Consider the following 113,314-nt stretch of genomic DNA (forward strand, 5'->3'; position numbering starts at 1 on the left):
AGCCGTAGAAGTATCTTCCTCAGGTTCATGACCCTTGCTTTACTTCGTAAACGACGAGAGAAGCCACGCTATTTTTTTGGCAATCTTAGGCTGTTCATTCTAGAGAAAAAAGGGACTGTACCCAAAAGGAAAAATCTCTTTCTCAAAACTCATTGTCTCCACATGGTGAATGCAGTTCACTATGGAGCTGCATGCTTTGGATATGTAGTTGTCTTTTCAATGTACTTTTGTGAATATCTACCGTGAAAAAGGAGAGAGAGGGAGCAGGTGTAGGGTTATGACAATCCATGTCAACTAGTATATGAGTGATGAATCCTTTGGCATCAACACTATTTTTGCTTTGGCTGAGGTGTTTGGAATGTAATCCTTTTACCAGACAGCTTGGCCCGGCTTAAAGATGAGACAGTAGGTAGTATGCTGCAAGAATACTTCTCATCTACTAAGAGAGCATGAAGCAACAGCTAGCAGGAAGCCTTCTGTTAAGAAAAAAGTACTGACGTTTTCATCTTCAAGACCAAGCCACATGCCAGTTAATTCTATTGTTTCCTTATAAGGTTAATTACTTCATCAACAAGGGCCCTGTCAAATTTAGTTATATGGCATACTATTCTATGTATTTAGTTAAACAATTAAGGGCCTTTGTGCATTATAGGAAGCCAGGGAATCAGCTTTTAAGTCTTATGCAGTGTTAGGTTTTGTTGGAAATTTATGCTTTGTTTGAACAAAGTTTACAAGGGAATGGAAATGAATTGAGTTTCTTGTTCTCTCTCTCTTTTCTCACATCCTCTTCATCCTCATACTCATATCCTTTCAAATTCCCTTCCGATTCTTTTTCATTATATATGAATTCTGTTGCGCTTATTCAATTGAATTCTGATTCATTTCCTCTTCACTTCAAATCCCTTTATAAAGCTACATGCTTAATTGCATACTTCTGCTTGCAAAAGGACAGCCCTACATGCGCTATCACAGACAACAAAATCCACCCTACAGCCACATTATAAACTATAATGTCCAAATGAAAGTATATGTAGCAATTGCAATACTCTAGTTTTAATCGCCAAGCCACTTGTCAACTTGACAAGCACCTGTCAACTCTTTCCGTCCGTTGCCTCCACCACTGCTTGACAGAATAAAGCAAGAGAGAAACAAAAAATCTGGCCTTCCTAGCGGTACACATTCATCATAGAGCCACAGTTTTAAGTTCCTTGCGTGAACTGGCAATCGTCTGATGAAGATTTCTTTGTCCTAGCACATGAAGCCTAACTTTAGGTGAGAAATTGGGTGGCAGTCATCTTCATTTACATTGTCCCGTATATGTTTTGGCCCGAGTATTTGGATGGTACCTATGATTGAAAGGAGATCGCCTCAATGATGATGGGGTTAAGGTATGGGCCTATGTGGTCAGAAAATGATGTTCAGCACAGCTGGGTGCGGACGCCTAGTGAGCACAACGCATAGTATCTGACCACAGCTGGATGCTGCCGGTCGGATGCATCCAGCATTCTATGGAACTTCTGAAATTGTATAATCTGCATCTTCATATTGAAATTAAAAGGGAAGTATTGCCTTCGGTGACACAATCATAAACTCCATCAAGGGACAAGGTTCCTCATCATCACCTCAATAATTCTTCTACTGAAGCCCATGTGGATTTCCAATCTGTAAACTAAACCCCATTGTATTGTTTTTCCATGACCTTGAAATCTCAAGGATTAAAAAAGTTCATGCAAGGAAGTGAAGTTGTATTATTCAATCAACTGCTTCATTTTTGTATAATTTGGTTACAAGTAGACTTCGAAATATGAAGATTTGGAAGTTCCGCCATAGGCCTTTGTAAATGCTTTAGATTGACAATTCCGGATCAAAATTCCTATATATACTCTCAACTTGATACTTTTAAATCCTCCATTGGATGGATTGCCTGATTTGTCAATGATCATTGTCCCTATCCAAGTTGGCAAAAAGGCAATGGTAAGTGGTTCAAGGTGTGGATGGTTATGAAATTGATCAACTGGATTTTTCAAATTTGTATGTTTTGTGGTTAAAATCATGTCGTAAACTTGAAGGGTATGACTCTTAAAAAACCAGTTCATTTGCCTTAGTGGGCTACTGATCCAACCTTAAGTATCATCCATCCATCTTAAAAACAAAGATATGCAAAGTAATTAAAATATTTATCTGTCTTGATCAAAGTTCTATCAATTTGAATTAGGCAAAATTAAAAAATGAATTGGTTAATTCAGTTCTATTGTCCATTCGCTCAACACAAGTGAGGATATTTCTAAACAAAATTGGTTAATTTAGTTCTATTTTCCATTCCTTCTCTTTGCTTCTATATATTGTGGAACAACTAAGTTTTTTCTTCTTATTTGGGTACTAAAAGAGGCCGAGATAGAGTATGATAGTGATTTTAAGCGTGCTCTATATGAAGATGATATAATGGTGAAGTTCGAAAGGTGCTAAACAAGTAGTCTAGGAGATGTTTGTAGGTCTTAAACTAGGTAAAACCTTATACTTAATGTTAAAGTGGATTTTGTAATTATTGAGCCATGTTTGTTTTTTTTTTTGTAATCTTTTTACAAATGGATTTTGTAATTTGCTTAATGAGGTTTATGAGTTTCCTACATGTAAGTATGAGCTTTGAAGTGCATTTATGAATAAGAGAACTTGAATATTCAATGAACTACCAACCAAAAATTCTCATTAAGTCTTGTTGATTGCATTCAATCTAAATAATATGCAATCCATTAGTGCACCTTCAATCCAATCCTAGATTTATTTTATTTATCTATTTGTATTTTGAGAGCTTAGATTCCTTGCTAGGATTGTGTTTATTTTCATCACTTCATTCAAAGAACTTGAGGGTGTTTTTGAAGTCAAATTAGTCTCATGAGAAGGATTGTAAAGGTGAATTGGAATCATAATCCAGCGATATAAGTTTGAAACTTAGATTGAAGCTTTAAAGATATTGGAATCCTTACCAAGATGTTGTTTGTTTGTTTGTTTGTTTTTTATTTATTTATATTTATATTTATTTTTATTTTTTAACTTTTTACTAAAAGCAAACTTGCTTTCAAATTTTAGATATTTTTATTACTTTTTATTTATTTATTACTTATTTATTAAATTTTTGATTGAATAGAAAAGTCAAAATATTTTTTTTTTTTAATATTAAAAGTTACCTATTGGTTTTTCCTTTTTTTCTCAATACATAATAGAAATAAAATATTAAAAAAAACTTAATACTTAATATTATTAAATATTATTTAGTTTTAAGTTCTATTTAGAATTAAGTAAAAAAAGAAAAAAAAAACTACCTTAGTTGAAGTTTGAGGAGAGTAGACTTAGGCCAGATTTGGGATGAAACACTACAAAACTTGAGTTGTATCTTTATCCTCTTCTCTTTATTATATTATTGTATCTTTTAATTATTGATATATTATTCATGTCATTTGCATTCATTGGGTTTAAAAATTTACAAAAGTGATCATCACCCAATTCATCTCTTCTCTTTGATGATTACCTTAGGTTAGATTAACTAAACTTCACCATTCTCCTTTGCAAACAAAAATATGGTAGGAATATGAATAACGAGGATGTCCAAAATGATCTACCATTATGCTTGCATATTGAAAGGACTATGAAATTACCAATGAAAGTTTAGTTAACTTCCATTTATTTGTAAATTGTGATTTGATTCCGTATGAAGAAATTGCAAGTGATGAGAGGTGTGTTTAATCTATGAATGAAGAAATTCAATCAATAGAAAAGAACAATACATAAAGGTTAGCTAATCTAATAGTTGGAAAGAAGCTTATCGATGTTAAATGATTCTATAAAGTATAAGCTTAATGGTAAAGTTTGTAGGTTTAAGACAAGGTTGGTGACAAAAGACTATAAATAGAAGTCAAGTATTGATTATGTTGAAGTTTTCGTATCAATTGCCAAACTAGGCATTGTTCACATGATAATTGCAATTGTAGCTAAAAAAATATGAAAAATTCGTCAAAGGGATATTAAGTTAGTTTTTCTTACTATTGTACTTGAATGTGTTCTTTTTTTTTTTTGGTTGAACAACAACTTTAATATATTAAGATGTTAGCCTAAGGGTTGGGTATTCCTGATTTTGATGATAACAAAATAAAAGTTAAATCATATTAATGTGCTTATTGTTCAAATGCATAGAATGAAAATAACTTCATCTTTTTATATGCCACAAGTTTCATGTAAGAAACAAAATGCAAGATTCAAGAAGAAGATGCAAGAAGAGTTAATAGTTTCTTAGATATTTAAGTAAATTCTTCATTTTGATCTCTTTTGTTTGTATTTCAAGTCTTTGTGTCCTACATGAGGTTGTTTTAAGCTACCTAGCATAGGAGACACCATTGGACTTAAAAAGTTTTTTTTTTCATAAAAATCCTTTAAGTCTCTATAAAATTGATTTACAACTTAACCAAGAGGATTCCAACTTTGAAAATATTTTCAAAGCTTTAAAGAATTTCAATGGAAATCAAGTGTAGCTTAAAAATCCCTCAAAATAGCCACTTATTTTTTTTCATGCAAGAGCACAACTAGAGGTCCAAGTTTGGGAAGACACTAGAGGAAATGGACGTAGGTATTATCGAACCACCATAAATCGTTGTCTACAATCTTTCTTTATCTCTTACTCATTATCTTGTTTATATTTGCATCCTTCAATACTCTATTCATTGCTAGTATAAGTTTGAATAAGGTTTGATTTTATCATCACCCAAGTCACTCTCTCTTGGGTGTATTTTGAGGTTGATTAAGTTATAGTTTTCATAAGAAAGGGGAAGACAAACATTCTACAACCTCACGAAGGCATTATACAGGTTAAAACAGGAACCTTGTGCTTGGTACATGCAAATTAACATTTATTTATCGTAACATGGTTTTCAAAAGTATCATTTTGAGTACCCATTTTATATTACGTCAAATGTTGTATGCATTTGTGTGGATGATTTATTTTATTTTATTTTTATAAAAAACTGTGAGTAGAGTTTGAAGATTTTGAGACAATGATACAACAATTTGAGATGAGATATTTTGGATTAGTGTTAGATTTTTTTTTATTTAATTGGGGTTCTACCAACAAATGATGATATTTTCATCTCTTAATAGAAGTATGCTATAAATGTTCTAAGATGACTCAAGATGAAATAATTGGTAACAATTCACACTCTTATTGTAACGCTATTAAAGATGAAAAAGGCATGGGAAAATTAGTTAATCCCTTGTATTTTAGGGACATAGTAAGTTAACTTTTACTAAATTAGATATTTTAGGGAGCCAAAATTATCAATTGCTTTATGGAGAAACTATATTAATTACACTTGCAAGAAGCAAATCAAAATTTGAGCTATATAAATCATGAAATTTTCTACTCCTATTCAGGCAAGTTCTTCAATTGAGTAGGTTGTACAAATAGTGAATTTACATAGCCGTTTTCTTTCCGGACGGAAGGAATGCAAAGTTCTCCCTACTGTTGACCAAGTCGCCCACCAACCGCACCAAAGGGATAAGGCTCCTCAGATATTTTTCAGGAAAAAGTAGACATCTGATATTTTCTCTCCAGGTTTCCGTACAATGCATGGAAATAAATGAGCCAAAAGCAGAGGAAGGAAAAATATCTTCCAATCTCTTCTCACACTTTTTAAAGAGTTTCTCGAGAAAAAGAAAGAAGAAGAGATCAAAGAAAAAGAGAGACAAAAATGGAGTGTTGCGGGAGGCCAAACAGGAGCGATGTTCATTTGACCCAGGAGGAAGCCGCGAGAATTGAGGAGGAGACGAGAGACTACTTCGATGGAATTGCTCCTAAGCGTCACGCCAAACCTAGCCGCAGTGAACATTCTTCTCAATACGTTGATCCTCCCTCCGATCGCCAGCATGAAGACATTCCTGAATTTCTTAAGTTCCAACACCTCGAAAACGATCCTCAGGTTTTCATTCTTCACTTTTCCGATGCAGATTCGTTTGTTCACAAATCGATAAAGGATGCCGGTGATCATTTGGTTTTAAAATTGAATAAATCGAGAGAGCATCTTAGATCTTTGACTTAAATTGTTTTGATATATGGCATTGGCACACTTGAATTTTTAGGGTAGACTTGTCACTTAATATGGAATCAGATGCCTTTTTCCTGAAAGATTTAATTGCCGAGAGAGAAGGAACAATCTTTTTGGGAGTTTATATTTTCTAGTTTCATTAGTTCTTTGAAACATTTTGATCTTATATTTAAGGTTGGTTTAGATTTTGAAAAGTTTGTAGGAAAGAAAATAGACAAAATTTTAAAAGAAAAAAAAATTATAGAAAAATAAAAAATCAATTTAATATTTATAAATTCTAATTTAATTATCTCTTTCCTCTTCTTCTAGTTAAATAAACAAGAATTTGAAAATGATATTCAAACATAGATTTAGGTTTTATTTTAGGGCTCACTGGGTGTTTTTTTTGTTTATTTTTCCTCAATGCAGAAACTGGTTTACAGTGGGAGTGAAGTAACAGAGGAGTTTGTGGAGACAGAGTATTACCAGGATCTCAATTGCATTGACAAGCAACACCACACGGTATCATCACTTGCAGTATTTTCTTCGTTTTGTTGATGTTTTCTGGATTAGAAAAATTCATTCATTCTGTAGCAAAATGATCTACATCTTAAAAGGTTTTAATTTATTTTTCAGCTGAAATTTTCATGAGTTATTCATTATGCTTGATAGAGAAATTAGATTAAATCAGGGAGAAATGCTAAATGGATGGTCCTCCTAATTCCTAATAATGGAATAGAACTTTTTTGGTTTTATTATTCAAACTTTTTGAGACAGGTGGATTTTGGGGAGAAAGGAAAATTTCCAATGTATGAATCAAATGGGATTTGTAGAGAGAGAGAGAGAAAAAAAAAGAGATGATTTGAGCATAATTTGGACTTTTAGCTAAATTATTTAGAAAGGATAGAATATCTGGACAGACGATTGATTTGGTAATTTGTTTTGTCATTCCAGACAGGAACTGGTTTCATCAAAATGGAGAATGCAGACGGCAAAAGCTTCAATCTGGCGGCTAATTCTGCAACCTGCTGCCAGGCCTCTTGCAAGGGAAACCCAGCGACTAATGACTGGATTCCAGCTGCTGCTGATAAGGTGCAAGTCAATTCAGGATTCTTGAGTATTATGTTTGAAAGTCTTTTTCTCTTGAGTTCTAAACAAGTCTAATACAATCACACTGCTGCTTTCTTTTCAGGTAGCTTTCTCTTCTGATAAGCCAAACAGGAGCGAGAACTGAGAGGGGGAGCCGGGAGGGGTTATGGAAAATTAAGAATAATTGAACCCGTGGCTCGATATCGTCCCTTCTATTGAATAAACTAGATGTTATTCTCCTTCTCTGCATTTTGTTGTGGCATTGTAGACTTCATGTTATTTGTTGTTGTCTCTGCATTTCATTGTGAACGTGTTGGGTTTTCAGGGTTTATAATAAGGTTGTAAGTGGATTATGTTATTTGGCAATCTCAGTCTCAGATGCTTTTGGATTTTCAATGGTAGTTCTTCTTCTACTTTGGATTTGGTTTTCTAGTGGTGATTCTAGCTTCCAAGTTATTTAAGAGAACTTTATTATGGGTGGAAGGGAACTGCTGCAAAATCTGAGAGCAGTCCTTTAAAGAGTATTCTTCCATACAAGTGGACATAAAAGTAGACTGGAAAATAAAATGAGTTATTCTATTCTATATTTGTTTCGTAAAAAAGGCAAAAATTATAATTTTTTTTTGAATTTATATTTGAATATCAAGGAGAAAGAAAGAGGAGGGGAAAAAAAAAGGAATAACCAAAATGTTAAAATATTTTACTTCAAATATATGAGTAAGGAGAGTCAATGTGTTGTGAATTTATTTATTTTGTTCCTGAACTTATCTATGGGTAATCAAATATTATTATTTTTTGATAATTTTCTTCTTTTTTTTTTTCTTCTCCTCTAATTTTTCAAGAATCAAATATAATTTAAGAGCTTACGCTTGTTTCATGATTGTATTGTGCAAAAGCAATCGCAACCTTTAATTGCTCATCCATTTATGCCATTTAAAACATAACCCTAAACTTCAAAAAGGATCATAATACATCATTTGACAACATGTATATATATATATATATATATATATATATATGTGTGTGTGTATGTATGTATATATGTATTTATGTATATATGTATATTAGTATATACACATAATTTGATTTGATGAAAGTATGAATCTAAAACATTTATTTAAAAAAAAATCATATATACTTTGTGATTTAATGAGTTTGGGCATAACTATGTTAGTTTGATGTACTTTATAAGTTTGTAATATCACTTCCACACTGTCCCTTTTCTTTGTGAGTTGATGGTTGCATGATTCATTTGGCTTATTGAGTAGAGATGATGATGGAATTGATGAGATGATTAATTTTTTTTTTGTGTCATGATTGGTGACAAGCTCACATGCTTGATTCATTTGGCTTATTGAGTAGAGATGATGGAATTGATGAGATGTTTAATTTTTGTTTTTTTTTGTCATGATTGGTGACAAGCTCACATGCTTGTGTGTCCTCTTGTAATACAAATAGAGATCAATTAGAATTGGGAGGTCAATTTGGTTGACCCCTCTTCGATAATGAAATCGATTATGAGTTTTTAAAGAAGAGGAGAACAAATAGGTATAGTAATATATTCAAAACATATCTCCAACATGACTAAAATATTTATTTTAAGAAAGATCATATATATATACATAATTTGATTTGTTGAAAGCATGAATCTAATATATTGATTTAAAAAATCATAGATATTTAGTCATGAGACAACAATAGAAGTCCAAATGATTGAATTGAGTGGGGCTTTTTCGCCATTCAAGGGGTCAAGGATCAACTATAATTGAAGGATCCTTTGGTTTGGAATTCTATCTCTCGAAATGAGTTTGGGTATAACTATAATAAGTTTCATAAATTTAGAATAAAAATTTCACACATTCTCCATTCTTTGTGATTTGACAATAACATGATTCATTTGGCTAAGGAGTAGAGATAATGACAGAATTAATGAGCTGCTTCACTCTTTTCTTTTGTCACAACAAGTGACAAGCTCACATGATCGTGCATCCTCTTTAAAATACAGATTGAGATAATAAATGTAGTAATATATCCAAAACATACCTCCAACATTCAATATAGTGTAGCTAGGAATAGGTCCATTTGGTGCACTCTCCAAGTCAATAGATGAATGATAGAAGCATGCCCATGTTGAATTATTATGTTATCAGGAAATGATTATAGATTCCTTTATTTAAGGGTAAGGTTCTAAGCATGTTATAATTATAAGGGTTCTAGGATGGTAGATTATATATGGGAGTAACTTAATCACATTTAATGTGTATCCCATCACATTAAATATTGCCACCATCACCCATCGAGAGGTTTCTAAGCACATGGGTGTACTTTCATTTGCAACTAGGTGTTGATCATGAACGGTCTTAGCTCAATCCATCACATGCCACCTAATTGACATGTGCTAGCTCATTTTAGGTTTCCTTATAGTTTCCCCTTTATTTTTTCCACGTGGGGGAATTGACAAGGGGAGAAATCAAAAGGTGGCACAATAGCGGGTGCATATCTAGCCCAAATAACACAACCTTGTAATAATATATTTCGTCCAGCTCATGAAATTTATTTTTTCCTAGTTGGATTCATACATGGGGGTATCTAGTTGTACACTGCATAAGCATCCATAAAGGTGAGGAGAGTGTGCCCAATAATTGTATCAATCAATTAGTTTATCTTCGAGAGAGGATGGCTATCCTTAGGCAAGCCTTACCTAAGTTTGTATAGTCCATGCATACTAGCTAGACTCCACTTTTTTTTGGGACCATAATTCGGTTTGGCAAATCAATTGAGGTAGTAGACTTCCTTGGTGAAACCCATTACGTGTAGTTGGGTGACTTCCTTGAGTTCATCCACTATCACTTTAGCGGGTATCAATAGACTTTTTTTCACCAATTGGCTTATAAAGTCCACACTTAATCAATGGCAAATAAAAGTGGGAGATATTCTTAGCATATCTTCAATTTTCCAAGTGAAAATGTCCTTGTGTTCATCTAGCAACCTTCTTAAGTTTTCTTTTTTGTTTATGGGTCAACTTATTTATGATCATTATGGTCTCCAATTCTCCAAAGGCAATGGGTTTCTCTGCTTCTATCATTGGCAACTCCACAGGTTGTTCATATTGACCATTGTCCATGGAGTCATCAAGTAATTTCTTTTAAGCTGTTGACAAGGGCTCTAACTTGCTCGCCTTAATAATTACTTTAATAACCCCTTGATAGTCGTTACACAACAAACCTTTATGGATGCTTGGTCCCCCTAGATCATGTAGGTGCCTTCCTTGTGGGAAATTTTATGTTTTAATGATTAAAAAAGAGGTAATTTTTGTGATCTAACCTTTAGATCCCCCAAACACAGAGTAGTTCCTCACTTTGGTTAGTATCGTTTCTATAGTAATTGGGGGGAACGAGAGACTCGGACATATATTTGAAGAGCTCTGACCCCTCAGGAAGTCCTTTTCTAAGGCTATTACAACCACCTACACGGTTTACCCTTGTACAATACGATGTTGAATCATTATAGGTATGCCTGGATTGATCCTCCTATTACCTTTTATACTTGAAAGAGTACCTCTAACCTTTTCTGCTATTGGATGGAGTGGATGTACCATGTTGTCAACATTGCTCTCAAGTCTCCGAAGTTAGAGATTGATTGGGGTAGGTGTTGATGGAATTATAAGAGTGCCAGTGTAGGCTTGAGGGGAAGACTTTGTATAGCAACCTATCATTTATCACACATGCATTAATTGCTTAAGGGGATAGTCAATCCTATTGAACATATTGAGTTTTTGGATGGTGACCTTTTTTAGGAGCCTCCTCCTTGAGGATGTTCTCCGTAAATGGAGTCGAGAAGATTCTAGACATGGGGTGGATGGTCATAGGCGCAAGTACCCTTCCTAGGATTGATTGTTGCACCTAATTTGGTTAGTCCTTATTACCCACAAAGACTTTTCTAGGCTAAGGGGGGAGAGGTGTTGCTTGCTTCTCCATGCATCTTGTGCTTCTAGATCTGGCAGAGTCCCTATCCAAATCTTTTTCCTTTCCTCAGTGCTCATTTTCTTAACTTGGCTCCTCATAGATGGTTATGATGTGGGTTGTCAGCTTATAATATCTAGTTGCCCTCTTAGTCTCATGTTTTCTTTGGCCAACATCTCATTCCTTCTCACCAGTTCATATAACTTCACTCATCCTTTTTTTCATTGTTATGAGCTGCTCTTACAACCGTATCGAGTGTGGAAAATCCTCGTACAATTGCCTCCCACTTGTGTGGTTTTGCACTATGGCTACTAGTTTAGGCTTTCTACCATGTTTCCCTCAAACATCGTCAACTTGTTACACCCCTTTTCTCTGTTGTGACAAGTAGCAAACTCACATGACTATGTATTTGTGCTGCAATACAGATAAGAGATCGATTATAGTGGGGAGGTAGATTTAGCCGACTCTTCTCCAATAGTCAAGTTAGCCATCCAATCATATTTAATATGCATCCCATATAAAAAATACGATTGCCATCACTTGAGAGTGACTCTAATCACATCTAATGTGTCGGTGCGTTGAATACAGCCATCACCAAAAGGTTATTTGGTGCAAAGGGGTCGTTCTTTTTGCAACTTAGATGGTAGATCGTGAATAATCATGGCCCATCCCGCCACATGCCGGTCCTGTTTGGGCATCCCTACATCAAATAAATGCATAACTTTTCCGTCCCCACCATAAGTGGGTGGAAGATGTAGTGTCTTATCCGAATTGGCGCCCCTGCGGACTAATCTCTACAATTCATTTGGCTTCCTTGGTACCCTTGCTGTATCAACTCCAACGACTCATCCTTGGCCGGTTTTTTTGCTAGAAAGGGGTGAGGTGGTGGGGGGCAAGGGTGGGGCTGTGGGTATGGCATAACCATTCATCTCATGGCCAAGCTGGGAACACTAGAGAATGGTTGGAGGCATTTATCTAACTACTTGGGCAACTTACACACTTGTACAGATACATCCAACAGCATGTTCACATATTGTACAAACACAGCTGGTGATGAATCTCACGTTAAGTTTACAACACTACAAGTAGTACACTTTTGTGGGTCTTCTCTGAGATCTAATGGAGAACAATGTTCAGTTTTTGCAGACCAGAAGATGGACTCAAATAAGATACTACCAAAGTCCGTTGAATGATCAAGGCTGAACTAACCAAAGGTACAATGAACCTTCAATCCCAAAGAAGTTTGAAAATGATGCTGCGAAATCAAAATCTGGCAAATCTTTTAAAAGGCCTTGTATAAGACTTTCACCAAACCATAGATTAATCAAGATCTAGAAATCTTAATGGCCAAATCTGCAGGCTTTGTAGTACAAAACATATAAGGGTAGCAATTCTAGAGGCCATGGGAAACACTAAGGCTATGTTTAGTTCCTGAAAAATACTAAAAAGGAAAAAAAATTACTAAGAAAAATAATTTTCTCCTGTTTGGTTTCACTATAGAAAATACAAAAAAAAAAAAAGTATAATTAAAATAATTAGAGATTTATGTGCTTTAAATTATTTAATTTTTATGTAAGAAAAGTAAGTGAAATGAGTTTGAAACAACTAGGAACCAAACATAGCCTTAATGTCTATTTCCAACTTTAAAACTTAAACCCTAAACCCTAAACCCTAGGATATCCCATAAAGACAAAGCATAATGAGTAGACCTATAAGATCATTGAGTCCCTCCAAGTGCCCTGTCAATCTGTCCTTGGACTTTTTGCAACACACCTTTAGCATACCTCACCTCAGGGAATTATTTCCTGAAACAAACATTTCAGTAAAATTATGTAAAAAAAATATGAAAGTTCAGAAAGAATTCAAGAATGAATTTGGATAGTGGAACTATAATGCAATGATAGATGTAAAATGAATTCATGCTTTGTTATGCTAGAATCATACAGAATAAGCATTACCTGAAGAGAAATGTTTTGTCATGCAGAAATATAAGGCAATGATGTAACAAGCTCGGGTCCCACTAGTAATTGGACTTTCACAAGTAATTTGTATGGTATTGACAAAGCAAACAGAGACAAATCTATCTTCTGCTGAACTGATTCTGCTATCTCTGAGACTTATCATGAAAACATATGACATTATATCATTTCATTCAAAGTAGAATTATTTGAGTTAAAACAAACTAGAAATGTTGGAGCTTGGTGTAATAAGACAAATGTTTAGTGCAGACATGTACATTTCTGTTAAGAGAGAACTCCAAGAAAGAAAACAATCTGTGTAGTTCTATATAAGATGCAAAATTTTCAAAGACCTTAATTCTAATAATTTGCAAATGAAAAAGAAAAGAAGAAAAAGAAGGTTTTCACATTGAGATTTTAATTTAAAAGAAATTCTGCAATTACTTGCATATACGGAGACTCATGATAACAAGATTGTTCCTCCTCAAGGTAATAATATGGTTGATTCTTTTCAACAGAGTAAAATTATTAGACCCCTTCTCAACCTAATTTAAAGATCAGACATTGTTTCTGTACACCATTGTGGCTGTAATATTAGTGCATTATATAACCTAAGAAATTTCACTCTATGAAATTAAAAGCATGGGACATTCTGATTGCAATTCTGCAAGAGCCTCAAAACCACCAAGAAAGGGAAGCTCTTTTCAGCATCTTAGAGAAGTGCACGGATTGTTCTAAAAACTACCTATCTACTTATACAGAAAACATAAAAATAGCTGGGGTTTTATAACTACTGTTTTCCTGGCTATATTTCCCAAACAACAGCACCTCTGAATAATCTACAGAGAAATCATGATTTTCTTCCTATGCATATCAATCTTCCAATTATAAAAAAAGAAAATAGAACTTTTAACAAAGTAGTTATGGTGAAGTAGTGATAACACTGTGCTAGTTGACATGACAGAATGTCAATATGTATGACTGAATGGGTTTGGTTATGGACCTTCTCTAATGTTTTCCTCAGACAATTGATTCTAGCAAATATTTTCACATTTTTATTTGACCCAACCCAGATTAGTAGTAAGCATTTCCAACTTAAGTATTTCTGAACACAATTTGAAAGTCATTCAATGAAGCAAAAAGTTAAAACCATGATTGTGAGAAACAACACTGTAAATTCATAAGTTCCATCCTTACCACAATGTATAGTTTAGCAACATCAGTTGGCAAGTGTATTAATATCTTGATATCCGTCCACCACCTCAACAACAAAAAGGTTTCAGCTACATGAGAATCTGCCTATTTTATCTGAGTTCATGCCCTCAAATAAAATTGGAAAACTTAAAAATTAACTATAATAATAATAGACTAATCAGCAAAATAAAAGTGAAAATGCTACTAGACTAGTATGGGTTTGTGTCAGTTTTTCTGGTTATCTCTGTCACGAGTATGAAGCTAATAGGTTAGTACACTATAACATAAATTGTTCATTATAATTATAGAACCATTCAGAAAATGCTGAAGAGAAATGGCTGTGCTTTGTTCTTCTAAATGTGGGTTTGGTTCCAGCAGAGCCATGGCAACTGCAGCATGTGTGCTTGAGTTGTGGTATCATGACTAAATAACAGAGACATGAATCCTTTATAATTCTTTTCGGGGCTAACATATTCCTGGAATCCAACTGACACAAATTATGACTCCAGAATCCTGCACAGTAAGTCAGTAATATATCTAATGATTTTGTGAATCTAATTCACCCGACAGACATGATTTTATTACATGCATTGAATATTATATAGGTTTTCAGTCGCTCTGACAGAAAATACTATCATAAAACTTTTGCCTGTTTTAGAGACAACACATGAAAGTTTATTGAAAAGCCATTAGATATAGCAAAATATAGGATCATTAAACAAACTTGGAAATAGCTATTATTTATCATATATTTAATAAATTAAGGCACAAATCTAAAACAAGTAAATAAAAGTAGAAGATATTTTAAGATAAAAACAACTCATTAAATCAAACCTAATCAAATTGGAGAAAATACCTTGGCCATTAAAGTTTAATTAAATATTATAAGTATTTCACACTATAATTAAACAAATCTTAATTACTAAAAATGGTAATTAGTCTAACATCAAATCAAGTACCTCCTCCTCTCCCTCTCAAAAGAAAGCCAGAATATAAATCAGTTTTGGATGTTTGTTGGCCAAGTAAAAATAGAAATCAACTTAGATTTCACCAGTAGAACTTATTTTAAGTCTTGACATAAAGGAAATCTAGGATTGAAACAGAGTATCTAACCTCAAACAACCAAAAATAAAAATAAAAATAGAAACAAAACTGAAATTGACTTTCAACATTGGCAAACAATGTTGTGCTTCCCAATCTTCAGAGGCTTCAAGTGCCTCCCCCCACCCCTTTTCTTACACTGCAAATACAATAGTGATCAAGGTTCTCTATGCCATTTTTGCTGATATTGGGAAGCCTATTTACTGGGAATGCAGTGGAAATGTGACTAACCTTATTTCTCAATAAACATATACAACTATTAACGGAAGCTAGATGGTGGACAAAATCCTTTGAATGAAACCATTACATGTTTGATTATGCAACAACACCCCCAGCATTGAGAAAAAAGGCATAATGGTTGGATAGTAAAGAAAAAATATGTGAAGTTAAACAACTTATAGCATCTTTTCTCTTAGAAACTCTTTTTCTCTTACAATTGCCACATGCCATGTGTCCACCAATTAGCTCTGATGTTGGGAACACAAAAACAAGCAAGCTTAATTAAATTAAACTGAATATATGCAAACATACAAGTGATATGATGATAGACAAAAAATTATCTACTCTAACACCTTATAAGAAGTAATATAAGGAATGGTTTATACTGAAAATGGATATACAACACATTTCCAGAAGCAACAGATCACAAAACTCAAACTTGATGTAGAACAAACCATTGGGATCCCAAATCATGCTGAGAATGAGAACTATGGATCATCCCAGGCTGCCAAAGGAGGAAGAGAATAATTATGGTGTTCCCAAAATTGTGAAACTTCTGCTTGACTAGAGAGCCTCCTAAAATTAATGTGCAATAGCTAGTATTAGTGTTAGTAATAGTAAATAAAAAACCAGGCAGATACAGGAAAAAAAAATAATTCAATATCATCACAGATCTAAGGTTAATCAATAACTTAGAAAACTGCAGATAAACATTATTTAGTAGTAGTACCTCAAGTAAATGAAAGGGTGAGGAAAAAATTAATGGAGTATTGTACAATTAAAATCAGATTAAGGTCTTTCCTACACATTAATTAAAACACCTTTTTCACCATGCAATCAATTTCTTGTTAATTTCATTTAATGACTACTATAACTGGAGCTACTATGATAACACCAAAAGAGAAATGTTTAGGAATAACAAAGATGTGGTCACTATAGATAAATTGATCAAAAAGCCTTCTTTAGCATACAAGCAATTTCTTATCTATGTAATGGCGATATAAGAACATTTGTGTTGGTAAAATATATTTTTTTTATAGGAAAAAAGCGAAAAGCGGGAAAAGGGAGAGAAAACACAAAAAACAACCTCCCTCTCCTTACATTAAGCTAAAAGCTAATCAAAAAGTCAATCATGGACAAAAAGGGTCATTTATGTGCACCCTAATTCATTCCAAAAAGGTATTTATGAAATAGGATTTGATTTTCTAATTAGACTATTTAAAATCTTCGAAGGACCTCTCTTGTTTCTTTCCTTCCACAATGTCTAAAACAAATACAAAGGGGTGGCCCTCTGAACTTTTTTTTCCAATTTTTGCCACGAACAAACCGTGCCAGCTCAAAAGATTATCTCTTATCATGGAATGCAACACCAAAAAGAGAGAAAACCAAATGCTACACGATACTAGCTTTAGGGCGATGGAGAAGTAGATGATCAACCGATTCTTCCTCATTTTTGCACATGAAGCAACATCCAACCCCTCCTTTTAAGTTGATCAATAGTTAAAATCTTCCCCCAAGTTGCTTCTCATGAGAAGAAACTCACTTTCATAGGTACCCATGGATTCCAAACCATACCAAAAGGGGAAAGCTCACTCTTTCTTGAACTAAGGAGTAGAAAGATTTCATTGAAAACACACCACTCTTAGACTCCTCCCAACCCAATTTGTCTTATTCCTCACTTCTAATTGAGTGTTTTTGCAGGATCTCTAGAAAGGCAGTCACTTTTTCAATTTCTCAATCATGAAAATGCCATAAGAAGCAGGGGCTCCACCGACCCACTTTCCTCCTTGTTCCCATAACTTTGCTACCTAAGAGTCTTTATCACTAGCTAGAGAGAACAAAAACAAAAATGATACTTCCAAAGCTGAGTCACCACACTATCCATCTTTCTAAAATTCAACCCTTTTTTTATTACCAAGAAAGAAGTGTATGCTGCTAATGAAAGACTCCCACCCCTTTCTAATAGCCTTCGACATACCCACCCCATGACTATCCCGCATTGCCTTTGAGCCCTACCCCCCTTCTTCTTTCCCAAATTTTTGTGCAATAACTCTTTTCCAAAAGGACTCACTTTTAGATGGGAATCTCCGAAACCACTTGCCAAGAAGTGCCTTGTTAAGAGGAGAGATTCCCAATACCAAGGCCCCAATTCTTTTTATTCGAGCAAACTATGGATTAATTAACTAGATGAGGCTTTTTCACTTAACCAATCCCAGTCCAAAGGAGGTTTCTTTGGATCTACTCCAATCTTAGACTCACCTTTTTTGGGATTATGAACAAGGACATGAAGTAAATAGAAAGACTTGAAAAAGTAATTTTAATTAGGGTAAGCCTCCCTTTGGAAAAATATTGCCTTTTGCACATAGCAAGCCTTTTTTTGAAGTAAAGAGTTGTCCTCTTTATTGCATTTGAATCTTTGTCAAATGAGACAATGATTAAATTTGTCCAAGTATAAAGTATTTTTTAAGGACAAAAATATTCTCATTGAATGCTATACCCTAAGGGGCAAGGAAAAGCATTCTCATTGAATGTTGGATGTTTAGAAATAAAGATAAAATTCAGTTTTCATTAGAGACAACACAAACCCCTTTTTGAAATGAACCATAGTCCACAAATACACATGGAGAACTTCTTAGGACATTTTGTTACTTGTATAGGTATAATGATAAGGAAACAAAGACAATTGAAAAGATGTAAAACAAAATAGTTTGCAAGGTTATCAAATAAAATGCACAAAGAGAATTATATCATAGAACTTGAGTAGACAAATTGATGAGATAAACAATGACGAAACAAAAGCATAAGGCCTTTCATCCACATTAAAATGCATATGAGGCAACTTCCAATGAGTATGCTTAGTTTGTGCTTAAGTATTTGGGTAAGAAGCTCATTGAAGTGTTTAAGAAAACAACCTATTTAAAAATTAAGCCTTTCATCCACATTAAAGTTTTCTTGTGGTTGTATAAAATTAAGTAAAATTTATAACGAAAAAGCTTTTGGGAAAAAAAAAATCTGAATTTTTGTTTAAGAGAATAAAACCAAGTGTACTTAAAGCAATCATCTAAATTGGTAGAAGAAAAACAATCGTTAGGTGTGCCGGAGCAAGCAACCATTGATAAGGAGGATCTATGCGCACTTGACTCAAATATTTCTACATAATTCAAATATTTGAACAAAACCACTAATTCCAAGTTCATTCTTCTTGATCCTTACATTCCCATATCTCATACACTATATAGCCTATCAAGACAACAAAAATTCCTTTTTTTTTTATTTATTTACTTATTTTTTTTGCAAAGTGGGAGAAATGAGGGATAACTATTAGCGTTTTAAGATAACTCCTACATGTATTTTACAAGTTATGTCAACTCCGACAATTGTTTCATACATACTTTGACATTTGACAACAATATACTTCACTTGTCATGACTTTTGCAGTGTTCAAACAACCATTAATAATAATTGATAAACACAATGTTGATAGTTTAATCTAAGGAATGGTGGTCATTTAAGATCTAAATTTCCTAAATTAAGGGAGAGTACCCATTAATGTGGATATTTAAGGTTGAACAACCTAATCAAATTAATTAGTGTTCCGTATTAGTTGAAGGAGGTTGGCCACGTGGGATGATGAGACAATGAGACATCCATGTTTGCAAGGAGAATGTCACAAATGAGAGATAATAAGGGTTGGAGAGAGTAGCAAAAATCCCATATAAGAAACACACACGTTAGAAAATCTCCAATTTAGTAGAATCTTGAAACTTTAGAAGAACGACTTTCTTTTTTATCATCTTTTAATTTTTAAATTTTAGTAAGAACATAACCTTTTTTGTAATGTCCCAAAAAAGTAACTCCCATAATAATATCCATATCATGATATGGAAGATTATAAAGGTGATAGAGATATCGAATAACCCAGGAGATCTTCTTCCCTCTCATTTTAACTAAGAGAGACTTTGAATGCATGTTCATCCTGCTTCTTAAGTCAATTCCAAAGTAATCAATAGTGGAAAGCAGGTTTCACTACCAATGCGTACCAAGTCCATATAGCGCCAACATAGTCTTACTCACAACTTGGGTAGACATATTAACCTCATCGTGTTATATGTAGGATGACATCTTTGAGAGCCCATGGGAGATCATCAGGTGGTACTATCTTGGAGAAACATTGGCCCATTAGTCACTCCCTTTAGATGCCACATAGTGCCACCTTCACTTGTATAGGAGAACTCTCTCAACATCTAATACTAGTAGACAACCACATCTTTTAAGCATCCAAAGGTTTAGCGATCCGCTTGGAAATAGGCATTCATGCCTAGATACTATAATACCGGTGCACAGGAAGAGGCATGAATAATGCAAGCATAAGATAAATTATGAAGATGGTCATACAATGCAAGTGTTAAGAGATAAAAGACAGCTCGTTCCATGCTAGTGGAAATTGTCTTCTCTTCATAACATTTGGTTGCAAGACACTTGATACTTTACAAGCCAAATAAGAATGATGCCTATGTGTCATAAACTAGGCATGTGATGTGCAATAATTGAACCTTGTGGAGTTTGCACAAGCATACATGGATTATGAATGATTTAGTGGTCTTACTAGTTTTGTGTGCATCAATAGGTGCTATTGTGTGGCTTTGATGAATAGAGCATGTGGTACGCGGAATGAGTTGGTCTCCATTTATTATTTTTTTTGCTTATCATAGGCAAAATAGGAACTCCTTTATGCATGCACTTTAATGAAGATTACATTATCTAAGTGTGCTAATCTAGAGGAATCACCTTCAAAATTGCGTCCATCAAGATTGGAAAACGATCATCATGCAAGATTTGAACATTTAGCGAACAATGCATTTTTGGTTGCTTGAAAATTTGTTTTTCTAGGTTTTTAATGATAGTTGGAAAATGAGACTTGTGCAAATATTTAAATTTTGCAAATAATATAGTTGATCAATGCTTTTGGGTTGGAAATATTGGAAGCAGAAAAAATAAGATATAAACCCCAAGAAATAATATAGGTTTTGGATTCAACCATTAAAGCATACTTAATCCAAATATGAAATATGATAATTGAGAGATTAAAGAGAACTTCTATAGTTGGATGCCAAAGTTTGCAATTTGACAAGTGGGCTGACCAACAACTCTTCTTAGGAACCAAGTTTGGTTGATTCCCTAAAGCAGATAATGTTAGTCGAAACCACTAGAAAAGAGGATGAAAATGAGAGTCAAGTGAATGTTACTAGGGTGATTCGGGGATGCTCTATAGGCTAATCTAGAATATATATATATCTTCTAACTCTTGAATGAGCTAGTCATGAAACATTTTGAAGCCTTAACACTTAGTTTCTGAGAGTAGTTAATAGTTGGGAACTTCTTCGGAATATCAGTTAATATACGATTTTAGAGGTTTTGACCCTTATGAGACCGTTATTCCTAATGAAAGTAAGGAATAGGATAAGGCCTTTACCTTACCTATGGCCACTATTACAAAAGGAAAAAAGTATGGTCTGCACATTCCTCCTTTCCCTATCCACCCCTTTTCTCAAAAATATAAATAAATAATGAAAATGAGGTGATGACCTCTTTGTTCATGCCTTCCCCTTATCTACTACCATGTGACCCATGATGACCTTTTTCTCTATATGGAACATGTGTCACATATAGCTTGTATTCCAACCAGATGTTGCATATTTATGTAGAGTTCGTTGATTGACAACAACTTCATTGGTTCCCATTAGTTCCTTGCCCCATGCGACCATCAGTATTCTTTTGCCAATGATTGTCTTATTGTCTTGATGTGTTATTTGTTCTCTATGGATGTTCATCTGCATTGATAAGGCCCAAGTCCCACTTAAAATGGTTGTTGGATAAGTACTGATTTGGCAAGAACCCAAAAAGGATTTCTTGGACCTAACCAACAAACTAGATAAAGCAACAAAAAGGCAAAATGGCTATCAAAGACCATTTGGTTGTATTTTATCACAAAAGTTAAAATAATATGGAGCAAATAGAACCCTTTCAGCAAAAAGAATCCATCATTACTCCTATGATAATGCAAAATTTCCACAACAAAGTTTCAAACACAGTCAGAAATATCATAGAACCCAAACAAACATGTCTGAGGAAAAGATTCCAATAAAGATTCCAAAAGGCACATTGTTTACTAGAACAACATCATGAGAACACTATCACATGATAGCGCATAGTGATTACTTTTTGACTCCTAGAAGAAATAGTCCATCTTGTAAATCACTAATGATTGAGCCCTTTTGCAATATCAAACTGTTCTGATGATCAACTAACATCCTAGTAACTTGAAGGAGGATCGATTGTCCTTGGACCCTTTGCTATTGGAATTATGAAGGGACAAAGGATTCAAATCATTCACAATTTTTCCAAGAGACATGACCTGAAAGCATAGGAGATGAATCACACAAGTCAAAAATATAAATAAGTCAAACAGACATCAGCATAGAATCAGATCATTCAAATTCTGCATCATGTGGTTATTCTTCATATGCTACAGAAAAGAAACACTCATCCACAAAAGGAAAAATTGTAATGTATACAATAAAAAGAAAAACAGCAAAAACATTCAATCTAGTTTAAATATGAAAATTTAATGATTTAAGGACAATCATTAGCATATTATTGAAAGAAAATAACATTAAGTGATAAAACAGTATTTACTTAAAGAGTAGCATACACCAAAAGCTGCATCTACATTACATTCTTATTAAAGAATATCTTAGCTTACCTTGAGGTTGTTTTCTACCATGTTATACTAAATGTTCCAATTTTTTTTAAATGATTAGAAGAAACATATATCAGGTGCACTGCATAATTCATATTTACATGCGATCCCCTTTTCAAACCTGTAAAAATTACCTTTGGAAGCATCTGTATCAGAAGTCACCGTTTGCATGAAAGCACCTGCCACGTCTTCATTGCCCTTAGCATGAGTAACAGATGGTTTGACAGTATCATCTAAGGAATTGTTCATCGGTGTTGATTCTTCTGATGGATTCTTTGCATAGCTCTGTCCAGGACAATTCCATAACATGAGGTAATCAACATATAAGCCCTTTCACCAGTTGAGAAAACTCTAATACACTTTATTATAAGCAGCCAGAACAAATGGCATAACTGAATGATAAGAAAAATAGAGAAAAATATGAATAATTTTAATGAGTTACAGTATAATATTATATCCAATATTCTTATAAAAATAAAAAAGGATTCCACAGTCATCCACATGATTTGAAGAAAATTGCAGTATGATATTATAGTGAATATTTTTATAAAAGGAAACATGATTCCTCAAGGTTGTCTACTTCATTAACAAGTAAGCAATGCAATTACAGGAATAGTCCAAGGGAGCTCCTCTTAACCAACTTCAATTAATATCATTGTAACTAATCAAAATGAGAACACTATTACAGATTGTCAAAGATTGTGTGTTTCCATTTCTATGAAAATCAATTCCATCATTTATCCCCATGGGAAATGCATTAATAATCAGAACAACAAATCTAATCAATTTGAAAACATAAGTGAATTGCAGCAAAATGTTAACTATAATTGATTTCTTTTTCCAAGATGGGCATGTGAATGGTCAAATGTAACCTACCAATATATTGCGCACTTTCTAATAGGTAAGAAGGCCACAAAACCATTAGAAGACGATAGCACAACTTACAAGAAGCTTGACATGCCCATAGTAATTGCACACTTTCTACAAGATATAATCAAGACATTGACAACAAGTATTTTCCTAGATGGGATGAAGGACTTATTTGTCTGACTACAGTAAACACATATTCATACATCTCTGTGATCAAAGCTACCTCAATTAATAGTGTGCCATCCTTGAACACTTCCCTATATTGTTCTGTCTCCCAAAATGAATCTGATACCCGACCATTAAATCCTTGAGGTATTGGGTCAGCTCCCAATCAACACATTGAATAAATTACAGATTATTTCAATCAGTTGAAAGCCACTATAAAATTCATTGCAAACAAATGATAGAAAACACTACTAACAACATTAAATCAAACATATCAAAAATCAGAAGTGGGAAGCTTTCTTGGAAAAAGAATCAACTACTGCAGTAACAAAAGGCAACAGCATCCAACCGTTACAAAATGACCAAAAAATTATAGGAAGTTGGGCACCTGCTATTATTGCACACCTTCTAATCTGTACATTCAATATACTGGCAATGAGTATTTTCCTAATTGGATTTGTCTGACTGCACATAACACATTCTTAAATCTCTATGATGGTTACTACTATACCTCTCCTGATTCCTTGAGCTCTTCCTGATGTTCTGTCAGCCAAAAAGGATCCGATGCCTGATTGCCAAACCCTGGAGGTATTAATCCAGGCCCCTGTCAACATATTCAATAAATCATACTTTAAGTTTGTCAGTTTATGGCTATGAAAAGGATTATAGCGAACAAAAGAAAGAAAAGGAACACCACCGACACTAGCCAATGTATCAAACATCTCTATAAGTATCTTTCTTGGCAAATAATTGACTCTTCTGGTGACAAAGGGCTATAAACATCCAACCATTAGAATACCAACACAAATTATAAGAAACTTGAAGGTCACCATAATTGTATACTTTCTAATAGGCACATTCAAGATATTGGCAACAACTAATTTCTTAACTTGGATGAAGAACATTATTTGTTTGACTACATAAAACACATTCTTAAAACTCTATTATGGATATTACCTGTTCCATCATCCAAAATGGGTTCCAAACCTGATCCCCAAACCCTGGAGGTATTAGGTTAGCTGCCTGTCAACATATCGGATGAAACATAAATTAGTCAACTCATGGCCACCCCAAATACACTTTCTCCAAAATGTGTATTCAAATGCATATGGTACCATGTGCCCCCCAAATATTTCATGCTCTATGAATTTGGGCATGTGTCATTTGCCCTCGTGGGTATGCACATGGACACATGATGTGAGACTCTATGTTATGCACACACACAAACCCAAATGTATAAACACACATACATTGCAGACCAACATAAATGAATGCAACTTAAATCACTCTTGTTGCCACACCATTGGGAGCAACACTTACCATTCTCGATGCCACCTCATTAAATTCCAGTAGCTTTTGTTGATGTCGAGATGACAACAAATCTTGAAGTATTTGCTCACTTCCCTGTAACAAGATTAAATAAAGCATTAGGCTAACACTTACACCAAACAGAAAGGAAGTTATAAATAATACATCTACTTATGATGCTTACCATGGCAGGCAACTTAGTCGATGGAAGGCTTGGGAGCTCATTTCCCCCCATTGTCAACCCTGCAGATATAAGGACTCCACCCTTAAAATAACCACACAGAAATATGCTAGCAATCATATCAATAAGAACATTTGTAGCACCAATATAGATTGATCCATGTTTGATTAACTTCACCATTACCAAAACCTTAAGAGAAGTTCAGCTATTCTCTTTGGGGCATCATTTTAATTTTCCTTTTCTGATTCACACATGCTAAAAATAATTTAGGTGATATATTATGACATTGTGAGCCATATTCATCTCTTCCCCATTAATATCAAATAGAAGATATGTAGAGCCTTGATGGTACAGGCGGTGCAACCCATAGGTGGAACTCCTAACTCCTAAGATATAAGGCCTAGACCTTTAAAATGCCCAAAATCATTAGTGAAGTTTTGAAACAATCTCCCAAAGTCATTTCCTCTTTTAACTCAAACTGCAGCCATTAAATCACTGATGAAGAAAGTTAGAGCACAGTACCTGCATCAGCACTAATAGCCAGGTCCCCAGAAGGCTTTTCATTCATCTCATGCTGTCTTGATGAGGAGGCCTCACTTTGTTCCCCAGTTTCCATCATTTCTTCAGTCTAATAATTAAAAAAACACTAAGGATGATTGGAAAATTTGTTATATTTACAAATGGCAAACCCAAACTAACAAACAGATGAAATCATTACCACAACCGAGGAGCCCTCGTCAGGCTCTTCATTAACCACTTTCCGTGAACGGAACATATCATAAAATATCACCCACCACTCATGGAGAAAACCATCAGGAGCATCTACAGCTGAAGAAATAACCCACGTTCCTGATGAACGATTCATCCGCAAAAAAAAAAAAAAAAAGGAAAAAGGAAAAAGGAGAAAAACTACACTTTTTTCTTTCTTTTTTTAAAAGAAAAACAAAAATCACACCCACATGGAAGCTGAAGTTTGACTCAATTAAGCACGGTTCTACTTCTCATAATTAAAGAAACCTCCTGATATATATATACACACAAACATCAAATTTTCTTAAAAAAACACACACATGTAAGCTTAAGTTTGACTCAATTAAGCACTGTTCTATTGCTCATAATTAAAGAAACCTCCTGTTATGTATATACACAAACATCAAATTCTCTTGAAAACGCACACACACATGTAAGCTGAAGATTGACTTAATTAAGCACTGTTCTACTACTCATAATTAAAGAAACCTCCTGTTATATATATATACACAAACATCAAATTTGATCAAAGAAAAACAAGCCCAAATGCATATTTACAACACACGATCAAAGGTTTTCTTTTAATAAGCAAAAAAGCAAAGAAATTCCATGTCACCATGAATACAAGAGACCAAAAAATGGTGAGAAACCCTCATCTAATTTCAAACAAAATTTTTAAGAAAATGGAAAAAGAGAACAGAGTAATTCTTTCCTAATCATGAAAAAAACTTCCCATTTTAATATATTTATAAATAAATAAAACACATAAAAATCAATAAAACCAGAAATCAGATCAGATAAACGACAGGCCTACATGCAAAAATCCGTCGACCACTCGCCAAACGGAGTAAAACCCAAGACTAAGAGAGAAGAAAATATTACGTGGAGGCCGGGTAGGATCGAAGTTCAGATTGGCCTCTCTCCTGAAGATTTCTGCGGTCTCACCCATATTATTTTTTACTAAATAATCATAAAGATAATATTCAAACCTACACAAGAAAATCAAACAATCATAAAAAATTAGTACCAAAAAAAAAAAAAAAAAAAAACAATAACCAGAGAATCGCCTTAAAATCATGCAAAAAAAACTCACATTTCTCGAACACCCAAATCACCCATGATTGATTCTTGATAAAGAGAGAGGAAAAAAACCAATCAGCCGAGCAAGAAAAAGCAGAGAGCGATTGATGAAATGAACGAGGAACTGAGAATGCACTCGGAGACGAGTGGTTTCAGCCTTCATGCATTTCATTACCAAAGCTAGTTATAAATTCAAATTGTCATTTCTATAGGAGCTGCGTTCCTCTACTCTCACCGCACCCTCACACTCACTGCATTCTACACGTGTCATCCATCAAACGCACATTCCCAAAAGGTTAATTGTCCACGTGGCAAGTTGGAAAAGACCATGAGCATAATCAACGCAGACGATTCTAACACATGCGCTCCCACTCGGTCATTTGTGACGAAGACAGACCTGTAAAATGCACGAGGAAGGGGCAACCGGAGGAACTGGTAGCTATCTCTACTCTGTGAGTCTGTGTGCCAGGATTGGCGCGTCCACCGAAAATCGAACATCCGGTTTCCGGTTAATGGAAAATTATGGGCTTTAAAAACTTTACGCGTGGCAAATTTATTCTGAACAAAAAAAAAGTGAAACTGAAATTGGTTGTTGGCATTAAACAGAGTGGAGTATTAAATGGGTAGTGAGATTTGTGGATTGTAATCCGATTCTGGGTATCTGTATTATTAATTGAATCCTTATCACATTTCCTATCTTTTTAGAACATTAAATGAATGGGCTTTTAGACCAACATTAAAAGGGTTTTTACTAAGAAAAAAGAAGGACATCTCAGAAAAAAAAAATTCTTTCCATTCTTTCTTTGTTATCTCAATTCTCCTTTATATGAGATTTTCATAAGATTCATAGTTTGTTTTTAAAAAGGTAATTTTTCCGATCCCAAATTTAAGATTATTAATATAAAATAGATGTTGCATATTTTTATTAATATTTATTTTGTTATATATAGCCCGAAGCTATAAGCAAATAATTTTGTTTTGTTATAACAAAAAACTATGTTCAATTCTCATTAGTTACCATCATTGTAAATATCATATACGAATTATAATGTAATAAAAATCGTTCTTCTAGCCAGAAATATTAGAATTCTAACAATACCAATTTAAAATAATTACCCTAAAATGATCACTGTTTATAAATTTAACAATTATAAAATAATAGTAATAATATATGCAACAATACCAAAAAAATCAATATAAGAGCAATTGCAAATAAATAGAGTAAAGAAAAAAGAAATGTAAATTCAAAATTTATAGTGCTTCGAATTAATGCTATTCTACATCCACTCTCCTTTTAAATCTCAAAATTGAGGTTCCGTAATACCAATAATTTCAAACCAAACCTCAAAGTTTCACACTTTAATTAACCAGCTCCAATTGACACTTATAACTTTCCTAACGAAATGTCTCACCATTGAACTCCTCAAGTACCTCACACTTGAGCTCACATCATAAGATATAAAAGAAAATATTTTATAAAAATAAAACTTCTAACTTACAATTTTGGCTCAATGAAATACAAGGAAATTAGAGTTTGAACGGTGCACTAAAATGCAATGAAGTTTAAAAGCAAATATACTTTAAAAACACGTTTTAAAAGCCTAAATAATATTAAAAAATGATTTAAAACTCTTCCTCCATCCATATAGGAAGTTGAAGTCCATTAATTGCCCATTAATTGCATAAGGTTTTTTGTAGAGACGGTCTATTAATTCTTGTAGTGACCTATATTTTATGACGTAGTTACAATATATTTATATGAATTCATAAATATGCTAAAATCTTTAAAGGGTTTAAAGATGTCTGAACCAAATAGTTTCAAGAAGGATGATTCAAATATGAGTACATGAAAAACAAATGGGAAAAACAATTCCAAAAAATTAGGAAGGCAGGAGATATTATCCTTACCTCTTTATTTAAACAAATAAAACTTAACTAGCCCATGATCTGCTCAAATTGCCCTATCTAAACCCCCAATTCCAAAAACTTCCGAGTCATGAATGATTAAACTGCAGTCACGTTTTATGGCATTGGAAGCAGCTTCCATTTTCTTATGAAGTGTAGGACTACCCATCATTGCCGCTGCATTTCTGAGTTCACGGCATGTCTCATTCAGTCTGACAATGGTCCTCACTATCAGTCCTTAAGGAACATCTCTGAGCCCACTGATATCCGTGGATTGAACTACGCTTGTCACTCCCCCTGCTCCTATTGGCTGTAGTGTACAACCTAAGGTAGATGGATAATTGAGGTTAGAAGGCTGAGTTTTCAGTACGAGTGCTTAAAACTGTAAAAGCACCTGATTTATCAGAAGTACAAGGGGAAATACAACCATGAGAAGATGTAGATAATAAGGAAGAAACATAGAGAAGGAAGAAAAAAAAGAGAGAAAGAAAGAGCCTTTGAAATTGCTCTTTTTGTAACTGAAAATCTCACTCAGCTGATTAGTTAGCTGACTCATTGGCCAAGCAAGGTGCTTCTAGACTTGCAGCCTTGGAAGTGAGTTTTTGCCTCAACTGTATCTGCAACTCTTTATTTGGGTTCTACTTCTTTGTATTTTTTCTTAAATTTTTCGAGAACCAACGTAAGAGAAGTTCGTTCACCTATTCTCCTAGGAGCTTCCTTTAATTCTCCTCTTCTGATTCGCTCATGTTAAGAATAATTTAGGTAATATGTAACGACACTGAGCCATCTTCATGTCTTTCTGATTAATATCAAATAGAAGATATGCAGAGCTAGCTTTGAAGGAACTCTTTAAGATTATACCACATAGACCTTTAAAAGCCCAAAAGTTGGTGACGTTATGAAACAATCTCCCCCTAATCATTTCTCCTCTTTTAACTCAAACTGCAGCCATTAAGTCACTGATGAAGAAAGTTAAGAGCACAGTACCTGGATCAGCACTAATAGCCGGGTTCTGAAGCTTTCCATTCATCTCATGCTGTCTTGACAAGGAGGAGCCATCGTCACGCTCTTCATTAGCCGCCATCCGTGAACGGAACATATCATAAAATATCCCCCACCACTCATGGAGAAAACCATCAGGAGTATCTACAACTGAACAAAATAACTCAATCAACCACTATTCCTACTGCTATAATATCCAAACGACAAGGAGCATAGAGATGGAGGAAGTAAGAAACCGCAGATTTGATCAAAGAAAAACATGCCGAAATACATATTTACAACACATGATCAAAGGTTTTCTTTTAGTAAGCAAAAAAAAAAAAGCAAAGAAAGTCCCTGTCACCGTGAATACAAGAGACCAAGAAAAGTGACAAACCCTAATCTAATTTCCAAAAAAAAAATAAATTATTATTATTATTATTATTATTTTATATTTAATTTTATTACAAAAGATAAATAAAACCTCTGATCAGATTAGACGAACAGCAGGCCTGCATGCAAAAATGCGTCTACCACCAACAATTTTCCAGGCGGAGTAAAACCAAAGATTGAGAGAGAAGAAAATATTACGTGGAGGCCGGGTAAGATCGAAGTTCAGATTGGCTTCTCTCCCGAAGATTTCTGCCGTCTCGCCCATCTTATTTTTTAGCAAATAATCATAAAGGTAATATTCAAACCTACACAAATAAATCAAACAACCTTAAAAAATTAGTAAAAAAAAAAAAAAAACCAAAACCTAATAACCAGAGAATCACCGTAAAAACATGCGAAAAAAAAAAAGGAAAAGAAAACTCACATTTTTTGAACACCCAGATCACCCATGATTGATTCTTGAGAAAGAGAGAGAAAAAGTAGAAAAGTAAAATTCATCCTTGGAAAATAATTTTCTTTTTAAAAAAGAAAATTATAAACAAAAATGGAGAGACAACTTCAAAAAATTCTTTATAAAAAAAATTTTCAAACAAAATCATCTTTTTAAAAGATAATTTCTTAAAATCAAAAAATATTTGAAAAATTTTAAAAGGCAAAATCGTTTTTCAAAGAATCAATATTTTTTTAAAAAAAATATTTTATTCCAAAAAATTGATGCTTAAATACATATATATTATAAAATATATTAATTTCATGCACTAAATTTAGTATATAATTATAATTATTATTGATATATTATTTATAATTATAAAAGTATAAGTTATGTCTTTCATCTCATATTAAAAATATATTATTTTTTATGTAATTAGGTATTTATTAAAAAAATATTTTGATCATTATCTCAAATTTTATCTTTCAAATAATTTAATTAATTATTATTAAAAATATAAATTAATTTAATTTTATACTTTTTATGGGATAAACAATAAATATTTAAATAATGAATAATTTTATTGCTGCTTAATTTGAAATTAATTTTACTAGATAAACTTGAATATTTAAAATATTTATTTTTTAATTTAAAATTTAACAATTAAAGGAATAAAAATATAAAAAAATAATTTTTAATTTTATATTTATTTGATATAAATTATCTTTTAATATAAAATTGAAGACTAAGATAAATAAATTTTAATTACTATTCAACTCAAAATAAAATAATAATTATTGGTATAGTAAATTTTTTTATTTCTTAATTATAAATGATAAAAAATAATAAAATTTTTTTTTAAAAAAGTGACATCTTTCATGTACATAAAATAAGCTCTTTGATCTTTTTATATTTTTATTATTGATTTAAAAGTAATGTTTAATGATCTTTTATTAAGCAAAAATCAAGGGAAATAAAACATTTAATTTTAAAATTGTTTACAAATTTCATATATTTTAATTTTAAAAAGTCTCTTTTTATTAAGCAAAATTTGAGGGAAATAAAAAATTTTATTTTTTTAGTTATTTTAATTTTTACATATATATTGATAGGTAATGATTTATAAAGAAATCGTTTCTTAAAAAACCGATTTTGGATATGCAATTTCTAAGGATATTTATTTAAAAAATATATTGGTTTTTATCTTAAATTATTTTAATTAATCGTTTTTAAAGTTAAAACTAATTTTATTTTATATTCTTTTTACTATAAATTATGAATTTTTAATTAATTTTGAAGTCTACGCTCCATGTTCAAAGCTATTTCAAACATGATTGATTTTTCGAAAAAATGATTTTCAAGTGACTCAAGAAATGATTCTTAAGAATGATTTGTAAGGAAATCACTCTTTAAAAAAAATGATTTTGGATCTCTTGTTTTTAAAGATATTGATTTAACTTTTTTTTATCTTTTAATTATTTTAAAATTAAAATTATTTCTGTTTTGTATTCTTTTTATTCTTTTTACTATAAATAATGAATTTTTAATTTTAATTGCATGGAGTTTCCATTCCATGTTGAAAGATAAGTCTTGAAAGTCTATTATACTAGAGTGTTAGATTTTTATTTTTATTTTTATTTTATTTTTATCATTTTGACTGCCTTGAGAGTAGTATTTTTTTTTTTCAAATTAAATGATATCATATTTAACTTGTTATAAAAAACGTTTAAAACTTGAAAAACTTAAAACCATTATTAATTTTATTTTGCTTTAATTTTTAAATAATTTTATTAGCTAAACTTGAAAATTTTAACTGTTTTAATTATGATTTCAAAACCATTTCTTAGTAAAAAGAATGAAAAAATAGAAAAAAATAAATCAATTCCTTATTTTATAATTATTTTTTAATATAAAATTAGATTAATAAAAATAAATCATTATTCAATTTGATATAAAATAGTAGTTATTTGCATACTAAATTTTTATTTATTTATTAATTATAATGGTAAAAAAATAATGGAATTTGAAAAGAAAAATGATGTGACATCTTCCAAGCCCTTAAATATCCAAATTAATTATTAAGAATAGTGATCAAGATGGTGTCAGTAAAAGATTTCTTATAGTAATAAGTCACATATCTATTTAGAAATTAAAAATGATTCTTTTTAATTAATAATCTTTTTTTAATATTTAATGTATTTTAGAATTTTAAAAATAAAAATATCCCCTTTTTATTTATGAAAAATAAAAATAAAAATAAAAATATTCTAAATGTTAAAAGTTATACCTTACCTTGAAATAAAATTTACGATATTTAAATAAATTTCCCATTATGGAATTTATTATTTATAATATAATTTATTCATATAAATTATAAAACTCATGATTTGAATTCATAAACAATATGTAAAACTTCAAAAGGTAAATAAACGATAAAACTTAAAGGTTAGAAATTCTTTTTTTTCTTTTTTAAAAAAATGATTAATTTTACTCATCTCCTTTGAAATTTTACCTAAATACAATTAATCCTTATTGGTTTGAAAAATTTTCAAATACTCCCCTTATTTTTGAATTAGAAGGGAGGTAAATGAAAATATCAAACGAAAATGACACGTGACAAAATTTCAAACCAACGGGGATTAAGTGTAATTAATCAAAATTTCAAGGGAGTTCAATGAAATTAACTGTTTGTGCAAATGAATTTATCCTTAATCCATATTTCGCACTAATTTTTCCCGTATTATCATTTTTACTGTTTTGAGATGCCTTGGGAATGTTGCTACGAGGTTAATTCATCGTAATTAGTTTTAATTATATTTGATTTTTTTAGTATTTCGTAGTCGGACAAAACATGAGGGACTGCGAAATGCAGAAAATGCAAAAGCTCATGAACATTGATCAAGGGAGGGGGGAAAAACAAATACGATCAAAAGATCATGATGGAACTTAACATATTGGGCTGGTCTTTCCTTAATATACATGAAGATGCTCTTTTTTTTTCTCTCTTCCTCCAAAATTGCCATAGTTCTACAGGGAAGTGAAGCAAGGACCATCTTCAAGCTAAGACAATATTAAAGTCCAGTGATGTATAAGCTAGCTGCAAATACGATGTCACGTTTTATGGCATTGGAAGCAGCTTCCATTTTCTTATGGAGTGCAGAATTACCCATAATTGCGGCTGCATTTCTGAATTCACGGCATGTCTCATCCAGCCTGACAATGGTCCTCACTATCAGTCCTTCAGGAACATCTGTGAGCTCACAGATATCTGCAAATGGAGTTCCCTGTCATAGGAAAGATGTGTAAGATGATGAGCCAGTCCGAGAAAAAAAGTGTAGCTTTGATTAGTGTCGAGTGAAAGAAAATGAACCTTTGCCCATTCGTAAACCACTTCAACAAGGCCAAACTTGAGATTGTCTTGAGCATACTCCTCAGGGCTTATTTGTAGCTTGAACTGCGCCTGTAGCTCCCCCAGCCTAATGGCTGTATTGTACAACCTAAGGTAGACGGACAATTGAGGTTAGTTTGAAAACCAGAAAACAAAATATTGGTGGGAGGACAAAGGGATCGAGATGTCTTCTATTCTATCATACCAATTACTATAATTTTTCATGGGTACAATTGCGGAAGTACATGCACAAATTGAAGTTTGGTTAAGCAGGCAAAGTTTTCAATAGCTTAAAACTCTAAAAGCACCTGATATATCATATAGATCACTTACAAGGAGGCATTTGAAACACACATATACGGTTATCATCTAAGATATCTTACTGGTAAAACATTATGAAGATCTCCTAAAAAGGGATATCTGGCTCTGGAGCCTGCAAAGCCCTAACGTGCCATATTTTTTGTGATTAACAACAGTTGTTTCAGGCCAGGAGGATTTAAGATGACTGTAAATCTTATTCAAACGTCTATCAAGAGTACTAGGAAAAAACTAACCATGAGAAGATGTAGAGTTTTTTTTTATCAGTAAGAAAATATGTATATTGTAAAAGAGGCGCTAAAGAAGCGACTCAAATAGATACAAAGAAGAACAACTCACCCCCTTACAAAAGAACCCAAACCACTAAGAGAGCTAAAAAAAAACCCTCTTCCTTAACGCATACACACCCATTCAATAAAATCTATTAAGGTCGAAGGCCCATCTTTTATCCACAATTTGGTTTCCGACCAAAGTAAATACACAAAAGAAATTTTCAACTTTTGGATGGACAGCAGACCGTCCTCAAAAGCAATTGAATTCCTAGTCTTCCAAATAACCCAAAACAAGCATAACGACCCCAAAAGCCACGCCACCTTCCTCTTCTTGCCCACAACAGAGCCTCTCCAACCTATGAGAGTTTCCTTCACCGAACGCGGAAAAACCCAAGAAACTCCAAAGAAAGAGAGGAACAAAGTCCACACCTCCCTTGTTCTTTCGCAATGAAGGAGTAGGTGGTCAATCGAATCCTCACACTTTTGACAAAGAAAACACCTATTTGCCAAAACCCAACCCCTCTTTTGCAACCGATCCAGAGTCAAAACTCTACCCCACGAAGCCTCCCACACAAAGAAGCTAATCTTGGGCTAAGCACATGACCTCCAAATAATCTTTGAAGGGAGCAAATCTGAAGAAGCCGGCTACATTGTCTTATACAAGGACTTTACCGAGAAAACCCCGTCCTTTGATTTCACCCAACTCACTCTATCCTCTTCATCCACCCTCACCATCTTTCCTTCCAAATAACAAAGTAACCTTCCCACTTCTTCCATCTCCCAATCATTAAACGGCCTATTAAAAGTAGGAGTCCAACTTCCCCTCCTATCCCCCTCGGCTGTCCAAACTTCATTTACCCAAGCCTCTTTTGACGTTGCTAATGCAAAAAGTGAAGGGAAAGTCTCACTTAAAGGGTTGGTACCACACCACTTATCTTTCCAAAACCTCACATTCTTACCATCCCCCACCTCAAAGCCAAAAAAAGGGGTTACAAGCTGTCCCACCTTATTTATAGCTTTCCACAAACCAACTCCGTAAGCCTCCCTTATCTCACAAGATCTCCATCCTCCAATTTCCTCCCCGTACTTTCTTCTGATCATCTGATTCCAAAGGGCTTTTTTTTTCGTTAGCAAAGCGCCAAGACCATTTGCCCAAGAGAGCCTTATTGAACAAACCAAGGCTCTTAACCCCCAATCCTCCTTTACTTTTGTCTTCACACACAATCGGCCACCTTACTAAGTGAGGTTTTTGCTCAAGAGAGCCACCTCCCCATAGAAAATCCCTTTGTATTTTTTCCAACTTCATCCTAACCACCATAGGTAAATGGAAGATGGACATAAAATAGATCGAAAGGTTGGACAGAGTACTCCGAATTAAAGTAATCCTTCCTCCTTTTGAGATGTATTGACGCTTCCACATAGCCAATCTCTTTCTGAATCTTTCCTCTATTCCATCCCATACACCGATAGATTTGAAAGGGGCACCCAAAGGCATTCCTAAACAGGTGGATGGCAAATTTCCCACTTTATATCCATATTCATCCGCCAACTCTCCCGCATTTTCAACTCTACCAACTAGGATCAATTCACTTTTATCCATATTCACTTTTAACCCCGACAAAGCCTTAAACCACATTAACAGCCAGCACAAGTGAGTCAACTGATCCTCTTTAGCTTCACAAAACACCAACGTGTCATCAACAAACAATAAATGTGTAATCTGGACCCCTTCACCCCTTCTTCCCCGCACAATACATGACGTCAAAAAACCTCCAGCAACTGTTTTTTTTCATCAAACGGCTAAAAGCCTCCATCACTATTACGAATAGATAAGGCGAAAGGGGGTCTCCTTGCCTTAAGCCCCTTGAGCCCTGGAAAAAACCCGTTGGACTGTCATTCACCAAGACCGAAAAACTGACAGTGGATAAACACCACTTTATCCAATTACACCACCTTCCTCCAAATCCCATTTTCCCCAACACCACTAATAGAAATGACCAATCCATGTGATCATAGGCTTTCTCGATATCTAATTTGCATAAAATTGCCCCATTATTACTTTTCAGAATTGAATCTATAGCCTCATTTGCGATCAGAATTGCGTCCATAATCTACCGCCCCTCCACAAAAGCATTTTGAGACAAAGATATCACTTTGGCTAACACTCCTTTTAACCTGTTAGCCAACACCTTAGCCAACCATTTGTAAAGCCCTCCCACCAAACTTATTGGCTTAAAGTCCTCAACCCCCCCTTTCTTAGGAATCAAAACTAAGAAAGTTGCATTCAAGCTTCTTACAAATCTCCCCGTCTCATGAAACTGTCTAAACAAATTCATAACTTCCTCCTTCACAAAGTCCCACGCAAACTGCCAAAAGGCCATTGAGAAGTCATCCGGCCCTGGTGTTTTTTCTCCACAACAGTCTTCCAACGCCTCAAAAACCTCTTCCTCTGAAAAGGGCTTCTCCAGCCTCTCCACATCCCCCACTTCCAGCCTTTCAAAAATTAACCCATCTATACTAGGCTTCCAGTCACCTGGATCTGTCAACAACTCTTGAAAATTTCTGCCAATCTCCTCTTTGATTTTACTTTCCTTAGTTAAATACCTCTCATTCACCTTTATTTTATTCAGATGATTCCTCCTTTTGTGAGCATTTGTCATTTTATGAAAAAACTTGGTGTTTCTGTCCTCCTCTTTCAGCTAGATTTCCCTAGACTTTTGCCTCCATGAGACTTCTTCCAATAAAACCCACTTCTTATATAACTCTCTAGCCTCCTTCCTAGCCTCTTCTTCTTCCATTGACAGAGATCGACCCCTCTCCTCCTTGTCCTAATAATCTATTAAAATCCACGCTTTCTGCTTCTCACAGTCAATCTGTCCAAACACCTCTTTATTCCAGATAATAAGGACAAAACATGGAGAAGGAAAAAACAAAAGACATAGCCTTTGAAATTGCACTCTTTGGTACAGAAAATTTTTTAATTGTCTTCTGAGTTGGGTGCTCCTTTAGGTGGATTTCTCACTCACCTAATTAGTCAGCTGACTCATTGGCCAAGCAAGGTGCTTCTAGACTGTGGCTTTAGAAGGGAGTTTACATATTTGGGTACTACTTTTTTCTTGTTAAGTGACTCAGTTATTCTTTATTATATACTCTCCGAAGGATAACTCATCCTCCTACTTCTTAATTCAGATTACAATTAGTCCTGCTGTTGTCACTGATAAAAGAGAAAAGGGAAGAAAATAACCTCTGTTTAGCCTGAGACAGCTTGGGAGTAAGAGAAGGTTCAGAAGTATTCTTCTGCTGAAACACTAGGGCAGACATTAACGCCACTGCTTCCTCTGGTTCCAGGTCATCCAGTTGGTTCTCAAACAAACACTCCGTGCAAATCAACTCCTCCCCAGAATTCATCTCACAAGCAACACGCCCTTTGATCTGAACTACAAGATCAGCATCTATACATCCAATTTCCTGGAGAACATCTATCTGCAAACATGCACATATAAAGTTAAGGTGGTTCTTGTGATTCAATACTGAGATAATATACCCAGAACCTCTAGTTACAACAAAGCAGAACCATTAAGAGGGAAAAATATAGATCATAGGAACATACTCGGCCCTGAAAATCTGGCATCTGCTGAAGTGCTTCATCTGACATTTGAAACCTCAGAGCATTAACTTCTTCTTTATGCCTTTTCAATTCTTTTGCTAACTTAATGTGCTCCTCCAATTTTACACATTCATGGCACTTATTATCTGCCATCTTTTGCAATAGGCTATTCCATTTGTAGTATGTTTCCACAAGAGTCATGTCTTTCAACTTTAGATCTGAAATAGAATCAGCACCACACAGCTCAGCCTTAAAGAGTAAGAAAAGTTTTTAAGAATACATTAATTAGAACATCTATTAGGTTGGCCAAGAGAGAAGACAGATCTTCAGTTCATTGTCCTTTTTTTTTTTTTTTTAATAGGTAAAAAAAGCAAATATATTATAAGCGCAAAGCAAAGATGCACCAAGTACACATGGAGAATACAAAGTGTACCCAAAAGCAGGTGAGAGGAGAAAACAACAAACCACCACCCAAGCCAAAGACACCAGCCTAAGAGGGCTCCCAAACTGACATAACCAAGCCCTACAATACTAAGAGAACAAAAACGAGGAACAAGAGCCTGCCTCACCCAAGCCACTACCTGGCTCACAACTATCCCTCTCTGCCTCCCGCCACACCTTAACCCTGGCCTGGGCACTCAGAAACCAAATCCAACCCACACTTCCTGCTTCTTCTCCCTTTACCACTGGAGAGATTGTAATTAACGGAGCAATCCAACTTTCAGTTCATTGTTATGCTCCCTTGAGTTGTGTACTAGTCATTTGGCCAGGATTCTAGGTCAAGGGATTGAGATCTTTCTCTTCTTTTTTAACGCTTTCCAGTCCACCTGGGTCCTGGACATCTTTGCTAAAGAATCTCTCACCCTTCTTTCTAAACTATTCTTTTATCTATAATTAGTGTAAAAAGGGGATTATGATAATGTTATTCTTTGTCCATTCCGAGGTTGTCACACAAGTTTTTCTGAGTCAGTGGAGCTGAAAAGAATGTTTTGTTCCTAAGTTTTATTGAACCAATACAAGTGTCCCCAAGACGATAGAGCGAGTGGAATTTTGAAAAATGCAGTGACTTGAAATGTTGATCTGATATCATGAACCAAAATGAAGGTTTATTCCATGTAAAGCGCATGTTTAGAGGAAATGCAACAATGAAGACTCATCAGTACTTAAATATGCACTTTAGAGGGTATTAATGCACTAGCGCAAGTTTTAGGCAAGTAAGTTCCCAATGCATTATTAAAAATGTATGATGTTCATAGTGCAAGGGGCAATACCTTTTGTTGAAATTTGGCATTCAAAGTTAGGGTTTTAATTTAGGAAAGTATTTTAGGAATAAAAAAGGAGAGATCATTTAGGATGATTCAGTTTCCTAATTTTAGGAGAGAATCAAGTTAGATTGATATTTTCTTATTCAGTCATTTGTGTATATATATGTGTATGGTGTGTACCTAAAAAATAAATAAAGGAATTCAGAAATTCTTCACCTTTCAATGGGTCTAGGGCGGGAGGATATTTATGTCCCTTTGATTTCAGCTCCAACAACTGTTGAACAGTCTTGGAGTAAGCAGCATTGTTGGCATCTTCAAGAAGCCCAACTGGATCAATCTTTATTTTATGAATGCAAATGCACAGGAACTCTTTATTATCAATTCCTCTAACTTCATAACTCACCCCAGCAGCGGCACCATGATAAGGTAATTTAATGTTGATGGTGCCTGATGCCTTTCGAGAAGTAGTAGAAGTATAATAGTCATCTTCAAGAGCTCGTTTTGCTTTTGGCAAAATAAAATGACCTTCAGGGAAAGCGCCACTTTTTTTATCTTGTAAATTACCACTTTCAGATGGAGTTTGCAATGTTGATGGTAAATGAGGCTTCAGCACTAAAACAATGTATTGTTTACTAGAAGCAGATGGTGCTTTCACTACAACTCCAATTAAGTGGTCTTGTACCTGTTAATTTTGAATGGAATCAATTCAGAAAGCAACTAGATTATCAGAGACAACTGTAGAACAGCAAACAAAGGAAGAAATTGCAGATTATATAGTTCATTATGGTTCAAATCACTGAAATAGATATAAAACCCATGAGAACTTAGGAACTAAAAAAAATTGTGTATAGTAGCAAATCCCACAAAATGGATGGCTCAATAAGCAAGCAACAAACCTACACCAGTCAACTATCCGAGTTGGAGTTGGAGATTATTCTCTTTTATTTGGAGAAATTTAAAAAAATTGGGAAACTATCTAAGAAGATATAGGTAAGCACATGTGTATTATAAAAATTGAACCTCACCATAAAGAATCTAGGTTTGCAGGCTGCTGTTAAACAAATGTGGCATGTTCACTTATTTAGGATTGCAAGAACAACAAAGTTATCAACTTGAAAACTGTATCTTGTATCGCTTTTCAAGTTTCCGTATCATGTATCATATCATATCATGTAAAGTAAGTCCTTTACATAATGAAAAATAAATAGAAAACATGTACACACACTAACAAACCACCTATATATTGATCAAGTGAAGTATAGAGATATAACCAATTTCCTGAAACACGGTAGTACACATGCACACAAATAAGAAAGCATTTCACTCTAGAATTTTGATGAACTCAACTTAATGAAACTTAACATCTTGTTGAATACCCTCATCATAAAATCCACAAGAACTATTTTTGAAATTTTAACTATATTTTCCAACTAGTCATATATATGCTCATCTATATCACTAATGTTTACACATTGGGTGACACCTTCAAAGTTCTAAAAGCTCATCATTATTCCCTTCTCCAAAGAATAAAGAAACAAAAAAGAGAAATTAATATAATGCCCTCTTTGTTCAGACTTTTTCCTAAAGGGGAAAAAAAACACAAACCAAGTTTGAAAACGTTGTTTGAAACGGTACATTTTTTGAGAAACTATGTTCAAAAAAGGCAAAATGTGAAAACAATTTGGTGTTTTTAGTTTATAAAGAAAACTAAAAAATGTTTTTTAAAAGTAGAAAACTAAAGAGCTAACAAAAACACATAAAAAAACATTGAAGGACCCATAATATAAAAGGATTTAAAAATTATGCATATAAAATGAATGTGAATATAAAGAAAATCAGTAGATGATAATCTTATATATATTTAAAATCAATATCATCTTACAAATACTGTATAACTATTCTGTTTTATCCATTAGATTATGGATTGTTATAAGTGGACATATTTATACTACAAACTAATTCATCACACATGATAATATATAAGAACACAATATATAATACATTATTATTATATGTAGTATCACATATAATAACACAATGTATGTATCATAAAATATTTAGTAATATTATTCTTATAAATAATATACCTCATAACATATGGAATTTATATGAATTTATATTATATAAAATTTTAATTATAATTATTTTGAATGTTTTTCATGTGAATAAAAACTCAATATTACACAAGATTTTATAGTTTTTATTTTTTTATGAGAATTTCATTTTTTTTTTATTTTTTAAAAAACAAATTTAACTTTTCTCAATTAAAAACTTTTTCAAGGAAAAAATATTAGTAAATGAAAATTGTTTTCAAAAAATAAAAATAGAAAATAAAAACTAGGAAACATTTTCCAAACCAAATTAAACACAAGTTTTCATTTATGATCATATTCAAGGTCAACATTCAATTCATTACATGAATAAATTTACTTTCAATCTTTTATGACTACCTTTTGACAATGAGTGCATAGCACTTTCATGTAGGATTGTTTACTTCTCTTTTCCCCTTGTATCATCAATATCTAACCTTAAAGTATATTCTAAAGTGTTAATATAATAACTTTTTAAAGAAATTTTTTTTTCTATCTTTAATTTTTCCTAAAAACTATTAAAAAGGTGAAAATTGCTTTTATCATCATATTGTGTATCATATGTATGTCATATAATACACTTCACATAGGCTGCATAACAGTGATACACATTGTTTTACATTCAAAAAATAAAAAGAAAAAAAAAATTGTACCTTACAGTCGTACTAGGCTATGTATTGCAAGCTTTTAACAACCATGCATAGCAATATGAATTCCATGATTTTTTTCTATTTTCTTTTTTTTTTTTGGTGGGATTTGAAGAGACAATTCATTAACAATGACTTGAAGGTATAAAGAACAATGAAAATCCTTCATGGAGAAGTACAAAAGAACAGTATGGGGAAAAAAGAACATAAAGCAAATAAAAGCCATGGTATTCTAGCAAGGATCCTAGAGAGAATTGTAACTTAGAGAGACATTAAAACCCCTAAAAATGCCTGTACCTAAGGTCAACCTTGTCTTATGCGATTAGTTGATAAAAGGATATATCCCTGTGAGGTCTTTTCCCCAAATGAATGAATTGAGAAAACAATGTCTATTTTCAATATGCAATAAAGAATTTATTGAGGCAAAAAGAAAAAAGAAAAAAAAAGGTAGCGCCTAGCAAAAAAGGGACGCAGTGTAGGTACATAAAGGATATACAAAGAACACCAATAGACAAAGGAAAAGGCAACAATACCCTCCATAATAATGCTAAAATAGCAAGGAACATGAATCCCAAAAGACCTTCCAAACAAAAGAAAGAGGAGAAGGATTAAAGATTCCTTTAGTAATTGATCCAAGCTCCCCAAGATTTAGAAAACTCTTCTATTCACCCCAGCCAAATGGTCTGAACAAGCATAGCAGAGCCATTCTTCAAAGCTTCTTTCTCTTCTTCCATACAAAGTTCCCATGCCACTGCAATAGAACCTCCCTCACCTTGCAATGGATTAACAAGTGATTTAGTGATTCCTCCTCCCTAGTTGGTAAACGACCACCCTTTTTTCCTAACTTAACCCATAATCAGAATTTTTTCCAAACAGCCTCCCAAGTGAAGAAGCTCATTTTGTTTGGAGGCCGAAGAACCTTAAACTTCCTTAGCAGGGAAGAGCTTATAATAAGAAATAATTTGTGTATATACACAAAGCTTTGTGCCCCATTTTAGCACTTGTTTTGTAACATCTTATTAACTTAGCAAAAAATAAATTAATATCTACACACCCCTAAGATTTTTCATGTTTTTTAACAAAAATCAAATAACTTCTGATCTCTTCAATATCCAATAATGGAGAAATAGAACCAAAAATAGAGCCCCTAAAAGTGGAAAAAGTCAACTGAAGAGGAACTGATGCTATAGCTTCGAAGGAATTTCAGTGGTGTCATAATGTACTCCAAATATGTATTAACTACAATGCAAAACTAATAGAAACATAGACCAAAGAATGGGAAAACAAATTGCATTGCATTGTTGGTCCCATCCATCTGCGACTGAAGACGACCTTGAGCAGATAATAAAACCGCTCAAGCTAGCCCTAGATCCATGTAGACAATGTTCAATAAAGAAAATTTGTGGAGGGAGAAAAACATATTAATCTAACACAAAACAATGATGCACATGAGCAGAATAAACTAGCAGTTCAGAAGAAAATAAAAATATACAGGTGTCATTATTGATACAGCAGGTTATCATGTGCAAAAGAAAATTTTTATGTAGGAAATAACTCACAGATTGTGATTTCACAACTACCACCCTTCCAAGAGTAAGGAATTGTTGGGCAGCAGAGGACTGCATGACTGTTTCCAATATCTGGTTACTATGTTGCTCAGCCTCAGTGTACATGTCGTAGTATTCCTCAATTGTTGGTTCCCCCTTTATACATCTACATGCAAACAGCTCTTCACCATGAGTACATACATGAAGGAAGATTCAATGCAGCACAATAAAGTAGAATCTCATAACCAAAAAATTGAGTAGTCTTCCATCGGCTCATATGTTATGTGACACAGAAAATTAGAAGATGATTGTGGATTTTTCTTCTCTTTCTTTTTTTTTTTTTTTTATAGGAAAACAAGAATACATCAAAGTATGATGGTGAAGGATGAAGTATGAACTCACCTTGGACATTTTGGAACTGATGGGTAACAGAAGAAACAGTGAAGTAATGATCAATTTAATAATATCCAAAAACAAGTGTACAGCAGCCATTTTGTAGAAAATTTTCACATTCCATCCCTTCCTTAAGTCATAGTATCCTTAATTTTTGTCTCCAAGAAGTTTCTTCCAACAAATCTAATTAGTAGTATGTGAGTTAATGAAGAGAATTTGTTAAGGAAGGAAAATAAAATTTGGGGGTTTAAGGGTCAGTACAAGAATTCTCAAGAAACAAGGCCAGGTGTAGGTGTTGATAGCACTTGTTGATCTGTTGGAAGGGGGGCTTGTTAGCTTTTTGGCAAAGCCCATAGTGAGGAGTTATTACTGACTGGGTTTCTTAAGGAAAGTCTTAATACTATTTTTCTAATGCAACGCTGCATAAACCTCCTCAGTGAAAAGCCTCTTCCAAGAGGTTATCTGTATAAAGAAGATGGTGAAGGTATTGGTTGAGAGGAAGACATTCTTGATTAGGTTGGAAGGCAAGCAAGGAGGCGAATGGTGCTCGATAACAGAGATAAGTAGAGGCTCTGTTTTTGCATTAGGTTTTGAAAAGGATGCAGTTGAGTGGTTGGTTGATTATTTGACGAAAGCCTTAGCACTGAAGAGTCATATGGGTTTCAACAAAAAATTCAGAGGAAAATGCAGGGTGCATCTGATGGAAGTGGGCTTCAACATCCATGGAAGGTTCATTAGGATCTCGGAGTATGCTACCAACAGAAAGCCTTCCGTTCTGATCATTCCTGAGGGCGACAAGGGCAGAGGATGGGAGAATATAAAACATGCGCTATCTTCTTTGTTGGTGGCCCATTATCCGAATGTATTAGAAAAAGGAAGGAATATAAGAGGGGAAAGCTGGTCTCACAATTATGAGGGATCGATGCACAGATCATATGCGAAGGTAGTCAGTGATGAAGGACCAAGAGGAGGTGGTCTAGTTCCAATTGGGAGATGGGCGCGTGCTGTGGTGTGTGAAAGCAAGTTTGACAGGGAGAATTGGGCTGAGGTTGGAAGATCAGTGGCAAGAAGCTTAGGGAAGAAAGGTGTGGTAACGGTTGTACCCATTTCAGCTAGAAATGGAGTATTCTTCGTTGAAACAATTGAGGAAGCCATATTTCTCCATGATTTGAGGAAGATAAAGGTTGGGGAAAGGAACATCATCCAGTTGCGAAGATGGTCGCCGAAGGAGAATGCGGAAATAGACGGGAAGTTTAGAGAAGGCTGGATCGAGTTACGGGGGCTGCCATTTCACCTATGGTCGGAGGTACACCTAAAGAAGATTGTGGAGCAATGGGGGACAGTAAAGGATATTGATTGGCGCACGTTGAAGCTGTTCGATCTCAGCAGGGCGAGGTTAAAGATCGCAATGAGGGATAAGGCAATCCTTCCAGCTTTGTTAGAAGTGTCTGATGGGGAGTGGGTGTTTACGGTCGTTGTAGTAGTGGTCGGAGACGAAGAAGGAAGGAGAGGTGGCGAAAAAGGTGAGTCGACTCGGGTGGCTGGCGCTTCTCACTCGGGGACAGATGGAGGAAAACAAGGGAAGAGTGGAAGATCAACGGCGGGAGGGAGATGTCGTGTCGGGGAAGACAACAGACAAAGGAAGGAGGAAGAAAAGGGTAAGGCTATGATTACCTCAGCCGGCAAGTGTGACAAGGGCCACCAACTCCCATCACAGTCTAGTTTGAAAACAGATGGGATGGACGGGATCGAAGCAACAGGAGGAGCCGGAGAAGACGAAGCTATTCCCGATGTGGGCTGTCGGGCCTGTGAGAGGAAGGCCCAGTCGCTGGCAAGGCCTGGGCTAAGTGCAGTTATATCGGGCTGCAAGCTTAAAGGCCCAATGGGGTTGGGCCTAAGTCCAGAAGGGCTCACTCCATTTGCGACTGGAACGTCGTTAAGCAAGGAAGAAGATTCTTCTTCTGCAATCGAAAAGGAGAAACCAGATCCCGGTCCCCTCGAGATCCAGTCGAGCAGGCTAGCGAAGAAGAAGGTGCTGCACAGTTCAAGGAAGATGTGGTCAACCTTCTTTCCCCCAAGCTCAGAGCAACGACGGGGAATCCGGTGTAGCAGTGAGCCCTTGTCGCGCGGAAAGACCAAGGTGGATAGCGAAGGGGACTCAAGGGCAGAAGATTCAGGTGCCGAATCTCAGGCGAAAAGAGGCTTAAGTGCAAGCTCTCTTTTTTCTCCTCGATTTCCAAGGCCACGCAAGAAGAAATTAGGGGAAAGGGCTTCGGAGCCGAGAAAGGAAAAGATTTCGAACAATGCTTCATCTGACGAAGATATGGAAGGATTTTTGGGCCGAGTGGAGTCTGATCCTCGAGGCTCAGCAGTCATGGGTATGCCTTCTTCGCCAGTAACCAGAGGTAAAGGGCCTAACTTGTTGGGGAATTGTGGTTCGATGGTTGCGGAATCTCTGGAGGTAACGCCTTATCTTTTTCAGTCTACCCAGCAACATATTCCTTCTTCTAGTGGCCTCACTAATTCTCTCTTGAACCCTTCTGTCTCCATTCCGAGTCCTTCTACTCCCTTGCTTCCCGTTTCAGCTTCTCAATCCTTGGCCCCTACGGAAAACAGAGTAAATTCCGAATTTTTTTTCAAAAAAGCCAACGATGCTTTTAATGGTCAAATTACTGTTGTTATCCCTAATTCAGAATTGGAGGTGATCCAGCCTGCTTGTCCTAACCAGGTGTGTGAGAGTGTCAACCCTCTCTCAGCTTCCAGTGAGGCTGCAGTTAACCTGGGTGGCATTGCGGGCTCTCCTAAGGGAGAGTTCCAAATAGAAGGACTTTCCCCCAGGAGAATGGCAAAAGTATGTGAGGTTTTAAAGTCTCTGGATATCAAGGTGTATTCCAGGAGGAAGAGCAGAGGCTCTACAGGATTGTGAGACCAATTGGATTTGGATCGGGATCAGGGTCAGATTGTTTCACATGAAGATAATCAGTTGGAATACCAGGGGTTTGGGTTCTAAGAAAAAGAGAAGGGTGGTCAAGAATTTTCTGAGTTCAGAAAAGCCGGATGTAGTGATGATTCAAGAAACTAAAAAGGAGGAGTGCGACAGAAGGCTAGTGGGCAGTGTTTGGTCAGTCAGAAATAAGGATTGGGCAGCCCTTCCGGCGAGTGGGGCTTCGGGTGGGATTTTGATCATTTGGGACTCTATAAAGATGCGTAGGGAGGAGGTAGTGTTAGGCTCTTTTTCGGTCTCAATCAAGTTCGCGATGGACGGATGCGAATCTTTGTGGCTATCTGCAGTTTATGGCCCAAATAACTCAGCTCTTAGGAAGGATTTTTGGGTGGAGCTTTCAGACATTGCTGGGCTCTCTCATCCGCGTTGGTGTGTAGGCGGCGACTTTAATGTTATAAGGAGAAGTTCAGAAAAATTGGGTGGTTCTAGATTAACCCCATGCATGAAGGATTTTGATGAATTCATAAGAGATTGTGAATTGATAGATTCACCTTTAAGGAGCGTATCATATACTTGGTCAAACATGCAAGAGAATCCAGTATGCAAGAGATTAGATCGCTTCTTGTACTCAAATGAGTGGGAACAAGTATTTCCTCAAAGTCTTCAAGGAGTACTGCCAAGATGGACTTCAGATCATTGGCCGATTGTTTTGGAAACTAATCCATTCAAGTGGGGACCAACGCCTTTTAGGTTTGAGAATATGTGGTTGCAACATTCTAGTTTTAAGGAGAATTTTGGAAGATGGTGGAGTGAGTTTCAAGGAAATGGGTGGGAAGGGCACAAGTTCATGAGGAAATTACAGTTCGTTAAAGCCAAATTGAAAGAGTGGAATAAGACTTCTTTTGGAGAGCTAAGTAAAAAGAAAAAGGATATTTTAGCTGTTTTAGCTAACTTTGATTCCTTGGAGCAAGAAGGGGGACTATCCCAAGAACTTTTAGTCCAAAGAGCTTTTAGTAAAGGGGAGCTAGAGGAGTTGATTTTGAGAGAAGAAATACATTGGAGACAAAAAGCTAGGGTGAAATGGGTAAAAGAAGGGGATTGCAACTCAAAATTTTTTCATAAGGTGGCCAATGGTAGGCGAAATAGGAAATTTATCAAGGAGTTGGAGAATGAAAGTGGCCTAATGTTGAATAATCCAGAGAGTATAAAAGAGGAGATCTTAAAGTATTTCGAAAAGCTTTATGCGTGTCCTTCTAGAGAATCGTGGAGAGTGGAAGGCTTAGATTGGTCCCCTATTGATGGTGAGAGTGCGTCCAGGTTGGAATCCCCCTTTACTGAAGAAGAGATTTATAAGGCCATTTTTCAGATGGATAGGGATAAGGCTCCTGGGCCAGATGGCTTTACCATTGCTGTGTTTCAAGATTGTTGGGATGTGATAAAGGAGGATCTAGTGAGAGTGTTTGCAGAATTCCATAGGAGCGGAATAATCAATCAGAGTACCAACGCTTCCTTTATAGTCTTGTTACCCAAAAAAAGCATATCAAGGAGAATCTCAGACTTTAGACCCATAAGCTTGATCACTAGTCTTTACAAGATAATAGCCAAAGTGTTAGCAGGGCGTCTAAGAGGGGTACTTCACGAGACCATTCATTCCACTCAAGGAGCCTTCGTGCAAGGGAGACAAATTTTGGATGCAGTTCTCATAGCCAACGAGATAGTGGATGAGAAAAGAAGAACAGGGGAGGAAGGAGTTGTATTCAAAATTGACTTTGAAAAGGCCTATGATCACTTGAGTTGGGATTTTTTGGATCATGTGTTGGAGATGAAAGGGTTTAGTCTTAGATGGAGGAAATGGATGAGAGGTTGCTTGTCCTCGGTTTCTTATGCAGTCCTAGTGAACGGTAATGCGAAAGGGTGGGTTAAGGCATCTAGAGGTTTAAGGCAAGGCGACCCATTATCACCTTTTTTGTTCACTATAGTGGCAGATGTATTGAGTAGGATGTTATTGAAAGCTGAGGAGAGAAACGTCTTGGAGGGCTTCAGGGTGGGCAGGAACAGGACAAGGGTATCCCATTTACAATTTGCAGATGATACCATTTTCTTTTCCAGTACTCGAGAAGAGGATTTGATGACGCTTAAGAGTGTTCTGCTTGTGTTTGGACATATTTCCGGGTTAAAGGTTAATCTTGACAAAAGCAACATCTATGGCATTAATATTGAACAGAATCACCTTTCTAGACTGGCCGTGATGCTTGACTGCAAGGCTTCTGGGTGGCCTATACTATATCTAGGTCTTCCTTTAGGAGGGAATCCTAAGGCAAGTGGCTTTTGGGATCCTGTGATTGAGAGGATATCAAGGAGATTAGATGGGTGGCAGAAGGCGTATTTATCTTTTGGAGGTAGGATAACTCTCATTCAATCTTGTCTAACCCATATGCCATGTTACTTTCTCTCCCTGTTTAGGATTCCCGCCTCAGTGGCAGCAAAAATTGAGAGAATGCAAAGAGAATTTTTATGGTCAGGAGTAGGGGAAGGAAAAAGAGACCATTTGGTTAATTGGGACGTTGTGTGCAAGCCGAAGTCGAGAGGGGGTTTGGGTTTTGGAAAGATTTCTATGAGGAATGTCGCTCTTTTAGGGAAGTGGTTGTGGAGGTATCCTAGGGAGGGTTCAGCTCTATGGCATCAGGTTATCTTAAGCATTTATGGATCACACTCCAATGGCTGGGATGTCAACAATAATGTTAGATGGTCTCATCGTTGTCCTTGGAAGGCCATTGCACTTGTCTTCCAAGAGTTTTCCAAGTTTACTCGGTTTGTGGTAGGGGACGGGGATAGAATTCGGTTCTGGGATGACTTGTGGTGGGGGGATCAACCTTTGGGAACCCAATATCCAAGATTACTTAGCGTAGTCACGGATAAAAATGCTCTTATTTCATCAATTCTCGGGTATTCCCGTCCTTTCTCTTGGAATTTCAATTTTCGCCGAAATCTTACTGATTCTGAGATAGAAGATTTAGAAAGCCTCATGCGATCTCTTGATCGTCTTCACATATCTCCTTCGGTTCCAGATAAGAGATCATGGTCCATATCTCCTTCAGGTCTCTTCACAGTCAAATCTTTCTTTCTGGCCTTATCCCAACATTCCGAGTCGCCTCCAGTGTTCCCTACTAAGTTTGTCTGGAATTCTCAAGTCCCTTTCAAAGTCAAGTCCTTTGTCTGGTTGGTGGCGCACAAGAAGCTTAATACTAATGACTTGCTACAATTGAGAAGACCCCACAAAGCACTTAGTCCCAACATATGTAAGTTGTGCATGAAGCATGGAGAAACAGTAGATCACCTTTTCCTCCATTGCTCGTTGACCAAGGGGTTGTGGCACAGATTATTTCAGTTAGCAAAGATGGATTGGGTTTCCCCAAGGAGCATCTCTGACATGTTCTTTACTAATTTTAATGGTTTCGGTTCTTCTAAGAGAGGGGTTGTGTTATGGCAAGACGCGTGCATCGCGTTAATGTGGGTGGTGTGGCGGGAAAGAAATGCAAGGATTTTTGAGGATAAAGCAAGGAATTCAGGGTGTCTTTGGGATTCTATTCGTTTTTTGGCTTCTCTATGGGCTTTTTGTTCTAAGGTTTTTAAAGGGATTCCTCTTAACATGTTACAACTTGATTGGTTAGCGGTGTGTAAATAGACCGTTTGCTTATTCTCTAGTTGTATTTCTTTTATTTGATCTTGTAGTCTTGTTTTTCTTTGGTGGGAGGATTTCTCATCCTTCTAGTTGTAACTTCTTTTTATCAATATATCCCGTTGTCGTTTCCTATCAAAAAAATACTATTTTTCTAATGCTAGTTTCGAGAAAAGGCAAGGTGGAAGATATAAAGGATTTTTGGTTCATAAGTTTGGTTAGGGGCCTCTATAATCTTTTAGCAAAAAGTTTGTTAAACATACTAAAAAAGGTAATTAGCTAAGTGCTATCTGATTCTCAAAATGCATTTGTAGATGGCAGACAAATATTAGATGCAACTCTAATTGTTGATGAGGCTATTGATTTGAGGAAAAGGAGATCAGAGGTGGGGTTAGCATGTAAGTTAAATTTTAGCAAAAATAATATAAAGGTAATGAGCAAGGTACTATGTAATTCTTGGAATGCATTTGTGGAGGGCAGATAAATCTTAGATGCAGCTCTAATCATCAATGGGGATATTGATTTGAGGAAAAGGTGTTTAGAGGAGAGGTTAACATATAAGCTAGATATCGAGAAAGCTTATGATCATGTTAGTGAAACTTTTTGTTATCTCTAATGGGGAAAAAAAAAAGTGGGTCTTGGGTAGAAGCAGATCGGGTGGTTAAGGTTTTGTAATTTGTATCTATATACTAAGATTCTCAATTTTGGTAAATGGATCCCCCATGGTTTATTAGAGCTTTAAGGTTTTAAGGTAAGGTGATCCTCTCTTGTCTTGTTTGTTTATCTATGGTGATGGAAGTTTTCAACTATTTTATTTCAAAGGTGGTGCAAGAATGGATTCAAGGCATGGAGAAGGGGAGGTGTATTGGAGATCTCTCACATTCTTTTCACTAATGATACTATCCCCTTTTGTGATGTGAGCATGGAGTAATTGATGTATATGAGATTGATCATTCTTAGTTGTGAGTTAATGTAAGGTCTGAAAATTAAACTCCAAACTGGTGAGCTCATCTTGTAGGCAAAGTGACGGATGTGAAAACTTGGGATTTGACATTTGGATGCAAAAGGAAAGTCTCACTAGTACTATTGTGCAATGAAAACTTTAATACAAACAATGTTATTTTAAGAACACAAAGATAAAATAATCACACACATGGTACACGAGGTTTTAACGTGGTTCGATCAATCATGTTTATATTCACGGATGAGAGAAAATCATTTAATTATACCACAGAGAATATTACAGGGGATAGAATCAGATACAACTATTGGGTTCCACCGAGTGTCTCCCATTCTTCCTCACATCTCTATCCACTTCGTATTAGTTTTTGCAAGCACATATTCATCTCATGACTTTTTTCCCTCATGACCTAGAATATTTATAGAGATATTTTCAACAACTTTCTTTATTTTATAAGGAAATCTAATATTACAATAATATATCAACTTAGGAAATATTCTATGTGATATTCTTTACAAAAAGGAACTTATACTAATTAGGAATTTGGAACACTTTCCAACAATCTGCACCTTGGATCAAATTTCATCAAGTCAATCTTCCATTTCTTCATAACAAGGGCTTTTTGTATCATATCCCCATGAGAGAACAATCGACCTCACTTTCAATTAAAATTCCTTTTGTAATCCAAAATATTTATAGAGATATTCCTAATAATTTTTCTTATTCTATAAGGAAATCTAATATTCCAATGACATAGAATATAGGAAATATTCCTTACAAAAAAAGGAATCTATACTAATTAGGAATTTGGGACACTTTCCAACAAGTACTTTGTAAGGATGGCTATTGGGGCTTGCTTTTAACTATTGTACAATGTGGGATTTGGCAGAGGAATGCTTTAAGAAAAGGTTATCAACTTAGAAGAAGTTGCATTTATCAAAGGGGGGAATATTAATTTTTATTAAAAAAGTACACTATTCAATTTGTTGATTTACTTTGTGACCCTATGTATCATGCCCAAGGAAATAAGGATCCATTGGAAAAGATCATGAGGAACTTTCTTTAATGGAATCAACAGAAGGGAACAAATCTTCATGTGGTGAGGTGGCCTTTTGTATGCCCAGATAAAAGAAATGATGGTTTGGAGATCAAAAGCCTTCCTACTGTGAATATAGCTTTGCTAAGGAAAAACGATTACAAAGGTTTGCCACAAAAAGGAATAGTCTTTAGAGAAGGTTTATTAGAGGCAAGCATGGTTAGATAAATGATGTATGGTGCTCTAAAGAGGTAGAGGGGGCTTATGGTGTAGGTCTTTGGATAGCTATAAGACAAGGTTGGGAGGAGATCAAATCAAGAACCTAATCCTTGTTGGTACTGGTGTCAAGATGAAATTTTGGCTACATTGTTGGTGGAGGGAAGCTTCCCTTCCTTTCCTATCCTCTTTCTTCTTGTTTCTAATAGATATGTAAGAATGGCAAATGTTTGGGGGAAAAAGGGCACCAAGAGCATTGGAGTCCTTGTTTCAAAAAGATGACGCACAATTAGTAGATAGAGGTAGTGGGGAGTTTTTTAAGGCAGATCCATTCAATGTCTCTATAGGGAAATATGGAGGATAGGCCATTTGGAAGGGAGCAAAAGATGGGCAGCTTTCAACGAAACCTTGCTATACTTTCCTTTCTACAAAGAGAATGCATTTGCTACCAAAGATGTTTAGGGGTTTTATGCACCTTCCAGGGTATGTCTTTACTCGGGAGAAGATTCTACGGTCTATTTCTTTGCTTGGGAAGCTACTTGTGAAAAGATCTTTACAATTGATCAACTTATGCAAAGAGGATGGAACTCGGTAAATAGGTGCACTTTGTGCAAAGGTCAAGGAGGAGACAACAAACTACATCCTTATTTATTGTGATAGAACTTAGGCTTTATGAGATCACTTGCTCGCTTGATTGAGATGTAATGGGTATTCCTGTACTCCATTAAGGACCTCTTTTAGACTGGTATGGGCATGGTCTAAGAAAACAATGAAGGAAGGTGTGGAGGATGGTTATTTTTGCATGTTCTAGAGTATTTGGAGATAGAGGGATTGCACAATTTTTTATGAAGGGGAGCTTCCTAATTAGAAACTAAAAAAGTCTTTTCTTAGATCCCTAAGGGAATGGACTAGGGTTCTCTCGAGGCTTGTAAATCTCTCCTTGATAGATTTTTGGATGGCTTGGACTTGGATTAGGGAGCTTCTTCTCAGCTCTATCTCTCTTGTTTTCTTTTATTCTCATCTCTTTGGTGTTTTATGTATACTTCTTGTGTACATGAGTTGCACCCTCTTTTGCCAGGCACTCTTTAATCAATTCTGTGTATCAAAATATAAGCTTTGAGTTAAAAGGTGAGTGGTCCCCCTAAGGTGAAGCTCTCATTGTGTTTTCTTTCACATGTAATCACCACCACCAGTCAACATCCAGATTTTTTTTTTTTTCATATTGCTGATTAGCCCAATCATTGTTTCTTTTTTTATGCCTTGCAATTGAAACAACCTCTATCTTGTAGTTAGAGGTTGTTTCAATTCATTGCTACTCTTTCCAGTTTAGTTCATACAGTAGAAGAGAAAAAATACACCAAAATTAGAAGGTGCACAGTAGAAAACCACAAAAAAGTTAAGGGTTTTAACAAAGTCTTTGTGTTACCTCTACTTATATGTCTGGTTGAAGCAAGGGCTGGTTTCAATATTCTTTCATGTAAACAGATAAATAGATAATATATCACAGCACCAATGGAGGGGTGAACCCTAGTACAACAGGAAGTATACAAGGAACTCTCACAAGAAAAGGAGAAAAAAAACATAAAACAAGAAGAAACAAAGGCCAACTCCTCAAACAGTTACCAAACTATCAATAAAGTAACATAAATAAATAAATACAAAACTTCTTTTCCTTAGGCAGGCCCTGGACCATGAAAACAAAAATTTCAGACAAGAATTTCAATTTCAAACTTGACAGGTCCAGCCCCTTAAGCACAGACCTGTTTCTTTCCTTCCAATCACACCAAAATATGCAAAGTGGAGCATTTCTCCAAACTTCCCTCCTCTTTCTCATAAAGCTGCCATGTAAAGAAAACAGGGCACTGCCAATTGAAGATGGCAAAACCCAGGAAGCCCCTAACAGAGAGACCACTAAGGCTCAAGGAGGCAAGGGAAAGTTGAATACTTGAATTAACAAAGGAAAGCATGTTTTATGGCCCAAAATGTGATGAGGCCTAACTTTGTGATATACTACATGATGCCACTTTCAGGTCAAGCCCATGAAAATCTGAAATTTTGTATTTAAGAAACATGTCATCTTGCGAGAAGCACATGATGCCATCTATTTTTCTTAGAGGCATAAGTGACTAGTAAACTTGAATTGTTCTCTCTATCTATGTAGGGTGTTAACAACAGCCCACACCCTGCACCCCGCCTTCCACCAAGTCAACTGCATGTGTGTAGTTCCTGACAAAAGGACTCAATAGGGAGTGTCTGGTTGCATGATTCCCAATCTATTGAAAAAAAAAAGATTGAATAATGATTTCACTGCATTCCTCGGGTTGTCACCGCATCAATTTGAGGAGTGTGGAAGATAAAGGTAATAATGAGTCCATATATGGTGCCATGGTGTACTATCAGTGTAGCAGATCAGTGTAATATTTGGTGAATATTACAGAATGAGTGAATATGCAGACCAGTGTATCAGTGGTCAATAATCAATTCTTACTAATAGTTGTCTATTTAGCTCCTTAGTTTAGGTCTATAATCTGTTTAACCCCTATTTGCATTTGTTGAATATAATGTATTTATAGTGTACAATCTTTCTTTCCTTTCTTAATATAGGTCACATATACGGTAGTTAGTTCAACCTAGCCTTGTATATATATTTCTCTATTGTAAGAAGTTAATCATATGAATGAGAATTAAGGTTTTCTCTCTCTCTCTTTCAAGATGGTATCAAAGCCAAGGGAGAAAACTTTATTCTTTCTGGTTTACCCGTGTAATTCATTTCGGGAATCCGTTCAGTGACCGTGTTTCATTCCGGTCACCTTTTCCATCTCCCAAAGCTTTCCGGTCAGTCATATCATGGTCAGAAAACCCTCATCAGAGTCAACATTTTTCCATTTTTCCGGCGATATTTTCCCGAGACTTTTCCAGCGATATCTTCCGACACCAACCACATCATCAGGAGTGCAAAGAGGAGATCTGCAACTTTTCTCAAAGCACCGGAGCCAAAAACTGATCCACGCACCTCCCACGCGCCGTTTTTCTCCGGCGGCTTGAATCCCATGCGTTGTCGTGTGAGGGCACGTGGCCCACTTTCTGGTGCCGAGCTTTTACCAGCAGGCTTGTCTGGCGCCGTCTTGCACTTCTAAGCCTCCGTCAGTCCTCTCCGAACCCTGTTTCTCCATTTTTTTGGCATTTCAGCCTCCTCCAACCTCCGACGGCAGCTCCCTTCCTTGGTCGAGACCTGTGTGTGCCTTGGGAAGGCCTCTTCTTCATCTCTAGTCACTTTTCTCCTTTGTTTGGGTCCCGACATACCAGGTTCTTCTTCCACAGCTATTATCCGACCTCCCTTTAGGGCTCTCTTCGATCCAAACGTGATTATCCTATTTTTACATCCGTCATCTCTGGATCTCCTACTATCACATCGGAAAAATTGATTGGTAGTGAGAATTATCTCTCCTGGTCAGCGTCCATGGAACTCTGGTTTATGGGACAAGGTTATGAGGATCATCTTGTTACACCTGACAATGCTATACCTGATGTTGACAAAGTGCAATGGAAGAAAATTGATGCACAATTATGCAGCGTATTATGGCAATCTGTTGATCCCAAAATTGTACATCATCTTCGTGCCTACAAAACCTACTTTAAATTTTGACTCAAGCTAAAGGATTATACACGAATGATATTCAACGATTTTATAAGGTGGTTTCTGATATTGTTCATGTGAGATAGTAGGATATAGATCTGTCTACTTATATTGGCCGGATTGCGTCTCTTAAGGAGGAGTTCTTAACTTTGATGCCCTTCACTAATGGTGCTGAAGCTCAACAAATATAGACTAACAAGTTCTTTATGGTGTTTCATTGGCCTTCATCCAGATCTTGAGTCTGTCCAAGATCAGATTCTTGTTAGTCCATCAGTACCATCATTGGATGATGTGTTCGCTCGTCTCTTACGCCTCTCCTCTACTCAAACCTTGTCGACTGATGGTCCTTCAGATTCATCTGTGTTAGCCTCTCAAACTAACTCTCGAGGAGGACGTAGTGGCAATCGGGGTCGAGGACAACGTCCTCAGTGCACCTATTGTAATAAGCTTGGTCACACTCAAGATCGTTGCTATCAGTTACATGGACGGCTTCCTCGCACTGCCCACATTGCTCAATCAACTGATCCTCTGCTATCTCGACTTGCCTCCGCTGCGAGCTCCACATCTCAGAGTATCACCCTTACTAGTAGTGATTATGATGCTTATCTCCGATATAAGGCAGCCACATCAGTTTCTGTTGCTTCTGTTGCCCAGACCGGTAATGTTTCTGTTTGCTCTACTCAAACTCCTTCTCTTGGCCAATGGATTCTAGATTTTGGAGCATCTGATCATATCTTTGGTAATAAACACATTTTCTCCTCTATTACAACTACCTCTGCCTTACCTACTATTACTTTAGCTAATGGTTTCCAAACTATGGCTCATCCTCTCCCTTCCCTACCTCTCCATTTTGTCTTTTATGCCCCTGAGTGTCCTTTTAATCTTATTTCCATCAGCAAAATAACTCGCACTCTTAACTGTTCTATCACTTTTTCTGATAAATCTGTGATCTTACAGGACCGGAGTACGGGGAAGACGATTGGCATAGGGCGTGAGTCTCAAGGCCTCTATCACTTCACATCACCTTCATTTCCTACAACTTGCATTTCCACCGATGCTCCTCTTCTCATTCACAGTCGTCTAGGTCATCCTAGTCTCTCCAAGTTCCAGAAGATGGTCCCTCGTTTTTCCACTTTGTCACCGCTTGCGTGTGAGTCGTGTTAGCTTGGGAAACATACTCATATCTCATTCCCAAAGCGTTTGAATAATCGGGCAAAGTCTCCTTTTGAAATTGTCCACACTGATGTTTAGGGTTCATGTCGGACCGCGTCTACTTTAAGATTTCAGTATTTTGTCACTTTCATTGATGACTATTCAAGATGTACTTGGTTATTTTTAATGAAAAATCAAACTGAGTTATTCTCTATTTTCCAGAAATTTTATGCTGAAATCCAAACACAATTCAATGTTTTTATTCGAGTGTTACGCAGTGACAATGCTCAGGAATATTTTTCTACACCCTTTACTTCTTTTATGTCCCAACATGGGATCCTCCATCAATCATCTTGTGCTCATACTCCTCAACAAAATGGGGTTGCTGAACGTAAAAATTGACATCTTGTTGAGACAATTCGTACCCTCCTTCTCCATAGTCATGTTCCTTTTCGTTTTTGGGGGAATGCTGTTCTTACAGCCTGTCACTTGATTAATCGTATGCCCTCATCTATATTACATGACCAAATCCCTCATTCCCTCCTTTTTCCTACCCAACCTCTTTATTTCCTTCCTCCTCGTGTCTTTGGCTGTACTTGTTTTCTTCATACTCTCACACCTGGACAGGACAAGCTCTCCGCCAAGGCTACGAAATGCATCTTCTTGGGATACTCTCGACTTCAGAAGGGCTATCGTTGTTATTCACCTGACACTCATCGTTATTTTCTCTCCGTTGATGTCACCTTCTTTGAGGACTCTCCATTCTTCTCATTCTCTGAATCTCTTCCCATTTCTGAAGTATTGTCACTTCCCTATATATCTCCCCCTTTAGATGCGCTCTCTCGTTCTCTTCAGGTTTATCATCGTCGACATCGTGTTGTTGCTCCTCCTCTCTCTTCAACTGAGGTACCTGATGACTCACCTCCTGTCCCACCGATTTCTCCTACCCCGGCCCTGTCATCTGCTTACCATTTGCCTATTGCTCTTGGGAAAGGTAATCGATCTACTCGTAATCCTCATCCTATTTATAATTTTTTAAGCTACCATCGATTATCTTCATCCTATTCTGCCTTTGTCTCTACTTTATCCTCTGTTTCTCTTCCTAAGAACACTAGTGCGGCACTTTCTCATCCTGAATGGCGACAAGCAATGGTTGATGAAATGGCTGTTCTGCACTCCAATGGCACATGGGATCTTGTTTCTTTACCTCCTGGTAAATCTACGGTTGGATGTGGGTCTACACTATTAAAGTTGGTCCTGATGGTCAGGTTGATCGCCTTAAGGCCTGCTTGGTTGCTAAAGGTTATACTCAGATTTATAGTTGTGACTATGGTGACACCTTCTCTCTTGTTGCCAAGATTGCTTCTGTTCGCTTATTTCTCTCCATGGCAACTATGTGTCATTGGGCTCTTTATCAGTTGGATATTAAGAATGTTTTTCTTCATGGTGAACTTTTCGAGGAAGTGTATATGGAGCAACCACCTGATTTTGTTGCTCAGGAGGAGTCTGGTTTAGTGTGCAAGTTACGCCGCTCTCTATATGGCTTGAAACAGTCTCCTCAGGCATGGTTTGGGCGTTTAAGTTTAGTTGTTCAAGAGTTTGGAATGCTTCGGAGTGAAGCAGATTATTCAGTTTTCTATCATCATAACTCTTCGATCCAATGCATCTATTTGGTAGTTTATGTGGATGACATTGTCATTACAGGCAGTGATCAGGAGGGTATTCAAAGACTAAAGCAACACCTTTTCAACCACTTTCAAACCAAAGACTTGGGCAAACTCAAGTACTTTTTGGGACTTGAAATAGCTCAATCCAGTTCAGGTGTGGTTATGTCACAAAGGAAGTATGCCTTAGACATCTTGGAAGAAACAGGTATGTTAGAATGTAAACCTGTTGACACTCCTATAGATCCAAATGTCAAACTTGTACCAGGACAGGGGGAGCCTCTAAGAGATCTTGGAAGATATCGACGACTTGTAGGCAAACTGAACTACCTCACTATCACTTGGCCAGACATATCTTTTCCTGTGAGTGTGGTTAGTCAATTTCTACAGTTACCATGTGACAACCATTGGGATGTTGTGATCCACATTCTTCGATATATTAAAGGAACACTAGGCCAAGGTATGTTGTATGAAGACAGAGGTCATACCCAAATTGTTGGTTACACAGATGCAGACTGGGCTGGTTCACCCTCAGATAAGCATTCTTATTAGAGGTAACTTAATATCCTGAAAGAGTAAGAAACAAGATGTAGTGGTCAGATCAAGCGCTAAAGCTGAGTTTCAAGCTATGGCTTTGGCAATATGTGAACTCATATGGTTGAGGCAACTCCTTCAGGAATTGAGATTTGGAAAATATGAACAAATAAAGCTAGTCAATCAGGCTGCATTACATATTGCATCCAATCCAGTCTTTCATGAAAGGACCAAGCATATTGAAGTTGATACAAGTTTCGTTAATTCAAATGATCAACTAATAGACATCTTCACTAAATCTCTCAGAGGTCTTAGGATCAAATACATTTGTAACAAGCTTGGTGCATATGACATATATGCTCCAGCTTGAGGGGGAGTGTTGAATATAATGTATTTATAGTGTTCAATCTTTCTTTCCTTTCTTAATATAGGTCACATATATGGTAGTTAATTCAACCTAGCCTTGTATATATATTTTTCTATTGTAAGAAGTTAAATCATATGAATGAGAATTAAGGTTTTCACTCTCTCTTTTTCAACAGCATTAGTGGAATAGCAATTCCAGTGTTTCCAATTTCCTAACATCTATACAGGATTGGACTTACAAAATATGCAATAGAGTTATATCTAGCTACAAGACATAATATTCATTAACTCAGAACAGTATAGCACAGGAAGTGAAAACAGTAAAAATCAGTAGCCATGATGGACCAAAAAAAGATCCCAAAAGGAGTTACATCTCAACATGGCGAAAAATTCCCTACTCTCCAGCAGTGAGGTGCCCCAGTTAGCCAACTGATTCACTCTCTGGGTAATCCAATGTGAGAGAACAACCAAACCTCTAACAAATCAATGAAATTGCACAACCATTAATCCAGTATCTGAGACCCTAATTTCTCCTGTGAACATTGATACTCAAAATATTAGCTGAAGCAAGCCACTTAATAATGGTAGAATCTCTACCTCAATGCCCAACTGCCCATAGAAGGCTTGGAGAAAATTCTGACTTCTCCACCCCAATGATCTTTACAAATGCCACCAATCCCATCCGTCCCAGGTTTCCCAACGAGCACCTATCAAAGTTTAGCTCAAGGCAACCAAACAGAGGTTTTCACTCTACCACTAACTTCCTCATCCCTTCCGCTGGAACAACAAATTACTCTCTAGCCTGTCATGATTATACTCATTGAAGTGTCCGAAAAATTATTTAAAAACTTGTACCAAAGAACAGTAAGATAGTAGACCACATTCCAAAATGACTACCTTTTCATGTGATTGTCAATATAATGTCAATCCTAATATATCTTTATGGGGTTTTATTGAAGAATTCAGCATTTGTTGATGAGTGGTGTCATGTGAGTGATGCAGTTTTTTCCATATATAGCTCCTTCCATTAGAGTTTGTCTTGTATGTTTCATGCGTTCATGCTTTACTTCATTTTGCACTTCTAATACAATTTCATTACTTATACAAAAAAAATGAAAAAAAAAAAAAAAAAGGAAAAAACCAGTGACTGATGCACAAGATTTTGTCCATGACATACTCTATAGTTTTTGTAGGCTGAGCAAGCTTTCGCATTAAAAGTTGTTGTTTTTCTGGAAGCTTCTTTTGAGCATGGAATTCAGCAAAACTCCTTTTCAACATGTCTTCCACCTACAATCAGGGCCCCAAATCAACATTACCAAAACAAAATTGCATGACATTAAAAGCAGATGAAAGAATATTTTGACCTCAAGTCTTTTACAGAAAAATATAACTGATCTTTTTAGACAAAAAAATAAAATCACTAAAACTTCGCCAAAATGTGTCTTGGTTGGTAAATACTGAATCCATGATACAGAGTAGAAAATTGCCCTTGGCAGCAATATGCACAATACAACATCAATTCACTTGGTTGCACCCCTGAATAGCATCTTATGAAACATTTCAAACAAATCTCAAGCCCAAAAAGGAAAGGATAGACACAGCTATTTTGACATTATTCAAATGGAGAGATCTTATTCATTGAGCTGTAAAACTACTATATATATAGCTAATTTATTTGTGTTTGAGGGAATTAATTATGTAGAACATCTCTATAAAAATCCTAATCTCCAGCATCAAAGTTTTATATATGCTGAAACTAATTATGTACAATTTTTATTTTTTATTTTTTTTATCAGAGGAAGAAGGTTGTACAATTTGCAAAGGAGTTTTGATCAATGGAGTCAAACTTCTTTTTTTAATGACAGAAAATCTACTCTAATAGCCATGCACTTATCCCAACTGCTGGTGAAGCAAACCCAAGGTGATATGGGCCACTCCTCTATGCTAAACCACTTAAATATTAGGAAGGTTCAAACTTGGGACCTCTGGTTCATTGCCAAAAGGACTCTACTGCCAAGCTACACCTCCACAGGCTATTGGAGTCAAACCTTTTACCTCCTTCCTTTCTAAGAAAGAAGTTAAATGAATTTCTTGTTTTTATTCCACTTTTGTTCTTTGATTGAACAAAGTTGAAGGAATCAGACAGATATCTTTTTACTAATCCTTCGCTCTAGGAGTGCAAGTAGTATTTGATTTCTTTCATCAATAAGTTAAAACATCGTGATTATTTGACATTTGTGCACAAAAAAACTTCACTTTTTTTTTCATAAGTCTAAGAGTAATTGAATTTATACCAAAATGAAGGAGGAAAAATCTTCCAGAAAAGAAATTGTACACAAGTGTATATAACAGAGAGACCAAATTCTCTACAGAAGAACCACCTAGGCTTCTCTATACTAAGGATTGATCTACCAAGAGAGGCATGAATCTCCATCCAATTCAAAGACATAGGTAGCTCCTCTCTTTGCCATATATGCATTTCAACAATCAAGAATGCCAAATTTCAAGGAAACACCTACCCTAGTGGAAACTACATTATCGTAATGCCTCTACAAGTTATATACTTCTATTTCTTCTGCCCAAAATCCAATCTTTAAAATACCTTTAATTCTTCAACACGAAGGAGATGCAGGATCATAATATAGGTGAGACGAAATTGAGATGCAAGCCGGGTCGCACTTCCAACTATAACATGCTTCAAATCCCTCTCGTCTGGGATTTCATCACGGCACATTACAACAACTGTACCAATTTTATCAAGTCCTCTTCTGCCAGCACGACCTGCCATTTGAGTGTATTCTCCAGGAAGTAACTGTCTAAATTCTCTGCCATCAAACTTCCTTAAAGAATCAAAAACAACCTGCAAGAAATGTCTAAGCAGATTAAGATTCAAAATGAGATGTCCAAGTGTCAATATTTGCAAGTCGATGTAACATACTACACATAGATATATAATTGTGAAGCACAAATGCTTCTAAAGAAGAGAATTGTCTATGCAGTACATGCCACTCCTCCAAGACAACCAGACATGTTTTGGACATGCATTGGATGTATCTTAAAATTTTAACATAAGTATTTGTATTTCAGATGCATGAATAACATATGGCCAACAAACATGAGCAAAGCTTTTCCTTTAATATAAAAAACGAATATAATTTCTAAAAAATATAAATTAGGAATCTTCTAAAAAATATCAAAAACTTGGTCATTTTCAAATAGAGATCCATTAAATGAGGTCTCAATAAGATGGATGATATACATATGTGTTTAATTGCATATATAAGATATTTGTTTACTCATTGAATACTTCTCATAATGTTCATAATCTGATTTTAAGCCATTTCAGCTTGACAGTACCATTTTGAATCCATCTTCCTGCACCCATGCTCTTGCAACATAAGTAGGAGGATGCCCAAATACTACAGGTAAATACCCTAATTAATAAACTGCTAACTTTTGGAAAAATGCCAGTAAAATTTGCTAACTTTTTATGCTTCTTCCAAACTGTGGAATAAGCACCAACAGACATTTTAGAACCATTACATGACACAAAAGGATGCCTTCAAGCAAATTACTGAATGAGCATGTGCCCATAGACCACCTTTTATTTTTTTTTTCTAGATAAGCTAGAATGGTACCACAATCTCAGATCTACAGTTAACACCAAAAAAAATGGACTCAAAAAGTAGAAAGCTAAAATACTACCATAAACATAAGAACACCTACAATGCCAGATGTTACATGCACCAATAGTAACCTCAGATTAGAACTTTGAACTAAACAGTGAAGGGAGGGTAAAATTTCTGAAACTATCTTTTGCTAAATAATTGAAAATGGTGTCAGCTGCAATCTAATATCAGATATTGTTGAACAACAAACACCACCAAAAAAGGGGATAAACAGTCCTGTCATATCACAAAAGATCTCACACATTATTATCAATGCTCTCTCATAGAGTTCAAGTAGAAGGACATTACAACAATCTAGCATCAACAATAACAGTTCCAGCCATTTGACTGGCAATCAGAGCCACGATTTGAATCATTTGGACCCAACCAAACAGAAAGCTTGAATTGACAACTTGGGCAACCACACCCAACCTGAATCTAACTTATTGCATATTCATATTATCATTTTATTTATATACCATATAAATATAGTGTAAATATGTTAATATACGAAAAAAAATTTCTTTTTGGTAAAAGGCTACAGACACTCTAATTCTAGACAAATTATTTAGCCTCTTTAACAAAATAAACAAGGCAACAATCCTAATTACAATTGTTTCAATAGTTTCTGCTATGGATAAGTTACAAATATATCCATTACCCATTGATCGCAAGTTCTCTCATTCTCACAAGTTATTCTAACTCCTATCCATTAATACATTCTTTTATAAAACATGCTCTGTGATCAATGAATAGTGTAATGAAGTTATTAAAGTATGCAAGTTATATAAGTTTCGCAGATAATTAACTACTCCACTAATCTGATTAACCAAATCAACCCAAGGTTAGGTAGCAAACTTCCAGTCCAAGGTTAGTCTAAGCTGGGTTTAGGTTGATTTTTACCAACCCAACCTTGCAACAGGACTCTTTCTTCAAAGTTTTTCATCAATCAAAAGTTCAAGGATCAAAATAACCACTCAAGTCCAAAACTAAGAGAATAGAAATATAAATTTGTAAACCCATTTAATATCATTTGATACCGTATATATATTTCATGCTATAGAAGTACCATAAAAAAGACTTACTGTTCTGGCTGGGGCATTAACACCCATTGCAAATGTCTCTGTTGAAAACAAAACCTACAACAGAAACAAACAAAAGCATCTTCATAACAAAAAATGGTAAGAATAATAATAGATATAAGCATCAATCAGCAAAAGCCTCCAAAATGACTATTATAACTCAAATCACATGCCAAAACAACATTATTAAATTTCAACCATAATGCATTGAAGAGAGAATGATTACAGAACTTGGTTTTTAAAAAACTACATTGAAAACATTCAGACTGAAAATAGAACTTCACCTTAACCACGCCACGGCAGAAAAGCATTTCAACAACTTCCTTAACAATGGGAAGCAGCCCAGCATGATGCACACCAATCCCTCTACGAAGAAGACTTTGAACCCTGATAACCTGTAGATTGCATTAGCATGGTGTGGCTAAAGCCTAAGCTAGCTCACATTGGTGAAGGAAAAACAAATCTTAAAGCTACAAAACCTGCGGTAGGTTCCTGTCAGACCCCTTTAGTCGTGAAAATGCTCTTTCACAGAAAACATGAATCTCATGTTTCTCAGAACTGCTTGTGAGGTCAATCCCGGTCATTTTATCAGCTGAGATATCACAGCGATTCTTCGAGAAACAAAATATAACCACCTAAGCCAAAAGTCAAGGAAGAATGCACCAATTATAAGAAGTCAAGACAAGGATCTTAAGCTATATTCAGAATTCAGATTACTGATCAAAAAAATATAATCAAATTCTATTGTACAAAGAAACACAAAACATAAAGAAACATGATGAGAGAATTTGATGATGATACAAGCAGTTAAACTATAAAATATCTGCTAACCCATTCAAATATGCTCAAATATAAGCACAAAATTTCTAGTAATAAAAATAAAAGTACCTAGCCTGATATCTAAAATTGTTGACACATAATTTTAACACAAAACAAAGCATACTAATTTGCATGGCACCGCCTATGATTCTCTATCGAAGGAATTTAATTCCACAAATCTTAAAGATATAAGCAATGACATATATTCCACAAAGAATATTCCCACATACAGGTAACAGTGACTTCTTTGAAAGCTTGTTAATGAGCAACAACCACAAGGAAGCTTCTGATCTTCTTGAACCCCAGTTGCTCTGGCTACCGCTGCTGTTTTGGTTCCCCCCACCAGTCCCATAAAAGTTTCCCACTTTCTGAGATCCAGAATACTTATTCTGTTTGCCCCGACCAGGATTTTCACGTCTCTGAGCTCGAGCCCCATCATGGGCTGCTGAAGGAGGCCCAGAATATGTTCCAGAACCACCTCCACCAGTGCTCAAATTCTTTTTCTTGTGCACATCTTTAGCAGTCTTCAACCCTTGAGGCAGAAAAGTTTCACTTTCACATATTTTGTAAAGTTCTCCAGAGTAAAATATGCAGTGCTCCAATGGGACTGGCCTTTTTGTTGTCCTGATAACATACCAGATGGCAGGAAAACTAATGTCAAGAGGCTGACAAAGAAGCAGTATAAATACCCCTAAAAATACAATAAAGGACGAAACTTGACAGAAAAACAATAATATTTTCACAGGTTTCAAAAATTATAAAATGGAATAAAATTTAAGATTCAGTTACCATGAAAAGCTTGCTACTTACCCAGTAACACGAATTTGCTTTTGCTTTGTCCGACCAATCCAGTCAGCAAATTCAATTGTGTTAGGTACCTAAGAAATAATTAAAAAACACATCAACTACTGGATCAGTAATCTCAAGGCTGTAAAAAGAGAAGGGAGCAACTAAAGATTGATAACCCTTTTTTTTTGGAATAGGCAAAGTAAAAGATAAATAATAAGCCACACTCAATAGAAAAAGGGGCTGCAACCCAAGTACACCAGTGGTATATAGAAAGCACAATGAAACAGACCAGAGCAAATGAACAAAAAACAGAGAACAATAAAATATTAGCTCAGATCCAATCCCTCAATGAAGTCCCAAATAGACAAGTCAAGCCCCCCTGAATCCTAACCTAATAAAAAATAAAAAAATAAAAATCTTTAAGAAGACATATTTCAGTGACTGATCTATAGTCTCCTCTGTAAAAATACTGAAGTTGCAGCCCTTCTGGATTTATGAAACTAAACAAAGAGGGGGTCATTCTCCACATACATCTACACCCTACCGTGTCATTCCAAACTAAGAGCACTTCTCTTACCATAGTTTTGGAAGGCACAAGGTAAACTAAAGGCCCACAATCATCTTGGAGCATACGTGCAAGGCATAACCATCAAGCCTTTATCTCTTTCAACCATGCTTTAAATTCCCGAATCTTCATTATCTCTTTCAGCCAACTCTCAGCCTTCACAAAGTTAGGACCTCTGCTAAAGATTGGAGGAAACAATACTTTATATTCTCAATTCAAGTTCGCATTGTGATACTTCAATGATACAAGGGTAGTGTTAGACTCTTTGTCTCGGACGACTTGGCGCCTAGGGCCTCATGCGCGGGTAGGCACACATGAGACCATGAGAGTGAGACAAGGCAAAGGATAATGCAAGCGCAAGTTAAGTAGTGCATGTGGAGCAGCACTCGAGATGGCATGTGGGATTCCACGCAGCATAGTGGCATGCTGCAGTCATCACAACAGCATGCACAACATGCGCAGCAGCATTGCGGTGTGCACAGTAACATACACAACAACGTGTCACTTGTGGCATGGCAGCAGCAACACCTTGATTCGTATGGCACCAAGGCCTCATGGGGCGGCACCTTGGCTCTATGAGTGGCCTATGATCAAAGCAAGGTGAGATGGAGGCTATTGAGGGGTAGCAAGCAGCACATCCTCGACTCGACCAAAATTCAAGGGTTGAATTTTGGCATGGTGATATGTTTCCTTGGAAGAGGAACCTTCGAAAGGGAGAAACCAAGTGGAAGTGGAATTTTCTGGAATTTCTTAAATTAATTAAAATTTATTATGCCTCATCAAGTATAGGTGATGTCTCTTTCACAAACTTCTAAATTGGCTTAAAATGCTCTTTAAGGGGGTGGGGGTAGGTGACTTAAGGGAAGGAAAGGTGGCATGAGTGTGGACATACCTAGGGGCTTCGGCACAAGGCCCCAAACGTGAGCAAGACACATGGGCAAGCCTTGGTAGCACCCACACATGGGCTCCACAACATGTGGTGGTGTGCAACTCATGGTCGTAATGGCACAAGGTGTGATGCGGTCTCCCTTCCCGACGGTGGCACAAGGGCACAAGGGCACAATGCCTTGTGCAATTAAAGGGCTTGATGAACCATGGGCGCAACGCCATGGCCTTTTGCAGCACCAAGACAAGCTTGAATGAGGCATGGGGATGCAACAGCAACGAAGCTGACTTAGACACCATGCCTAATGCTTAGTACAAGGGAGCAATGTCTTGTGCACAGAGATAAGGAGTCACGGGTGCAATGTCATGATTTGTTGCTGCACTTGGGCATAGCACAATGTCGTAGTAGCAACAAGAAGGAGCACGCATGAGCATGTTGCCTCAGCATGGATGCAATCTGGATATGCAAGCCAAGAGAGGGCTTGGCACACACACAAGCCGCATAAAGATGCAAACAGCAGCAACATGAAGAGTTGGATTAAAAGTGAGATCGTAATTTAAGTAAGAGTAAGAGTCTAGATTCCTGCTATAATTGTAGTCTAAGTAAGACTAGGATTGCTTGTCCCTAGTCCAAATAGGAGTGGTCGGTGCCATAGCCTATGAAGATGAGTTTTAGTAGAACTAGGATTGTGTACTCCTAGTCAAATAGGGAGTGGGTGGTGCCCCACCTATAAAAGGAGGACGGGAGAGCCTCCTAGAGAGCATGAGAGGAGTAAGCATGAACTCACCAAAGAGATTGTGGGAGTCTTGCTAAACGGTATCTTGTATTATTATTCAAAGAAGAAATAAAATACAAGTTGGGATAGGAGCCCTATAATTTCGCGTGTCTTTGTTGGGTCTCTTTATTGCAAACTCGAGTAGATGTGAGTAGGTTGGCTTAGAGGGCTTCTAAGCACCGCACAGGCGCGAAAAATTGGTGGGAAAAGTTTATGCCCATGATAGGTAGTATAGTGGAATTAAAGATGGGAGATAGAAGACAAGGAGATGTTATGAGTGTGGTGAGCTGGTCATCTTAGAAGGAAGTACCCATAATTTCAGCAACAAATATCATCTCAACTACCTAGACAAACTTATTAGTAGATGAGAACACCACATCCTATTAACTTTCAACAAACACAAGCTTGGCAACTTCAAGGGACGAATAAAATGAGGAGACCTAAAGAAAAACTTGAGCATGTTTCATTTATGTTAAATAAAATAAATTTTGTTGATTTTCTATTTAAAAGTTTTTATTTCAAGAAACGTATTTTTGTATACAGCTCTCCATATGCTTATTTTACATAAAAATTTACATGAAACTCATCGTTTTCTCTATCTCAAGTTTAAGAGCATTAATTGAGTCTGATATTTATAGGATTTAGTGAATGCCAAAATCAAGGGTGCGACAATATGAGCTTTGGCACAATGGATAAGGATATGATCGGTTGATTTCTCTTTAGCCTAGCATAAATTGCATCAATTGGACAAGGGCTAATTCCTTTTCATAAGTGGATCGACCATAAGGAAATTTTCCCACAACTTTCCCAAGCGGGGAAGCATACCCTTGAAGGGCCCCCCCAATTCCAAATCTCTTTAGTGAAACTTCACTCAAAACTTGAAAGATAAGGATGAGTAAAATCTTCTATAAAAAAACATCCATCTTTTATAAAAAAAAGTGTCCACTCCCCCCTGTAAAGTAATTGCGCGAATATGCTTAGAAAAACTAATCACCACCTCCATCTCCAAATCATGGACGAAATAAAAAGGGTCCCAACAACCAGGCTCCACAAGGCATGATCACTGGATGCAAGAAAAAATGAATATCTTTATCCAAGTTAATGTTTTGATCAGAAAAAAGAAACTCTTATTAATAAAATATTTCAATTAATAAGAAGCATTATAAGGAAAAGAAGAAGAAAAAGAAAATTTGATCATAACATAATTCTCTCATAACATTCGTATGATATTGATAATTTTTATTTTTTTTTATAAGTAAAAAGATATGCATTAATAAAGAGGCAAAAAGCCACAAAACATATAGGGGGTATACAACACGGCTAGGGCCTCAAAAAACAAAGACAAAAAGAATCCCTTCCCCTTAAGTGGAAGCTACCCACTCCAGGAAGCCTATAAGAGAGAAAGCCTCCTCACCTAAGTACAGCTTGGCCCAACTCCACAAATTACAGACAAAAAAATTCTTTAACTTCTAAATATTCAACACACCCCCCCTAAAAGCTAATCTATTCCTCTCCTTCCATACCGTCCAAAAAATACACAACAGAATGGAATCCCAAACCTTTTTCCTTTTCTTCCCCACAAAGGAGCCCCTCCAGCTAATTAAGACCTCCTTTACAGTTTCTGGAAAGACCCATTTAACATCTACTAATCTAAGAACAATATCCCATAAAACTCTAACCACTATACAATGTATAAGAATATGATTTACATTTTCTTCTTCACACCCACACAAAAAACAACAATTCAGAAGTTGCACCCCTCTTCTTTGGAGTCTATCCAGGGTAAGCACCTTCCCCCACGTCGCCTCCCAAGCAAAGAAGGCGACTTTAGTTGGCACCCTAGCCACCCAAATACTTCTTGAAGGAAAGCCGGTATCATTAGGATTGGTTAACAAGCTATAAGATTCCTTGACCCTGAACTGACCATTTCTTCCTTGCCTCCAAATAACTGAGTTTTCCTCCAAAGAAGGCCTATGACCCCTCAGCACATGGAGCAAATCCCCAACCATATCTAGCTCCCAATCATTGAAGTCCCTCAAAAAATTTAAGTTCCAACCTCCTTGACCAGAATTTTGGTCCCACATTTCCTCAACCGTTGAACTCCTTTGAACAACCATGACGAATAGTTGGGGGAAGCAATGGGACAACGCTGTATCAGAACACCAAACATCTGTCCAAAATCTGATCTTGGTGCCCTTCCCAACTCCGAATATCATGTTATCCCAACACCAATCTAATTCTTTCCAAATCTCCTTCCAAACCCCTACTCCAACCACCCCATTAGCCTTCTTTGGCTGCCATCCAAGACCCTCTTGCCCATACTTCACCGTAATCACTTGTTTCCAAAGATTATCTTTGTCACAAGCATACCTCCATATCCACTTGCCAAGCAAGGCTTTGTTCAACATGGCTAGCTTCCTAAGGTCTAGCCCACCCTTTTCCTTGTCTGTACAAACCACCTCCCAATTAACTAGATGAATTTTCCCCTCCAAATTTCCCCCTCCCCACAAGAAGTCCCTTTGCACTTTCTCTAGCCTTCTAGCAACAATCTTGGGCATTCTGAAAATAGACATTTGATAGATTGGCATGGTAGCCAAAGTACTTTTTATTAATGTGATTCTTCTTCCTTTGGAGATATATTGTCGTTTCCAAAGCGCAAGTCTCCTCCTTACTCTCTCTTCCACCCCATCCCACATATAAGGAGCTCTATTAGGAACCCCTAGAGGAAGTCCCAAATATTGAGAGGGTAAACACCCCACCCTGCAGCCTAACTCAGCAGCCAACTCTTCAATCTCCTCCACCTCTCCAACTGGAATAACTTCACTTTTGGCTAAGTTAATCCTTAGACCTGAAACCGCTTCAAACCAGAGTAAAATCCAACTTAAGTGAGTTAGATGCTCCTTACTAGCCTCACAAAACACAATTGTGTCATCAGCAAAAAATAAATGTGAGATGTTCAAAGAGGATTTGCTGCCACCCCTAATGTTACACCCTGATAAAAATCCCCCCTCCACGGCTCTCCTAATAAGAACATCCAGCACTTCCAACCCCATAACAAAGAGATAAGGAGATAGGGGATCTCCTTGTCTAAGGCCCTTAGTGCTAGGGAAGAAGCCAACAGGCACCCCATTAACCAAAACTGAGAATTTGGCTGAAGACAAGCAACTCCACATGCACCCCAACCACTTAGACCCAAAGCCCATCTTTTGCAAAACCTTCAACAAAAACTTCCAATTGATGTTGTCATAAGCTTTTTCTATGTCCAATTTGCAAATAAGGCCTTTTTCTTTTCGTTTCTGCCATATGTCTATCACTTCATTTGCAATTAAGGAAGCATCAAGAATTTGTCTTCTCATCACAAAGGCATTCTGAGAAGTGGAGACCACCTTTCCAACCACTTTCTTAAGCCTGTTAGCTAGCACTTTAGCCAATAACTTATAAAGCCCCCCCAGAAGATTAATAGGTCTAAAATCTCCAAGATCCTCAGCCCCACTTTTCTTGGGAATCAAACCAGAAAAGTATTGTTGAGACTCTTGAGGAAGGAGCTATGCTCGTGGAATTCCTTGAACATTTCTAGGATCTCCTCTTTAACAAAGTCCCAACAACTTTGCCAAAAAGCCATAGAAAAGTCATCTGGACCAAGGGCTTTATCCCCATTCATCTCCATCAAAGCCGTATGAACTTCATCCTCTGTAAAAAGACTCTCCAGATTCTCCACTTCTTGCTGACTGATTTGATCAAGCTGAAGTCTCCCAATGTCCGCCTTCCACCCCGTATCTTCTGAGAGTAGTTGATGAAAAGCATTAGCAATTCCTTCCCTAACCTCCTGCTCCTCTGAAAGCCAATCCCCATTGATCTTAATTATGTCCAAAGAATTGTTTCTACGATGAGCACTTGTCATACGATGGAAGAAACCCGTGTTTCTATCCCCCTCCCTCAACCAGATCTCCCTTGAAAGCTGTCTTCAATGAGTTTCCTCCAAAAGCACCCACTTTTTGTAATTTTATTTTGCTTCTTTTTTTAACTCTGTTTCCTCCACAGTCAGGCTTCTCTCGTTTTCCATCCGGTCCCAGAAATCCACTCACTGCAGGGCTGAGGATTTGTTGCAGTCCAGCCTCCCAAAAACTTCTCTATTCCACACTTTCAGCTTCTGCTTGATTTCCTTCATCTTAGCAGCCAATCTGAAGCTTGCATTGCCCTTGACTTCTATCCCCTGCCACCAGCTATGTATAAGATCTTTGAATCCCTCAACCTTAAGCCACATATTTTCGAATCTAAAAGGAGTCGGGCCTCGTCTTATCCCACCCTCCACTAGAATGATTGGGAAGTGATCGGAAATCGGCCGAGGCAGCCTACTTTGAGTAACCCCATTAAATTGGTCTAACTAGCTAGGGGACACAAGAAATCTATCCAATCTTGCCCAAGCCTGGTTATTGTGGCCCCCATTCCAAGTGAACTCTCCCCCCTGTAAAGGAAGATCCACCAGCCCTAGATCATCCACAATCTCCGCAAATCTCCTCATCGCTGAGCTTATTCTCCTCTGACTGCTCCTTTCCCTTTTGTACAGAGTGATGTTAAAATCCCCCCCTAGGCACTAGGGGTCTTCCCAAAGGCCTCTAATCGCCCCAAACTCTTCCCATAGTTCATCCCTTTCCACTTTGGAGAAAGGGCCATAAACTCCCGTGAACACCCAAACAGCCCCATTTTCTACATTCCTAAATCTGCAAGATAAAGTAAAATGACCCTCCTCCCAATCCAAAATGTCCAGAGACCTCTTGTCCCAACAAATTAGAATTCCTCCCGAAGCCCCCTCCGCATTCAGAGCTTTCCAATCTAAAAATCTCCCAGAGCCTAAACTTCTCACAATACCCTCCGACATAGATTGAATTTTTGTCTCCTGAATACAAAGTAAATCCACCCTCTGGTTCCTTATAAAAGCCTTACTAATTTTTCTTTTGGAGCTATCGTTTGCTCCTCTCACGTTCCAGCTCAGGACTTTTAGCTTCATTGGACAATTATGATTTGACTCCCATTGCCCTGTACCGAGCCTTTCTGCTTACTCCCCCCCTCATTATTTACAGAACACTCCAATCTCTTTAACTCCCTTTCGAACTTTGACTTTTCCAGAAGCTCTTTACTATGTATCTTCTCCCGTCTCTTTCTGATTTTAATCAAAAAACTCAGAATTTCCTTTTCCAAGCCCTCCGTCGGGAATCCTAAGAAATGACTGAATTTTGCCAAACTACTCTCCCCCCATTTTTCCTCAGGCTCATTTCTCACAGCTTGTATTTCAGGTGTGCCAAAGGCTCCCTCTGTCCCCCTGACTTTATCACTGCTTCTCTTAATTTCTCCCGAGTCCCTACAGCCACTGACCTTCTCCTTGTATCCCTCATACACTATTAACCACATTGTTTTATCAACCCGAATTTCTTCCTCTATATCCCCAGAACGATCGTAAAACTCCCCCTCCGGAGCCCGATCAAAATGAAAAGGATTAAGATGAGAAGCCCCCAAAACCCTTTCTCCCCAAGAACAAAACCCTGACCCATACCTCAAGGCTTCCTCTTCGAGCGCCCTGTCTGTCACTGAATAACTAGCAAAAGTTTGTTGCTTCCTTAGATCCTCTGACTCCCATGCGACAAAGGGCTCTGTCTCTGGGGAGTTCCCGTTTCTGGAGGTGATACGCTCCAACAGATAGAGCCCTTCTCCTAAGAGACATTGCTTGAGGCTTGGGCTACTGTTGAGACTAGGCCAGCCCTTACCTTTCCTTCTAATTCAATTAGCTTTTGGCAGCCCATTGAAATAATTGGGTCTTTGCTTGAGGCTTGATCTTTTGACGTGACTGGGCCTTTGCTTGAGGAATGGCAGCCCACCTCCTTGACGATGGGCCTGCTTCTGGTCCATTTTCTCTAGTTGCCACTCCTTTCAGCTTTAAGCCCAATGATCCATTAGCCAGGCCAAGCCCACAAGCCCTCCTCGCCTCTTTTGGGCCCACGATTGGGCCTAAGGAAGACGACCCAGACAATAACTCACCGATTGAGGCCCAACCCCGGATTGTCGGGCTTTGAGATCGGTTTACCGTCACCCGGCCCGACCCGCCCCCTGCTCACCCATCTCTTCATCTGACAAGTTCAGCACCTTGAGCCTCACGCTTACCCGCTCCTCCTCCACGCGCTGCTCTGAGTGTGAAGCAACATCACCCCTAACCTCGTCGCTCTTTCATTCAGCCACTTCGTTGAATTTTTTCCTCAACACCGGTTGAAACTCCCACCACAGTGATAGAGTATAGACATCCTCCTCCACTTCGATTTCCAGTACACTCGGCCTGACATCTCCTCTCGATTTGACCAATATTCTAGCCCACTGAATCTCACCCATCGTCTTCATCTGGTCATCAACTGCAACAAAACCACCACATTCTTCCCCCACTCTTTTCAAGATCATCAAACTCCATAACGAGATTGGAAGCCCAACGATTCTCACCCAGACTTCACTTCCTACATCCGCCTCTACCCAGCAGCCACTTCTAGGGTTCCAATGCTCCAGCCCTACCTGGAGTCCTTCCATCGAACGATTCCTTGAGGATACGACGCGTCTTGCTTCTTCCAGATCTTCAAATTCCAACAAGACTCTATCCTTTTCCAACTTAGCCAACCCTAAATTTCCTCTTAGACCCCAAGACTTTGCCCATAATCTTCCCAAACTTTCGAGATCTTCTCCCTCTGTACTGGCTTTCCAACTCACCACAACGCAATGTTCCAATTTCTGTAGATTTCCTAGTGTTTCCTCCCTTTTAACCTTCACTGCGATTGAGTTTGTATTTCCCCAAATTGGCTTCTTCACTACTGTCGCATATGAGCTTTCCACAACAGGCTTCCCCACGGCCCTTGCTTCCTGGTTATTTGTTTTTCTACCAAGAACTCCTACCAGTTGATGAAGCTTCTCCGCCATAATCACCCATCCCCTTTTGTCCCCTCTGCCTCTCGAGATGAAGATGCAGAAACTCTTCTTTTCCAAATCAGTAACCCTTAGCCGGATAAACCTCCCCACTCTGATTATCCCTCGCGTCATGGAATACAATCTCCCCTTTTCTTTCCATTCCCTTCCCCATCTTACTTCTTTCTCATCCTTGATGCAGTGGGTTAGGCCTTCTATGAAAAACCCTAAGCTTTCCGGTCCCAGTCGGACCCATGACGAAACCCCTCCCTTCTTCTCCACGATGAGAACTTGGGGTTTTCCTTTCCTTTCATCAACAACGATCTCGAACGCCTTGGACTCCACTGCGAAGCTACTTTCCTTCCTTCTTCTGCGAGACGTCGAGCTATTTTCTCCCCCCTCTCCATCGCACTCTCTCTCACTCTCTCTCTCTCGTTCTCTCCCATTATACCACTCAAACAAATGTTAACATTAACCCTGATAATTTCTAACCTTAAGAACATTATAACCAAATAATATAATAATTTTTTTTTTCAAATTTGATTTTTTTTGGGAAATATTCAACATGGTCAAATGTGATGGTGTCATTGTATCATTGCATTGTTTATTGTGTATGCATTGCCAAACACATTCCTGATAATGAGATCTTATTTTACACAAAAATGCATCATATCCTTGTATCATATCGTGTATCATGATCTTTTAACAACTATGGGAAACATTGTTTTAGCAACTTCCACCTCTTATACTTCAACTTTTATAGGGGAAGATAATGGGAGCTACTTTACTTGTTACTCTGATTAACATTAGGAGACTCTTCTAGTCCAACTGAAGAATTTCTGAACTCCTTTATTGATAAATAATCGGTACACACCATACACATATATATACACAAATGACTGAATAAGAAAGAATCAATCTAGCTTAATTCTCTCCTAAAATTAGGAAACTAAATCATAAGGAAATATCCTAAATGATCTCTCCTTTTTTTATTCCTAAATTAAAGTCCTAACTTTGGCATTATTTCAACACTCCCCCTCAAGCTGGAGAATATATATCATATAATCCCAGCTTGCAAGTTAAGTCTTCGAAGTTAGGCCTAGGTAAAGCTTTGGTGAGGATGTCTGCGGTTTGGTGCTTGGTAGGAACATAGTTCAATTTGACCGTCTCACTAGTCACCTTCTCTGTGATAAAGTGTCTGTCAATCTCAACATGTTTGGTCCTGTCATGATGCACGGGGTTCTTTGCTATGCTTATAGCTGCCTGATTATCACACATTATCAGAATTGGAGATGAACTCGTTTGTCCCAGTTCACTAAGAACCCTTTTTATCCAAATCCCTTCACAGATTCCCTGTGCAAGAGATCTGTACTCAGCTTCTGCACTACTTCTGGCTACAACTGATTGCTTCTTACTCCTCCAGGTAACAAGATTTCCCCAGACAAAAGAACAATATCCAGAAGTGGACCGCCTGTCAATGATGTTTCCTGCCCAATCCGCATCTGAGTATACTTCAGTGTCACGGTTCTCTGTCTTTCTGAAGAATAGGCCTTTCCCTGGTGTCATTTTTAAATATCTAAGAATCCTGTAGACTGCTTCCATGTGTTCCTCAGTGGGGCTGTGCATGAATTGACTTACAGCACTCACTGCAAAGCCAATATCTGACCGAGTGTGTGAGAGATAAATCAAGCGCCCGACAAGCCGCTGATATCTCCCCCTGTCTACAGGTGTACTTTCTTTCTCGATACCAAGTTTCTTCTGACTATCCATAGGAGTATCAATTGGTTTGCATCCAAGCATACCGGTCTCCTTAAGAAGATCGAGTATGTATTTTCTTTGAGAGACTACGATTCCCTTCCTTGATCTAGCCACTTCCATACCAAGGAAATATTTCAAATTTCCAAGGTCTTTAACTTCAAACTCTTCTGACAAATATTTCTTCAAATTCTGTAACTCCCCCATATCATTCCCAGATAGAATAATATCATCGACATAGACTATCAATATGGCCAATTTCCCGGCATGAGACTTCTTGACAAATAGAGTATGATCAGCCTGACCTTGTTTGTAGCCCAGCTTCAGGACTGCTTTTGTGAATCTATCAAACCAGGCTCGAGGAGATTGTTTAAGGCCGTACAAGGATTTTTGGAGTTTGCAAACCTGATTCTTTGCCATACTTTCTTCGAAACCAAGTGGTATTTCCATGTAGACTTCCTCTTCCAGGTCCCCATTTAGAAACGCATTTTTTATGTCCAGTTGTTGCAAGCACCAATCTTGATTGACAGCCAATGAGAGAAGGATCCTGATAGTGTTCAGTTTTGCAACAGGAGCAAAATTTTCCTGATAGTCTATCCCATAGGATTGTGTAAACCCTCTAGCTACCAAACGAGCCTTGAATCTTTCGACTGATCCATCTGCTTTGTATTTTATGGTGAAAATCCACTTGCACCCCACAGGCCTCTTCCCAACCGGCAAATCTGTGATAGTCCACGTCCCATTCTTCTCAAGTGCATCAATCTCATCTTGTACTGCCTTCTTCCATTCTGAAATTTTTAATGCCTCTTGTATTGTGTTGGGAACCTGAGTATCATCAAGAGAAGTAGCAAATGCTCTGTAAGATGGTGATAACCCTTCATACGTAACATAATTCCCAATTGGATGATCTGTACATCTCCTAACACCCTTCCTCAATGCAATTGGCAAAGTAGAATCATCAATGCTGGGAATTAACACCTCTCCATCCCTATCCTCACCTATGTTCTCTTCAGGAAGACTTGAATTGGAGTCAATATATTGGCCACATGTTGACTGTGATCCGTGCTCTAATTCCTGTCTTTTCCTCCTCCTGATGTAAACTTGTAAGTTCTCATTAGCAAGTTGTGGGGCTATAGGTTGAATAGGCATGGGAGACTGGATGGTCACGAGAGAAGGAACATTTGTGTGCTGGGCTGGCTGAACTGATGGCGGCATGGGTGTGGACAACTCAGTGGGCGCGAATTGGGAAGGATTTGGTGACTCTGAGTGAAAAGAAGGTACACCCTCAAGAAAAGACTCCCAAACTTGATGTTCATTCATGTTCTCCCCCTGAACATGAGATTTGGGATAGAAGAAGACATGTTCAAAGAAAGAGACGTCCATGGTGGTGTAAAATCTTTTGTTGGTTGGAGAATAGCATTTGTACCCTTTTTTGGTTGGAGAATACCCTAGAAAAATGCATTTATTTGCTCGAGGAGCAAATTTGCTACGATTTTGAGGATACACATGAACGAATGCTGTGCAACCAAATACTTTGAGTGGTAAATCAGAAGAGGCGGCATGGGTGTGAGGAAACTGTTTTAAGAAAAGTTGACGTGGGGATTGAAAGGTAAGCACTCTGGATGGCATACGGTTAATCAAATAGGTAGCTGTGAGAATAGCTTCCCCCCAGAAATAGTTTGGAACATTAGAGGAAAACATAAGGCACCGGGCAACCTCCAAGAGATGTCTATTCTTGCGTTCAGCCACCCCATTTTGTTGTGGGGTGTCAACGCAAGAACTTATGTGGATAATGCCATGATTTTGAAGATAAGTACTGAGACTACTAGTAAAGTATTCCTTTGCATTATCTGACTTGAGGACTTGTATTTTGGAATTGAATTGATTTTGAACCATAAGATTGAAGGTTTGAAAAATGTGCCCGACCTCTGACTTTTCTTTCATAAGGAAAACCCATGTTACCCGAGTATGATCATCAACGAATGTCACAAACCATCAAGTGCCAGAAATATTTTTTATCCGGGAGGGACCCCACACATCACTATGTACTAGAGATAAAACAGTTGAAGGTTTGTATGGAATTTGAGGATATACTGTTCGAGTATGCTTTGCAAACTGACAAATTTCACAGTGATAAGATGCTGGATTTTTATTGATAAATAATTTGGGAAACAATTTCGCAAGGTAAACAAAGCTAGGATGACCAAGGCGATAGTGTAACATTATAATCTCACTATCTTTATTGACCTTAGAATTTGACACAGAATTGAAAGACTCTGACATACTCTGAGACTGTACGCAACTTGCTTGAGGGACTTGGTTTGAGAATTGGCCACATGAAAGGAGGTAGAGCCCGGAACACAGTTCAGCACTGCCAATCATCTTCCCCGATTTCAAGTCCTGAAAAACACACAAGTTTGGATAGAATTTAGTAACACATTGGAGATCACGAGCCAATTTGCTAATGGACAAAAGATTACAATCCAAGTTTGGAACATGGAGGACAGAGTCAAGATATAAGTCTTTAGTAAGTTTTATAGAACCTGTCCCGGCAATTTTTGACTTTGAACCATCAGCAATATGGACGGATGAATGACCATTACTTGGCTTGTAATTTTGAAGAATGGCAGCATCTCCTGTCATGTGATCAGAAGCACCTGTGTCTACTATCCACGGCCTCATTCCTCCTCGATTAGCAGTGAAGGCTACACCGGTAGTACTGCCACTGCCAACTTGGCTTAATAATTTCTGTAGCATCTCCATTTGCTCTTTGTTGAATGGACTCGGCTCGGGAACAGATGTGCTCTCAGAGTTGGCAGCCACGTGTGCTCTGCCATCTCTGTCAACCCGTGGCTTTGGTTTCCAATCAGCCGGTTTGCCATGAAGCTTCCAGCAAGTCTCCTTATAATGGCCTGGTTTCTTACAATAATCACACCAAGGCCTATCCCGTTTCTGACGATCTCCACCACTACTATTAAATGACCGAGCAGCAAGGGCAGAGGCATCCAATGTTGGGGCAGGTTGCTCTTTTGATCCCATCATCACTTTCTTTCTACTTTCTTCACGCCTAACCTCTGAAAAAGCCTCCCTGAGACTTGGCAGGGGTTTAATGCCCATGATTCGGCCTCTAACATCATCCAATTCCCTGTTTAGTCCTAGGAAGAACTTGAACAGTCTCTTTTGTTCCACAATTTGCCTGTATGTTGCTGCATCATCCGAACATTTCCATGAGTGAGTCTCAAATAAGTCAAGTTGCTGCCAATACCTTGTGAGTGTGTTGTAATACTGAGTAACTGACTGCTCTCCTTGGCGGAAGTCATGTAGAGCTGATTCAACCTGAAACAGTTCTGAAGTATTTTCAGAACTTGAGTAAGTTTCTTTGGTTGCATCCCATATGTCCTTTGCAGTCCCAAACAGCAAGAAATTTTCGCCTATGTCATTGTTCATGGAATTGATAAGCCATGACATGATCATGCTGTTTTCAATCTTCCACTTCCTGAAACCCGGTTCTGTAGTTTCTGGCATGACTGCTTCTCCAGTGAGGTACTCATCCTTTCCTTTACCGCAAATGAACAGCAACACAGATTGTGACCACTATAAATAGTTATGGCCATTTAATTTGTGTCCTGTGATGAGAATAGGAGAGGAATCATTGCCACCAAGGTTTGGAATTTCAGATCTGCCCCCTGATTCTGGTGACGTGACGCTGGATACTTGTGATGATGCCATTCCGTATTTTGTCATGGACCGGAAAGGTAGAAGAACACTTCCCAAGGCACGTGCAGGGACTGGAGTTGAGAAAAAATAGCCGGAGGACGCCGGAAAATCTGATCAGAGGGCCCGCGGAAGCAAAAGAACCCCAAAAGAGGCACGTGCAGGGCTTGGATTGCACAAACAGGAAGGAAGGGTGGCTGGTCGGCGTCAGGCGAGCCTGGAGGAGGAAGCGCGTCGCCGGAAAGTGGCTCACGTGCCCTCACGCGCCGGCGCGTGAGATGCAGTCGCCGGACGGAAAAACGCGCGTGGGCGGCGCGTGGATGGGTTTCTGGTTCCGGTGCTTTGGGACAAATTGGAGATCTCCTCTAGGCGCTCCTTGCGGTGTAGAAAAAACCGTCGCCGGAAAGTTCGCCGGAAAATTTTGCCGGCGATGAGTGTTTTCTGACGACGATTCGACTGATCGAAAAGCGTTTTCTCCTTTGGCTCTGAGAACAGGGACTGATGACCGGAATGAGAGAGAGAGATGATCGGATTGAGATATGGCCAGAGAGATTTGGCCGGAATGAGTGATGGCCTGAATAAGAGGTGGCCAGAAGGGATTAGGGTTTCAGAAAACTGGCTCTGATACCATGAAGAATTTCTGAACTCCTTTATTGATAAATAATCGGTACACACCATACACATATATATACACAAATGACTGAATAAGAAAGAATCAATCTAGCTTAATTCTCTCCTAAAATTAGGAAACTAAATCATAAGGAAATATCCTAAATGATCTCTCCTTTTTTTATTCCTAAATTAAAGTCCTAACTTTGGCATTATTTCAACACCAACCATAAAGTTACAATAAAAAAAACAATGTAAATTCAAATAGCCTCTTTAAGAACTTACAGAAAGCAAACAAAGGAATTTTAGAACTCAAGATAGCTTTGGGAGTTTGCCAAATCTTAATGCAGATAATAAAAAGAAAACTTTTACTAATACACCAAGCAAGATACATTTAAGATAAGATTCCTAATAGTGACATAGTATTTTACATAAAAATGCATCATATCCTTGTATCATACCATGTATCATGGTCTTTTAACAAATATGGAAAACATTGTTTTCGCAACTTCCGCCTCTTATACTTCTACTTTTATAGGGGTAGGTAATGGAAGCTACTTCACTTGTTACTCGGATTAACATTAGGAGACTCTTCCATTCCAACCATTAAAGTTACAACAAAAAAGTAATGTAAATTTGAACAGCCTTTTTAAGAACTTACAGAAAGCAAACAAAGGAATTTTAGAACTCAAGATAGCTTTGGGAGTTTGCCAAATCTTATTGCAGATAATAGAAAGAAAAATTTATTGACATGCCAAGAGTAACAAGCTGCTATTTCACATGGATTCTTAGATTGCCTGATCAAATAGTTGAAAATTTAGCCAAGCATGGGGCTTTATGCCTTCTTGAGACATTCTATCGATGTCCTCTATGATCCCTTGTTCGCTTCCTAGCTAGCGATGCCATTATTGCAATTTTCCATCTTATTTTTCGTTTAGCATAGTACATAGAATGATTCATCCTTCTTTGTATCTTGTTATTTCTTTGATGCAACCTCCTCCTCCAAAATAAAATAAATGAATGAATACCTTCTCCTCCAAGTCATCATCAACAAATTTGGGTTAGATGAAGGAGGGTGGTGTTCGAGAGTAGAAAGGGGAGGCTACAGTGTGGGGGTGTGGAAAGTCATTAGAAAAGAATGGGAAGGTATTTGTTGAAGATCTCGCTTTATTATTGGGAATGGGAGAAAGGTTAAGTTTTGGAAGGACTTGTGGTGTGAAGACCAAACGTTGAAAAAAGCTTTCCCTAACTATACCAATTGGCGGTTAACAAAGATGAGTAGGTGTCAAGTGCTTGGGAAGGGAGTGGGGAGTCGGGTAGTTGGAATCCTCACTTCAAGGCATTTTAATGATTGGGAATTGGAAGGGGTGGAGGGCTTGTTTCAAAAACTGCATCCTTTGGTAGTGAGAAGAGAAGTGGAGGATGTTTGGAGTTGGAAAGAAAGTAGGGATGGCATTTTCTCTGTTAGATCCCTCTACCGCTTCTTCACGAGGGCCTATAGTGATCCTTTTCCTTGGGGTATTATTTGGAGGTCTTGGGCTCCTATGAGGGTGAGCTTTTTTGCTTAGGAATCGTCTTGGAACAAAATTTCGACCATCAATCAACTCAAAAAGAGGGGATGGAATATGCCAAATAGGTGCTACTTGTGTAAAGAGAAAGAGGAAACTAGTGATCATTTAATCTTGTTTTGTAAAAATGCTACAATGCTTTAGAGTTTGATTTTCTCCCTTTTTGGTGTGAAATGGGTTTTGCATTATTTGATTAAAAGGAATTTGCTTGGTTGGCATGGTGTTTTTGTGGGTAAGAGGAGGGAGAAGGCTTGGAGAACTGCTCCTTTATGCTTAATGTGGACCTTATGGAAGGAAAGAAATAAAAGAGCGTTCAATGATATTGAATAGCCGAACCAAGCTTTAAAGCATTCCTTTTTATTTACTCTTGTAAATTGGGCTAAGGTGTTTATAGAGGATCATACTTTATTTATGATTGACTTTATAGAATGGTTATATGTCCAATTAGGGGAAAGGTTTTTTGTCTTCTTTGCCTAGTTTATTGCACGTCCTATTTGTATACTTCGTGTGTACTGTTTTCACCGTTTCTAGGCGCTTCTAATACGAGCTCTATTTACCAATCAAAAAATAAATAAATAAATAAATAAAAGTAAATTTTAAATGTTTATCATCATGCAATATGAACTGACAGACAATGGTATAAAAATGCAAAGGACATCTTCACCACTTAGGATCATTAATTGTCATCAAAGCACATTATTCCAAATACAGTTTAAGTCAGAATATAGATACTGAGAAGTGGATACCGTTGCTGAGAGGAGAACAATATTAATATGTCTTGGAAGCATGATAATAACTTCTTCCCAAACGACACCTCTTTCAACATCATTGACATAGTGCACTTCATCAAATATAACCTATTTCCTCATGCACAGCAAAAGACAAATCTCAGGAACTCATGATAAAACATAGGAAATTGGGAAAACAGAAGTAATGACAGAACCTAATGTGTGCGCGTGTATGGAGAGAGAGAGAAAGAGGGAAAATTTACTGTTCAATAAAATATGATAAAGAAACAGCCCCTTTACCCATTCAATGTCACGTATTATATCAGCACCCTTGTAGAGCATTGACCTTAAAATTTCAGTGGTCATGATGAGACAGGAAGCCTCAGGTCTCAAGCTAACATCCCCAGTGAGAAGGCCAACATCAAACTTTCCACAGAAATCTCGATATTTTTGGTTGCTGATAGTTTTAATTGGAGCAGTATAGACAGCTCTAGTGCAGTGCTGCAAGACACAAAGATCCATAAAAAAGATTTGAATACAAAATGATTGATAGAAAAACACTAAAGCCTTGGACGTGCAAACAATGACATTTGAGAGGAGTCTGACATAAAAGGAGGAGGTCCAACCTAGGTCCTATTCCATGTCCTAGATTCAACTACTCTATTAATATAAAATAACCAAAATTTGAGGAATCAAATGGTCATACCTTCGAGGCCAAAGCAAATGCATATTCTGCAACAACTGTCTTGCCAGCTGATGTATGAGCAGCCACAAAAACAGAATCCCCCTTTTCAAGATAATAGATAGCCTGTAATTGTCACCAAAAAGGCTCAGTTCAGCTGCACAAAACAGAATTACCATAGTTTCTCTTGCAAGATAATTATAGCCCATGTATTATCACAAAGAAAAAGCTGGCATTAAAAACGTCCATGGATGAAACCATATTGAGTTAGAAATTATGGCTTTATCAAAAAATATTAATAGTAAGTGCCTATCAAAAAATTAACTTGTGTACTACTGTTATCACAAAGTTGAGCAAAGATTTAAAGCACCTTAAGTTTTCAAACAGCAATGGTACAAGCAGAACATACTTCTAAAGAAGAACAAAACAAAATCTCCAACTACCATCCTATCTGTTGCACAGACAAAATAACTGCTGGTACAAATTCTGATTCACCATTTAAGAATTATTTTATACAGGATGATAAATATGCTAAATATAGAGTGAGTGGACTGCTTAAGCTTCTCAAGTACATCAAAATTTCTGTAATCATCCTCAGTTGTCCAGCTTGTATGGCTTCTCTTTAAGGAGTTTCTTCTCTTGTTTTGATCAGATTTATATAGTGGAAGGATGTCTTGTCCTTCTTGGTCTATGTAATTATAGAAAAGATTTAGTGTATTTCTAATAAAAACAAAAAGGTAAGTCAAAATTAGAAAAAAAAAAAAACACTGAAAATAAAATAATAGATTGTCTTGCAATTTTTTTTCATTTTTGTTTATTTATTTATTTATTTATTTTTCTGTCACATGGAGTTGAACCTAGAATCCTCCACACTTACTCAACTCTTTTATGCTTGAGCCAGCCTCAACAGCCTGGTTAATTTCATGTAAATGAATAAGTGAATTGTAAAGCTGTTTGGAAGGCTTAACAATAAGTGATACTGAACGGATTTGTCATTCAGTGCACCATCTGCTTGAGAAGGTCTGCAAAGTTCTCCCTCAGCATCAAGAAGTTAAGACATCTCTTGACACTTCTCCACAGGGATTGAGACCTCTCCTTGGTCAATATCCCTTTTCTGATCATTCTCTACTTAGAGATATATGAACCTTTCTGAAACTTCATTGGGTATTTTTATTTTCTTATGCTTTAATGTGTAACTAGGTTGTGCTTTGAAAATTTCATGATATTTAGAAGTTTAAACTACTTAATATAGCATCAATTGGAACTACGTGTATGTGCGTGTGCATATACATATGCCTTTGTATATACTTCTGATACCCAAGCCCTAACACATGCTTATAATTCTTGCATCTAGAAAAATGAAAAAATGAAAAAAAAAAAAAAAAAAAAAAAAAACAATTGAAGGATGAATGTCCAAAGTTAACTTAACAAAGTTTCATTATGAATTTTCATGCTTTCCTACTACTTGCAATTATTTTTCCAAATTGTTATTGATATAAAAAGTTACAGATATCTGCTTTGGTATTTCCATGCAAACCCTTGCTATCTCCTAATCAAACTTTAAGACTGTCTACTATTTTGACTACCTAGTAAAATAAACTTGCACCAATGAATACCTCCTTTTGGAATGTATCCAATTCAAAAGGAAAATCAAGCGCCATGTCAGGGACAAGTTCATGAAAGTGATCAGCAATCCCTTCATTACCTCCACTGACAGCCCAGGCCTGTAGATAAATACGGTCATTAACCATAAGCACTATATTGAAGCAGTAGGAGAGCCAGACTGTAAAACAATGACAATGATATCATTCAACTATGAGAAAGTTGCTGTAATTGGCAACTCTGTAGATTGTACCTCTTTCTTCTGTCGTCCACCATCATCACTAGTTCCATCCAATCCTGGCTTTGATCCTGATTCCACAGACAAAATCTCATCCAACACTGACGATTCAAGATCACCAACATTGCTGGATGCTTCAACCTCATCCAATTGAACTTCCAACTTAATGGAATCTGATTCTGGTGAATGACCTTTACAAAAACATTATATCAGTGTATGCTCACAAACAAATAACCATATATATATATATATATATATATCATCGTGAATGAGCAGTTTATTTCAACCCAAATTCGCATGCCAATCTTGCCATGTGATACAATGGCAATAACAAGTCATATCTTTCCTTTAATAGTTTTAATTTAAACAAATAACTCATATATACTATGAATGATTATGGAAGAGCAATTTTTCCAACCCAACCTTGCATGCCAATGTTGTCATGTGATAAGATGCCAATGACCAGTCATGTCTTTCCATAATAGTTTTAACTTATCCAGATAGTCAAGCTTTGCATCTTTGAATACTGCTTCACTATGCTGTTAATGTTTGTTTCTTCCTCTTCTCTCTCTCTCTCTCTCTGTTAATTAGATCTCTGTCCCATTAATGTTGGCTATGATTATTGAAAAATACTTTAGGAAGAATGGTTGGAAACTAGAAATATTGACAGAAGAGAATGGTTTCTCTGGGTCTGTTTGGCAATATTTTCAAAAATAGTTCTCAAAAATAAGTTTTTGAGAACGATTCTTAAAAACAATTCTCAATTGTTTTAAGGAACAAAATTCTATTTGGGAAGTCAAATATGAAAAAGAGTTTTCTCAGCATATTCTCCATGAAGGTATTATACACTTATATACAATGCAACAGTTCTGAAGGTATTCTCCATATTTCCAATTATTTCTTAAAACACTGTACAAAAAACAACAGAAAACACCCTGTTTTTATAAGAAATTCTTAAAAAACTATTTTTAGTATGGAAAATCATTTTCAAGAACAGTTTCCATTTAGGCCTTTCATGTCTCTTTTTTTCCAAATAAATAATAATAATAATAATAACAACAACAGAATAGAGAAGAAGATGCGAAGCAGTAGTAGAAGGTACATGTTCTGGACTTCATCTCCATCCCTACAAACATTACCAAAATAGAGAAGAAGATGCAAAGTATTGTATAGAAGATATGCTTTGTAGACTTCACTTCCCTCCCTACCTAAAAACATTAACAGAATGGAGAAGAAGATACAAATTATTAAGAGAAGGCACTCTTGTGGACTTTACCTCCTTCCCTTCCTCCACACACACATGCACATGCACATACGTGCCCAGAGTTTCTTCATGTCTCTTCATTGGTTCAAACAAAAAAAAAAAAAACATACAAGAAGATAGAATGGTTTCTTTGTCTCTCTTTTTTAGTTCAAACTAAAAAACACACACACACATTAATAGAACAGAGAAGGAAGTTGCAAATATGAAAGACATTTGAACACCATCCTCATTTCTCAATTCCATACCACCCTTCTTCATAAATCATATGGAATCCATACAACCCAACAATTATTCACACATAATCTCAATCATCGGTGAAATTCCAAAATCCTCTAGGTATTTCCATGATAACAAAAAATATTTCTATTTCTGTACTGCACTACTTTTTGTAACTAAATTCATTCTTGAACTTTTTGCTACTTATTGAGAATCCATGCAATTTGGCTCACTGTCTAAGGTCACATCCTCCATTACATCATATGTTACCATGTTTACTAACAAAAACCATGTATTTTTTGTTATATAGCTAGAATGACCCTCACAAATTGCGAATACTAATTTATTAAGAATTGTCTTCCTCTTGTCTTGTTTTTGTTAATAAGAGAAAATCTTCATGACAATGAAAAAAGGTATTATGGAAAGAAAAGGTATTTTTCAATCCAATTAAAAAAGAGGAAGGGGGACCCTAAAAGGACGAAGAAGGAACACAGAGGGATTTTAAGAAGAACCCACTACCAACAAAAATCTCTTTCACCAAAGCTCCACACTTGGCCAATCGTCTACAACCTAGTTACCTGCTCTAATAATGCAAGTGAAAGAACAGCCCAAACCTCTAGAAAGATCAATAATTTTGTGAATTCAAGCATCCCATCTTGTGGGTTAAGAAATCCAAGTTAGTACAAAGAACAAATATTCCTCCACCAAAAGATCCTTACTGCCCAAATAAAGCTATGGTTTAGTGGCTAAGCCATAGCCAACTTGTTTAGTATAAGCTCTTACATGGTCTCTAAAGACTCCACCTATCTCATTTGCCCTAAACTTCCCAAAGAACTTGCATGAAACTGAAGCTTAAAATAACATAGGTGAGGAGATTTCCATTCAGCCAAGTCATTTCCTCACTCGTACTACCCTTAAATATCTCACCAACCTAACATAATGAAACTAATAGAATACCCTAAAAATTCTGCATGACCGATAGCTACAATGAAATGAGAGTGTATGGAATCCCAAAGCACTCACAGAGATTTCTGCTTGTCTTAAAAAGTTCTAGAGTTCCCTTCTAGCTTAATGAGCTAGATGATTGCAAGCATTGCTTCCTATCATATCACTGTGCCCTATAATTTTTAACCAAACCATTAACGGCATTAATTATCAAATGTAACACACATCGCCATGGAATGTTCTAATACTTGTTGAAATTAGCCCACCATAACCCTAAAGAGATGAGAAAGTGAAGAAAGAATGTCCACTAGCTCGATAGTGCTTGAACATAGAATAAGACGCTTTGCAAAACACTCTGCACACAGGACTGAATATTGTTAAGCTACCAATTTGACCTAAAAACTCAAGTTATTAGGTGATGACCCAACAATGTAAACTAGGCTAACAGCCTTTCTGATGTGTGACTATAGCCCATAGATGAAAGGTAAACATTGAAGCACCAAACAAATTGAATAAACAAATGGGGGAAATAAAAGAACATAGAGGCTTAAATTCAAGACCTCTAGTAAACCAAAACTTTTATATCATATTAAGACCTCTAGTGCACATGCAAGTATGGGGCTGCATGTGAGGGGAGTGCGTTGGAGTATGATATACATTATGGGCCCAAATTCTAACAACTTAAGCTTTTAGGAAAATTGGCAATGCAACAATTGGCAATTCCATCCCACTTCAATTTTGAGCTCACCATCCAATCCAACTTTTATCAACTTAGGAAGATGAGAGATTTTCTTTATCCCATGCTGAGATTTTAGAAAAAGGTGGTCTTAGACATCTTTATCACAATATTTTCAGAGTTAAGGTGACTAAAACATTTTACAAAGATTTCTATGCACTAAAGTTATAAAATAAACTTTTGGAAAGTTGCATATTTTCATTTTTTTTTTTTTTTTTTGGGAAAAAAAATCATGTTTTTGATGTCTCTATATTATCCTTTTATAAGAAAATGTACATCAGTTCTAGGTTGTTTGTGGATCCATCTTGAATGGTTTAAAATCTATATCAATCCATAATAGGGTTTGTACTGATCCAAGTAGTTTTTAAAAATTGGATTGCTCCTAGGTACACATTGAATTGATCTAAAGTTGTGATTGTTTTAAATGGAAAGATTTTTATTACATTTAGGCAAAGAGATTTCACTGAAAGAGCTCAACAAAATCGGGGTGCAAACTAAGTACATAAGAAGCATATGAAGGCATCACAAGGCAAAAGACAAAAGACCAAGGAAAAAAGACTACTATATACAATTAAGGATAAAAGACTACTCTATACATAAGAAGCATAACAAGGATAAAAAATCAATGCCCAAAAACTTGCTAGTCTAAAGATAACAAAACACTCCATTAGAGATTGAACATGTGTTCTAGGCCTTCAAAAGTTTTACAACTGTGCTGCTACCAAATGGTCCAAAACAAACACAAAAGGACCACTTTCCACACCTCCGTACCATAATCTAGAAGTGTTAGTTTCCAAAGCATCTACCCATCATTTAGAATGAAACCTTACTCTCACTTCAGTAACTAAACTACATCCCTCGTAAACAAAAATACATCATTGGACCTGTTCTTGAAAGATGCATAATAAGTTCAACCATGACTAAAGCAAAAGGATAAATGCTCAATGTTGACTCTTGACACCATTTGTGATTGGCAATCCACTTCTCTCCTCAAAATGTTCTCCCACTGGTTTCCACTTATAAAATTTGTCCTTGATCATAATTCACAACAATGTATCTAATTAATATCTTTTTCTTTTCTAAAACTCTCCACAACGCCAACCTCCGAATCCAGTCACATGCTTTTCCAAGGTAGTACATATCCTGTTTATAGAATACATAAGAAATATCATATATAAGTGCTTCTTTCTAACCTTTTATAGATTACCAAATAAAGTACCTTCCATAGTTTAGCTTCCTGCCATAAAGTCAAACAAATTTTCTAATACCCTTATTTCATGTATCAATCATAACTTAGTCACTTTCTATCAAAGTTACATACACAGGTAACTTTGGTACCACAACTATTATTGTGATTTTGATTAGATAGCACCCTACCCCCTACCCCCTTCCAAGCTTTTGATGCTGTAAATTCTCCTATCTCTATCTTCTCTAGAACCTTTTTTCCTTTAAATAATTTATTAGGTTAACTGGTTTTTAAATCATTAAGTTGTCATTTGTCATGTTTCTCCTTAACTTAAATCTACGAAATTATTTTCCAAGTTAACTTATCCCCATCCTTCACTATGCACCTCTGTCCTTCACCATTAATGCACTTGACATGATCCTTCACTATCCGTGCACATCTGTTTAACATGATAACACAACTTTTTCTTTCCCTTTTCTTAGCATTTTTGTATGCCTCCATGTTCCATACATTTTTCCTAAAACAATCAAACCATCATAAAAAATGTAAATTTTGCCCCACTGCCTTCTTTTTCTTCTTTTTCCATAAAAAACAAACATGTTATAACCATCAGATTAAAACAAATAAGGATGAGAAATCCTCCCCCCAAGGATAATCATTAAATAACTCTTAATTAAAAGCAACAAAAATTATCTACTCTAGATATTGATACAAAAGCACAAGTGAAGGTTACAACCATGAACTCAAATACTTAAGAGGATAGAAAATCTCCTACAAAATAGATCAATTGGCTCCCCATTTTACTAACATATCTACCTCATGATTTAGCTGGCCAAGGAATCCATAAGGAGCATCCTAACTCTAAAGCAATATAAAAAATTTGGTGTAGCCATCCATCTAACCTCCACGAGCTTCTCTCCTTATTTATCCAATATAGGACTATCATAGAATCCCCCTCCACTAGAAGGTTCGATAAAGCCTCAGTTTTAGCAAACTTTAGGCCCTTTAACAAGGATAACACCTTTGCCTCAATGACTAGACCTACTCCAACATTTTTAGAGAATGTTTCAAGCCTTCAACTAATGTTCCATGATTATCAGTGATCATTCCTCCATTTCCTAGCTGTCCTAGGTTACCCAAAGAGCACCCACCAAAATTCAACTTAACACTACTCATTGAAGAAGACCCCACTATCCTCTTAACTCCCTTTTTTCTAATTTCTGCCCTTCAAACCTTCTTTTTTCCTATATGAAAGTGAATTTTAGATTCCTGAAACTATAGAATGGGATGCATTAGTTCGACTTTTATGGTCCAATTTCAATTTCCTAATTCCTTAAGCTTCCAATTATTAATTCAATTTCAAAAGAATCTAAGAACATGAAATTTTACTTACTCATAAATTTAACTTTATAAGATATTATTAAGCTCAATTTGTTCAAAATTTATAATCAAGAGTATAGAAGAATTAATCACAATAATCAAGACACAATATATATATATATATATATATGAAAACCACCTATACAATTCTAGTTGAAACCTTTGTAAATATAAAACCGAGAGTCTAGTCCACCGCAAAACAAATTCACTAATTTTGAAAAGGAAGAACACATATTTACTTGGACTTAGGAACTACCTTTTCCCAAGGAGTTTACCATGCCAAAACCTATGTCATATTTTTATGACCTTGACGCAACACCTTGAAATCCCTAATAGACACCTCAACTCTTTGTTGAGAAAATGCAATCAGCCCTCTAACGCCTATCTACCAAAAAGTCTTTCAAGTTTCCAATTTGAAAGACGTTTTAAAGTTTAGGATCAATGCTGAAGTAATGGCAAAATAATATTTTTCTATTGGTATGCGTCCTCAGTATGAAAAACAGTTTTCTTTTTCCCAAGTTAAAATAGAATATGAAGTATAATAAAGTTGGAAAATGAAAACAAATAAGGAAACAAGATTTTAAGCTTCCGTAAATTTCTTAAATTTCATTTTACATTATCTTTTTTTTTATTAGAAACAAAAGATGTATTAATTATGAAAAAAAAATTACATGAGAAGGATGAGGGTTTTCTCCCGACAAAACACAAAAAACTAATCAAAGTAAAACTAAACTCCTCCACCATACAAGGAAAACTCTACACAAAGGTTAAGTCTACTTAAGAATAAACAAAGATAGCATCCCCTCAAAACTGGACTCAACTCCTCTCATGGTTATATAGCCAATTTGATTTATAAATTGAATGCCAAATGAATTAAATAACATTAAATGGAATTGTTGTACAGGCTTCTGTACAAGAAGCCCACAAGGAGGAATAAAAGTGAAGTAGATCTGATGTAGGACAACCCTAAGATGGTTGCCTACACTCAAGGGTAGGTGGACTAGGGTTTTATTTTTTAGGGTGTAAGGAGAGGAACAAGGAATAAATTTTATGGTAGAGAAAATTATAAGATAAGAAATAGAGAGAAAGAAGAAACAATGAAGAAAATATATTTTTTTTTTTTATAAATAGAAACAATGAAGAAAATATGGAAAACCTTAAAATCTCACTAAGGCCTTCTAGGAGTCTCACCTAAAAGAAAATCAATGGAATCTCACCATTGAGGGTTGCAACCTTACAATGAAAAAAAATATAATATTATTCATATCAATTCATCCCTTTGATTTACATTGATTAGTCTATTTATAGGCTTCTCTAAGAAATCCAAAGTCTACTAGGACTCTAATAACCTATTATGATTCTAATTCTAATTATAACATCCAAAGTCTACTAGGATTCTAATAACCTATCATGACTCAAATTCTAATTATATTATAACTCAACTAGCTAATCCTAATTAGACTCCAACAAATACCAATCCCAATTCAATTCTAATTAATATTAATCCTACTTAAAGTTTACTTAGGTCTTCCCTTTCTTCCTTGAATAAACTTTAAAAGGCTTTCCCCCATCAAGAACCCACATCATCTCTTCCATTCTCTAATTTTCATCAATGATTCTAGCATTTCTCTTTTACCACACAATCCAATGCGGCACTTTGAGACAAGTGATTTTCCAAAGAGTCTTGCCTCTGATGGAACTCCATAAACCTCTAAATTAAATGGTAATCATATCACATATACACTTAGATAGAACCCAATCCATCTTAGCTAGATTGAATAACTTGTGTCAAAGCCTCAATATTAACAAGTACCATAGAAAGAGATGGTCAACTGATTTTCCACTTCCCAAGGAATTTGTAAGGTCTTCTCAACTGTAGCATGTCATTAGTGTTTACCTTTTTATGTGCCATTAACTAAGCAAAGGCCTTGACTTTAGAAGGGGCTTTTGAGTTCCATTAAAATTTGGTTGGAAAAAATGAAATTGGATTTGATAAATTGGACAAGGCAAAAAAAAAATGTTTTTGCTATAAAAAAAAATGCTCTTGTATTTATGGAGGATGAATATTATTTCACAAGAGCAAGTGAGGACATGAGTCTTTCAAGGTTCTTGAATTCCAAATTGATGAGATTGAGATGGAAGTTAAGGTTCCAAGAAAAGTGAAAAGGAGTTACCAAGGATGGTAAATATGGTGAGATTTTTCACTGTGATAACTCTATAAAAACCTAAAAATTTTGAACACAATGGTTGATTTCCCCACTATAAATCTTCCCAAAAATGAATTTTCACCCTGCCACCCACCACAAAGCGAGCACGTGGAAAAGTCCTAGAATACATGTGCAACAGCCTTTCAAGGACATCTATTGTCAAAGGACAGCTTTGCTGTCCCTTCTTTCCTTATTTTAGCCCAAAAGTTGTCCACACTTCCTTCCTTATTTTAGCCCACACTTGCTGTCCACATCTTTCCTTATTTTAGCCCACAAGCTATCCACACTTCTTTCCTTAATTTAGCCCACCCTTCTTTCCTTATTTTAGCCCACAATTGTTTCCTTATTTCTCCATTTATTATTTTATACAATTAGCATATATTATTTGACAGATTATAGTTTACATGTATAGGGCTAGAATCATGTTGGAATTTATTTGCTTTTATTTGCTTTCCATGTAAAGCATCCTTGTAAAGTCTATATATAATATACAAAACTCAAGGTCAAGGTATTCGGTCATTCACACAATATTTTGACATGGTATCAGAGCAAGGTTGCTAATTTTTCTTCCCTCAAATTCTTTTCTGTCTTTTCGGTTTCGGAAGTGCCTCTCGTGTCTTTCGGTCAAGTCTGTGTTGATCACGTCGTGGGTCAGTTTTCTTCTGGGATTTTTTTGGTCAATCCTTTTGTCTCGGGTTCTATTTATTTTCTATGGATTCCGCACCTCTGTGTGTTAAGTTTACAGGCACAAATTATTCTACCTGGGCATTTCAGTTTGAACTTTTTCTCAAGGGAAAAGACCTTTGGGGTCATATTGATGGCACGGATGTTGAAAAACCATCCACTTTTGAAAAATCTCAGGATGTTGGGTTTTCTCCTTCATGGGATGTGCTTGATGCACGCATCATGTCTTGGCTTCTTGGTTCAGTGGAGCCTCATATTGTCACCCACTTGCGGCCCCATCGCTCCGCTCAATCTATGTGGGCTTATTTGAAGAAAGTTTATCATCAGGATAACGATGCTCGTCGCTTTCAATTAGAACATGCGATTGTCATGTTTCAACATGGTAGTCTTTCCATCCAGGACTACTACTCGGCATTTCTGACTCTTTGGCATGAATATGCTGATTTGGTTACAGCGGATGTTCCTATTGCCGCTCTCTCAACTATTCAGACTATTCACGCGACTACCCGGCGTGATCAGTTTCTTATGAAACTACGTCCGGAACATGAATCTGTCCGCTCCTCTTTACTGAATAGATCTCCTGTTCCCTCTCTTGATATTTGTTTTGGTGAGTTACTTCGCGAAGAGCAACGCCTTAGTACTCAAGCTATTTTGGAGCAATCTCATGGCAGTTCCGGGACGGCAACTGTAGCTTATGCTACCCAAGGACGCGGACCACCTATGCATTCTAAAAACTTGCAGTGTTTTTGCTGCAAGGAATATGGGCATATTGCTGCCACTTGCCCTAAGAAGTTTTGTTCTTATTGCAAGAAGAAGGGTCACATTATCAAAGAATGTCGTATTCGCCCCCAGAATCGTCAAGTCCAAGCATTTCAGACTTCGGTTATTGTCCCTCTTATAGCAACTTCTGCAACACACGACTCTCCTTCAACTGCGTGCTCTGTTCCTGCACCTCCTGCACCAGATTACTGCACCCCAGAAATGGTGCAACAGATGTTAATTTCAGCATTATCAGCAATGGGGTTTCAAGGTAACAATTCTACTAAACTCTGGTACGTGGACTCGGGGGCCTCTAATCACATGACTAATAATCCCACCGCTTTGTGTCATGTTCGGCCCTACACTGGTCAATTTTCCATTCAAACTGCCAATGGCAACTCTTTGCCCATAGCTGCTATTGGCGATGCCTCTTCTAAGTTCACTGATGTGTTTCTTGCTCCTCAGCTTTCCACGAATCTTATTTCAGTTGGCCAATTAGTTGATAACAATTGTGCTGTTAATTTTTCTGGTAATGGTTGTGTTGTGCAGGACCAGGTAACGGGGAAGCCGATCGCAAAGGGACCTAAAGTGGGGCGCTTTTTTCCACTATTTTTACCTGTTCCAAATTTTTCTCCACTTTCTTCTATTAAGTCTTTTGCTTGTAATAATGTTTCAGATCTTAGTATGGTGTGGCATCGTCGTTTAGGTCATCCCAATACTCAGATCTTATCTCATGTATTGAACTCTGATTTACCTGGTAATAAGGATGGTTATTCTTTATCTCTTGAGTGTGATTCTTGCAAACTTGGTAAAAGTAAAACTCTTCCCTTCCCTTTGCATGCAAGTAGAGCATCTCACTGCTTTGATCTTATCCATAGTGATGTTTGGGGACCTTCCCCGATTAGTTCATATGAGAAATTTAAATATTATGTGACTTTCATTGATGATCATAGCAGATTTACTTGGGTCTACTTTCTTCGCTCTAAATCTGAGGTCTTTCATACTTTCACTGAGTTTTTAGCGTATGTTGACAATCAATTTTCTACTTCTATTAAGACATTACGCACAGATTCCGGTGGTGAGTATTTTTTATTTTTTTTTTTATTGGAAACGCCACACAGATATATTAATATAAAAAGAAGTACAAGAAGAAGGATGAGAAATCCTCCCACCAAAGACAACTAAAATACAAGAAAATACACTTAAAACAAACGACCTCCCACTAAGGACCAATTCCGGTGGTGAGTATTTGTCTACTGAGTTTCAAGCATTCTTGGCTTCTAAGGGTATTATTCATCAACGTTCATGTCCCTCTACTCCTCAACAAAATGGAGTTGTCGAACGCAAAAATCGTCATCTTTTAGATGTGGTACGTACTCTCTTATTAGAATCTTCTGTTCCATCCATGTTTTGGGTAGAGGCTCTAAAAACTGCTACTCACTTGATTAATCGTTTACCTTCTCAAGTCCTATATATGGAGTCTCCCTATTTCCGCTTATTTGCTAAGCAACCTAGTTATGATCACCTTTGTATTTTTGGTTATGTATGCTTTGTTCATTTACCTCCTCATGAGCGACATAAATTATCTGCTTAATTTGTTCGATGTGCTTTCTTAGGATATAATATGTGTCAAAAGGGATTTGTTTGCTATGATCCTACATTACATCATACACGTATTTCTAGGAATGTTATTTTCTTTGAAAATCAACATTTCTTTCCTGTATCCTCTTCTACTGTGTCATCCTCTTCTACTGTGGTCCTTCCCTCCTTTGAGCAACAGTTCTCAGATCTTCATCCAGTCAACTCTCGCTTTCAACCAGGTATTGTGTATACAAGACGCTCCCGCCCACAGTCTCTTTCGGTGGCTCACCCGATATCTGATCCTACCACGCTCCAGATGCAGTCAGTTGCAGCACCTTCAGTACGTCGCTCTTCTCGAGTGTCTGTACCTCCGAATAGGTATGGATTTCCCTCTTCCAGTTCTAGCAATTCTATTTCAGCCCTTACTGCTGCATTGTCCAAATTTGATATTCCCACATGCTACTCACATGCTGCTAAGCATGATTGTTGGCGACAAGCTATGCAGGAAGAAATTACTGCTCTAGAGGCCAATCACACTTGGGACATTGAGCCCTGTCCTCCCACTATTGTTCCTCTGGGTTGCAAATGGGTTTACTCAGTCAAGGTCCGATCTGATGGAAGTTTGGATCGTTACAAAGCTCGGCTTGTTGCACTTGGGAATAATCAGGAATATGGTGTCAATTATGAAGAAACCTTTGCTCCTGTGGCTAAAATGACTACCGTTCGTACGATTCTAGCTCTTGCTGCTTCCAGTGATTGGCCACTACATCAGATGGATGTAAAAAATGTTTTTCTTCATGGGGATCTTAAAGAGTATATTTATATGAAGCCACCCCCGGGATTGTTTCCCTCTCCGACTTCACATGTGTGTAAGCTTCGTCGCTCTCTTTATGGTCTCAAACAGGCTCCGAGGGCCTGGTTTGATAAATTCCGCACCACTTTATTACAATTTTCATTCAGGCAGAGCAAGTACGACACTTCCTTGTTTCTTCGGAAATCAGACATGGGTATTGTTGTTCTTTTGGTTTATGTTGAAGATATTATGATCACTGGTTCCGATTCTGCTTTACTTGGTCAGCTCAAAACTCATCTCTCCGAGTCCTTTCATATGAAAGATCTTGGGTCTCTCACATATTTTCTTGGTCTTGAGGTGCATCATAGTCCCTCTGGTATTTCCCTCAATCAACATAAGTATGCGAGTGACTTGGTGGCTACAGTTGGTCTACAAGGGGCTACTTCTGTTGATACTCCCATGGAATTAAATGTCAAGCTTCGCAAAGAGGAGGGCGACTTACTTGCTGATCCCAGTTTATACATGAAGTTGGTGGGTAGCCTTGTTTATCTCACCATTACTAGACCGGACATTTCTTTTGTTGTACAGCAAGTCAGCCAGTTCCTTCAGACTCCTCGTCATCTTCATTTGGCTGCTGTTCGTAGGATCATACGTTATGTTCAAGGCACTTCTACTCGTGGCTTGTTCTTCCCTGCAGGCAATTCTACTCGCCTTGCTGCTTATAGTGATGCTGATTGGGCTGGTTGTGCGGATACCCGTCGCTCCATCACTGGTTGGTGTGTGTTCTTAGGTGATGTATTGATATCTTGGAAAAGTAAGAAGCAAGACAGAATCTCTAAGTCATCTACGAAATCTGAGTATCGGGCGATGTCTCTTACTTGTTCTGAAATCATTTGGCTTCGAGGTTTGCTTGCGGAGTTAGATTTTTCTGAGACCGATCCTACACCTCTACATGCCGATAATACAAGCGCTATTCAGATCACAGCCAATCCTGTCTATCATGAGCGCACAAAGCATATTGAAGTGGACTGTCACTCTATCCGTGAAGCCTTTGAAGCTCGTGTTATCACTCTTCCACATATTTCCACTGACTTACAAATTGCTGATATCTTCACCAAGGCTCTCCCTCGTCATCGACATTGCTTGCTAAGTAGCAAATTGATGCTTGTTGATCAACCTGCATCAATTTGAGGGGGGCTGTCAAAGGACAGCTTTGCTGTCCCTTCTTTCCTTATTTTAGCCCACAATTGTTTCCTTATTTCTCCATTTATTATTCTGTACAATTAGCATATATTATTTGACAGATTATAGTTTACATGTATAGGACTAGAATCATGTTGGAATTTATTTGCTTTTATTTGCTTTCCATGTAAAGCATCCTTGTAAAGTCTATATATAATATACAAAACTCAAGGCCAAGGTATTCGGTCATTCACACAATATTTTGACATCTATGTGACCATCTATCTAGAATGTTGGTGTCTTATCCATTAGTATGTATCCCATAAATGCTCAAAATGACCTAATGGCAAAAGACAAAAGTTTCCTTAGGAAACCTCTAGAGCCACTTCCCCAAGAGAGCACAATTTCTCAGAGAAGTTTCCCCAATCCCCGAACCTCCAAACTCCTTTGGCCTACACACTATGTCCTAATTGATAAGATGATTTTTTTTAGCCTCCCCAATCTCGACCAAAGAAAATCCCTTTGCAATTTTCTCGATCCTTAAAACTACTAATGCCCAGATCTTAAAAAGAGATAAGAAATAGCTAAAGATACAAGACAAGCATGACTAAATTAGAGTTATTCTCCCTTCCAAAGACAAAAAGGCATTTTTCTACTCATCCAAATCCCTAAAGATTCTATCAACCACTGGATCCTAAAATCTACTTGCCTTCGGATTTCCTCCTAATGGAAGACCTAGAAAAGATAGAGGTCATTCTGAAACTTTACAATCAAGCATCAAGGCAAACCTGGATACGAAATCCTGACTTATATTGATACCAAAGAGAGTATCTTCTTTAAATTAAATTAATAATTTTACATTAAATTCAATTAATAATTTTATCATTACTTAACCAGATCCAAAATTACATACTTATTTTAATTTATTTCACTTTCTTAAGCCTTCAATCTTGCTCTTGAAGCCAATAAGTCCTTAAGAACTAGTAGCATTGGATGAAGTGCTTTTAAAACAAAATTACCACCCTAATCTAGCTATGCTAGCTCGCCAATACTATGTATACCTCAATATTTAAACATGCTCTTTTTGCTTTAATCACTTTTTCAACCTCCTCATTCCACCAGTACATTTTTTAGTTGATGCCTCAATTTTTTGTTCAATACCAAGAACCAATTTTGCTCCTCTGATAATAAAAAACCTGCAATTAAGGGTTCAAGCTTACGCATGATCACTTCCTGTACAAATGTTGAACCATAGCCAATTATCAGCCACCCTCCTAGAAGTCCAGTAGAGGGACCTGCACCAGGTTACAACCTTTTAGTGCAAGTTTCCCCCTTTGAAGTCTCATTACCAAGTTCTTTGATGACTATTTCCTTTTTTTTTTTTCTATCCCATCTCCTGAGGCATACATCTGATACTAACCAATATCAGGTGATCAAAATTTCTGTTAATATAACTTTAATCCTTGAAGCTTGCTCTATCTGTCCCTCTATTAAGAAAACCCTGAAGGTTTGCTCGCAAGGTTATTTTTTTTCACTCTTTAACCATTAGAAGTTGAGAAATTGTGCAAAACTGAGATTATTCCACACTTCTTCAAACCCACACTTGTTTCCTTGAATCATGTTGAGTTCACACTTTAAGTTGGATTCAAAGTGGGGCAGCCTCCCCCGTACTAGTCAAATTTGATGCAAGACAAAATGAACCTAGTTGAGTTGAGGCAAGCAAATCCAAGCCTCAGCCCACCAAATAATTAAGCCAATTCCACCCTGGCTTGATTTTTGTGAGCCTGAATAAGCTTGGAAAAGCTCACTGTACTGAGCTTGTTTACAGCTCTTTGCCCATGAGTCAGTAACTTTACAAACATTAGTACCAAGAGCCAAAATGTAAAAAGTGCAGATGATACCATCTTCCTTGGATTCTGCAACATCATCCTCTTCCCAAGCTTTCTTGAGTAAGTCATCAAATTGTATGGACAGCTTGTTCTGCAGATATCAGAAATACATAAAAACATTGCTCAAATATGATATAAGAGACAACTATTAAGATTTGTTCTTAAAGAAGACTACATAGGCACATGCATATGCATGCACACTAGCAAACGCCAAGGTAACATATAGCCCAAATGTTGAAAAAGGATATATAGTTTATATGAGAAAACTGTATTGCAACAACTGACCAGATTTTCCTCTGATTTTCCCTTGAGTGCACTCTGGCCCTTGTAGACTTTCCATGAGTGAGAATAAGCCTACAAAAAAAGGCAACATATAAGAATATGGATATTTATGAAATAAAATACAAGATTTTAATAAATAAACAAAAAAAATTTGCCTGGGATTTTATAAAATCGAGTTCACCTTGAGATCACCAAGATCTAACCCTTGCTTAAAGCTTGGAGGAACAACCAGAGCAGGCCCACCATTAAGAACCTCCTGTACCCATTCACCATTAGAAGCACCAAGAGGAGGAATCCTGTCCAGAGATTGAGAATCATCCAAACCACCCGGACGGAAAGGGCGATTATTGATGCTTCCTCGTATGAAATCCTTTGCTGGTCCAACCATGCGGGGCAGAGGACCAGTATCCTGAGCCCCTACCATTAGATCTGATACCTCAACCTAAACAATTAAATAAGCAACTTCCAAAATGAAGTTAGAAACAGGAAGGTAACAACAACAGCAATGACAACAATGAAGAGACTGCCATAACCCTCTTTGTATTTTATTTAAAATATATATATATGCAATCAACGTGATCTTGATTTCTTGTGTTAAGTTAATAGAAGTGTCTGTGTAAGAGAACAAGCACAATAAGCAGCCAGCATACCTCTTCTGATATGGGTTCCCATTTTCCTGAAGCTGATTCTTTCTTTGAACGTCTGAAGGGTAATTCCCATTTCTGGACCACCACTGACCGTGGCAATGATGGCTCTAGAGGTACTTTTGCCCTATCAAACCAGTCAAAATCCCACTGTCTTCCAACCTTTTCTGGAGAAAACTCATCAGGGTCCAATCTTGGCAAGAGATACGTGTCCTCTATATACTCTTTTATAGTTTCAGGTGTTTCCCTAGCAAATGCAGGTGGCTGAAACAAAAGTAAACATAATTACCAGGAAGAATAAAATAATTGGCACTTTGATATGGAAATTCTATTCACAAAATATAGTTCAACTTTTTTCATTAAAGAACATTTGCATTAACCTCTGGCTACATATACTGTTGCCATATACTTCACGAATGTCACCCTTAATTTCCCCAAAGATTTTTAGTGCTACTGCTATGAAGTCTTTATAGTTTTACCTGATAGTTTGAGAATGGACTATAAATCTGATAAAAATGGGAGCTTATGCAAAGCTGCAAGGGGAGAAAGAATCAACACCTTCAATTTATAAAAACCCCTTTCTAAAGGACCAAACAGAGCCCAACAAAGTATTTTTGCTCTTCTTTATAATCTTAATAACTGCAAGTTACAAATAACTTCCAAATTGTGATCCATATACTCCTTTTTTGTAATTATTTTCCACAAGCTCCAAAAGATTATTCATGAATGCCTGTTTATGAATTCAGTGATTCCCTAATGAAACTTTTTGGAGATCTCATCACTGGATTTTTTTCTGCAAGTATAAACATTTTCTTTTCTTCCACTCAGAGGTTCAACCATGTGAATGCTCTAGTGCTTGGACTATTAAGGCTGAGATTTTTTCCTAATTTAAACTCATAAAAACAGCAGTTAAGGATAGATTCAGGATTAAGAAAATAAGGAAATTCTTTAATGTAATTTCCGTATATTACTACTGATTTCTAGGATTTCCTGTTATACACGTTTTTTTTTTCTTTTTCTCATACATGCATACTGTATCTGTTCATATTGTAAAGTATCAGAAAAATTCTTTCTCAATAGAATAAAAAATGTTTTATTCAGTTTTCTTCATGGCGGAACACATGATATCAAAGCTTTCAGGGTTCAAAGGGAGGAGGAAGATAGAGTGATATGGACAGCTTCAAATAATGGGGCTTTCTTTGTCAGATCCCTTTATTCTATGATGGAGCCGGGGGGCCTTTCTTTGTTCCCTAGTGAAAGAATTTGGAGGGCAAGAGTGCCTCCCAAGGTAGCTTTCTTTGCTTGGGAGGCTTCTTGGGGTAAAGTTTTAACACAGGAGCAACTTCAAAGGAGGGGGTTCTCTTTGGCAAACAGGTGCTTCCTCTGTCTATCTAAAGAAGAAACAGTGGATCATCTTTTACTGCATTGTGTCAAGACGCAGGTCCTATGGAACCTCCTTTTCTCTCTTTTTGGAATATCTTGGACTCTTTCGTGTACAGTGAAGACAACCCTTCTTGGGTGGAATGGAGGGTTTGTGGGAAAAAGACGCAAGAAGGCTTGGCAGATGGCGCCTTTATGTATTTTTTGGTCAGTTTGGAAGGAGAGAAATAGGTTAGCATTTGGGGATGAGGACCTTTCGCTTCAAAGGTTGAAATATTCTTTTGTATGTAATCTTTGGTTTTGGGTCAGGGGTTCCCTAGCAGAGAGTCATTCTTCTCTTGTAAGTTTTGTAGACTGGTTGGCTCCTAGTTAGGGAAGGTGGTGTGTATACTCCCTGTATACCTAGAGGGCACCGGTTTTTGGTGTTTCCTCTTTTCGTTTAATATACTTCTTTTACTTATCAAAAAAAAAAAACACATGATATCAAAGCAGGTTCCTTACAGATTTTTCTTTTTTTTCTCTGTTCTCCTTTGCTTTCATCCACAAAATAGATACTGCCAACAGTATTATATTTCTCTCTATTTTTCATCATCGGAAACAAAGATTGCACTATACCGGTCATCAGGTGTTTGTTTTATTGGCCATACTTGATGCTGCCCCTTCATATCAGCCTTTCACTCATTGTTTTTTCCCCTTCCATTGAGAAAGTATTACAGTTTGTTTCTGCCCTGTTTTTCATGTCATTTTGCTGATCACTTTTTCCTCTTCTATTGAGGAGTATTACAAACTGATTCTAGCCCATCATTCACGCCTTTCATTTTTCATTCTATAGCCTAAAAACCAGGTTAACCCCATTCATATTACCTTATTATTAGATTCTTTCTTTTAATCCAGTCCGACTTCATCCTGTCCTGCTTCTATAAACATGACAGAACCTTCAAAACCCAGCACCACAAACCCTCAAACTCCTTCACATAATGATAATCTTACCCTTCAAATCTCCACTATGATATTGAATGGAAAAATTTTTATGGAGTGGTCTCAATCAGCCAAAATCTCTTTGATGGGAAAAGGGAAATTTAAGTATGTTAATGGTGCCTTACCTACCCCAGTAGTCACAGACCCGATTTATGAGGCTTGGGAAATTGAGAATTCCCTTGTTATTCTTCTCCCTACAGTGCATAATATCTGGACGGCAGCGAGCAAGACGTATTCGAAGGTGGGATCTGCTTCCCAAATCTTTCAGATTAAGAGACAAATCCAGAAAACCAAGCAGGGAGCTTCAAGTGTAACTAAATCTTTTAATATTCTCAAGGGATTGTTAATTGAAGTGAATTTGTACACCAACCTAGAAATGGAGTCACCAACTCATGCAAGGTGGGTAAAAGAGATGCTTGAATAGGAAAGAGTTTAGCAGTTTCTTTTGGGACTAAATCCTCAATACAATTAGGCCTGTGATCATGTGTTGGGAAAGGAAGTTTCCCCTGATCTAGATGAAGCATTCATCCTTATACAAGGTGAAGAAAGTCATAGGAAGTTAATGGGAAAAAGGATGAGGATTCCAGCCTGACTACTGAGACTTCTGTCCTAAAAATCAACGACACTGAAAAAGCTCTTACTGCTGAACAACCCAGGAATTTCAGGAGGAATAACCAGCATGATAATATGTGGTGTGACTTATGTAAAAAGTCACACCACACTAGAGAAACTTGTCGGTAGCTTCACGAGAGACCTGGGAATGCGCCAAGTCAAAAAAGGCAAAATGGAGGTGCTACCCATGCCTTTAATGTTAGACCTACTGAACAGAAAATTGTGAACCATGGAGGCCAAGAGGCCAAGCCTTTCACAAAGGAGCAATGGGATTTACCACACCGTGCCATCAACCAATCTAAGAGTCAATCAAATCCTTCCCCTACTTGTGTTTTAGCCCAGCAAGGTAATTTCAAAATGCTCTCAATGTCATTCTAAGTAATAAAGTCTCTTGGATCATTGACTTAGGGGCTTCTAAGCATATGATCAGTTGTTCTAATTTATTTACTTCATATTTTCCATGTTTTAGGAGACAAAGAGTATAAATTGCTAATGGAACATCATCATCAATTGCTCAGAAAGGGTCTATACCTATTTCAAAAAACTTGGCTTTAAATTTTGTTTTTCATGTTCCTAATTTGTCTTGTAATTTGTTTTCAATCGGTAAATTTACTAAAGATAGTCATTGTGTTGCTAAATTCTTACCTCATTGTTGTGAATTCTAGGACTTGGATTCAAGAAGGATGATTGGTAGTGCTAGAGAGATAAATGGGCTGTACTACTTTGAGGGTGAAAATCTCTCGGAGAGACAAGCTCAAGTGGCAAATCAATCTTCGACTAAACAAAATTTGTTATGGTATTTTAGATTAGGGCATCTCAACCTTTCTTATTTCGAGCGTTTGTTTTCCAAAATTGTTCAAAAACAAGTTTCAAAACTTCAGTGTGTTTTGTGAACTTTCCAAACATCAAAGGGCTCAATTCTGCCACAACCATATGAAAAACATGTTCCTTTTGTCCTTGTGCACAGTGATATATGGGGACCCTAGAAAGTGAACAACATTGCACAAACACAATGGTTTATCAATTTCATTGATGATTACACACATTTGTATTGGGTATACTTGTTAAAGGAAAAATCCGACATTGAGTGTTCAAAAACTTCCATGAGATAATGCAAAACCAATTTGGAACAAAAATAAAAGTGTTATGGACTGAAAATGGGAAATAATACTATTCCTCTATCCTTGGCACATACCTTTCAACAAATGGTATGTTCACCAATCTTCTTGTATCAAAATATCCTTACAAAATGGAATAGCAGAAAGAAAAAATAGTTACCTTCTTAAGGTAGCTTAATCGCTCATGTTCACAAATCGTGTCCCAAAACAATAGGATGCCTTCTCGAGTCCTCAGTTTTGCAACACCTATGTCTACTTTCACTCACTCAATTTTACCTTGCCACAAAATTATTCACTTTTCTTCCTCCAAAAATCTTTGGCTACACAACATTCGTTTATGACCATGATCCTCATCATAGCAAACTTAACCCTAAAGCCATTAAATGTCTCTTCCAGGATACTCCCCAACCCGAGAACGGGTACAAGTGTTATGATACTATCACCAAAAAGATGTTTGTCAATATCGATGTCACCTTTCTGAAAACCAACCATATTATGCCCACACTCACCTTCAAGTGGAGAATTCTAGTGAAGCCTCGTTATGGGAAACCATTCCTTTACCCGCCTCATCACTCGAGAGAATGCCTTCTATTTTTGTTCAATGACCTATCCATTCTCCTACCCCTTCCTCACCTTTGTCGTCTCCCTTGTCCAGAATGCCAACACAACAACTAAGGGGAGAAGATTTGCAGCAACAAAAGCTTCATGTCTACTCTAGGAGAACTGATCCGAGGAGGACTATTCAATCATCAGTGCACTACCAAGAACCCAAACCAATATCCATTGATCTAGAATGCACAAGAAATTTTTATTCTTCTCCTGTTGTTGATGATCTTGATTTACCCATCACTCTTGGAACAGGAACTAGATCCTATACGCTTCATCCAATTTCAAATTTTGTGTCCTATCATCGTCTCCCACATTCATATAAAGCTTTTTTGTCCAATATGTCCAATGTAGTTGTTCCTAAGTTAGTGTAGGAAGCCCTCATTACTCCTGAATGGAAGAATCTGATCATAGATGAAATTAGGGCACTTAAAAAAAATGGAACTTAGGATTTGATGAAGCTACCACAAGGAAAGCCTCACGTTGGATGTAAATGGGTTTTTAAGGTGAAGCATAAACTAGATGGGACTGTTGATCGATTCAAGGCAAGATTGGTGACAAAGGGATATACCCGAACATATGGAATTTACTATCAATAGACATTTGCACCAATTGCCAAGATGAATACTATGAGAGTTTTACTATCCCTCACAACAAATTAAGGCCGAGATTTTTTTCTAATTTAAACTCATAATATCTGGTAGTTAAGGATAGGATTAGGATTAGGAAAATAAAGATTATTCATTAATGTAATTTTCATATATTACTATTGATTTCTAAGAGTCCCTGTTGTGCATTTTTTTTTTCTTTTTCCTATATATATTTTGCATCTATTCATATTGTAAAGTATTAGAAAAAATCTTTCTCAATAGAATAAAAAATACTTTATTCAATTTTTTCCATGGTTGTACACACAATTTATTTATTTATCCATTTTTTATTTATTTATTGGATAGGCAAATGGTTATTGCATTGATGGAAAGTGTTTAATAGAAAGAAGGAGCGCACCTTAGGTACATAAAGGGCATACCATACAAAATGAGCCAAAGTGGTAAAAAACCAAAGGGTAAATTACAAAAATCACCCATGTACTTTCACTCAAGTATCAATTTATCCATTAAACTTTTTTATAGCAATGTCAACCTTAAATTATGTCAAATGTCAAATAGGCTCTTCTGTTTGGATTTTCCGTTAGAAATTGATGAAAAAAAAAAAAAAACTCATGTAACAAGTGCGTAGACAAAATGGACATATCCAAACATATCACAAAAAAAAGAAAAAAAATTATGTCAATACCCACATAATTGTTGTACGAGCTTTCCATCTGTCAAAGGACAGTTTTGCTGTCCACACTTCTTTCTTTATTTTAGCCCACACTTCTTTCCTTATTTTAGCCCACAATTGTTTCCTTATTTCTCCATTTATTATTCTATACAGTTAGCATACATTATTTGACAGATTATAGTTTACATGTATAGGGCTAGAATCATGCAGGAATTTATTTGCTTTTATTTGCTTTCCATGTATAGCATCATTGTAAAGTCTATATATAATATACAAAACTCAAGGCCAAGGTATTCGGCCATTCACACAATATTTTGACACCATCAACATTTAATGAAAATCTTAATGGAAAAATACATTATACATTTAGGCATGTGCTAGGCACTTTTACATAATTATTTTTTCCTATCAAAAAAAATATCACACATTTAGGCATAATTTAAGGTTGGTATTGCTTAAAACAAATAATAGGATGACTTTTATAATTTACCCAAAAACAAAAACAAACATCCTCAAGTAAAAATAGCTATCTAGACCCTAACCACTCAATGAAGTTCAACAAGAACAAAGAACCATTAAAAAGACATTGATGGGACCATTAGAAGAGGATGTACACAAAAAATTTACTAAGTGATCCAATCACTTCACACCATCAAAGGATAGCTATTGCCTTCATGTTAGCCAACCGATCTAAAACAAGCATAGAGGGTTGTTCTCCAAACTTTCCTCTTCTTTTTCCCCACAAAACACCCATTTCAACCTTGAACAATTTCTCTCACTAAGGTAGGGAGAGTCAAAGAGCAAAAACAAGCAAACAAAAGATACCATGGTCCTCTTATTATCTTGTTGTGGATGAGGATATGGATAGTCGGTTCAACTTCTCTCTTACACATATAGCAATGATTAACAAGAAGTCGTCATCTTTTTTTTTTAGGATCTAAGGTTAAATGCTTCCCCAAACTACCTTCCAAGCACCCAAAAAAAACCCCGCCTTGGAAAGGGACAACAAGCTCTAAACCTCCTTTCAGCGGAAAACCTCTCCTCTCTCCTCATAGGACTTCCTAAACAAACATCCAACATTATCCAACTCTTAATCTTGGAATGGCCTTAAGAAACATCAATTTCAGAGCCCTTGCTCACTTAAAGCCTCCCAAACATCAACAGCAACCACACCAATCATCTTGTCAAAACTTTAACTCTTCTCCTATTGCATATCTCTAACTTAGTTTTGACATGGAACACCCCCTACCCTCTTTTAATTATCTTTTTTTTTATATAGGTAAATAAGAATCGAATAAAACGAAATAAAGTATACACGTCGTATACAAAGAAAACAAAAGACAAAGAAGGCATGAAGACACAAAAACCCGCTACCAAACCACAAAGTCTACCAAACCAATGTCATAGCCCTCTTTTAATTATCTTCCACAAACCAATGTCATAGCCTCCCTTCCAACCTATCAAAAAAAAATGTCATAGCCTCTCTTCGTTTGTGAGAATACCAACCTCTTGACTCTTTGCCATACTTTTCCCTCTATCTGCCTCCATAGAAAGTCCATTTTGGAAGCAAAACTCTAACACCATTTTCAACACAAGACTTTGATGAAGATGGATAAGGCTCTAATTCCTAGATCACCTTCTTGTAATCCTTACAAATGGACAACCACTTTACTATGTGGGATTTCTACTCGAAGGCACCAGCCACCCCCCAACCCCACCCCCCAAGGGAAAAAAAAAGGGAATTCAATTGGATCTTTTGAAGTATCAAGCTCGTGACTCTACGGGCAATGAAGAGGGGCATGAATAAAAAAAGTAAACTGGAAACAATATTTCTAAATAAAGCAAGCCTCCCACCCTTAGAGAGGTATTACCGCTACCACCTTGACAACTTTGTGTAAAACCTTTCCTCTAGCACATCCCAAACCACATATCATTTAAATGGGGCTCCAAGAGTAGACCTAAATATATGGTAAGCAACTTCCCTACCCTACAACCTATCAAGAATGCTAGAGTCCCTATATTCGGTACCTCCCCAATGGAAACTAATTCATTTTCTCCATGTTAACTCTCAAACCCCGAGGAAATCTCAAACCAATCCAACACAAGTAAGTTAATTTTTCTTTGCAGGGATTGCAAAAATGGAAAGCATCATCCACAAAGAAGGGATAGGAAACCTCCACACCCTCTCCTTCCCTACCTCCCAGCCTTCAGCCTTGTATAAAATCACCCTCCTCAAAAGAAAAGTAACAGCCTCCACTACCAAAACAAACAAATAAGAAGAGGGGGGCTCCCCCCTCCCAGCTTGCCATAAAACAATAATTTGATCATTTGCTTTGAGATCATTGTGAAAAGCCCTGGAATAACCCCCTACCTTCCCAATTGATTGTTGAGAGAGCAAATAGAAACTAATAGTTGTATTAGATTCAGTTCAGCGAAGGTTTTGTTTCCTCGTTTCACGGTTAATAAAAATCCACCATTCAAAACTGCAATTCCTTTTCTTTCCCTTGGTTTTCTGAGCCGCCAAACACTAAAATAAGGATTAAAATGAAACCCAAACTACTGTTGTAATAACACCCCCAACCAGCCCCAACCTCCAGACAGTGAAAAAAAATAAAAGGGCAAGCATTAACCTCGCCTGGCTGCTGAGGAAAAAAAAACACAAAATAATATAACCAAATTTCTCTTTCATCATCTGAGCCCAATAAATAAAAAATCTGCACACAACTCAGCACAGTTTTTCATTTCAGAACAAAAACCAACCCAGATATAAAACACAATATAATTAATTTTCTCCTCTTTCACTCATTTTTTCCTCAAAAACCAAGCAAAGGTTCTGCAAGATACGAAACCCTAAAACCACAAAAAAAAAAAAAAAAAACTCATTCAATCCATACAACTACAATTCATTCCAAACTTTCAGGCAATAAAAATTGCAAAACACAAACTTGACAAAAACAAAGTAATGCACGAAAAAAGGTTTGAAACGAACACTGACCGAGATGAAATCTGGAAGCGAGCTCAGAGGGTTGGGGCGTTCGACCGGCGGGAGAGGCTCCAGCCGGAGATGGCCGCTGTGACCGGAGAATCCGACCCGGAAAGAGGCATCGTGGCCCACTTGGATCCGATTCATTTGGTGTAACGGATACTTTTACTGTCGCCAACAAATTGATCCTCCGGCTTTTTGGCTTTCAATAGAAGTGGAGCATTTGAGTGAGAAGCAAGGAAAGGACATAGTTCATCTGCGCTAGAACAGCGATGCGGACTTTTTGGGTGATTTGACGGCCGTGGACGGGTTTTAAGGTTTTACTTGACCTCGCCGGTAACTTGGCTGCTGACGTGGTGGTGCCATGTCATTCATTGCCACGTCGTTATAACGAGTCTCTCCAATCCATGCAATTTGTCTTCCTTTCTTACTCTTTTTTTTTTTTTTGCCAGCCTAATCAGGGCAAGATGTGTTGGGCTTTTTTAACTTCTGTAGCAGTTTTAAAAAATAATTTTTAAAAAATGGTAGTTGAGAAAATATTGATAGATCTACGGCAGTTTTTGTCACGTGGAAAGTGTCTTTTGAAGAGACACCTTCCATAATTTTTATGGAAGAAGTAAATTTAAGTTAAAGGTGTCTCTTGAATAAACATCTTCTACAATTTCAGAAATTTTGATTTATATTAAAGGTGTCTCTTGAAAAGACACTTTCCACGTGGTAAAAAATTTGACAAATTTGAATGTCTCGTAATTTTGAAGCTAAAGATGTTGCTTGAAGAGACAACTTCTACAATTCTTAAAAATTTTAATTTATACAAAAGGTGTCACTCTAAGAAACACTTTCCACAATTCCACAAATTCCAATCTATATATACTAAAGGTGTCTCTTCAAAAGACACCTTCTACAATTCAAAAAAATTGGATTTATACTAAAGGTGTCTCTTAAAGAGACACTTTAGTATAAACCTAATTTTTTAAAAATTATGGAAGGTGTCTCTTCAAGAGACACCTTCAGTATAATTCTATTTTTTGGGAATTGTGAAAGGTGACTCTTGACACCTTCCACAATTTAAAAAAAATTTTGAAGAGACTTTCCACAATTTTCATTCAAACACAGGAAAATTTCAAATTTATGCTGAAGGTGTCTCTTGAAGAGACACCTTTCACAATTCATAAAAAAATGGAATTATACTTAGATGTCTTTCATAATTTTTTAAAAATTGGGTTTTTACTGAAAATGTCTCTTCAAGAGACATTTTTCACAATTTCCATTCAAACAGTGAAAAATTTCGAATTTATGCTGAAGATGTCTCTTGAAGAGACATGATCCACAATTTCCAAAAAAAAAATAGAATTATACTTAGACGTCTTTCATAATTTTTAAAAAATTAGGTTTATACTGAAAGTGTAAGAGACACTTTCCATAATTTTCATACTGAAGATGTTCTACGGGCCTTTTTGCTTTTGTGCCATTGGATCTAAATTTCAAGAATGCAAAACCCCCAATGAAAAAAAAAAAAATGCCTTTGTTTTTTTGCTCCTTGTGCTTTCTGGAGATGTTCTACAGGTCTCTTTGCTTTTGTGCCATTGGATTTAAATTTCATAAACCCTAAATCCACAATTTTTGAGCCAAGCTGAAAAACACAACCTTTCCCCGCAAATCATGATCAAATTACCAAATACAATCTTATGTTTTTTTATAAAAAAAAAATAAAAATTGGACTGACGAATATTGTGTCGGAACCGGAGGAAAAAAGAATGGAAACAAAATTCTCAATTTTCCTACACTTTCTAGGCAACCAAACAGAATCACAACAAGCCGAATTGTAAAAAAAATTAAAACTTTCTCCATAATTTTTATCATACTCGATTTCATTGTTAAAAAAAAACGAAAACTTTAATTTTTTTCAACTTTTCCACATTTTCTTGGCAGCCAAACAGAATAACAACAAGCCAAACCATAAAAAAAATATGAAAACTTTTACAGAAAAAACCGGGGGCAATGGTCTCTCAAATCTACACTTCACTTCCTTCCTATTGGTATTGAGGCAAGGATCTCC

At 36.7% G+C, this 113,314-nt stretch overlaps 5 protein-coding genes across 8 annotated transcripts; 2 read left to right on the forward strand and 3 right to left on the reverse strand.

Annotated features, from left to right (window-relative positions):
• The first annotated feature begins 5,378 nt into the window (after positions 1-5,378).
• LOC100258718 (uncharacterized) lies at positions 5,379-7,553 on the forward strand. Of its 2 annotated transcripts, XM_002280952.5 has the most exons (4): positions 5,379-5,963; positions 6,498-6,590; positions 7,023-7,160; positions 7,261-7,553. In XM_002280952.5, the coding sequence occupies exons 1-4, from the start codon at positions 5,736-5,738 to the stop codon at positions 7,300-7,302; spliced, it is 501 nt and encodes a 166-aa protein (XP_002280988.1). In that variant the 5' UTR covers positions 5,379-5,735; the 3' UTR covers positions 7,303-7,553. The 2 variants fall into 2 exon arrangements, with proteins under 2 accessions (XP_002280988.1, XP_059593470.1); XM_059737487.1 differs by having other exon boundaries at positions 5,482-5,963; positions 7,023-7,553.
• Positions 7,554-12,420: 4,867 nt separating this feature from the next.
• Positions 12,421-26,874, reverse strand: LOC104879535 (uncharacterized). 3 transcript variants are annotated; one of them, XM_059737488.1, is made up of 12 exons: positions 26,719-26,874; positions 26,508-26,614; positions 25,594-25,703; positions 25,398-25,503; positions 24,879-24,937; positions 24,707-24,790; positions 24,344-24,409; positions 23,898-23,990; positions 22,486-22,636; positions 16,047-16,167; positions 14,275-14,338; positions 12,421-12,924 (listed from the first exon to the last, which is right to left on the reverse strand). In XM_059737488.1, the coding sequence occupies exons 1-12, from the start codon at positions 26,742-26,744 to the stop codon at positions 12,910-12,912; spliced, it is 1,002 nt and encodes a 333-aa protein (XP_059593471.1). In that variant the 5' UTR covers positions 26,745-26,874; the 3' UTR covers positions 12,421-12,909. The 3 variants fall into 3 exon arrangements, with proteins under 3 accessions (XP_059593471.1, XP_059593472.1, XP_059593473.1); XM_059737489.1 differs by lacking the exon at positions 14,275-14,338; XM_059737490.1 differs by lacking the exons at positions 12,421-12,924; positions 14,275-14,338; positions 16,047-16,167 and adding an exon at positions 21,597-22,006.
• Positions 26,875-28,512: 1,638 nt separating this feature from the next.
• On the reverse strand, positions 28,513-30,283 carry LOC109122770 (uncharacterized). The gene is made up of 3 exons (XM_019220482.2): positions 30,183-30,283; positions 29,598-29,762; positions 28,513-28,934 (listed from the first exon to the last, which is right to left on the reverse strand). The coding sequence occupies exons 1-3, from the start codon at positions 30,247-30,249 to the stop codon at positions 28,849-28,851; spliced, it is 318 nt and encodes a 105-aa protein (XP_019076027.2). The 5' UTR covers positions 30,250-30,283; the 3' UTR covers positions 28,513-28,848.
• Positions 30,284-33,197: 2,914 nt separating this feature from the next.
• Positions 33,198-111,551, reverse strand: LOC100253599 (DExH-box ATP-dependent RNA helicase DExH11). Its single transcript, XM_010652644.3, has 23 exons — positions 111,268-111,551; positions 102,301-102,558; positions 101,832-102,092; positions 101,654-101,722; positions 101,381-101,459; positions 86,562-86,737; positions 86,323-86,430; positions 84,731-84,832; positions 84,325-84,525; positions 84,043-84,153; positions 66,510-66,577; positions 65,930-66,323; positions 65,360-65,515; positions 65,165-65,275; positions 64,884-64,937; positions 62,733-62,990; positions 61,308-61,417; positions 43,561-43,714; positions 39,481-39,946; positions 38,003-38,217; positions 37,637-37,875; positions 33,785-33,911; positions 33,198-33,698 (listed from the first exon to the last, which is right to left on the reverse strand). The coding sequence occupies exons 1-23, from the start codon at positions 111,400-111,402 to the stop codon at positions 33,486-33,488; spliced, it is 4,065 nt and encodes a 1,354-aa protein (XP_010650946.1). The 5' UTR covers positions 111,403-111,551; the 3' UTR covers positions 33,198-33,485.
• LOC132253940 (uncharacterized) lies at positions 94,996-96,543 on the forward strand. The gene is made up of 2 exons (XM_059737491.1): positions 94,996-96,194; positions 96,473-96,543. Exons 1-2 carry the CDS (start codon positions 95,192-95,194, stop codon positions 96,508-96,510), a joined length of 1,041 nt encoding a protein of 346 aa, XP_059593474.1. The 5' UTR covers positions 94,996-95,191; the 3' UTR covers positions 96,511-96,543.
• Positions 111,552-113,314: the final 1,763 nt, after the last annotated feature.

The sequence above is a fragment of the Vitis vinifera genome, chromosome 6 (genome assembly GCF_030704535.1).
Source record: "Vitis vinifera cultivar Pinot Noir 40024 chromosome 6, ASM3070453v1".
NCBI classification, from domain to species: Eukaryota; Viridiplantae; Streptophyta; class Magnoliopsida; order Vitales; family Vitaceae; genus Vitis; species Vitis vinifera.

Bases quoted from the DNA above. Each gene is read 5' to 3' on its own strand.
- LOC100258718 (XM_059737487.1), top strand. From the start codon at position 5,736: ATGGAGTGTTGCGGGAGGCCAAACAGGAGCGATGTTCATTTGACCCAG. The intron at 5,964-6,497 runs GTTTTCATTCTT...TCCTCAATGCAG, and splicing joins ACCTCGAAAACGATCCTCAG to AAACTGGTTTACAGTGGGAG. The intron at 6,591-7,022 runs GTATCATCACTT...TTGTCATTCCAG, and splicing joins TTGACAAGCAACACCACACG to ACAGGAACTGGTTTCATCAA.
- LOC104879535 (XM_059737488.1), bottom strand. From the start codon at position 26,744: ATGGGTGATTTGGGTGTTCGAGAAAT. The intron at 24,938-25,397 runs GTACTGTGCTCT...TTATATCTGCAG, and splicing joins GGCTATTAGTGCTGATGCAG to GGTTGACAATGGGGGGAAAT. The intron at 22,637-23,897 runs GTATAGTAGTAA...TGTCCTGGACAG, and splicing joins AGCTCAAGGAATCAGGAGAG to AGCTATGCAAAGAATCCATC.
- LOC109122770 (XM_019220482.2), bottom strand. From the start codon at position 30,249: ATGGGCGAGACGGCAGAAATCTTCGGGAGAGAAGCCAATCTGAACTTC. The intron at 29,763-30,182 runs GTAATATTTTCT...TATTTTGTTCAG, and splicing joins CGATCTTACCCGGCCTCCAC to TTGTAGATACTCCTGATGGT. The intron at 28,935-29,597 runs GTACTGTGCTCT...CATCTACCTTAG, and splicing joins GGCTATTAGTGCTGATCCAG to GTTGTACACTACAGCCAATA.
- LOC132253940 (XM_059737491.1), top strand. From the start codon at position 95,192: ATGGATTCCGCACCTCTGTGTGTTAAGTTTACAGGCACAAATTATTCT. The intron at 96,195-96,472 runs GTAACAATTCTA...TGTGTTGTGCAG, and splicing joins ATCAGCAATGGGGTTTCAAG to GACCAGGTAACGGGGAAGCC.
- LOC100253599 (XM_010652644.3), bottom strand. From the start codon at position 111,402: ATGAATCGGATCCAAGTGGGCCACGATGCCTCTTTCCGGGTCGGATTC. The intron at 102,559-111,267 runs GTCAGTGTTCGT...CTTTTGTTTCAG, and splicing joins CGCTTCCAGATTTCATCTCG to CCACCTGCATTTGCTAGGGA. The intron at 64,938-65,164 runs GTGAAGTTCTAT...TTTCTGTTGTAG, and splicing joins TCTGCCGTGGCGTGGTTAAG to GTTTTGTTTTCAACAGAGAC.